At 49.1% G+C, this 144179-nt stretch overlaps 5 protein-coding genes across 5 annotated transcripts in view; 1 reads left to right on the plus strand and 4 right to left on the minus strand.

The window, feature by feature from the left end:
- Positions 1-1516: 1516 nt before the first annotated feature.
- Positions 1517-34809, minus strand: TRIM54 (tripartite motif containing 54). Its single transcript, XM_089659678.1, has 9 exons — positions 34383-34809; positions 24679-24851; positions 23907-24081; positions 21081-21176; positions 13025-13258; positions 10131-10153; positions 9462-9586; positions 6197-6283; positions 1517-5930 (listed from the first exon to the last, which is right to left on the minus strand). The coding sequence occupies exons 1-9, from the start codon at positions 34548-34550 to the stop codon at positions 5872-5874; spliced, it is 1140 nt and encodes a 379-aa protein (XP_089515804.1). The 5' UTR covers positions 34551-34809; the 3' UTR covers positions 1517-5871.
- A 7426-nt stretch (positions 34810-42235) lies between these two features.
- DNAJC5G (DnaJ heat shock protein family (Hsp40) member C5 gamma) lies at positions 42236-72157 on the minus strand. Its single transcript, XM_089659680.1, has 6 exons — positions 71025-72157; positions 52080-52198; positions 51700-51913; positions 48857-49007; positions 48698-48775; positions 42236-43899 (listed from the first exon to the last, which is right to left on the minus strand). Exons 2-5 carry the CDS (start codon positions 52190-52192, stop codon positions 48702-48704), a joined length of 552 nt encoding a protein of 183 aa, XP_089515806.1. The 5' UTR covers positions 52193-52198; positions 71025-72157; the 3' UTR covers positions 42236-43899; positions 48698-48701.
- Positions 72158-74234: 2077 nt separating this feature from the next.
- GPN1 (GPN-loop GTPase 1) lies at positions 74235-92737 on the plus strand. Its single transcript, XM_089659679.1, is given in 15 exon segments — positions 74235-74391; positions 74648-74741; positions 76379-76418; positions 79100-79166; positions 79396-79433; positions 80482-80560; positions 80793-80887; positions 81865-81898; positions 81900-81911; positions 84291-84437; positions 84553-84635; positions 89442-89481; positions 89574-89664; positions 89822-89920; positions 92416-92737. Coding segments are annotated over 15 exon segments (1095 nt in total). The 5' UTR covers positions 74235-74301; the 3' UTR covers positions 92502-92737.
- Positions 92738-99577: 6840 nt separating this feature from the next.
- On the minus strand, positions 99578-117499 carry ATRAID (all-trans retinoic acid induced differentiation factor). Its single transcript, XM_089659681.1, has 7 exons — positions 117373-117499; positions 115126-115250; positions 114969-115040; positions 114818-114889; positions 110645-110766; positions 109057-109157; positions 99578-101707 (listed from the first exon to the last, which is right to left on the minus strand). The coding sequence occupies exons 1-7, from the start codon at positions 117448-117450 to the stop codon at positions 101603-101605; spliced, it is 675 nt and encodes a 224-aa protein (XP_089515807.1). The 5' UTR covers positions 117451-117499; the 3' UTR covers positions 99578-101602.
- Positions 117500-132744: 15245 nt separating this feature from the next.
- Positions 132745-144179, minus strand: part of LOC149438554 (sterile alpha motif domain-containing protein 12-like) — a 14041-nt gene continuing 2606 nt past the window's right edge. Inside the window, exons 2-5 of the mRNA XM_089659683.1 lie at positions 137305-137403; positions 136811-136961; positions 134837-134977; positions 132745-134204 (exon numbers count right to left, since the gene is read on the minus strand). Of these exons, the coding sequence (XP_089515809.1) occupies positions 134200-134204; positions 134837-134977; positions 136811-136961; positions 137305-137322 (315 nt within the window). The 5' untranslated portion in view covers positions 137323-137403 and the 3' untranslated portion in view covers positions 132745-134199. The remainder of the gene's footprint in view (positions 134205-134836; positions 134978-136810; positions 136962-137304; positions 137404-144179) is intronic.

Below are 144179 nucleotides of genomic sequence, written 5' to 3' on the forward strand. Positions count from 1 at the left end.
AGTCCGCAAACGTGCAAACTACAACGAAAAACCCGTAAGTGTTTCACAAAAAAGTGCAAGTGCAAAAACACCACACAAAAAGTGCACTTAGGGGTGTGCTTTGTCCTACCCCCGAAGGGGTTAGACCACTACCCTGATCCCCCGGGGCACGAAGCTCCTGACAGGGACAAGGTTCCCATTTGGTCCTCCTGGCCAAAAGGCCTGGTGGACCACCGTTCCTTATGCCCAGCCGAAGCCGGACATCCAGTACTTGGTCAGGGGGCTCTCCCGAAATGAAAACCCCCTAGGGACAGGGGAGGAAGGAACCAAAAGGCCACACATCCTCCCCCTAGACTTCAGGGAAGGCCCGAGGACCCACACCCTCCATCATGTGAAGAAAACACACACATAAGTAAAAGGTGACAAACGTGGGAGTGAAAAATAAATAAATAATTAAATAAATCTATAAAAATAAAAAGGTGGTCGTGCCCAAATTGTGCACTGACCAGGCCCTGAGGCCTGAAATCAGGAGAGGTTATGGAGATGAGGACAGGTTATGAAAATATGGAGAAGGGGAGATGACGTTTTGGAGATGGGAAGGGGTTATTGAAAGATGGAGAGGGGTTAGGGAGATAAAAAGGGGAGAGGAGATAAGGAAGGGATATAGAGATGAGGCACTGGAGGAGATAAGGCGGGAAAGAGGAGGGGTTTATGGGAATGAGGAGGAGCTATGGAGATAAGTAGAAGGGCAGTTGGGGAGGGCTTATTGAGATAAGGAGGGGGTGGAGAGTGGTTATGGAGATAGAGGTTATGAAGATGAGGAGGGGACAAGGAGGGGTTATGGAGATAAAGAAGGGTTGGCGAGGAAGAAGGGAGGAGATAAGGAGGGGTTACAGAGATGAGAAGGAGGGGTTATAGAGATGGGGAGGGGGAGGAGATGTCTATGTAAACCATCAAAAATAAAATAGGCAGGGCTGACACCACATGCTTTGGGAAGTTAGGAGCTCACTATATTTCTGACATCAACAATTATTTCTCTGTACTTAAAAGGATACACACGGGAAAATGTGCATGTATTACAAAGATATACAGTACAATTTTTTTTCAATTGCATAGACATACACTTTAAAGGGCGAACATTAGAGGGGGAAAACCCTGCAAAAAATTAAAAAAAATCACTGTCCAGCTTCCCTCTGCTTCCATACGGTGTGGACCGACAACACGCTTTGCCAATATCTTCATCCAAATTTTTTTGCAATCTTCAGTCCCTGCCGGCATCTGATGAAGGGGGAGCGTTGAACTCCTGAAACGCGTTGGGCTTCTCTTCTGACCTCTTATCAAATCAAACTTTCACTAGACTTTGGATTTGCGCCTTCAGACTGCTCCAAGGACCCAACCCTTTGAAGTTGGGGTCTAAGCTTGACTTTATCTCCTTTTGGGCCCCTCCCCCCCGCCAATTCATCTACTATCAGAAATGGCGGGTTGTTGGTTGTGAACAATCAGCTGCATGGATAAGTCACAGGCACGCAGGAGGACGTACTGCACACATCAGATTTATTTTGTAACATTTTTTTATTACAGATTTCCAACACCATCTACATTATCGGACGTTCCATCTACGCAGAAGGCAGCAGAGACATGATTCCCTGACACCCTGCCTCGGGACACGCTGAGCTATTTATAAAGCAGACAACAAGATCCCATATTATATTATATCCCCGGTTGTCATCAACCTGCTCCCGGTCTTCCTTCCCACTTTTTATAGCCGTTTCTAAAAGTGGGGTAAATAATATGGTGTCAGGGCAGTAAAAAAAAAAAAAACACACACACACAACAAAAAAGAAACCAAAAAAAAATTTTGAAGAAAATGGGTTTCAATAATAATAATGCAAAGCAGGGCCAGATCAGGGGAAATTATTGGGATCTATTTATTAAAAAAAAAGAAAGTCTTTCGTCCAGGCTTTGCGTACGCATGACGCACGGCTATGTGACTTTTCCTATAAATAGACCACAATGTGTACATTAGCTCTAAAAACTAAATAATCTGCAATACCAATATGTGTACCTTTTAAATAAAACAAACATAAATTAGTGGTAAGTACCTTTTTTTTTTTTTGCAATGTTTACAAGCGGTCACATGCCTGCTATTCAGAGCTTCACCCCGGGCGCCAAGGGGTGGCGGTGGAGACTACTTGTGCCAGTCATAAGCGTCTGCTGATGTCACGTATCTCAGCTGCTGTCACTCAAACAGTACAGGGGGAGGGGTGTGTCAGCAGTACTCTGACAATAGGAGTAATGGCAAGGCTGAGCTTGGGAGCAGCAGTCTGACCACGGGGGTACAGGCAGGGCCGGGAGGAGGAGGGGCGTGTCAGCAGAGTCTGACCACAGGGGTACAGGCAGGGCTGGGAGGAGGGGTGTGTCACCATAGTCTGATCACAGGGGTACAGGCAGCGCTGGAAGGAGGAGGGGCATGTCAGCAGAGTCTGATCACAGGGGTACAAGCAGCGCTGGAAGGAGGAGGGGCATGTCAGCAGAGTCTGATCACAGGGGTACAAGCAGGGCTGGGAGGAGGAGGGGCATGTCAGCCGTAGTCTGCCCACAGGGATACAGGCAGGGCTGGGTGGAGGAGGGATGTGTGAGCAGTAGTCTGACCACAGGGGTACAGGCAGGGCTGGGTGGAAGAGGGATGTGTCAGCAGTAGTCTGGCCACAGGGGTACAGGCAGGGCTGGGTGGAAGAGGGATGTTTGAGCAGTAGTCTGACCACAGGGGTACAGGCAGGGCTGGGTGGAAGAGGGATGTGTGAGCAGTAGTCTGACCGCAGGGGTACAGGCAGGGCTGGGAGGAGGAGAGACGTGTCAGCAGTAGTCTGACCACAGGGGTACAGGCAGGGCTGGGAGGAGAGGCATGTCAGCAGTAGTCTGACCACCGGGGTACTGGCAGGGCTGGGTGGAAGAGGGATGTGTCAGCAGTAGTCTGGCCACAGGGGTACAGGCAGGGCTGGGAGGAGGAGGGGCATGTCAGCAGTAGTCTGACTACAGGAGTACAGGCATGGCTGGGCTTAGGAAGGACATGTCAGCAATAGTCTGACTACAAGGGTACAGGCAGGACTGGACAGGGTACGGTGTTTCAGTAGTAGTCTGATCACAAGGGTACAGGTACTGTAGGTCTGGGTGGAGGAGGGACTTGTCAGCAGTAGTCTGACTACAGGGGTACAGGCAGGATCAGGGAGGGGATGGGCGTGTCAGCAGTAGGTTGACCACAGGGGTAAAGGCAGCACTGGACAGAGAAGGGGTGTGTCAGCAGTAGTCTAACTACAGAGGTACAAGCGGGGCTGGGTGGAAGAGTGGCATGTCAGCAGCAGTAGTCTGATCATATGGGTACAAGCAGGACCGTGCAGAGAAGGGCAATGTCTGCATTAGTCTTACAACAGGGGTACTGGGCTGGGAAGGAAATGAGCATGTCAGCAGTAGTCTGATCACAGGGGTACAGGCAGGACTGGGCAGAGGAGGGGCTGCCAGCAGAAGTCTGATCACAGGGGTACAGGCAGGACTGGGCAGAGGAGGGGCTGTCAGCAGAAGTCTGATCACAGGTGTACAGGCAGGACTGGGCAGAGGAGGGGCTGTCAGCAGTAGTCTGATCACAGGTGTACAGGCAGGACTGGGCAGAGGAGGGGCTGTCAGCAGAAGTCTGATCACAGGGGTACAGGCAGGACTGAGCAGAGGAGGGGCTGTCAGCAGTAGTCTGATCCCAGGGGTACAGCCAGGACTGGGCAGAGGAGGGGTGTGCCAGGAATAATGTCACTATATGGATACAGGCAGGGCTCTGAAGTAGAAGGCAGAAATGCAAATCAACCACTAGATGAGCAGGTTTACCAGGTATTTAACAGAATATGAATAAATAAGAAGGGAACTGGCTACATTTAGATACGCCAACATGGAACATCAGACACATACTGTATATGAAATATTCAATTCAGGGGTAACATATGCCATTAGGGTATACAGACATCTGCTAGCATAAATGTCCTCTAGCATAAAATACCTGGCATTTTCCCACACTCAGGGAGCAACAAGCAGATGTACGTGTCACCTGCCACACCCTGGGCACCGGAAGGGTCTTTATGCCTCCAAATATCCCTGTGCATGTACCCTAAATTAGCTTTGGCTTTATATAAATAGTAGAAAGCGGTGAAATAAAAAAAGGGACTAAAAAGTAACATTTAATTTTTTCCCCTTTATACAGTTGTGTCCAAAATTATTCAACCCCCACTGAAATTGAGTGTTTTGGCCAGTTTGACATTGCTTTTGATCATTCAGTCATCTTGCTTACATTTACATTAAAGAGGCACTTGTAGGTCAGACAAATATAACATAACAGTTATAATGAAATAACCACAAATGTCTTTTCTGTGCTCACAGCATTATCAGTTTTATTCAACCCCCAAGTGACATTCAATCTTAGTACTTAGTACAGCATCCTTTTACAGTTATAACAGCTTTTAAACGTGAAGCATAGCTTGACACAAGTGTCTTGCAGCGATCTACGGGTATCTTCGCCCATTCTTCATGGGCAAAGGCCTCCAGTTCAGTCACATTCTTAGGCTTGCGCACTGCAACTGCTTTCTTTAAGTCCCACCAGAGGTTCTCAATCGGATTTAAGTCTGGTGACTGCGATGGCCACTCCAAAATGTTCCAGCCTTTCCTCTGCAACCATGCTCTAGTGGACTTGGAGGTATGCTTGGGATCATTGTCCTGTTGAAAGGTCCAACGTCTCCCAAGCCTCAGGTGTGTGACGGACTGCATCACGTTTCCATCCAATATCTCCTGGTACTGAAGAGAATTCATGGTACCTTGCACACGCTGAAGCTTCCCTGTACCTGCAGAAGCAAAACAGCCCCAAAGCATGATTGACCCTCCACCATGCTTCACAGTAGGCAAGGTGTTCTTTTCATCATAGGCCTTGTTCTTCCTCCTCCAAACATAGCGTTGATCCATGGGCCCAAACAGTTCTAATTTTGTTTCATCAGTCCACAGAACACTATCCCACAACTTTTGTGGTTTGTCCACATGGCTTTTGGCATACTGCAGTCGACTCTTCTTATTCTTTGGAGACAGCAAGGGGGTACGCCTGGGAGTTCTGGCACGGAGGCCTTCATTACGCAGTGTGCGTCTTATTGTCTGGGCTGAAACTTCTGTACCCACATCTGACAAATCTTTTCTCAGTTCCTCAGCAGTCACACGGGGACTTCTCTCCACTCTACGCTTCAGGTAGCGCACAGCAGTCGAAGTCAGCATCTTCTTTCTGCCACGACCAGGTAGCGTTTCAACAGTGCCCTTTGCCTTGAATTTGCGAATGATGCTTCCTAAGGTGTCTCTTGGTATGTTTAACATCTTTGCAATCTTCTTATAGCCATTGCCCTTCCTGTGAAGAGAAATCACCTCTTCTCTTGTCTTCCTGGACCATTCTCTTGCCTTCACCATGTTTGTAACCACACCAGTAAATGTCTAGAAGGAGCTGAGTATCACAGTCATTTTAAAGCTGCCTAATTGGTGCTTATTATGCTTGATTGCTGCTCGGTGACATCCACAGGTGTTTTCAATACCTGATGGAAAGCACCTGTATGAACCTCTGTTCTTCAGAGTGGTAGTCTTTAAGGGGTTGAATAATTGTGGCAATGAAGAAACCACATAAGAACCATTTACTACTGTATTACATAAACAATTGATGTCATTTTAGTTGCATTTGGGTAGTTACAACGTCCTTGTAGGATTTGATTCTGAATACAATTCCAAATGTACACTATAGTCCCTAAACCCCTTTACAGCATTGGGGGTTGAATAATTTTGGACACAACTGTAAATAGACCCCTGGGAGCCCCCACAAGAATCCTCCTAGACTGCCCCAAAGTCGCCATGTTGCGGGGTCGCTGTTCTCTGCCTGGCAGCAGAATCTGGAAGAGAAAGAAAATGCAAGAATTATCCGTATGTGTGAGACATCCTGAGCACATATCCCATTTACATTATCTGATGATAGATAGATAGATAGATAGATAGATAGATAGATAGATAGATACCGGTAGATAGATAGATAGATAGACAGACAGACAGACAGACAGACAGATAGATAGATAGATGATAGATAGATAGATAGATAGATGATAGATAGATAGACAGATAGATAGATAGATGATATACAGTATATGGCTTTAGTTCTCACCATCTGTAGGTTCAGCTCTCTCCTCTTCTGCTGCTGCCTCTGACTCTTCTATGTCAAATGCATCATCCTCATCCTCTCCCTGTGTACCTAATAAAACAACAGTAATATTGGGCTTCATAATGACACCCCGAGATCTTCCCTTCTATACATCCCATGATGTTCTCCATCCCATCCTCAGGGATGTACATTTGACCCCTTCCCAACATCATGGATGATCTCAAGATATTCTGCATCTCATCCTCATGGATGTGCATGGACCCCTTCCCAAGATATTTGCAGCTCCTCCATCATGGATGTACATATGACCCCATCACTAGGTGTTCTTCATCCCACCCTCAAGGATGTCCATATGACCCCACCCCAAGACAGTCCCAACATCATGGATGTACATATGACCCATCCTAAATTGTTCTCCTTCCCAACCTCATGGATGTACATATACCTCCATCCCAAGATATTCTTCATCTTACCCTCACAGATGTACATATGGCCTCATCCCAAGATGTTCTCCATCCCATCCACACAAATGTACATATCACCTCATCCCAAAATATTCTCCATCTCACCCTCACATATGTACATGTGAGCCCAAGTTGTTCATCAATCCACCATCACAGATGTACATATGACAACATCCCATGATGTTCTCCATCTTGCCCTCAAGGATGTACATATAACCCTATCCCAAGATGTTCTCCATCCCACCCTCACAGATTTACATTTGACATCATCTTAAAATATTCTCCATCCCAACCTTAGGGCTGTATATATGACCTCATCCCAAGATGTTCTCCATCCCACTCTCAAAGATGTATACACTATATGACCCTTTCCCAAAATATTCTCCATCTCCCCCTCACAAATGTACATATAACTCCATCCCAAGATATTCTACATCTCACCCTCATAGATGTACCTATGGCCCATCCCAAAATATTCTCCATCTCACACTCACAAATGTAGATATAACCCTATCCCAAGATATTCTCTATCACACCCTCACTGATATACGTATGGCCCTATCCTAAGAGATTCTCCATTCCACCCTCACAGATGTATATTTGACCTCATTCCTGATATTCTCCAGCCCACCCTTAGGGATGTACATATGATCCCATTCCAAGATGCTCTCTATCCCACCCTCAAAGATGTATATATGACCCTTTGCAAAAATATTCTCCAACTCACTCTCACAGATGAACATATAAACTTATACCAAGATATTCTGCATCCCACCCTCACGGATGTACATATGATCCCATCCCAAGATATTCTGCATCCCACCCACACAGATATACATATGACCCCATACCAAGATATTCTCCATCCCACCCTCATATATGTATTTTTTACTTCATCTCAAGATATTCTCCATTCCAACTCTAGGGACATACATAGGATCTTATCCCAAGATGTTCTCCATCCCACCCTAACTGATGTACAGGTGAAACTCGAAAAATTAGAATATCGTGCAAAAGTTCATTTATTTCAGCGATGCAACTTAAAAGCTGAAACTAATATATGAGATAGACTCATTACATGCAAAGCAAGATAGTTCAAGCCATGATTTGTCATCATTGTGATGATTATGGCTTACAGCTCATGAAAACCCCAAATCCACAATCTCAGAAAATGAGAATATTGTGAAAAGGTGGAATATTCTCGGCTCAAAGTGTCCCACTCTAATCAGCTAATTAAGCCATAACACCTGCAAAGGGTTCCTGAGCCTTTAAATGGTCTCTCAGTCTGGTTCAATAGGATTCACAATCATGGGAAAGACTGCTGACCTGACACCATCACTGACACCCTCCATAAGGAGGGAAAGACTCAAAAGGTAATTGCAAAAGAAGTTGGATGTTCCCAAAGTGCTGTATCAAAGCCCATTAATAGTTATGTGGAAGGGAAAAGTGTGGAAGAAAAAGGTGCACAAGCAGCAGGGATGACCGCAGCCTGGAGAGGATTGTCAGGAAAAGGCCATTCAAAAGTGTTGGGGACGTTCACAAGGAGTGGACTGAGGCTGGAGTCAGTGCATCAAGAGCCACCACACACAGACGGATCCTGGACATGGGCTTCAAATGTCGTGTTTCTCTTGTCAAGTCACTCCTGAACAACAAACAACGTCAGAAGCGTCTTACCTGGGCTAAAGAAAAACAGACCTAGTCTGTTGCTCAGTGGTCCAAAGTCCTCTTTTCTGATGAGAGCAACTTTTGCATCTCATTTGGAAACCAAGGACCCAGAGTATGGAGGAAGAATGGAGAGGCCAAAGGACCCCGAGTATGGAGGAAGAATGGAGAGGCCCAAGGACCCCGAGTATGGAGGAAGAATGGAGAGGCCCAAGGACCCCGAGTATGGAGGAGGAATGTAGAGGCCCAAGGACCCCGAGTATGGAGGAAGAATGGAGAGGCCCAAGGACCCCGAGTATGGAGGAAGAATGGAGAGGCACACACTGCAAGATGCTTGAAGTCCAGTGTGAAGTTTCCACAGTCTGTGTTGATTTAAGGAGCCATGCTATCTGCTGGTGTTGGTCCACTGTGCTTCATTAAGTCCAGGGTCAACGCAGCCGTCTACCAGGAGTTTTTGGAGCACTTCATGCTTGAAGCATCCTGGTCTTCCATAACACCTCAGCAGTGCCACAGGCTGATAGCTTCCATGCCACGCCACATTGAGGCAGTAATTGCTGCAAAAGGGGCCCAAACCAAGTACTGAGTACATATGCATGCTTCTACTTTTCAGAGGTCCGATATTGTTCTATGTACAATCCGTGTTTTATTGATTGCATGGAATATTCTCATTTTCTGAGATTGTGGATTTGGGGTTTTCATGAGCTGTAAGCCATAATCATCACAATGATGACAAATCACGGCTTGAACTATCTTGCTTTGCATGTAATGAGTCTATCTCATATATTAGTTTCACCTTTTAAGTTGCTGCACTGAAATAAATTAACTTTTGCATGATGTTCTAATTTTTTGAGTTTCACCTGTACATATGAACCCACCCAACATATTCTCCATTCCACCCTCACAGAAGTACATACTGTATGACTTCATCCCAAGTTATTCTACATCCCCCCAACACAGATACACATATAATCCCATCCAAGATATTCTTGCTTCCACCATCATGTATGTGCAATACATATGCCACCTTACCTTAGTGTCCAACGGGTCTTTTTCTGGGAAGGGGATCGCAGTGTACACAGAAGATTGTTACCCCCCCCCCCCCCAAGAATCATTTCTTTTGTGATACCTGCCCCTATAGATACCTGAACAGAATTCGATGGTCCTCAGCATCTCAGATACATAGTCCACATTGACGCAGAAGTGATCCATGTTCTCATAGCCGGGGTCCGGTCGGTCTATTGTGGATACTTTGGACATGTCTGTGATCCTACAAACAGAATAAGGAGATATATAGAGAGAGCAGAGAAAGAAAGAGAACATCTCATGAACCTAGCAGACAGGTTTAGTCTATGTAGACTTTAGAAGGAGTTGATCAACATTCCAAGCAAGCTCCTAAACCCAAATTGCCCCCTAAGCTTCGACAGGAACCATTCAAGTGCTTTATCAATGCACAGCAAATACGACTGAACATGACCTGTAAAGATGAGGACACACCAGATGCCCCTGGTCCATTGGCTACCTCAAGGAGCACAACCAGAGAGACATCCCGACACAAGAACCTATGTGCCTTAAGTCTTATCATTCCAGGACCAAAAAACAAATGCGTAGCTCCCAAGTGTCCATCATTTGGAAGGACTGGCCATTTTTTGGAACCAAATCCCTCTGTCCCACTTTCCTCAGTATTGTCTCTCTTTTTGTCCTGATGTATAGTTCCTGGGGTCATGTTTTAAATTTGTAGCACCACTACTGACTACTGGAAGGGTGATATTCTACAAGCTTCCGGTCAATGTGTGAGTTTTGCTCATACTTACTTTTTGATCAGCTCTTTTGCTTGCTGTGGGAAAGGAAAAAAAAAAAAGTGAGATACTCAGTCCGACTACGTATATGGTTTCTCCTAAAATGTAACTTGTAACATACAATTCCTACAGTACGCATGATGACAACATATATAAGTAGAAGCAGAGGGTCACTCCATGTCAAGAACAGGGGCGGACTGACAACTCATGGGGCCCCCGGGCAATAGGGGATCATGGGGCCCTCGTGTCCTCACCCACACCCAAAAAAGCCTTTGAAAAAACCAATGAAAAGTACCAGGGGCATCTCATAGGGCCCCCTACTGACCCTGGGCCCTCGGGCAGTGCCTGAGTGCTCGAACGGTCAGTCTGCCCCTGTTCAAGACCATCAATACACACAGAGCTACAGGCATCTGAAATCCATGCAAATCTTGAGTTGGCTTCACCTCCTTCCACCATTCAAACCTCCCTACTTCTCCTTTTATAAGCTTGCTTTATCATTCAAAACCCAATGGGAAGAGTGGGGGCCCCTCCTAACAGAGCTTTGAGCTTCTGCAGGGATGGTGGGAACCCCTTAAAATGGACACAGCAGGTGGTCAGACCCAGAAACTCAACAGAAGGATGGTGAGAACCCCTCATAACAAGTACAACAGGTATGCCAACCAGGGATGGTGGGAACCAATCATAATGGTCACAGCAAGACTTGTGCCTATTAAGAGGGTTTTCAGTATCCCTGTGCTGAGCTCCCAACTCTGTACATCTGCTTTGTTCATTATAAGAGGGTCCTACCATCCCTGCACTGCGTTCAGGAGTCTGCACACCTACTGTGCCCATCATGAGGGGTTCCCACCATCCCTATGCTGAGTTCCCGGGTCTGTACACCTGCTATGCCCATCATGAGGGGTTCCCACCATCCCCGTGCTGAGTTCCCGGGTCTGTACACCTGCTATGCCCATCACGAGGGGTTCCCACCATCCCTATGCTGAGTTCCCGGGTCTGTACCATTTTATGCCCATCATGAGGGGTTCCCACCATCCCTGTGCTGAGTTCCTGGGTCTCTAGGAACTCAGCACAAGGATGGTGGGAACACCTCATAATAAGTACAACAGGTATGCCAACCTGAGAATTCAGGGATGGTGGGAACCCCTCATAATGGGCACAGCTGGACTTGCTGTGCCCATTCTGAAGGGTTCCTACCATCTCTGAGTTCCTGGGTCTGTATACCTGCTGTGTCCATTCTGAGGGGTTCCCACCATCTCTGCACTGAGTTCCAGGTCTGTACACCTGCTGTGCCCATCAAGAGGGGTTCCCACTATCTCTGCATACGTTCCCTGGTCTGTACACCTGCTGTGCCCATTACGAGGCGTTCCCACCATCATAGGTCTGGTAATGGGGTCCCAATCCATGCTTTACAACTTTGAGGCATAGTGTGAATTTCAGTCACAGATGTTCACCAGAGTAGTACCTTTGGAGCAGCATATCCAACCAATAACACCTATGGGTGCTGACCATATCACTTTCAAATCCCAAGGACGAGCACCTCCAACCAATAACACCCATAAGTGCAGACCAGAACCCTCTCAGACTCCAGGGAAGAGCGCACCCCACCAATAAAACCGATGGGTACAGGCCATCACCCTCTTGAATTCCAAGGAAGAGCACATCCCACCAATAAAACCCACTGGGTACAAGGCAGAATCCTCTCAGATCCTGGGAGGAGCACATCCCATCAAAAGCACCCATGGGTGCTGACCACATCCCTCTCAGACCCCAGGGAAGAGCACATCCACTCAACAACACCCACAGGTGCAAAACAGAACCCACTCAGACCCCGGAAAGGAGCAAACCCCACCAATAAAACCTATGGGTATAGGTCAGTACCCTCTCAAATTCCAAGGAAGATCACATCTCACCAATAACACCTGTGGGCGCACACAAGAACCCTCTCAGACCCCGGGAGGAGCACATCCCATCAATAGCACCTATGGGTGCAGACCACATCCCTCTCAGACCCCAGGGAAGAGCACGTCCACTCAACAACACCCACATATTCAAACCAGAACCCTCTCAGACTCCGGACACCCTCTCAAATACCAAGGAAGATCACATCCCACCAATAACATCCGTGGGTGCACACAAGAACCCTCTCAGACCCCAGGGAAGAGCACATCCACTCAACAACACCCACAGGTGCAGACGAGAACCCTCTTAGACCTTGGAAAGGAGCAAACCCCACCAATAAAACCTATGGGTACAGGTCAGCACCATCTCAAATTCCAAGGAAGATCACATCCCACCAATAACACCTGTGGGTGCACACAAGAACCCTCTCAGACCCCGGGAGGAGCATATCCCATCAGTAGCAGCCATGGGTGCACACCACATCCCTTTCAGACCCCAGGGAAGAGCACATCCACTTAACAATACCCACAGGTGCAGACCAGAACCCTCTCAGACCCTGTATTGGAGCACCCCCACCAATAAAAACTATGGGTACAGACTAGCACCGTCTCAACTTCCAAGGAAGATCACATCCCACCAATAACACCCATGGGTGCACACAAGGACCCTCCCAGACCCCAGGGAAGAGCACATCCACTCAAAAACACCCACAGGTGCAGACCACAACCCTCTCAGACTCCGTAATGGAGCACCCCCCCATCAATAAAACCTATGGGTACAGACTAGCACCCTCTCAAATTCCAAGGAAGGCCACATCCCACCAATACTCATGGATGCAGACCAGAACCCTCTCTGACCCTAGGGACAAGCGCATCCCATTAATAACACCCATGGGTGCAGGCCAGAACTTTCTGGTCCCCTGCAAACAGCCCAACCCCGTTCTCAGACATGGTATGACCACACTTCCATGCCCCCATACTCATAGTGGAATTTGAGGTGTAGGTCCGCACCTGCAGAAACGCAGCCATCTGTGGCTCATCCATGGACTGTATGGAAGTCTCCACAAGTTTGGAAGTGACTTCGAGGTGGTCGCCATGTTTGCGGATCAGCCCTCGCACATACTGCAGCTTCTCCTCCTGCTGCCGTGTGATCATTTGTAATAATTCCTTCTTCCTCTCCTCCAGGATGTTATAGAGAGAGTCAAATCTCTGGCTCAGGTGCTGCTTCTGCCTGCGGCTGTTGTCCTGGACAAGAGGGGGGGAGGGGTATGTTACATTATAACGTCCCATTACATTGACTTGAGATCCCCCTTACAACAGAGTCCTCATCAGAGTCCCCCTTTACACTAAGGTCTCCATCAGAGTCCCTCTTTACACCAAGGTCTCCATCAGAGTCCCCCTTTACACTAAGGTCTCCATCAGAGTCCCCCTTTACACTAAGGTCTCCATCAGAGTCCCTCTTTACACCAAGGTCTCCATCAGAGTCCCTCTTTACACCAAGGTCTCCATCAGAGTCCCCCTTTACACTAAGGTCTCCATCAGAGTCCCCCTTTACACTAAGGTCTCCATCAGAGTCCCTCTTTACACCAAGGTCTCCATCAGAGTCCCTCTTTACACCAAGGTCTCCATCAGAGTCCCCCTTTACACCAAGGTCTCCATCAGAGTCCCTCTTTACACCAAGGTCTCCATCAGAGTCCCTCTTTACACCAAGGTCTCCATCAGAGTCCCCCTTTACACTAAGGTCTCCATCAGAGTCCCCCTTTACACTAAGGTCTCCATCAGAGTCCCTCTTTACACCAAGGTCTCCATCAGAGTCCCTCTTTACACCAAGGTCTCCATCAGAGTCCCCCTTTACACCAAGGTCTCCATCAGAGTCCCTCTTTACACCAAGGTCTCCATCAGAGTCCCTCTTTACACCAAGGTCTCCATCAGAGTCCCCCTTTACACTAAGGTCTCCATCAGAGTCCCCCTTTACACTAAGGTCTCCATCAGAGTCCCTCTTTACACCAAGGTCTCCATCAGAGTCCCTCTTTACACCAAGGTCTCCATCAGAGTCCCCCTTTACACCAAGGTCTCCATCAGAGTCCCCCTTTACACTAAGGTCTCCATCAGAGTCCCTCTTTACACCAAGGTCTCCATCAGAGTCCCCCTTTACACCAAGGTCTCCATCAGAGTCCCCCTCTACTTCAGGGTGCCCATTAGAGTCCCCCTTACATAAGACTCTTCCCCTACGTTAGGGTCCTTACATGGGCAGACTGACCATTTGGAAACTCGGGCACTGCCCGAGGGCCCAGAGTTAGTAGTGGGCCCCATCAGATGCCCCTGGTACCTTTCATAGGCTTTTTTGGGTGTGGTTTGAGTGTAGGTGAGGACACAGGGGCCCCATGATCCCTTACTGCCTGGGGGCCCCATGAGTTGTCAGTCCACCCCTGGGTCCTTATCAGAGTTCCACCTACACCAGAGTTCCCTCTTAAATTAGAGTCTCCCCTTCATCAGGGTCCCCATCAAATTCCCCCCCTACATCAACATCCCCCCTTACATCAGAGTAGACGTGCAGAATGGAAAAATTTGCTTCATTTCGGATCGATTTGTTAAGTTATTAGTTCCGTTTAATTGCATTTGTAATGAAATTCGTTTCGTTTATTCATTTTGGACCGGATTTAAATTTTTAACAATGGATTCAAAGTATTTAAATCAAATTCAAATCGATCCAAATTCACGTTGAAGAATAGCTGATTCTATTCTATTCAAAATTTGAATTTTGGAAGACGGTTATATTCTTTCTGTTCTATTCGATTCTTTTCTATTCTATTTTATTCTATTCTTTTATTTTCTATTCTGTTCTGATTTACTCTGTTCTATTATTTTATATACCAGTCTATTCTATTTGATTCTATTCTATTCTTTTCCATTCTATTCCTTTATTTTATATTCTATTCCATTCTATTCTTTTATTTTCTATTCTGTTCTGATTTACTCTATTCTTTTCTATACCATTCTATTCTATTTGATTCTATTATTTTCCATTCTATCCCTTTATTTTATATTCTATTCCATTCTATTCTTTTATTTTCTATTTTGTTCTGATTTACTCTATTCTTTTCTATATCTTTCTATTCTATTTGATTCTATTCTTTCCATTCTATCCCTTTATTTTATATTCTATTCCATTCTATTCTATTTTATTCTATTCCTTTATTTTATATTCTGTTCTGATTTACTCTATTCTGTTCCTTTCTATACCATTCTATTCTACTTGACTCTTTTCTATTCTTTTCCATTATATCCCTTTATGTTCTATGCTATTCCATTCTATTCTATTCTATTCTATTTTATTCTTTTATTTTCTATCCTGTTCTGTTTCAGGCACCTTTCACGCTGACAGTCTGATCGGGGTCCACCTGTCAGTTTTTCAGGAGGACCTGATCAAGTGTCAGTGGACAAGTGTCCACTGACACCCGCTGGTATCCAATTCTGTGAGCCTGTCATCCAGCGGATCAGATGACAGTCAGGTGGAAATGGACAAGCAGTCCGTTTCCATCCGACCACCCCATAGAAGTCAGACCTGTCATCCTCCTTCTAAGCAGGAATCAGCAGGTCTGTGTCTTCTGAAAGGGGCCTTACAAGGGGCGGACTGACCATTTTGAAACTCGGGCAATGCCCGAGGGCCCGGGGTCATTAGGGGGCCCCATGAGATGCCCCTGGTACCTTTTTCATAGGCTTTTTTGAGTTTGGGCAAGGACACAGGGGCCCTATGATCCCCTACTGCCCGGGGGCCCCATGAGTTGTCAGTCCGCCCCTGGACCTTACTCTATTTTTTTCCTTCAAAATACATCAGGGTCCCCATCAGAGTTCCCCCTACACCAGAGTCCCCCTTACATCACAGTGTCTCTTACATCAGGTCCCCCATCAGAGTTCCCCCTACACCAGAGCTCCCCCCTTCCATCATAGTCCCCCTTACATCATGATCCTCATCAGAGACCTTCCTTACATCAGAGTTCCCATGAGAGTTACCCTTTACATCAGAGTCTTCCCTTACATCAAGGTCCCCATCAGAGTGCCCATGAGATGATCAGGAAATGTGGGCATTCGACAAGAGATGGTCAGAGACTGGAGGCATATTATGAGATGGTCAAAGACTCCAGTCATGCTACAAGAGATGGTCTGAGAGTGTAGACATACTACAATAGATGGTCTTAAACTGCAAACATATTACAGGAGATATAATACAAACTTACAGCGCTGCCCTCAGAACTCTTGCAACTAAAGCGTATATTGACTTCTGTTGTCACGAAGTAGAGTATGTATGGACACCAAGCACGTTTGGGCACAAGTTATATACACTATATTGCCAAACCGATTGGCCCCGCCCTCCAAATCATGTGATTCAGGTGTTCCAATCCCCTCCATGGACACAGGTGTATACAATCAAGCCCCTAGGCATGCAGACTGCTTCTACAAACATTGGTGAAAGAATGGGTCGCTCTCAGGAGCTCAGTGACTCCAAGCGTGGTCCCGTGATAGGTTGTCACCGTGTAATAAGTCCATCCGTGACATTTCCTGGCTACTAAATATTCCACGCTCAACTGTTAGTGGGATTATAACAAAGTGGAAGCAACTGGGAACAACAGCAACTCAGCCACCAAGTGGTAGGCCACGTCACATGACAGAGCGTGGTCAGTGCATGCTGAAGCGCACAGTGCGCAGAAGTCGCCAACTGTCTGCAGAGTCAATAGCTAAAGACCTCCAAACTTGGTGTGGCCTTCAGATGAGCCCAACAACAGTGTGTAGAGAGCTTCATGGAATGGGTTTCCATGGCCGAGCAGCTGCATCCAAGCCTTCCATCACCAAGTGCAATGCAAAGTGTCGGATGCCGTGGTATAAAGCATGCCGCCACTGGACTCTAGAGTAGTGTGAGGTGTTCTTTGGAGTGACCAATCACGGTTCTCTGTGTGCCGATCCAATGGATGTGTCTGGGTTTGGTGGTTGCCAGGAGAACGGTACTTTCCTGACTGCATTGTGCCAAGTGTAAAGTTTGGTGGAGAGGGGATTATGGTGGGGGGTTGTTTTTCAGGGGTTGGGCTTGGCCCCCTAGTTCCCGTGAAGGGAACTCTTGAGGCGTCAGCATACCAAGACATTTTGGACAATTTCATGCTCCCAACTTTGTGGGAAGAGTTTGGGGATGGCCTCTTCCTGTTCCAACATGACTGCACACCAGTGCACAAAGCAAGGTCCATAAAGACATGGAGGAGCCAGTTTGGGGTGGAGGAACTTGACTGGCCTGCACAGAGTCCTGACCTCAACCCCATAGAACACCTTTGGGATGAATTAGAGTGGAGACTGTGAGCCAGGCCTCCTCCCCGACATCAGTGCCTGACCTCACAAATGTGCTTCTGGAAGAATGGTCCAACCTTCCCATAGACACCCTCCTAAACCTTGTGGACGGCCTTCCCAGAAGAGTTGAAGCTGTTATAGCTGCAAAGGGCGGGGCCAACTCAATATTGAACCCTACGGACTAAGACTGGGGGGCCATTAAAGGTCATGTGCGTGGAAAGGCCGACCAATACTTTTGGCAATATAGTGTATATATTCTGCATGATTTTTGTATTTCATTGTATGTCTTCATATGGTTAGAGTGGAGCTCGTATTTGTCTATATACTTTGGGTTATGGAAGATGTTTAATGTATAATTGAGAGCAGTTCTGTAAGTTTGTATTATATTCACTGAAGGTATAGAGCCTTTGCAGCATCCACGCATTTAATTTATTTTTTTAAATTTTTTACTATATACAGTATGCATTATTTATTATTTCTCACACACCATTTATTTTATCTATTGACTTTTGTCACACATATTGTGATCCTAACATAGGAGAATTACACCAAAAAATCAATATTACTGGATATGGCCAGGACTCCAGCCATGCTACAATAGATGGTCAGAGACTTGAGACATACAGGTGAAACTCGAAAAATTTGAATATTGTGAAAAGTTCATTTATTTCAGTGCAGCAACTTAAAAGGTGAAACTAATATATGAGACAGACTCATTACATGCAAAGCAAGATAGTTCAAGCCGTGATTTGTCATCATTGTGATGATTATGGCTTACAGCTCATGAAAACCCCAAATCCACAATCTCAGAAAATGAGAATATTACATGCAATCAATAATACAAGGATTGTACATAGAACAATATCGGACCTCTGAAAAGTAGAAGCTGCATATGTACTCAGTACTTGGTTTGGGCCCCTTTTGCAACAATTACTGCCTCAATGCGGCGTGGCATGGAAGCTATCAGCCTGTGGCACTCCTGAGGTGTTATGGAAGACCAGGATGCTTCAATAGCGGCCTTCAGCTCTTCTGCATTGTTCGGTCTCATGTCTCTCATCTTTCTCTTGGCAATGCCCCATAGATTCTCTATGGGGTTCAGGTCAGGCCAGTTTGCTGGTCAATCAAGCACAGTAATCCCATGGTCATTGAACCAGGTTTTGGTGCTTTTGGCAGTGTGGGCCGGTGCCAAGTCCTGCTGAAAAATGAAGTCAGCATCCCCATAAAGCTCATCTGCGGAAGGAAGCATGAAGTGCTCCAAAATCTCCTGGTAGGCGGCTGCGTTGGCCCTGGACTTAATGAAGCACAGCGGACCAACACCAGCAGATGACATGGCTCCCCAAATCAACACAGACTGTGGAAACTTCACACTGGACTTCAAGCATCTTGCAGTGTGTGCTTCTCCATTCTTCCTCCCTACTCTGGGTCCTTGGGCCTCTCCATTCTTCCTCCATACTCGGGGTCCTTGTGCCTCTCCATTCTTCCTCCATACTCTGGGTCCTTGGGCCTCTCCATTCTTCCTCCATACTCGGGGTCCTTGTGCCTCTCCATTCTTCCTCCATACTCTGGGTCCTTGTGCCTCTCCATTCTTCCTCCATACTCGGGGTCCTTGTGCCTCTCCATTCTTTCTCCATACTCGGGGTCCTTGTGCCTCTCCATTCTTTCTCCATACTCGGGGTCCTTGTGCCTCTCCATTCTTCCTCCATACTCGGGGTCCTTGTGCCTCTCCATTCTTCCTCCATACTCGGGGTCCTTGTGCCTCTCCATTCTTCCTCCATACTCGGGGTCCTTGTGCCTCCCCATTCTTCCTCCATACTCGGGGTCCTTGTGCCTCTCCATTCTTCCTCCATACTCGGGGTCCTTGTGCCTCTCCATTCTTCCTCCATACTCTGGGTCCTTGGGCCTCCCCATTCTTCCTCCATACTCGGGGTCCTTGTGCCTCTCCATTCTTCCTCCATACTCTGGGTCCTTGTGCCTCTCCATTCTTCCTCCATACTCGGGGTCCTTGTGCCTCTCCATTCTTCCTCCATACTCGGGCTCCTTGGGCCTCTCCATTCTTCCTCCATACTCGGGGTCCTTGTGCCTCTCCATTCTTCCTCCATACTCAGGGTCCTTGTTTTCCAAATGAGATGCAAAAGTTGCTCTCATCAGAAAAGAGGACTTTGGACCACTGAGCAACAGGCCAGGTCTGTTTTTCTTTAGCCCAGGTACGACGCATCTGACGTTGTTTGTTGTTCAGGAGCGGCTTGACAAGAGGAATACGACATTTGAGGCCCATGCCCAGGATCCGTCTGTGTGTGGTGGCTTTTGATGCACTGACTCCAGCCTCAATCCACTCCTTGTGAAAGTCCCCAACACTTTTGAATGGCCTTTTCCTGACAATCCTCTCCAGGCTGCGGTCATCCGTGCTGCTTGTGCACCTTTTTCTTCCACACTTTTCCCTTCCACATCACTTTCTATTAATGTGCTTTGATACAGCACTTTGGGAACATCCAACTTCTTTTGCAATTCCCTTTTGAGGCTTTCCCTCCTTATGGAGGGTGTCATTGATGGTTTTCTGCACAACTGTCAGGTCAGCAGTCTTTCCCATGATTGTGATTCCTGCTGAACCAGACTGAGAGACCATTTAAAGGCTCAGGAACCCTTTGCAGGTGTTCTGGATTAATTATCTGATTAGAGTGGGACACTTTGAGCCGAGAATATTCCACCTTTTCACAATATTCTCATTTTCTGAGATTGTGGATTTGGAATTTTCATGAGCTGTAAGCCATAATCATCACAATGATGACAAATTACGGCTTGAACTATCTTGCTTTGCATGTAATGAGTCTATCTCATATATTAGTTTCACCTTTTAAGTTGCTGCACTGAAATAAACGAACTTTTGCACGATATTCAAATTTTTCGAGTTTGACGTGTACTTGTAGATGGTCAAAGACTCCATTCATGCTACAAGAGATGGTCAGAGAGTGTAGACATACTACAATAGATGGTCAGAGACTGGAGACATACTAGTAGATGGTCAAAGACTCCAGTCATGCTACAAGAGATGGTCAGAGAGTGTAGACATACTACAATAGATGGTCAGAGACTGGAGACATACTAGTAGATGGTCAAAGACTCCATTCATGCTACAAGAGATGGTCAGAGTCTGGAGACATACTACAATAGATGGTCAGAGACTGGAGACATACTAGTAGATGGTCAAAGACTCCAGTCATTCTACAAGAGATGGCCAGAAAGTGTAGACATACTACGGTAGATGGTCAGAGACTTGAGACATACTAGTAGATGGTCAAAGACTTCAGTCATGCTACAAGAGATGATCAGAGAGTGTAGACATATTACTATAGATGGTCAGAGACTGGAGACATACTAGTAGATGGTCAGAGACTGGAGACATACTAGTAGATGGTCAAAGACTCCAGTCATGCTATCAGAGATGGTCAAAGACTGGAAACATACTAGGAGAAGGTCAGAGACTCCAGCCATGCTCTAAGAGAGGGTCAAAGACTTCAGAAATATTACAGGAGATGGTCAAAGACTCCAGTCATGCTACAAGAGATGGTCAGAGAGTGTAGACATGTTCAGAAAAATGCTATAGTAGTTGGTGACTAAGGGTATGCTACAGGAGACATTCAAAGACCAGGTACACTTTATCTGAGACTTCTAGACATCACTACTATAGGCAAAAGGAAAACACAGACTACTATCAGCAGGTGTCAGTATCACTCACTTCAACACTTTTGCAGATCTCCTCCATCTGTGTGATAATTGCCTGAATCCGATCATTGCCAGCAACCAGCATCGCAATCCCATCACTGAGGTCGCTCTGGGGAGACAAGAATATTGGTCATTTCATTTATAGTTCAGAAGAAAACAGAGCTAGAAGACGTGTTGGTGGAGTGCTGGACACAAATGTGAATTATTCCAGGCTTCCAGGGGAAGTTCCTGGGGGTTCCCGGAGCAATCTGAAGACTATGTAAAAGAACGAGAGTGCCACAGGTATTGGATAAGTCCAGAAAAAGTATATTTTTCACAACAAAAGGAAGCTATACCCAACGCGTTTCACATCCTCCTTCATCAGGGCTTGTATGCTGACCATGATTGATGATTGGAGATAATATGGACAGGTCATTTTAGTAAATGAAGAATAGGTAATGGCGTAGGTAATAAACATTTCAAGACTTCTAGATACTCTTCATATTGCTCTGGGGGACCTCAGGAACACCTGGCAAAGAACGGACACCCAGCTCATCGTGGGCAGCTAAAAATTTGCAGAAACCTAGCTCCGTGTAAATTATAATGGATGTTGGCTGGCTGGACCCCAACCTAAGCTAGGGTACTAAATATTTATAGAAAATAAAATTCAGATGGCACTAACAGGTGAGATGCCCCATTCACACACCGAATATTACTTTAGACCTTTGCCAACAGTCAAGCCAACTTATGTTTTTTAGGACAGTGTTTCTAAACTAGGGTGCCATGGCACCATGGGGTGCTGTTTCAGTTACTTCTGGGGTGCCGCAAGTACAGGACCTAGCCTGCCCTTGATCAGCTTCATGAGTTGCCATGGCTTGGGCGGGCCGACCATCAGCACCATAACAACCATTGACACTCTAGGATCAGGACGCATGGGGGTTGATTTACTAAAACTGTAGAGTGCAACATCTGGTGCAGCTTCTTTGGTGTTATTGTCAAAGCTTAATTGACCAAGCTGAACTTAGAAGCAGATTGGCTACCATGCACAACTTCACCAGAGTTTTCACTCTCCAGTTTTAGTAAATCAACCCCATGGTGTCATTCGTTTCTGTAGTGCTGGTGGCAGATCTGCCCACACAATGGCAACCCATGACTTTGATCCAGGGCAGGTGGCAAGTAGGACCACCCCAGCATTGGGGAGAAGATTGAAATCTGCTTCCTCCAGACCTGCTCTACCTTCTGTCACGCTGCTAGAGTCAAATGGTAGGGTTCAGATGTTAAGAGGGAACCACGTGATTGGTAGGCTCTGTGATGGAGGAACTGTATGATTGGAGGTCCTGTAATGGGTGACTGCATGATTAGGGGGTCAGTGATGGGGGACTATGTGATTAGGGGGCTGTGTGATAGGGGGGACTATGTAATTAGTGGGCTGTTTGATAGGTGGACTCTGACATGTGATGGGGGCTTCTCATGTTAAGGGGGACCTCTGATGTGATGAGAGGACCTCTGACGTGATGGGGGGACCACTGACATGATGGGGGGCCTCTGACATGATGGGAAGCTTCTGATGTGAAGCTAATTTCATCAAGAAAGTTGTGTTCCTTGTCCCCTGTGATGGGCAACTGCATGACTGGGGGGTCGGTGATGGGGGACTATGTGATTAGGGGGCTTGGTGATGGGGGGGACTATCTAATTAAGGGGCTTTTTGATGGGGGGACTCTGACATGTGATGGGGGCTTCTCGTGCTAAGGGGGACATCTGATGTGATGGGGGGACCTCTGACATGATGGGAGGCCTCCAACATGATGGAAAGCTTCTGATGTGAAGCTAATTTCATCAAGAAAGTTGTGTTCCTTGTCACAGGATTAGCGACCCTGTGATGGGCAACTGCATGATTGGGGGGTCAGTGATGGGGGACTATGTGATTAGGGGGCTTGGTGTTGGAGGGGACTATGTAATTAAGGGGCTCTTTGATGGGGGGACTCTGACATGTGATGGGGGGCTTCTCGTGCTAAGGGGGACATCTGGTGTGATGGGGGACCTCTGACGTGATGGGAGGTCTCCAACATGATGGGAAGCTTCTGATGTGAAGCTAATTTCATCAAGAAAGTTGTGTTCCTTGTCCCAGGCTCAGGTTTCCCATTGATATGTAAAATTTTGTTTTTTAGCTGGTGTGCCTTGGGACTCCATGACTGAGAAATGCTGTTTGCTAGGATATTGATTGAAAATATAATTGTATGTTCAACATCTCTTACTGACTCTAACAAGATACAATCAGAGGGAGAATTTGAGAACTGGGCAGGTTTTCTCATCACCATACTGGAGCACCTCGTAAACCTGGGGCCAAGGTACATACATGTCGCAACCTCTCCTATTGACTCTAACAAGATAAAATCAGGGGGAGAATGTGTGAACTAGGCAGGTTTTCTCATCACCATATTGAAGCACCTTGTAAACCTGGGGCCACGGTGCATAAATGTCGCAGAGCCTCAGTGGTTTAAACACACCATGTCAATGACTTCATTTCCAGTATGCAATGAAGGGTTCACATCTCAGGATTTCCAGCCCTGACCAACCTTGGTAGATGTACGTATGTACTTGTGTGACCTCTTCCACCAATCACAGCTATGATATGGGTCTCGAGCAGGGGCGGACTGACCATTTGGAAACTCGGGCACTGCCCGAGGGCCTGGGGTCAATAGGGGGCCCCATGAGATGCCCCTGGTACCTTTTTTATAGGCTTTTTTGTTTGGGCAAGGACACAGGGGCCCTTATGATCCCCTATTGCCCGGGGGCCCCATGAGTTGTCAGTCCGCCCCTGGTCTCGAGATAAAACCTCTCATATATATTCAGGAAGTACCTTCTGTCTTTTGTAGATGCTGGACAAAGGAGCCACTTCACAGTCCTTGTGGGCCCCGAAAACCTTACACATGGAACAGGTAGGAATCTCACAGGTTAAGCAATAAATGTTGATTTTCTCATCCTCGTGTTCCTCACACAACAAATGCTGCTCTGTCGTCTTTGTATTCAGAGGCCTGGACAAAATGGAGACAAATTATGGATTGGAAAAACAAGCGTGCTGAACCATCCTCTTACTCTGTAAAGGTTCTCATTTCTCCAGGTCATGGTATAGCTAGCAGAGCTTGGTCACGTTCAGCTGGACATGTTCTGTAATGTTGAAGATGTTGGTGTTTTCCCCAAGCCATTCAATGGGTTACAGTCATTATAACTGAAGAAGAGAAGCTACGAAATGTCTTCAACATTACAGAACATGTCCAGTATTGAGCTATAATCATTAGAACTGAAGAAGTGGCTTGGGGAAGCTACAAAACATCTTCAGCAAGTCCAGTTTCAGTATTGAGTTAATCGTTAGAACTCAAGAAGTGGCTTGGGGAAGCAATGAAACATCTTCAACAAGTCCAGTTTCAGTATTGCGTTAATTGTTAGAACTCAAGAAGTGGCTTGGGGAAGCAACGAAACATCTTCAACGAGACAGAATAAGTCCTGAATGTGACCACCTACTGCTAACCATCCCTCTACTCCAATATTTTTTATTGCAACTCCAAACTGTATTGTTGTACAAAGAACACCGATCAGCTTTAGGCGTTGTATTGGTCAAGATCAAGATTTACCTGGATGACTCCTGCTTATAGATGTCGATGATATTTTCCACCAGCAGGTTCCGTTGCAGTCCATAGACTCCATGTCTGTCAAGGACCACTTCATGACGGCAGGATGGACAGCGGAAACGTCCCCCTGAGGACACCGTGCTGGAGCCCCGGGACTGCCACAATGGGTTGGAAGCCTGGAGATAAAGAAAATATTACTGTATTGGAAAATTATGTTTAGTACCGGGTGTGGTGGGGGAATGTCTTATTATTATGTGTTGACAGTTCACAGTTTTATGCGTAATATTCTGCAAATTCATGATTTGATATACAAATTGAATACATGTCAATGACAAGGACCTTCACAGTTACCATTGTGCTTATGTTAGCACTCAACCAAACAAGCCATCAAATGGCTGGTGTCATAGCATCATGTCAACAGCAGATTAAACAGAGGCTAACATGGTGGATTCCTTGACTGTACGGGATAGGAAGGTTTAGATCCTGAGTGCCACCAATCTGGTTCCATACTGTACTTACCTTTCTTTGTCCATGCCATGTCCTCAACTCCCTGCTAAATACTGGGAGGATCAGACAGTAGAAATACAAAATTCTCTCCAAATATCTCCGGTCATTGAATGCAGGTCTTCACACCTTCCATTGACTCTTCATCTTCATCTGTATCCTCCCATCGTCCCCTATTTATTCTCACCACCTTCTCTTTTCCACATTAATAAAGAAGTGTGCATGGGCTGTGTCAGAATACACACAGTGGGAGGAGCCGTGACACCCTGGAGTGGAAAAAGCCATGTTAACCCAGATGTCAACCAAGAGGATCAACGATGGAAAGAACTATGACATCGGCAGTAGGGGAACTGCCAATGAAGAGCTGGAAGAGCCATGTCAGCTGCACTGAGAGAAACAATGAGAGCTTGGAGCTGTCATGTCATTCCAGGTGTCAATCAGAAACAGTCACGTTTCCTGGGTTTGGGGAAAATGTTCAACCTGTAGTGGAATGAGCCATGACAGCCTGCAGAGGAAGGACCCATATTATCCTATTATCCTAGATGTCAATCGGGAGGAACAACATTACCTGCAGTTGGAAGAGCCATGGAATCCACAGTGGGAGGACTGTCAATGTGGAGTTGGAAGAGCCATGTTGCATCTAGAGGAGCCATGACTATCTGAAGCTGAAGGTGCCATGTCATTGCAGATGTTACCTGGGAGCAGTCACGTCCTCTAAGTTTGCAAAAGCCATTGAAACCTGCAGTAGAATGAGCCATGGCAGCCTGGACTTGAAGGTGCCTTGTCATTCCAGATGTCACCTTGGAGCAGTCACATCCTGTGGGTTTGGAGGAGCCATATCAACCAACATTGGAAGGAGCCATGACAGCTAAAAGCTGAAGATGCTACATCACTCCGAATGTCACCTGGGAGCAGTCACATTCCCTGGGTTTGGAGGAGACATTTCAACCCTCAGTGGAAGGAGCCATGACAGACTGGAGTGGAAGGACCCATGTTATCTTAGATGTCATCTGGGAGGAATAACATCCCCACAATGTAAAGTTGGAAGAGCCATGTCAGCTTCAATGGGAGGAGCCATTACAGCCTGGAACTGAAGACACCATGTCATTCCAGATGTTATCTGGGAGCAGTACACCTGGGTTTGCTGGAGTCATACAAAACCAGCGTTGTAAGCAGCAATGACAGCCAAATGATATAGAAACCATGTAATTCCAGATGTCACCTGGGAGAAGTCATATCCCCATGGTTTGGAGGAGCCTTTTTTACCTGCCGTGGAAGGAGCCATGACAGCCTAGAGCTCAAGATGCCATGTCATCCTAGATTTCACCTTAGAGAAATCATATCCATTGGGTTTGGAGGAAGCATATCAACTGGTAGTGGAAGGAGCCTTGACAGCCAGGAGTTGAACGTGCCATGTCATCCCAGATGTCACCTAGGAGCAGTCACATTCCCTGGGTTTGGAGGAGCCATAACAACTGGCAAAGGAAGGAGCCATTACAATTAAGATTTGAAGATGCCATGTCATCCCAGATGTCACCTTGAAGCAGTCACATCCCATGGGGTTGAAGAGGTCATTTCAATCTGCAGTAGAAGAAACCATCCATGACAGACTGGAGTAGAAGGAGCCATGTTATCTTAGATGGCAACTTGAAGTAGTAAAACTCCCCTGGGCTTGGGTGTGCCATTTCAACCTGCAATGGAAGGAGCCATGACAGCCATGAAGGAGTCATGTCACCTAGAAGCAGTCACATTTCCTGGGTTTGGAGGAGCCATATCAACTGGCAAATGAAGGTGCCATGTCATCCCAGATGTCACCTTGAAGCAGTCACATCCCATGGGTTTGAAGAGGTCATTTCAATCTGCAGTGGAAGAAACCATCCATGACAGACTGGAGTAGAAGGAACCATGTTATCTTAGATGGCAACTTGAAGTAGTAAAACTCCCCTGGGCTTGGGTGTGCCATTTCAACCTGCAATGGAAGGAGCCATGAGAGCCATGAAGGAGTCATGTCACCTAGAAGCAGTCACATTTCCTGGGTTTGGAGGAGCCATATCAACTGGCAAATGAAGGTGCCATGTCATCCCAGATGTCACCTTGAAGCAGTCACATCCCATGGGTTTGAAGAGGTCATTTCAATCTGCAGTGGAAGAAACCATCCATGACAGACTGGAGTAGAAGGAGCCATGTTATCTTAGATGGCAACTTGAAATATTAAAACTCCCCTGGATTTGGACAAGCCATTTAAACCTGCAGTGGAAGGATCCAAAGGTACCATGTCATTCCAGATGTCCTCAGGAAACAGTCCCATCTGCTGAGTTTGGAGGAGCCATATCAACTGGCAGTGGAAGGCGCCACGACGGCCTACAGCTGAAGGTGCAATATCATCACAAATGTCACCTGGGAGCAATCATTCCTCATGGGTTTGGAGGAGCTATTTCAGTCTGGTGGAACTGGAACGTGGTGGAGCCTAGTGTTAGTAGCCAAGACACTTTGTATTATGTCACCACCAGCAGACAGTGAGAGCAGTTGTTCCACAACAGACACAATATTCTTCAAAAGACACTATGTACTTAGCTGAAAACTACAAACCATAACTACCAACAAAGACTTCCTGTACAAATACTGTGTAGTATCTTCCATAGTCATAGTCCAGTACTTGCATGTCTCTTGACTTGGCCCTGTCCTGGTATTCATGGTACAAATACTGTGTAGTATCTTCCATGGTCTGTCCCTTCCCATGGTCCTCAGATGCCTACTGGCCATAATGTGCCATTATACCACTGCTGTTTTTTTTTTGTGCACTTTTAGGATTTAACTCAAAATCTGTTGGTCTTCCCTATAAAATACGAGGAGTGTAGGCTCCCTAAAGCAGCAAGGAGTTCCCTTACAGCCTCGTGGCTCATAGTCCAGTACTTGCATGTCTCTTGACTTGGGCCTGTCCTGGTACTCATGGTACAAATACTGTGTAGTATCTTCCATGGTCTGTCCCTTCCCATGGTCCTCAGATACCTGCTGGCCACAATGTGCCATTACACCACTGCTGTTTTTTTGTCACCTGGCTATTATGCTCATCCACTGGCTTCAGCATCAGGTGACTAGCATTTTCAGAAACAGACTTCAACACTGGAAGCCTTCACGTTTCTCTCTGAGGATAGCCCTGCCCGGCCACAAGACACCCCTGATCACATGGACAGATCTGTCCCAACCATCACAGACATATAAGAAGCCAACACTGAGCCAAGCAGAAGAAATAATTTATCACGTCTGAAACCCGACCAATATCTAATCCACCGACACACGTCCACAACTCCACACCTTAGGTGGGCTATATGAGCCAAGTCACGACTCCCTGGAACGACACGGTACTTCTCTGAGCACCCCTTCCTTCCAACTTGTACTTCTAGTCTCTGACCATCTCCTATAGTATGCCTCTGCAGTCTCTGACCATCTCCTGTAGTATGTCTCTGCAGTCTCTGACCATCTCCTGTAGTATGTCTCTGCAGTCTCTGATCATCTCCTGTAGTATGTCTCTGCAGTCTCTGGTCATCTCCTATAGTATGCCTCTGCAGTCTCTTACCATCTCCTGTAGTATGTCTCTGCAGTCTCTGATCATCTCCTGTAGTATGTCTCTGATCGTCTCCTGTAGTATGTCTCTGTAGTCTCTGATCATCTCCTGTAGTATATCTCTGCAGTCTCTGATCATCTCCTGTAGTGTGTCTACAGTCTCTGACCATCTCTTTTGTATGTCTCTGCAGTCTCTGATCATCTTCTGTAGTATGTCTTCAGTCTCTGACCATCTCCTATAGTATGTCTCTTCAGTCTCTGACCATCTCCTGTAGTAAGTCTCCAGTCTCTGACCATCTCCTATAGTATGTCTCTGCAGTCTCTGATCATCTCCTGTAGTGTGTCTACATTCTCTGACCATCTCCTGAAGTATGTCTGCAGTCTCTGATCATCTCCTGTAGTATGTCTGCAGTCTCTGATCATCTCTTGTAGTGTGTCTACAGTCTCTGATCATCTCCTGTAGTATGTCTCCGTAGTCTCTGACCATCTCCTGTAGTATGTCTCTGCAGTCTCTGACCATCTCCTGTAGTGTGTCTCTGTAGTCTCTGACCATCTCCTGTAGTATGTCTCCGCAGTCTCTGACCATCTCCTGTAGTATGTCTCCGTAGTCTCTGACCATCTCCTGTAGTATGTCTCCGTAGTCTCTGACCATCTCCTGTAGTATGTCTGCAGTCTCTGACCTTCTCCTGTAGTAGGTTTGTAGTCTCTGACCATCTCCTGTAGTATGTCTCTGCAGTCTCTGACCATCTCCTGTAGTATGTCTCTGCAGTCTCTGACCATCTCCTGTAGTATGTCTCTGCAGTCTCTGACCATCTCCTGTAGTATGTCTCTGCAGTCTCTGACCATCTCCTGTATTATGTCTGCAGTCTCTGACGTTCTCCTGTAGTAGGTTTGTAGTCTTTGACCATCTCCTGTAGTATGTCCGCAGTCTCTGATCATCTCCTGTAGTATGTCTGCAGTCGTTGACCATCTCCTGTAGTATGTCTGCAGTCTCTGAGCATCTCCTGTAGTAGGTTTGTAGTCTCTGACCATCTCCTGTAGTATGTCTCTGCAGTCTCTGATCATCTCCTGTCAGGGGCGGACTGACAACTCATGGGGCCCCCGGGCAATAGGGGATCATGGGGCCCCTGTGTCCTTGCCCAAAGTCAAAAAAGTCTATGAAAATGGTACCAGGGACATCTCATGGGGCCCCCTACTGACCCCGGCCCCTCGGGCAGTGCCCGAGTTTCCAAATGGTCAGTCCGCCCCTGTCTCCTGTAGTATGTCTGCAGTCTCTGATCATCTCCTGTAGTATGTCTCCATAGTCTCTTACCATCTCCTCTACTATGTCCGCAGTCTCTGGTCATCTCCTGTAGTATGTCTGCAGTCTCTGACCATCTCCTGTAGTATGTCTCTGCAGTCTCTGACCAACTCTTGTAGTATGTCTCCACAGTCTCTGACCATCTCCTGTAGTATGTCTGCAGTCTCTGACCATCTCCTGTAGTATGTCTCCACAGTCTCTGACCATCTCCTGTAGTATGTCTGCAGTCTCTGACCTTCTCCTGTATTATGTCTGCAGTCTCTGACCTTCTCCTGTATTATGTCTGTAGTCTCTGACCTTCTCCTGTAGTATGTCTGTAGTCTTTGATCATCTCCTGTATTATGTCTGCATTCTCTGACAATCTCCTGTGGTAGGTTTGCAGTTCCGACCATCTCCGTAGTATGTCTCTGTAGTCCCTGACCATCTCCTGTATCATATCTGCAGTCTCTGACCATCTCCTATAGTATGTCTCCGTAGTCTCTGACCATCTCCTGTAGTATGTCTCCGTATCCCTGACCATCTCCTGTAGTATGTCTCCGTATCCCTGACCATCTCCTGTAGTATGTCTGCAGTCTCTGACCATCTCCTGCAGTATGTCTGCCCTCTCTGATTATCTCCTGTATCATATCTGCAGTCTCTGACCATCTCCTGTAGTCAGGGGCGGACTAACCATTCGAGCACTCGGGCACTGCCCGAGGGCCCGGGGTCAGTAGGGGGCCCCATGAAATGCCCCTGGTACCTTTTATGGGCTTTTTTGGGTGTGCTTTGAGTGTGGGCAAGGACACAGGGGCCCCATGATCCCCTATTGCCCGGGGACCCCATGAGTTGTCAGTCTGCCCCTGCCTGTAGTATGTCTGCAGTCTCTGATCATCTCCTGTAGTATGTCTGCATTCTCTGACCATCTCCTGCAGTATGTCTGCAGTCTCTGGTCATCTCCTGTAGTATGTCTGCAGTCTCTGCCAATCTCCTGTAGTATGTCTGCAGTCTCTGCCCATCTCCTGTAGTATGTCTGCAGTCTCTGCCCATCTCCTGTAGTATGTCTGCAGTCTCTGACCATCTCCTGTAGTATGTCTGCAGTCTCTGCCCATCTCCTGTAGTATGTCTGCAGTCTCTGCCCATCTCCTGTAGTATGTCTGCAGTCTCTGACCATCTCCTGTAGTATGTCTCCATAGTCTCTGACCATCTCCTGTAGTATGTCTGCAGTCTCTGCAAATCTCCTGTAGTATGTCTGCAGTCTCTGATCATCTCCTGTAGTATGTCTGCATTCTCTGACCATCTCCTGCAGTATGTCTGCACTCTCTGATTATCTCCTGTATCATATCTGCAGTCTCTGCCCATCTCCTGTAGTATGTCTGCAGTCTCTGCCCATCTCCTGTAGTATGTCTGCAGTCTCTGACCATCTCCTGTAGTATGTCTCCATAGTCTCTGACCATCTCTTGTAGTATGTCTGCAGTCTCTGCCCATCTCTTGTAGTATGTCTGCAGTCTCTGCCCATCTCCTGTAGTATGTCTGCAGTCTCTGACCATCTCCTGTAGTATGTCTGCAGTCTCTGCCCATCTCCTGTAGTATGTCTGCAGTCTCTGACCATCTCCTGTAGTATGTCTCCATAGTCTCTGACCATCTCCTGTAGTATGTCTGCAGTCTCTGCCCATCTCCTGTAGTATGTCTGCAGTCTCTGCCCATCTCCTGTAGTATGTCAGTAGTCTCTGACCATCTCCTGTAGTATGTCTCCGTAGTCTCTGACCATCTCCTGTAGTATGTCTCCATAGTCTCTGACCATCTCCTGTAGTATGTCTGCAGTCTCTGCCCATCTCCTGTAGTATGTCAGTAGTCTCTGGCGATCTCCTATTGTATTTCTGCATTCTTTGACAATCTCCTGTAGTATCGTATGTCTGCAGTCATTGGCCGTCTCCTGTTGTGCATTTGCTGTCTGTGACACTGAATATTTACTAAATATTATGGGATGCCCTTTGGTGATGTCATTGCCCCATATTAGTGTGGTTGACCAATGCAGTTCTAACCCCGTTCCAAGATGGAAATGGGGGTATCACACACACATGTACATAGGATACACATACATACTGTACATACATACATAATAGACATGATCAGGACAAACCAGGGGTGGACTGACCATTCGAACACTCAAGCACTGCCCGAGGGCCCGGGGTCAGTAGGGGGCCCCATGAAATGCCCCTGGTACCTTTTTCATACGCTTTTTTGAGTTTGGGCAAAGACACAGGGGCCCCATGATCCCCTATTGCCCGGGGGCCCCATGAGTTGTCAGTCCGCCCCTCGGACAAACACAGATCTACACTCAGACAACAAGGTAAAGATCAAAACCCTTTTTCCATGTTCCTATGTACAGGCTTATGTCAGGCATTTTGGGGACATTCCATCCTTATTTCTTTTTGTTTTAATAAATGTAATATGTTTTATTAAAAAATCATTATTATTATTATTATTTCCCCATTTGTTTTTTTTTATTTATATAATTATTATATTTTATATAAATATATATATTTTTTTTTAAGTCATTTTTAGACCCCATGTAATTAATATTTATTTTTTAAATATAAGTATTTCTTATATTTAACTGTATTACGTTATATTTTCTTCTTCTTATTATTATATTAATTAATAATTTTTAATAATAAAATTATATTTAATTGTAACGTATCGTATTTTCTATAAGTTATTGTTTTAATGTTATTTATATTATATATATATAATATTATATAATATATATATTTTTTTTAATATATTTTTATATTATTTTAAAGCGTGATTGCTGTTTGCAATAATATTTAATTTGAAATTGTTTTTTTTTTCATTAGAACGATGCATTTTAATTATATGACATATATCGAATTATAAGTACATTGCGTTCGCCGTCCCCAGTATAAATTTTGGGTATACGATATTGGAGGGAGAGTCGGAGTTATTTTTGGAATTAATTACGGAGTTGTCCAGGAACGGATGTCGATAAGTCGCGGCTCTCCAGTTCCCAGTCCGGCTTGTCCATCCCGGGGCTTAAATTGTTTTGCCGCTCTTAAAATCTACATCACCATCGAAGGCGAAGGTACACGACACAATCTGATTGTACAACCTCTTTTAGATGTGTCATCTGGTTTGGATACAGACAGGGGCGGACTGACCATTTGGAAACTCGGGCACTGCTCCAGGGCCCGGGGTCAGTAGGGGGCCCCATGAGATGCCCCTGGTACCTCATAGGCTTTTTTGAGTTTGAGCAAGGACACAGGGGCCCCATGATCCCCTATTGAGGGCCCGGGGTCAGTAGGGGGCCCCATGAGATGCCCCTGGTACCTTTTTCATAGGCTTTTTTGAGTTTGAGCAAGGACACAGGGGCCCCATGATCCCCTATTGAGGGCCCGGGGTCAGTAGGGGGTCCCATGAGATGCCCCGGTACCTTTTTCATAGGCTTTTTTGAGTTTGGGCAAGGACACAGAGGCCCCATGATCCCCTATTGCCCGGGGGCCCCATGAGTTGTCAGTCCGCCCCTGGATACAGATTGATTGGATGGTCTAGGTAGGTCCTCATTGTTTTAGTAAATCTAATGCAGGCCATAGATGGCTCGTTTATTGGCCAAATTTTCGGTTGAAAAACGAAAAATCGGTCGTTCTGTTGCCACCAATGCTTACGAAAATCAGCCGTTTTTCGTAAATTTTCCAGCATGACCAATAAAAGAAATGAGGAGGAACCGCGAAAATTGGCCGACGACATTGCCCCACTAACAGTACGAATATCGGCCAATTATTCTTTCGGACAAAAATTCTGCCTGTATAAGGACTGTAATGTGTATGGTGACCCCCTAGAGTGCTCTGTCCACATGGTGACAACAAGGGGAGGCCTGACCATTTGGAAACTCGGGCAATGCCCGAGGGCCCAGGGTCAGTAGGGGGCCCCATGAGATGCCCCTGGTACCTTTTTCATAGGCTTTTTTGAGTTTGGGCAAGGACACAGGGGCCCCATGATCCCCTATTGAGGGCCCAGGGTCAGTAGGGGGCCCCATGAGATGCCCCTTGTACCTTTTTCATAGGCTTTTTTGAGTTTGGGCAAGGACACATGGGCCCCATGATCCCCTATTGCCTGGGGGCCCCGTGAGTTGTCAGTCCGTCCCTGGTGACAACATAGCTGTGTGATTTCGCTACATACAAACAGCGTTGTCACCCCGTTACAGGAAGTTATAACAGGTAATAAAACTTTGTTATGAGGGAAGCTGCTGCTTTGGTGTTCCTGGGACCATTTTTTTTAGTTCCGCCCCCCCCAACCGTTGTAGACGCGAGTCAGGGAGCGCGTTGCGTACACCGGCCGGTACCTGGAAGATGTCGTTGGCGCACTTTCGGCACAGGTTGTGCTGGCAGGGCAGGATGACCACGGGTTTGGTGAACATCTCCAGGCAGATGGGACAGATCAGCTGCTTCTCCAGGTTGTCCATGGTCTGGGTGTCCCCCCCTAAAGCCTTGAAGCCCACGGCGAAATTCATTCCCTCCGTAGTACGAGGCGAGATGGACGAAGCGAGATGGACGAAGCGAGATGGACGAGGCGAGATGGACGGGACGCTCTTGTTTCCCCCCCCCCGAGGTGACTTCAGTGGGCTCTGAGCCTCTGCTGGGCACACAACGTCCCTTGCCTAACTATAGAGGGTCTTATCATGGGGGGGGGGGAGGGGAGAGATGGCCTTAACCCCTTTCCTGCCAAGGGGGTGTCATGGCCACCCAGCCGCAGTCCCTGGTGAGACGGCCTGCCGCAGGGACAGTGTTAAAGGCGGACGTCGGAGGGGGCCGGGGGGGAATTCCTGGGGGGGTATTTTTAGCTTTTGGATAAGATGGACCCCGGTGGGATGGGAGGAGGAGGTTGCAGCTGTCACAAACGGCAGCAGGTGACACTGACTCACACAATGACTCGCAGAAATAACAAAGACGCAAATACGCTTCCACGTACGGGCGCAGGGACACAACACATCCGCACGTCACGGGGCCACTTAAAGGGGGACTCCGCAGCATGTCCATGCTTGATAAATACCTACTCCGTAAATATGGCCCGGGGGGGCTCTGGAGATGTTTTCAGGAAGCTATGTACAGCTCTCACCAGCCATGATCTGCCTGCATTGCATAGAGAAGCACAGAGACCCAATGATGACTTATGGGTGTGAAATAAGATGGAAATCACTATAGTAGTTCTGCACACTGGTCACAGGGGGGCGCTTGCTCGGTCTCATGTGTTTTTTCAAGCTGTACTGTGATTGGGTTTGGCTGAGAGGTGGGGTGGTGACCTCACAATCTTCACCACCATAGGGGTCATGTGACTGAACATCAGTCGGGTGGTCTCCCCGTGACATCTAATAAAGAGGTAGTGTGATCATCATTTGGCAAGGCTACCAGGTGGCTTCCCTATGGTGTCTGATGGAGTAGTGTGATTGGCCATCAGTTAGGAATAGAGGGGGGCTGCCAGGTGGCTTCCCTATGGCGTCTGATGGAGGAGTAGTGTGATTGGCCATCGGTCAAATAGGGAAGGGACTACCGGATGGCTTCCCTATGGTGTCAAATGACAGGGGTTGGGTGACTGGCCATCAGTTAGCAATGGAGGGGGCTACCAGGTGGCTTCCTTATGGTGTCTGATAGAGGGGTTGGGTGACTGGCCATCAGTTAGGTACGGAGGGGGCTACCAGGTTGCTTCCCTATGGTGTCTGATGGATGGATTGTGTGACTGGCCATCAGTTAGGTACGGAGGGGGCTACCAGGTTGCTTCCCTATGGTGTCTGATAGTGGGGTTGGGTGACTGGCCATCAGTTTGGTACAGAGGCGGCTACCCTATGGTGTCTGATAGTGGGGTTGGGTGACTGGCCATCAGTTTGGTAGGGAGGGGGCTACCAGATTGCTTCCCTATGGTATCTGATAGAGGGGTTGGGTGACTGGCCATCAGTTAGGAATAGTGGGGGGCTACCAGTTGGCTTCCTTATGGTGTCCAATGACAGGGGTTGGGTGACTGACCATCAGTTAGCAATGCAGGGGGCTACCAGGTTGCTTCTTTATGGTGTCTGATAGTGGGGTTGGGTGACTGGCCATCAGTTAGGTAGGGAGGGGGCTACAGGGTGGCTTCCCTATGGTGTCTGAAAGATGGGTTGGATGACTGGACTATCACTTAGGAATGGAGGGGGCTAGTGGGTGGCTTCCCGATGGTGTCTGATAGAGAGGTTGGGTGACTGGCCATCAGTTAGAAATGGAGGGGGCTAGCGGGTGGCTTCCCTATGGCGTCTGATAGATGGGTTGGGTGACTGGCCATCAGTTAGGTACGGAGGGGGCTACCAGGTGGCTTCCCTATGGTGTCTGATAGAGGGGTTGGGTGACTGGCCATCAGTTAGGTACGGAGGGGGCTACCAGGTGGCTTCCCTATGGTGTCTGATAGAGGGGTTGGGTGACTGGCCATCAGTTAGGTACAGAGGGGGATACCAGGTGGCTTCTCTATGGTGTCTGATAGAGGGGTTGGGTGACTGGCCATCAGTTAGGAATAAAGGGGAGCTACCAGGTGGCTTCCTTATGGTGTCCAATGACAGGAATTGCGTGACTGGCCATCAATTAGGAATAGAGGGGGGCTAACAGGTGGCTTCCCTATGGTGTCGGATAGATGGGTTGGGTGACTGGCCATCAGTTAGGTACAGAGGCGGCTACCAGGTTGCTCCCCTATGGTGTCTGACAGTGGGGTTGGGTGGCCGGCCATCAGTTAGGAACAGAGGGGGGCTACCAGGTTGCTTCCTTATGGTGTCCAATGACAGGGGTTGGGTGACTGGCCATCAGTTAGGTAGGGAGGGGGCTACCAGGTGGCTTCCCTATGGTGTCCAAAGACAGGGGTTGGGTGACTGGCCATCAGTTAGGAATAGAGGGGGGCAACCAGGTTGCTCCTCTATTTTGTCTGACAGTGGGGTTGGGTGACTGGCCATCAGTTAGGTACGGAGGGGGCTATCAGATGGCTTCCCTATGGTGTCTGATAGAGGGGTTGGGTGACTGGCCATCAATTATGTACAGAGGGGGGCCACCAGGTGGCTTGAAGTCAGATAGATCTCACCTCTTTTTCTTGGTGGAGGACGCCTAGCGTAATCTAGCCCTTTGCTCCCCAGCCTGTCCCTGCATATTAAGGGCCCATTCCCCATTTTTTCCCTTTTCATAAGGTCAGTGACCGGGAATGTCAGGAGTAGCAGGAAGTTTTGGTCCAAATTCATTACAATCCCAGAGTTCACCTTTAAAACGTTGATGGGTTACTGAAGGAATTATCTCCTGAGGAAAAATCTCCCCAAAAAGAGAAACCAATAATAAAGGTCTGACAGACCCTGGTGCTAGAGGCTTTGGCTGGAGTGGAGAGTGTTCTGTAGTCCTAGGGTGACAACGCTGCTCATATATATATATATGGTACAGAGAGTGAGCGTTGTCACACTAGCACTGGACTACAGAACCCCTCTTCCAGGCTGACAACACTGTTCCTCCATAGATACAGTAAAGTAAGTGAGCGCCGTCATCCAGTCACTTGACTACAGAACCCCTCCCCCTATGTTATATCTGTTCAATAAGTGCAAATAAAATACCTGTTGATTCTGCCAGAAATCCTGAGAGCTGGAAACTACCTGTGTTATGCAGACAATCGGGGATGTTATGGAGACAAATGGCTGTTGTGTAGTCCTCTCCTAGGTTCTCCTCTACAGATCACAGTACAGCGAGTGTTGTCACCTCAGAACTGCACTACAGAACCCCTCCCTCTTATACTATAGAGAAAAGGAGGACCCTAGCCTTGTCCTAGGATGACGATGCTGCTCCTTCATAGATACAGTATGGTGAGTAAGCACTGCCATCCTAGCACTGGACTACAGAACACTTGCCCCTATGTTATGCAGAAGGGGAGGATCCTAGCCAGTCCTTGGGTGACAGCAATGATTCTCTGTAGAAACAGAACACAGAGTTGTCACCCTAGTACTGGGCTACAGAACCCCTCCCTCCTATGTTATGGAGAAGAGGCGCCACCTAGTCCTGCCCTATGGTGACAACACATTGGACTACAGAACCCATTCCACCTATGTAAAGCAAACAAGATGATCCTTCAACCTGTACTAGGGTGACAACACTGCCACACCATAGATATAGTATAATGAGTAAGAGTTGTCACCCTAGTACTGGACTACAGAACCCCTCCCTCCTATGTTATGGAGAAGAGGAGCCCCCTAGTCCTACCCTATAGTGACAACACATTGGACTACATAACCCATCCCCACCTATGTAAAGCAGAAGAGATGATCCTTCGTCCTGTACTAGGGTGACAACTCTGCCACACCATAGATATAGTATAATCAGTAAGAGTTGTCACCCGAGTACTGGACTACAGAACCCATCCCCCTATGTAAAGCAGAAGAGAAGATCCTTTGTCCTGTACTAGGGTGACAACACTGCCCCACCATATAGTATAACGAGTAAGAGTTGTCACCCTAGTACTGGACTACAGAACCCCTCCCTCCTATGTTATGGAAAAAATGAGGACCCTACAGTACAATAAGCGTGAGTTGTCACCTTAGCACTGCACTACAGAACACCTCCTTACGTTTCAGAGAAGAAAACAACCATAGTCCTGTCCTAGGAGAAACACCCCTGCTCCTACATAAATAAGAGAAGGGTAAACAATGTCATCCTAGCATTGTACTACAGAACCCCTTCCTCCCATGTTGTAAAGAAGGAGGATGACCCTAGTCCTGTCCTAGGGTGACAGCACTGCACCTTCATAGACACAGAACGGAGAGTATTATCACCCTAGCACTGGACTACAGAACTCCGCCTCTCTAGGTCATGGAGCAGAGAAGGACTGAAGTCCTGTTCTAGGGTGACACAGGTGCTTCTCCATACAGTACATTGAGCGCTGTCACCATAGTGCTGGACTACAGAACCTCTTCCTCCCATGTTATGGAGGAGGACCCTAGTCCTGTCCCGGGGTGACATTACTGCTCGTTCATAGACACAGTACGGTGAGTGAGCGTTGTTACCCTAGCGCTGGGCTACAGAACCCCTCCCTCCTATGTTAAAAAGAAGAGGAGATGCCTAGTCCTGCTCTAGGGTGACAACACATAGGACTACAGAACCCATCCCCCCTATGTAAAGCAGAAGAGATGATCCTTTATCCTGTACTAGGGTGACAACACTGCCTCACCATAGATATAGTATACCGAGTGAGAGTTGTCACCCTAGTACTGGACTACAAAATCCCTCCTTCCTATGTTATGGAGAAGGGTGACAACCCTGGTCCTGTCCTAGGGTGACCACACTGTTCTTCCATAGACACAGTGCAGTGCATGTTGTCACCCTAGGACAGGAAGTGTGTTGTGAATGCCGTCCTCATAACAGCCCACATAGTGGTCAGACCACTAGCACCACCCTTAACCCCATGGCCCTGGAGTGACACTGATGCTTCTCCATACACCATAGTGCTGCACTACAAAACCCTCCCTCCTTTGTTATGAAGCAGTGGAGAACCCTATATGCTGTAATAGGGTGACAACATTGCTTCTTCATAGGCACAGTACATTGCCTGAGCGCGGTCACTCTAGCACTGGGCTACAGAACCCCCTCCTATGTTATGGAGGACCCTAGCCCTGTCCTAGGATGACCGCTCTGCTCCTCCACAGAAACAGTACAGTCAGTGAGGGTTGTCACCCTAGCACTGGACTACAGAACCCTCCTTGTGTTATGGAGAACACTAGTCATGTCCTAGGGTGACAACACTGCTCCTTCACAGACACAGTGCAGTGGGTGTTGTCACCCTAGGACAGGAAGCGTGTTGTGAATGCTGCTGCTCTTCCATAGACACAATACAGTGAGTGCTGTCAGCCTAGGACTGTACTACAGACCTCATCCCCCTATGTTAAGGAGAAGAGGCGGTCCTTTGTCCTGTAATCGGGTGACAACATTGCTTCTTTGTAGATACAGTATGATGAGTGAGGGTTGTCACCCTAGTACAAGACTACAGAACCCCTCCCCATGCTAGGATTACAGCACTTACTGTACTGTATCTATGGAGCAGCAGTGTTGTCACCCTAGGACAGGACTAGGGTCCTCCTCCCCTTTCCATAACACACGACTACAGAACCCCTCCCCCTGCTAGGATTACAGCACTTACTGTACTGTATCTATGGAACAGCAGTGTTGTCATGTTAGGACAGGACTAGGGTCCTCCTCCCCTTTCCATAACATGGAGGGAGGGGTTATGCAGTCCAGGACTAGGGTGACAACACTCACTCATCATACTGTATCTATGAAGAAGCAGTGTTGTCACCCTGGTACAGGACGAAGGACCTCCTCTTCCCCTTAAGATAGGGGGGGTTCTGTAGTCCAAATCTAGGATTACAGCAATTACTGTACTGTATCTATGGAGAAGCAGTGTTGTCACCCTAGGACAGGACTAGGGTCCTCCTCCTTCTCCATAACATAGGACTACAGAACCCCTCCCCCTGCTAGGATTACAGCACGTACTGTATCTATGGAGCAGCAGTGTTGTCATCTTAGGACAGGACTAGGGTCCTCCACCTCCATAACATAGGACTACAGAACCTCTCCCCCCGCTAGGATTACAGCACGTACTGTATCTATGGAACAGCAGTGTTTTCATCTTAGGACAGGACTAGGGTCCTCCTCCTTCTCCATAACATAGGACTACAGAACCTATCCCCCCTATGTAAAGCAGAAGAGGTGGTTCTTAGTCCTGTACTAGGGGGACAACACTGCCCCTCCATAGATACAGTATGATGAGTGAGAGTTGTTACCCTAGTCCTGGACTGCATAACCCCTCCCTCCATGTTATGGAAAGGGGAGGAGGACCCTAGTCCTGACCTAGGATGACAACACTGCTGCTCCATAGATACAGCACAGTAAGTGCTGTAATCCTAGCAAGGGGAGGGGTTCTATAGTCCAGGACTAGGGTGACAACACCCACTGCACTGTGTCTATAAAGGAGCAGTGTGGTCAGTGAGTGAGATTTGTTAACCTAGCATTGGACTACAAAAACCCTCCTTCCTGTTATGGAGAAGGAGGACCCTAGTCCTGCCCTAAGGTGACAACACTGCTGTTCCATAGATACAGTAAGTGCTGTAATCCTAGCATGGGGAGGGGTTCTGTAGTCCTATGTTATGGAGGTGGAGGACCCTAGACCTGTCCTAAGATGACAACACTGCTGCTCCATAGATACAGTACAGTAAGTGCTGTAATCCTAGCATGGGGAGGGGTTCTGTAGTCCTATTATGGAGAAGGTGGAGGACCCTAGTCCTGTCCTAAGATGACAACACTGCTGTTCCATAGATACAGTACGTGCTGTAATTCTAGCAGGGGGAGGTGTTCTGTAGTCCTATGTTATGGAGAAGGTGGAGGACCCTAGTCCTGTCCTAAGATGACAACACCGCTGCTCCATAGATACAGTACGTGCTGTAATCCTAGCAGGGGGAGGGGTTCTGTAGTCCTATGTTATGGAGAAGGAGGAGGACCCTAGTCCTGTCCTAAGATGAAAACACTGCTGTTCCATAGATACAGTACGTGCTGTAACCCTAGCGGGGGGAGAGGTTCTGTAGTCCTATGTTATGGAGGTGGAGGACCCTAGTCCTGTCCTAAGATGACAACACTGCTGCTCCATAGATACAGTACATGCTGTAATCCTAGCAGGGGGAGGGGTTCTGTAGTCCTATGTTATGGAGAAGGAGGAGGACCCTAGTCCTGTCCTAAGATGAAAACACTGCTGCTCCATAGATACAGTACGTGCTGTAATCCTAGCGGGGGGAGAGGTTCTGTAGTCCTATGTTATGGAGGTGGAGGACCCTAGTCCTGTCCTAAGATGACAACACCGCTGCTCATAGATACAGTATGTGCTGTAATCCTAGCAGGGGGAGGGGTTCTGTAGTCCTATGTTATGGAGAAGGAGGAGGACCCTAGTCCTGTCCTAAGATGACAACACCGCTGCTCATAGATACAGTATGTGCTGTAATTCTAGCAGGGGAGGGGTTCTGTAGTCCTATGTCCATAGACACAGGCAGTAGGTGTTGTCACCCTAGGACAGGAAGTGTGTTACGAATGCTGACCTCACAGTTGTCAGACCACCAGCACCACCCTTACCGGAAACCTCCATTCGCTCTGACATGAAGACAAGGAGCCAAGCTTTGTGTGGGTGATTTTATTAAAGCTCCAGGACACTCAGAGGTAGTGATCTCCTTCCACCCAGAGCTCTCAGACACATTTGTATGGTGGTCCCCATACCAGTCCACAGCGCCCCCTCCTACGTTGGCACTCCACGTGCTGGTGAGAGAACCGGTACATTTGGCAAAACCGATACAAACTGCAGTATTCAGGTGTCCAGAAAAAAAAAAAAAAAAAGCGTAAAAAAAGCTAAAACGAGGTACTGCCTTGTGCACACAGGATGCAGAAAATACATTGGAGGGGGAGGGTATGACTTTACGTGAGGACAATAATCCACAGTTCCACCCAACAGACTCGCCGGACGCGTGTACGCCGCACGGTTTGACCGCGACTCGAAGTGTCTGGGGTACGAGGATATACGGATCGCAGAAAGTACGGGACCGACGAAGTACGGGACCGACTGTAATTTATAACCGAAGCTTCACCCAACAGTAGAAACAATTGAAATGATACTATACAGTGAAGATTCTCCAACAAGAACCGTGAGGCCACATAAAAAAAAAAAAAAAGCTCAGGATTTCTTTTCCAATTTACAGACGGGGCCGGGCGAAGGGGTGGGCAAAAATGGCGGCCGCCTTGGGCGCTTCAGCAGGAAGTGGAAGGGGTAAATCGTGTTAAATGGGCAGGACCTGCAACCTTTGCTGGTGGGCTGAGGTGCATTTTGGGTTCCAATGGACCTTCTCCCGTCACTGCATGCTTCATGAATGAACGTTTTTGGTTGGCCTTTAGGAACGGCCTCTGATCGACCTCCAATAAAAAAAAAAAACCAATTCGAAGCTTGCCCATTAATTGATTACAACAAAGAGTCAGTGCCAGGTAGTGTTAATGGAGCCGCGTCAGTGGGAAGGGAATTCGACGAACGCCATCCAGACATTTCCAAAAGTGCAATCATCTGCCCGGAGCACCAGGCCGGCCAATGGACAGCAGTCATTGGCATTGAGCTTTGAAGGATCAAATACAAAACATTGAGGAGGAGGATCCCAGTGTGGCCGGGAATCACTTCAGTCTGATGGGGGATGAGGGAGAAAAAAAAAAAAAAAAAAATCGAGTCTTTGGAGCAGGAACTTCTACACAGTGAGATTGTCTGGCCGTAGTCTCTGGGTTTAGTCTCTTAGTTTGGTACATTAGCCCTTTTGTTACCCAACAGACAGAAAGAGCAAGCCAGCCCGGGGCCAACCGGTTTATAACTATTTCATCCAAGCTTTACAGGACGGAAAGGGTTTCTAGAGGCAACTTGCTGGCTATTGTGAGGGTTCGTTCCAGGATCCCGTTCACGTTCTCTGCTCTTCAGGGGCAAGGACAGTCAAAGATAGTCTTTATTTGGGGATGTATAAAGTGTGGTGTCCTCTGCTTCTTGTTGCCACCTAGAAGCAGCTCCTCAACCCTCATTCTGAGGACAGAGAGACTTGGCAGACCAATACGAGGTGGATTTCATTGCCCTTCTGCCGTGAAGTCCAAAAAAGAAGATGGAGAAGGATTTTCAGATCAGTGGAAGGGGCTGTGAGCTCTTCAGAACAATTTTTTTCTCCTTCTCCTCAAGAGCTCTAAATCCAAGTCTTCAAAAATGACGAGAAAGGGATCCCGTCCAATACAGCTGCTGTCCAGGTAGTCACGGGGTCCAGGGACCTTGGAGTAGACAGAGACTGAGGTGAAGGAACGCATTTGACAACAGGAAGAAGGGTAATAGCAGTGAGTAGGACAGACAGACAACGGGAGGAAGGCTTATCAATGTCAGGAGGAGATGAGAGCAGGACAGACAAGGGGGGGAAGGCTTATCAATGTCAGGAGGAGATGGGAGCAGGACAGACAACGGGAGGAAGGTTTATCAATGTCAGGAGGAGATGAGGACAGACAACGGGAAGAAGGTTTATCAATGTCAGGAGGAGATGAGAGCAGGACAGACAAGGGGGGGAAGGCTTATCAATGTCAGGAGGAGATGGGAGCAGGACAGACAACGGGAGGAAGGTTTATCAATGTCAGGAGGAGATGAGGACAGACAACAGGAAGAAGGTTTATCAATGTCAGGAGCAGATGAGAGCAGGACAGACAAGGGGGGGAAGGCTTATCAATGTCAGGAGGAGATGAGAGCAGGACAGACAAGGGGAGGAAGGCTTATCAATGTCAGGAGGAGATGAGAGCAGGACAGACAATGGGAGGAAGCTTTATCAATGTCAGGAGGAGATGAGAGCAGGACAGACATACAATAGGAAAGAAGGAATTTATTCATGTGAAGAGGAGGTGGGAACAAGACAGACAAACAATAAAAAGGACTGCAAGGGGAAGATGATAGCAGGACAGACAGACAACTGTAAGACAGTTTATCTGAATGAACTTAAGAGCAGGACAAACGAGACGACAGACGGACACGGGGATGGAGAGATGAGAGATGGACATCAGGATGGAGAGATGATAGACAAACACGGGGATGGAGAGATGAGAGACGGACACCAGGATGGAGAGATGGACACCAGGATGGAGAGATGGACACCAGGATGGAGAGATGGACACCAGGATGGAGAGATGGACACCAGGATGGAGAGATGGACACCAGGATGGAGATGGACACCAGGATGGAGAGATGGACACCAGGATGGAGAGATGGACACCAGGATGGAGAGATGGACACCAGGATGGAGAGATGGACACCAGGATGGAGAGATGGACACCAGGATGGAGAGATGGACACCAGGATGGAGAGATGGACACCAGGATGGAGAGATGGACACCAGGATGGAGAGATGGACACCAGGATGGAGAGATGGACACCAGGATGGAGAGATGGACACCAGGATGGAGAGATGGACACCAGGATGGAGAGATGGACACCAGGATGGAGAGATGGACACCAGGATGGAGAGATGGACACCAGGATGGAGAGATGGACACCAGGATGGAGAGATGAGAGATGGACACCAGGATGGAGAGATGAGAGATGGACACCAGGATGGAGAGATGAGAGATGGACAACAGGATGGAGAGATGAGAGATGGACAACAGGATGGAGAGATGGACACCAGGATGGAGAGATGAGAGATGGACACCAGGATGGAGAGATGAGAGATGGACACCAGGATGGAGAGATGAGAGATGGACACCAGGATGGAGAGATGAGAGATGGACAACAGGATGGAGAGATGAGAGATGGACAACAGGATGGAGAGATGAGAGATGGACACCAGGATGGAGAGATGAGAGATGGACAACAGGATGGAGAGATGAGAGATGGACAACAGGATGGAGAGATGGACACCAGGATGGAGAGATGGACACCAGGATGGAGAGATGGACACCAGGATGGAGAGATGGACACCAGGATGGAGAGATGGACACCAGGATGGAGAGATGGACACCAGGATGGAGAGATGGACACCAGGATGGAGAGATGAGAGATGGACACCAGGATGGAGAGATGAGAGATGGACAACAGGATGGAGAGATGAGAGATGGACAACAGGATGGAGAGATGAGAGATGGACAACAGGATGGAGAGATGAGAGATGGACAACAGGATGGAGAGATGAGAGATGGACAACAGGATGGAGAGATGAGAGATGGACAACAGGATGGAGAGATGAGAGATGGACAACAGGATGGAGAGATGAGAGATGGACAACAGGATGGAGAGATGAGAGATGGACAACAGGATGGAGAGATGAGAGATGGACAACAGGATGGAGAGATGGACACCAGGATAGAGAGATGAGAGATGGACACCAGGATGGAGAGATGAGAGATGGACACCAGGATGGAGAGATGAGAGATGGACACCAGGATGGAGAGATGAGAGATGGACAACAGGATGGAGAGATGAGAGATGGACACCAGGATGGAGAGATGAGAGATGGACACCAGGATGGAGAGATGAGAGATGGACACCAGGATGGAGAGATGAGAGATGGACACCAGGATGGAGAGATGAGAGATGGACACCAGGATGGAGAGATGAGAGATGGACACCAGGATGGAGAGATGAGAGATGGACAACAGGATGGAGAGATGAGAGATGGACACCAGGATGGAGAGATGAGAGATGGACACCAGGATGGAGAGATGAGAGATGGACACCAGGATGGAGAGATGAGAGATGGACAACAGGATGGAGAGATGAGAGATGGACACCAGGATGGAGAGATGGACACCAGGATGGAGAGATGAGAGATGGACACCAGGATGGAGAGATGAGAGATGGACAACAGGATGGAGAGATGAGAGATGGACAACAGGATGGAGAGATGAGAGATGGACAACAGGATGGAGAGATGGACAACAGGATGGAGAGATGAGAGATGGACAACAGGATGGAGAGATGAGAGATGGACACCAGGATGGAGAGATGAGAGATGGACAACAGGATGGAGAGATGAGAGATGGACAACAGGATGGAGAGATGAGAGATGGACAACAGGATGGAGAGATGGACAACAGGATGGAGAGATGAGAGATGGACAACAGGATGGAGAGATGAGAGATGGACACCAGGATGGAGAGATGAGAGATGGACACCAGGATGGAGAGATGAGAGATGGACACCAGGATGGAGAGATGAGAGATGGACACCAGGATGGAGAGATGAGAGATGGACACCAGGATGGAGAGATGAGAGATGGACACCAGGATGGAGAGATGAGAGATGGACAACAGGATGGAGAGATGAGAGATGGACACCAGGATGGAGAGATGAGAGATGGACACCAGGATGGAGAGATGAGAGATGGACACCAGGATGGAGAGATGAGAGATGGACAACAGGATGGAGAGATGAGAGATGGACACCAGGATGGAGAGATGAGAGATGGACAACAGGATGGAGAGATGAGAGATGGACATCAGGATGGAGAGATGGACACCAGGATGGAGAGATGAGAGATGGACACCAGGATGGAGAGATGAGAGATGGACAACAGGATGGAGAGATGAGAGATGGACAACAGGATGGAGAGATGAGAGATGGACAACAGGATGGAGAGATGGACAACAGGATGGAGAGATGAGAGATGGACAACAGGATGGAGAGATGAGAGATGGACACCAGGATGGAGAGATGAGAGATGGACACCAGGATGGAGAGATGAGAGATGGACACCAGGATGGAGAGATGAGAGATGGACAACAGGATGGAGAGATGAGAGATGGACAACAGGATGGAGAGATGAGAGATGGACACCAGGATGGAGAGATGAGAGATGGACACCAGGATGGAGAGATGAGAGATGGACACCAGGATGGAGAGATGAGAGATGGACACCAGGATGGAGAGATGAGAGATGGACAACAGGATGGAGAGATGAGAGATGGACAACAGGATGGAGAGATGAGAGATGGACAACAGGATGGAGAGATGAGAGATGGACAACAGGATGGAGAGATGAGAGATGGACAACAGGATGGAGAGATGAGAGATGGACAACAGGATGGAGAGATGAGAGATGGACAACAGGATGGAGAGATGGACAACAGGATGGAGAAATGAGAGATGGACACTGGGAAGGAGAGATGAGAGATGGACACTGGGAAGGAGAGATGAGAGATGGACACTGGGAAGGAGAGATGAGAGATGGACACTGGGAAGGAGAGATGGCCAATGACAAAGAGAAATGAGAGATGGACAGATGAACAACTAGAAGTAGGTTTATATATGTAAAGGGGAGATGAGAGATGAAAAGGATGGGTGGAGAGATGAGAGATGGAAACCAGGAAGAGGTTTTATGGGTGCACACAGGACAGACTGTGTGGACCTACTGGACACAGGAAAACCTACTAAATTTACTGTGACGTGAGTCACTTTGGGTGGGGGGCCCATGGAACACAGCTCACTTTGGAGAGGTGGAGAGACCCCTGACTCAGCTCCACATATCCCTATTATGTGTAAGTCACCCTGTGCCTGTTAGGGGTACAGAGTGATCTGTCCTAATATTGGGTTGGGGGGTTGTTGATTATTTGGAGTTATGTGGTTGCATCCCATTGTTCAATTGTGTGTCTGGCTTGGCAGCAAACTATTATGGGATGTATGTGTTTATGTGTATTAGCTTAGTGGGGGGTGTCTCGGGCAGCCCTCCCCCCTAATGGGACTGTCTGCTGGAGTGAAGTTTGAATACCTGTGTGTCTCTTGTTACTAAATGTAGATTGCCCCGCCCTGTGTCATTATGCAGTGAGGGGGGACTGTCCCCTGAGTGTCTATATCTTGTATCTGTGTTCAAATAAAATAGTCTGCTTTCTGGCTTACTTCAAATCTGTGGTGTCTGTGGTCAGTGTTCGGACAGGGAAGCAGTATTCTAACGGAAGTACTCAGCGCAGGCTGGGGTCGGTTCCGTTACATTTACAATGAACTATAACATACATACTGGCAGTAGGGTGACCTGAAAATGACACAATACTTCTAGCACCATGTAATGGACTGTAATAAGGTATAACATCCATGACTCACAGTATTAGCAGTTCTGCCTCCTTTGCTCGGGATGGACAGCAGCTCCAGGAGATGGCTGTACGTTGATGACCTCCTCTCCTGCAGAGAAAGTGAAGACATTAAACACCAAACAACCAAGACCTCATCCTCCAATACTGGCCACACCAACACCGGACTCACCGCCCTCCGCTCTGATCTGAGCCTCCAGGTCTTCTGGATTCACACACTTATAAGACTCGTCTTCCTCCGGAGGTTTACAGCGGCCACAGCAAAACCCACAACAGCAGCAACAGCAGCAGCAGGTTACCAAAGTGCAGCAAATCACCAGAGTCTGTAAAAGAAAGATCAACACAGTGTGCCCAAACCAGAGTCTGTAAAAGAAAGATCAACACAGTGTGTCCAAACCAGAGTCTGTAAAAGAAAGATCAACACAGTGTGTCCAAACCAGAGTCTGTAAAAGAAAGATCAACACAGTGTGTCCAAACCAGAGTCTGTAAAAGAAAGATCAACACAGTGTGTCCAAACCAGAGTCTGTAAAAGAAAGATCAACACAGTGTGTCCAAACCAGAGTCTGTAAAAGAAAGGTCAACACAGTGGGGTTTATTTACTAAAGCTGGAGAGACCAAAATCAGACTCGCTTCTGCATAGAAACCAATCAGCTTCCAGGTTTCATTGCCAAAGCTTCATTGAACAAGCTGAGGTTAGAAGCTGATTGGTTTCTATGCAGAAGGGAGTCTGATTTTGGACTCTCCAGCTTTAGTAAATAAACCCCAGTGTGTCCAAACCAGAGTCTGTAAAAGAAAGGTCAACACAGCGTGTCCAAACCAGAGTCTGTAAAAGAAAGGTCAACACAGTGTGTCCAAACCAGAGTCTGTAAAAGAAAGATCAACACAGTGTGTCCAAACCAGAGTCTGTAAAAGAAAGATCAACACAGTGTGTCCAAACCAGCAGATAGACCTCCAGAACATTCTATATATATTTCACGCAGGTGTTAAATCTGACCTCCAGCCTTTTCTTCAGTCTTGCAGTTGTACAGGCGCCCCTCTTGTAATGTCTTACACTGATCTCACTGCACACTGTGAGCTTCTCACAATGTGCATTACAACCTGCAGCAAGTCAGAGAGAGCCAGCCTCATTTCCTGACTGCAAGACATCCAATTGCCTGTCCCTGGCTTGCCCCTTTCACTCATTGGATTTTCCATTTTTTTTTCTTCAATTATGGAGGCTTAGCATGACATGTGAGCATAACCTAAGGTGGTCTGCATGCAAACTGCATGTCACACATCAAGGAATTTTGATATTTACTTAACTCCTCCCAGGTGCCAGTCGACTGATTACATCAGAGATGTTGAGAGGAGCACTGGTGCAGGGCACTGTGAAGTTTTTAGGAAGCCATGTACAGCACCCTGCCGGTCCCTCCCACCAGCCATGATCTGCCTGCATTGCTTAGAAAAGCACAAAGACCCAGCGATGATGTCACAAATCTAAAGCAAAGTATGTTATGAAACAAAGTTTTACTTTAAATTTCATTAGCATATTGACGAGTGGGGGGGTGGCAGGCACCATGGAAAGGCAAAATGCAATCCGGCTTTGTGTGATGCAACTGGGGAGGGCTTCTCTTACCTCCTGTCTGTGTATCCTAAATGGGGAGTACTTCCCTTATTTCCTGTCTCTGTGTGTCCCAACTTTGGAGGACTCCCTTACTTTCTATGTGTCCCAATTGAGGGGGTCTTCCCTTATTTCCCCTCTGTGTGTCCCACCTGGCAAGAACTGTCTTTGCTTCTCGTCTCTGTGTCCCAACTGATGACAACTTCCTTTACTTCCTGTCTGTGACCCCTAACTGATGAGGACTTCCCTTACTTTCTCTGTGTTCCAACTGGGAAGGACTTCCCCTACTTCCTGTCTGTGTCCCAACTGATGAGGACTTCCCTTACTTCCTGTCTCCGTGTGTATCAACTGGGAGGGACTTCCCTTACTTCCTGTCTGTGTGTCCTAACTGATGAGGACTTTCCTTACTTTCTGTCTCTGTGTGTCCCAACTGATGAGGACTTCCCTTACTTCCTGTCTCTGTGTGTCCCAACTGATGAGGACTTCCCTTACTTCCTGTCTCTGTGTGTCTTAACTGATGAGGACTTCCCTTACTTCCTGTCTCCGTGTGTATCAACTGGGAAGGACTTCCCTTACTTCCTGTTTGTGTGTCCCAACTGATGAGGACTTCCCTTACTCCCTGTCTGTGTGTGTGCCAATTGGGAAGGACTTCCTTTACTTCCTGTCTGTGTGTGCCCCAACGGATGAGGACTTCTCTTACTTCCGGTCTCTGTGTATCCCAACTGGGAAGGACTTCCCTTACCTTCTGTCTCTACGTGCCCCAAGTGAAGTACAAATACATTTACGTTTTTGGTTGTAACATGATAAAATGTGGAAAATTTCAAGGGGTAGAAATACTTTTTCAAGACACTGTAATCTGCAATATTACCAGGAACAAGTCCCCAATCTCCTGATCTGTAACCAACATGGCCAGGAATAAATCCCCAATCCCCTGATCAGTAACCAACATGGCCAGGAACAAGTCCCCAATCCCCTGATCTGTAACCAACATGGCCAGGAACAAGTCCTTAATCCCCTGATCTGTAACCAACATGGCCAGGAACAAGTCCCCAATCCCCTGATCTGTAATTAACATGGCCAGGAACAAGTCCCCAATCCCCTGATCTGTAACCAACATGGCCAGGAACAAGTCCCCAATCTCCTGAACTGTAACCAACATGGCCAGGAACAAACCCCTAATTTCCTGATCTCTAAAATGGCAAGGACCCCAATCTTCTGATCATTAGGCAACATGACCAGGTACAAGTCCGCAACCACTTGATCCATAACCAAGGTGAACAGGAACATTTCCTCAATTCCCTAATTTCTAACCAACATGACCTGGTCAAGTCCCCAGTTCCAGGAACTTTAACCAAGATGACCAGGAACCCAAACCCCTGATCTCAAACAAACAACTCCCAGGTTCTAGGCCTCACCTTGAACCAGCACTTGGACATGAGGAAGTAGTACTTGACGCTCTCCTCCCCAAACTGCTCAGCCACATAGAGGCCCATGGAGCCATACTCATCGTAAATCTTCCTCTTGTTCTCATCGCTCAGAATTGTGTTGGCGTTGTTGATTTCTTTGAACTTCTCAGATGCCTCTGGGTTATCGGGGTTTTTGTCTGGGTGGTAGCGAAGGGCTAGCTTCCTACAAAGATAGCAAACAGATTTTATTACTGGCGACGATCAATGTGTGACTTAGATCACCCAATCTGATCTCATTTTTCAATGTTCTGACAGCTCTGATGAAAGGTGAGATTGGATTGGCTGCTGCATGTAAATAGCTCCTCTGGGAGGAGGTATCTCAGTATTACCGATACGCTTTCTTTATCTCATCCTGCGAGGCGCCTTTCTCCAGCCCTAACACTTGGTACAACGAGGATCCGGTCCGCGACATCCTCCTCTGAGGTTTGGTGGGATCTGCCATGGTGCCCTGGAAGGAACAAAAGTCAGAACGTCAGACAGGCACATCCAAACATGACTTACCTCCCGAATACTAGCAGGCATAGCTAAATGACGGACTGCAGACTGTGTGTGTGCTGGGTGGGGGGGGGGCTAAGGACAGTACTGTGTGTGTGTTTGACAGTACTGTGGGGGGGCAGCGCTGTGGGTGGTGTGTGAAGAGGGGGGCAGAGGACAGTACTGGGTAAGGGGGGGGGGGGCAGAGGGCAGGACTGTGGGTGGTGTGTGAAGAGGGGGGCAGAGGACAGTACTGGGTAAGGGGGGGGGGCAGAGGGCAGGACTGTGGGTGGTGTGTAAAGAGGGGGGCAGAGGACAGTACTGTGTGTGTGTTTGACAGTACTGTGGGGGGGCAACGCTGTGGGTGGTGTGTGAAGAGGGGGGCAGAGGACAGTACTGGGTAAGGGGGGGGGGGCAGAGGGCAGCACTGTGGGTGGTGTGTGAAGAAGGGGGCAGAGGACAGTACTGGGCAAGGGGGGAGGGGGCAGAGGGCAGTACTGTGGGTGGTGTGTGAAGAGGGGGGCAGAGGACAGTACTGGGTAAGGGGGGGGGGGGCAGAGGGCAGGACTGTGGGTGGTGTGTAAAGAGGGGGGCAGAGGACAGTACTGGGTAAGGGGGGGGGGGGGCAGAGGGCAGGACTGTGGGTGGTGTGTAAAGAGGGGGGCAGAGGACAGTACTGTGTGTGTGTTTGACAGTACTGTGGGGTGGCAGCACTGTGGGTGGTGTGTGAAGAAGGGGGCAGAGGACAGTACTGGGTAAGGGGGGAGGGGGCAGAGGGCAGTACTGTGGGTGGTGTGTGAAGAGGGGGGCAGAGGACAGTACTGGGTAAGGGGGGGGGGGGCAGAGGGCAGGACTGTGGGTGGTGTGTAAAGAGGGGGGCAGAGGACAGTACTGTGTGTGTGTTTGACAGTACTGTGGGGGGGGGGGGGCAGCGCTGTGGGTGGTGTGTGAAGAGGGGGCAGAGGACAGTACTGGGTAAGGGGGGGGGGGCAGAGGGCAGCACTGTGGGTGGTGTGTAAAGAGGGGGGCAGAGGACAGTACTGTGTGTGTGTGGGGGGGGGGGGGGGGGGGGGGAGTGGCACTGTGGGTGGTGTGTGAAGAGGGGGGCAGAGGACAGCACTGCGAAGGGGCGGAGGGCAGCACTTTGGGTGGTGTGTGGAGAGGGGGGCAGAGGACAGTACTGTTGGGGTGGGGGGGGGGGCAGAGGCAATATGGGTGGTGTTAGAGGGCAGCACTGTGGGTAGTGTGTGAAGAGGGGGGCGGAGGACATTACTGTTTTACGGTTGGGGGGGGGGGTGAAGAGGGTAGCAAAGGACATTACTGTGGGGGGGGGGGGGGGGGGCGGGCAGAGGCACTGTGGGTGGTGTGTGAAGAGGGGGGCGGAGGACATTACTGTTTTACTGTTGGGGGGGGATGAAGAGGGTAGCAAACGACATTACTGTGGGGGGGGGGCAGAGGCACTCTGGGTGGTGTGTGAAGAGGGGGGCAGCAGACAGCGCTGTGGGGGAAGGGGGGCTGGCATAGGGCAGCACTGTGGGTGGTGTGAGAAGAGGGGAGCAGAGGACAGTACTGTGGGGGGTGGGTAGAAGGCAGCACTGTGGGAGGTATGTGAAGAGGGGGGCAGGGAACATTACTGTGGTGGGGGGATATGAAGTTATTTGGTTTTCTATGAAGGTTTCTCCCGGGATAACACAGCAGGACAGGACACAGACACCAGTGCAATCTGAGAGTGAGGGATCCGGGAGGTTTTTCCTAGTACATAATGCTGCGCTCCCCCGGCTCACTGCTCCCCTGGCTCACTGCTCCCCTGCCTCAATGCTGCCCTGGCTCACTGCTCCCTTGGCTCACTGCTCCCCTGCCTCAATGCTGCCCCGGCTCACTGCTCCCTTGGCTCAATGCTCCCCCGGCTCACTGCTCCCCTGCCTCAATGCTGCCCTGGCTCACTGCTCCCCTGGCTCACTGCTCCCCCGGCTCACTGCTCCCCCGGCTCACTGCTCCCCCGGCTCACTGCTCCCCTGCCTCAATGCTCCCCTGGCTCACTGCTCCCCTGCCTCAATGCTGCCCTGGCTCACTGCTCCCCTGCCTCAATGCTGCCCTGGCTCACTGCTCCCCTGCCTCAATGCTGCCCTGGCTCACTGCTCCCCTGCCTCACTGCTCCCCCGGCTCAATGTGCAGTGACGAGCTTTCTTTCAGGACAAAGTCGATGTAACGTGTTGTCAGCTGGAGATTCCTATCCTTGCACGTTGCCTCGCACGCTCCCAGGTCGTGGCTGGAGGGTTCCAGCAATGTTTGCATATCATTTTCCTGCGGTGACACGCATACTGCTGAAACTACTGCTCTCCTCACCACGTGACAACCAGAGGTGTCTGCAGATGGATTTTAGGTGGAGTATAGACATGTCTAGCCACCAGCTGATAACAGCGCCCTTGATGATATCAGTGCAGCCCCATGGAAGTGGGTACAGCGGACAGGAAGGGTGACAACATTGCCCTAGAGCATGGCTTGAAAAATTAGCTTTGAATCTAGGAGCCAGCTAAAAAAGTTAGTAGCCAGTTTTTTTTGTCTTTTTTTTAACTAACAAAGCTTTATTTTCAATGGAAAAAAAAAACCCTCTCTCTTCCGTAGCCCTGATGTGTATGTTTACAGATGCATGACAAAGGTTTACACACGCAGCATACACGGAGGTGCGGGTATGTGAAGAAGAAGAAAACATTTTCTAGCTCTGCTGAGGGTAAGTAGCAGAGATAAATATTTTTGTTGTTTTTAGATGTTAAAAAACTTGCCTACAGGGCACTTTCACCCCCTTCGTGCCCAGGGCCAATTTTCAGCGCGGTCGCACTTTGAATGACAGTTTCGCGGTCATGCTACGCAGTACAAAAATGACATTTTTATCATTCTTTTGAGACAGATAGAGCTTTATTTTGCTGGTATTTAATTACCACTGGAACTAAACAAAAAAAGACCGAAAATTGTGAAAACATAAATGTCTGTCGGAAAATTTTGCAAATAAGTAATTTTTTCTTCCTCACTGAAGTGAACTGATGAACTGCACTAATGGGCTCCGATAGGCCGCACTGATGAACTGCACTAATTGGCTCCGATAGGCCGCACTGATGAACTGCACTAATGGGCTCCGATAGGCTGCACTGATGAACTGCACTAATGGGCTCCGATAGGCTGCACTGATGAACTGCACTAATGGGCTCCGATAGGCTGCACTGATGAACTGCACTAATGGGCTCCGATAGGCTGCACTGAGGAACTGCACTAATTGGCTCTGATAGGCCGCACTGATGAACTGCACTAATTGGCTCCGATAGGCTGCACTGAGGAACTGCACTAATGGGCTCTGATAGGCTGCACTGATGAACTTAACAAACGGGCTCTGATAGGCTGCACTGATGAACTGCACTAATGGGCTCCGATAGGCTGCACTGATGAACTTAACAAACGGGCTCTGATAGGCTGCACTGATGAACTTAACAAACGGGCTCCGATAGGCTGCACTGATGAACTGCACTAATGGGCTCTGATAGGCTGCACTGATGAACCGCACTAATGGGCTCCGATAGGCTGCACTGATGAACTGCACTAATGGGCTCTGATAGGCCGCACTGATGAACTGCACTAATGGGCTCCGATAGGCTGCACTGATGAACTTAACAAACGGGCTCTGATAGGCTGCACTGATGAACTGCACTAATGGGCTCCGATAGGCTGCACTGATGAACTGCACTAATGGGCTCCGATAGGCTGCACTGATGAACTGCACTAATGGGCTCCGATAGGCTGCACTGATGAACTGCACTAATGGGCTCCGATAGGCTGCACTGAGGAACTGCACTAATTGGCTCTGATAGGCCGCACTGATGAACTGCACTAATTGGCTCCGATAGGCTGCACTGAGGAACTGCACTAATGGGCTCTGATAGGCTGCACTGATGAACTGCACTAATGGGCTCTGATAGGCTGCACTGATGAACTTAACAAACGGGCTCTGATAGGCTGCACTGATGAACTGCACTAATGGGCTCCGATAGGCTGCACTGATGAACTTAACAAACGGGCTCTGATAGGCTGCACTGATGAACTTAACAAACGGGCTCTGATAGGCTGCACTGATGAACTTAACAAACGGGCTCCGATAGGCTGCACTGATGAACTGCACTAATGGGCTCTGATAGGCTGCACTGATGAACCGCACTAATGGGCTCCGATAGGCTGCACTGATGAACTGCACTAATGGGCTCTGATAGGCCGCACTGATGAACTGCACTAATGGGCTCCGATAGGCTGCACTGATGAACTGCACTAATGGGCTCCGATAGGCTGCACTGATGAACTGCACTAATGGGCTCCGATAGGCTGCACTGATGAACTTAACAAACGGGCTCTGATAGGCTGCACTGATGAACTTAACAAACGGGCTCTGATAGGCTGCACTGATGAACTTAACAAACGGGCTCCGATAGGCTGCACTGATGAACTGCACTAATGGGCTCTGATAGGCTGCACTGATGAACTGCACTAATTGGCTCTGATAGGCCGCACTGATGAACTGCACTAATTGGCTCCGATAGGCTGCACTGAGGAACTGCACTAATGGGCTCTGATAGGCTGCACTGATGAACTTAACAAACGGGCTCTGATAGGCTGCACTGATGAACTGCACTAATGGGCTCCGATAGGCTGCACTGAGGAACTGCACTAATGGTCTCCGATAGGCTGCAATCAGGAACTGCACTAATGGTCTCCGATAGGCTGCACTGATGAACTGCACTGAAGATCAGTGCCCTGATTATCAGTGAAAATATGTCTGTCAGAAATGCTGGTTACCGGCAAGTCTGTTTACAATGTGATTAGCTGTGATTGGACACAGCTGATCACATGGTAAAGGGCCACTGTGATTGGCCCCTTACCTCGATCACAGAGTGCACCCGATGCATGCCCCTGGAGTATGCAGGGGGGGCCAGGGTTCTGGGAAGAAGTCAATAGATGCCCTCCCAGACCTATCCGACTGCACTGTAGCCATCATTCAGCTATAGAGTTGTCAGCAACTGGTTACGCCTGGGCTGGCAAAGGCCCAGGGATCAGGACACAATTTCTAGCCTCCATGGCGACTTGGTGCCTGGGATTTGTGGGGCCCTGCCTTAAAGTGAATAGTGATGCTACAGCGTTGTCATCCTGTTGAAGGAAGTAGAAGAACAGTCTTGCTGGCAGGATCAACATTTACTCTCGGTACATTGCTGATGAACTGAGCCAAAACGTATGGAGAACCATTGCATACGTTTGCAGCCTGTATTGTATATCTTTTTGCAGTGTGCGCATAGTTAACCTCTAAATAAAAAAAAAGCATATAGAAAATGTTGAGGCCTCAACAGCCACACATCAAATGGGACCCTAGGGTTCCTCCAGAGGTTGCTAGGGGTTCCTTGATTAGTGAATAATTTCTGACACTCAGATAAGTAACCAATGACAACAATGAACTTTTTAGGTGTCTGTAAGGGGGACATTTTTCCCACTGACCACCATTGTGAGAGACATTCTTCCTACTGACCACCATTCTGAGGGACATTCTTCTTGCTGACCACCAATGTAAGGAACATTCTTTCCACTGACCACCACTGTGAGGGACATTCTTCTCACTGACCACCAATGAAAGGACATTCTTCTCACTGACCACCAATGTAAAGGACATTCTTCTCACTGACCACCAATGTAAGGAACATTCTTCTCACTGACCACCAATGGAAGGAACATTCTTCTCACTGACCACCAATGTAATGGACAGTCTTCCCACTGACCACCAATGTAATGTACAGTCTTCCCACTGACCACCAATGGAAGGACAGTCTTCCCACTGACCACCAATGGAAGGACAGTCTTCCCACTGACCACCAATGGAAGGACAGTCTTCCCACTGACCACCAATGGAAGGACAGTCTTCCCACTGACCACCAATGGAAGGACAGTCTTCTCACTGACCACCAATGTAATGGACAGTCTTCTCACTGACCACCAATGTAATGGACAGTCTTCCCACTGACCACCAATGGAAGGACAGTCTTCCCACTGACCACCAATGGAAGGACAGTCTTCCCACTGACCACCAATGGAAGGACAGTCTTCCCACTGACCACCAATGGAAGGACAGTCTTCCCACTGACCACCAATGGAAGGACAGTCTTCTCACTGACCACCAATGTAATGGACAGTCTTCCCACTGACCACCAATGTAATGTACAGTCTTCCCACTGACCACCAATGGAAGGACAGTCTTCCCACTGACCACCAATGGAAGGACATTCTTCCCACTGACCACCAATGGAAGGACAGTCTTCCCACTGACCACCAATGTAAGGACATTCTTCCCACTGATCACCAATATAAGGGACATTCTTCCCACTGACCACCAATATAAGGGACATTCTTCCCACTGACCACCAATGTAAGGACATTCTTCCCACTGACTACCAATGTAAGGACATTCTTCCCACTGACCACCAATGTAAGGGGCATTCTTCCCACTGACCACCAATGTAAGGACATTCTTCCCACTGACTACCAATGTAAGGGGCATTCTTCCCACTGACCACCAATGTGAGGGATATCTTCTCACTGTCCACCAATGTAAGGGTCATGTATTCAGGTGCAGGGGCTAGTGATGAGCTCCAATGCCTCATTACTGAAAATAATCAGTAGGTATAAAACGATTGAACATTTTGGAGGGCTGAAAGTTTATTACTTGCAGCTGGATGGACTCTATAGGTCAATGTGAAATTAGAGCTCAGCTAAACTACAAGAGCGCATTTACCAGCGAATACCTTTGGATGAGAGTGAAGTGATAAACACCCTTCTGCCCCGTGCTGCGTGCTCAGGATTCAATCGCTCTGAGCAAGTAAACATAACAAAGTCCATTTTTACGTATGGAGAAAAAGTACCATTCGGCACCATATACTATTATTAGGAGAGCCATTTCCTTGTTGGGCTTTGCTATATGTCTCTGGAAGGAAGCTGAACTCGGGGCAAAGGGCTTCTAGGGAATTTACAATGTAAGTTATCTATTACTCATAGATAACGAGGTATCATTACAATAAGGAGGAAGAGGACTTCACCCAGCTCAGAGATCAGCACAGGCACTAGCTGGTAGTAATCACAACCATCCCTGAACAGAAGGTGGAGGCCTTCAAAAAAAAACAAAAAAAAAAAAAAACATCTGTCTTCCACATATAATTCCATTTTAACATGTCTACCCTGACAATCTGACTCCTTCAGCCATATTAACCAAAGAAATAAGACCTATGCAGATTTCCCAACACCAAGGATGGGATCATGTAACCATAAACAGGATGGTTCTACAACCTTCCTACCTCCCAACCGGTTCTTGGATCAGTCAACATCCACACATCCCACGGTGGTTGGATGAAGGTGTTGGTGCTCCCTGTGTGGATATAAATGGAGGGAGTATCTTCCAGATACTCATTAGACCTTACGAAGTGGCTTGGGGAAGTTACGGAACATCATCACCATCACAGAACAAGTCCAGCTGACACACTAGATACACGAGAACCTTCAAAGACACTACTTGCTCCAGGAATATACGGCAACTAATGTCTGTGGCCCTGTTAGATGGTTTTCTGGAGGAGAAGCTTCAGAGATCGTGTGGATCTCCAAATAATTCTTCTGGTTTTTCATTCATGGCAACCATTGAGGGAAAAAAATCTTGAGGAACCCCAGTCTAAAATGGGGTCACCTATCTCATCAGGGTCCTCACTCAACCCATCCCACCCCCTCACTTTAATGTCACAGCCCTCAGAGTTCCCAGACCCCAGTTTTTTTTCACATCAGAGTCCTTTGTCCACCCTCTCTTCCACATTAAAACCTCTCTCCAGATTAAGTTCCCCTCTCCACTTTCACATAATAGTTCTCAGTCCCCCCCCTTCACATTAGAGTCCTCCACTCCCAGCCACTTTTTCATCAGAGTCCTGAATCCCCCCCATCAGAGTCCTCAATCCCCAACCTTTGGGGAAAAAAATCTTGAGGAACCCAGTCTAAAATGGGGTCACCTATCTCATCAGGGTCCTCACTCAACCCATCCCACCCCCTCACTTTAATGTCACAGCCCTCAGAGTTCCCAGACCCCAGTTTTTTTTTACATCAGAGTCCTTTGTCCACCCTCTCTTCCACATTAAAACCTCTCTCCAGATTAAGTTCCCCTCTCCACTTTCACATAATAGTTCTCAGTCCCCCCCCTTCACATTAGAGTCCTCCACTTCCAGCCACTTTTTCATCAGAGTCCTGAATCCCCCCCCATCAGAGTCCTCAATCCCCAACCTTTGAGGAAAAAAATCTTGAGGAACCCCACTCTAAAATGGGGTCACTTATCTCATCAGGGTCCACACTCAACCCACCCTCTCACTTTAATGTCACAGCCCTCAGAGTTCCCAGTCTCCAGTTTTTTTCCTTGTCCACCCTCGCTTTCAGATTAAGTTCCCCTCTCCACTTTCACATCAGAGTCCTCAGTCTCCCCCTTCTTTTCACATCAGAGTCCTGAATTCCTCCCCCCTTATTTTCAAATCACAGTCCTCAATCCCACCCCCTTCTTTTTCACTTCAGAGTCCTCAACTCCCCCCACCCTTCACAACAGAGTCCTCAGTCTCCCCCATGCTCTCCTTTCACATCAGAGTCCTCAACCTCGGTCCCCTCCCAAACACACACACGTCCCTACTTCATTCAGTCGTCAGTCCTCCACTTTCACATCAGAGTCCTCAGACCACTCCTTTCATATCAGTCTTCAGTCCACCCATCCTCCCCTCTGTCACATGAGAGCCATCCGTTCCTTCCCTTCACATCAGAGTCCAAAGTACACACGCACACTTCCTTTTTTTTACAAAATAATCCTACCTCTGAATCTTCACTACAGCATGGCAGTTGGTGGGAGGTGGAGCAGGATAAACAGAACCTCCGTTGCCTCCTGAATGCTGGTTCTGTCAGGAATGTTGCCCATCCTGGATTAGCATCATTCACTTCCATGGTGATGGCCAGCCAACCAACCTGCACCCTGGACATGCCCGACGCTTATCTGCTGCCCACAAATTGAGGCCATTTCATTGGTGTGTCAACAGTAGGTAAAAGTGGGGCAAACAAACCAAAGAGGACACCTCACTGGCCCGGTTGGGAATGAAGTGTCCTCATTGGTTTGTGGGCAGCAGGTAAGGATAGGAGTAGAGTTCAAAGTCACAGACACAAAGGACGAAATTCTGGAGCCTACCAAAGGTACACCTCATTGGGCGAGTGTGGGGGAGGGGGAATTTCTCTGGTGGGTATGAGACTAATCATAAAGAACCTTAAATCAGCCCCCACTTCACATTTGGGACAAAGGCAGCAACAGAAAACAAAGAAAACTACTTCTAGTGAAAGGTTTAGAACCTCCCGCCTGGATTCGTTGACTGAGGGGAGATTTGCCCTCACTTCCTGTACAGGTGAAGCAAAACAGGAAGAGAAGTAAATCTTCTCTTAGGGGATAAAGCCATGAAACATATTTACTGAGCCCAACATCAAACCTATAGTTCTGACTGAAGATTTCCAAAAAGTAAACCTAGCATCTGAAAGAAGGGGAATAATTCTGACCTGGCCCACTGTTGGTGACTCCCAAGATCAAGCCGGCCAAGAATTTTCTGCATTAGACACTTCTGGGTGTGTCAGATGGCTGTGTCACCCACTGTGTCTTCACTCCAGCCATTATGTCACCGAGGAAAACTAGTGATGTCATAGGGAGTCACAGAGGCCTGTGCGAGGAACAGAGGCAACAAACAAACCTGGAAGAAATGGATACAGAGGATTGTTGGCTGGATTGTCTCTAACGGGGAGTGAAGATGGGAGTCACCGGCAGTGACCAGACAATGGTCAAGAAAAAGCGTCTCACCATATCCTAAAACACCCATGCCGAATCTGGTCTGCCAGGCTTTCTCATGTAACCTTTGCACCCAGTGTTGCAGCCAAAAGATGGCAGAACTCGCACCCCTGAACTCTGCAAGCAGCGCGCCTGAACTCCGCGCTCTCTACGCAGCGCGCGCCTGAACTCCGCGCTCTCTACGCAGCGCGCGCCTGAACTCCGCGCTCTCTACGCAGCGCGCGCCTGAACTCCGCGCTCTCTACGCAGCGCGCGCCTGAACTCCGCGCTCTCTACGCAGCGCGCGCCTGAACTCCGCCCTCTCTACGCAGCGCGCGCCTGAACTCCGCCCTCTCTACGCAGCGCGCGCCTGAACTCCGCCCTCTCTACGCAGCGCGCGCCTGAACTCCGCCCTCTCTCTGCAGGGCACGCCTGAACTCTGCAATCTCTCTGCAGGGCACGCCTGAACTCTGCAATCTCTCTGCAGGGCACGCCTGAACTCTGCAATCTCTCTGCAGGGCACGCCTGAACTCCGCCCTCTCTCTGCAGGGCACGCCTGAACTCTGCAATCTCTCTGCAGGGCACGCCTGAACTCTGCCCTCTCTCTGCAGGGCACGCCTGAACTCTGCAATCTCTCTGCAGGGCACGCCTGAACTCTGCACTCTCTCTGCACGTAGCGCACCCCTAAACCCCACACTCTATATGTAGCACACTCCTGAACTCTGCACGTAGCGCACCCCTAAACCCCGCACTCTATATGTAGCGCACCACTGAACTCTACACTCTGTACGTAGCACACTCCTGAACTTTGCACTCTGTACGTAGCACACTCCTGAACTCTGCACTCTGTACGTAGCACACTCCTGAACTCTGCACTCTGTACATAGCGCACCCCTAAACCCCACATTCTATATGTAGCACACTCCTGAACTCTGCACGTAGTGCACCCCTAAACCCCGCACTCTATATGTAGCACACTCCTGAACTCTGCACGTAGTGCACCCCTAAACCCCGCACTCTATATGTAGCACACTCCTGAACTCTGCACTCTTTACGTAGGACACCCCTAAACCCTGCACTCTGTACGTAGCACACTCCTGATCTCTGTATGTAGCATAATCCTGAACACTCCTGATGTGGCTGAAGATCCTTGTTGAGGACATTTCCTGTTATAGGGTGACAACATTCTGTCCCTGTCTACCAATTCCCCTCCTAGGTTGACACCCTGTCACATGGGACAAATGAAACTTTCAAAGAAGCATCACCATCAGGAAGCTGAGAAATGCCGTGCAGCCATCTCATATAGACAGGTCAACAAAACGTGGATGCACGAATCCCAACACATAAAGAATACCCACCAGCAGCCTGACATGAAGAGGTCACCACTCGGATAATGAACACTGATGAGTTAGTTCTAGCTGTCAGGTGTTGTCACCTCATTGGGGGGGACGCTTGTTATTGATTGAGGTGATGAATCCTCAGCTGGTCACTCTGGGGGAGCTGGGCTGTTACCTGCCATCTGTCCTGAGATGAAAGCCGTCTGGCAGATAAAGGCGGCTGTAATCTGCCACACAGGAGGAAGCGCCCTCTGAACTCGGCCTACACTAATCTGATTATCTGATAAATAACACCACACAAAGTACACAGCACTGTGCACCCTGAATGACCCCCACACTTTCCTTCCCAAAGACAGACCTGCCCATATGTGGGCACAATGAATGACCCCCACACCATCCTTCCTGGAGGCAGACCTACCCATCCGTGGGCACCATGAATGCTCCCCGCACAGTCCTTCATGCAGACCTACACGTACATGGGAACCATGAATGATCACCACACTATCCTTTCTAGAGACAGACCTTGTCCATGGGCACTCTCAATAACCCCCCACACTGTCCTTATCAGAGACAGACCTACCTGTCCTTGGGCACCATGAATGACCCCCACATTGTCCTTCTCAGAGACAGATCTACCAGTCTGTGGACACCATGAATGACCACCTTACCGTCCTACTCGGAGACAGACCTACCCGTCCGTGGACACCATGAATCACCCCCACAACATCCTTCCTGGTGACAGAACTACCCATCCGTGAACACTATGAATGAGCACCACATTGTCCTTCTCGGAGTCTGTGGATACCATGAATGACCACCTAACCGTCCTTCTCAGAGACAGACCTACCCATCCGTGGACACCATGAATCACCCCCACAACATCCTTCCTGGTGACAGAACTACCCATCCGTGAACACCATGAATGAGTACCACACTGTCCTTCCCGGAGACAGACCTACCCATTAAAGGGCACCATAAACTATGCCCACTCCATCCTTTGTGGAGACAGACCTACCAGTCCATGGACACCATGAATGACCCCCTCACTGTTCTTCCTGGAGGTAGTCTTACCTGTCCATGGACACCATGAATGATCCCCACACAGTCCTTACCAGGGACAGACCTACCTGTCCTTGGGCACCATGAATGACCCCCACACTGTCCTTCTCGGAGACAGATCTACCAGTCTGTGGACACCATGAATAACCACCTTACCGTCCTTCTCGGAGACAGACCTACCCATCCATGGACACCATGAATCACCCCCACAACATCCTTCCTGAGTCCGTGGACACCGTGAATGACCCCCACAACATCCTTCCTGGTGACAGAACTACCCATCCATGAACACCATGAATGAGCACCACACTGTCCTTCCCGGACACAGACCTACCCGTTAAAGGGCACCATAAACGATACCCACTCCATCCTTTCTGGAGACAGACCTACCAGTCCATGGGCACCATGACTTACCCCCTCACTGTTCTTCCTGGAGGTAGTCTTACCTGTCCATGGACAACATGAATGATCCCCACACAGTCCTTCCCAGGGACAGACCTACCCATCCGTGGACACCATGAATGACCCCCACAACATCTTTCCTGAAGGTAGACCTACCTGTTCATGGGCACCATGAACGACCCCCACACCTTTCTTTCCAGAGACAGACCTACCAGTCCATGGGCACTATGAATGACCCCCTCACTGTCCTTCCTGGAGGTAGACCTACCTGTCCATGGGCACCATGAATGATCCCCACACTGTCCTTCCTGGAGACAGACCTACCCATCTATGGACACCATGAATGACCCCCACACCATCCTTCTCGGTACAGACCTACCTGTCCGTGGAGACCATGAATGATCCCCACACTGTCCTTACCCGAGACAGACCTACCGATCCATGGGTACCATAAATGACCCCCCCACCACATCCTTCCTGTTACAAACCTATCTGTTCATGGGCACCATAAATGACCACCACACTGTCCTTCCCTGGGACAGACCTACCAGTCTCAAATATTCTGAGCTCTGTCCATTGTTATGAAGGCACACGGTCCGTGAACTACTAATAGGGTGCTGGACTGATCTGCTCCTGAATTCTGTTTTCAGTTGCTCATGTCCAATTTTCTCCTAGTGTTGCCCCACCAAACCAAACAGCAATAGGAAATATCAATTAAAGAGAACCTGTTATGAGGTGTTCAATATGTATCTCAATCACTTTGGCTAAAAAAACAGATCTGGGTAATGGGAGGCCTACACCTTAACCACACCCCAGCCACCAATCTCCTACAACTCAACCACCTACCTCCTGCACCCCAACCCCCTACTTTCTCCACCTCAACCACCTACTTCCTACACCCCAACCCCCTACTTCCTCCACGTCAACCACGTACCTCCTGCACCCCAACTCCCTCCACCTCAACCTCCTACTTCGTCCACCTCAACCACCTACCTCCTCCACCCCAACCTCCTTCTTCCTCCACCTCAACCAGCTACTTCCTACATCCCAACCCCCTACTTCCTCCACCTCAATCACCTACCTCCTACACCCCAACCTCTTACACCCCAGCACCCTACTTTCTCCACCCTAACCCCCTACTTCCTATACCCCAGCCTCCTTCTTCCTCCACCTCAACCACCTTCCTCCTATACCACAACCACCTACCTCCTACACCTCAACCCCCTACCTCCTCCACCTCAACCCCCTACCTCCTACACCCAAACCTCCTTCCTCTACCACAACCCCCTACCTCCTACACCCAAACCTCCTTCCTCTACCTCATCCCCCTGCCTCCTACACCCAAACCTCCTTCCTCTATCTCAACCAGCTACCTCCTACATCCCAACCCCCTACTTCCTCCACCTCAATCACCTACCTCCTACACCCCAACCTCTTACACCGCAGCACCCTACTTTCTCCACCCTAACCCCCTACTTCCTATACCCCAGCCTCCTTCCTCCACCTCAACCACCTTCCTCCTATACCACAACCACCTACCTCCTACACCTCAACCCCCTACCTCCTCCACCTCAACCCCCTACCTCCTACACCCAAACCTCCTTCCTCTACCTCATACCCCTACCTCCTACACCCAAACCACCTTCCTCTACCTCATCCCCCTGCCTCCTACACCCAAACCTCCTTCCTCTATCTCAACCAGCTACCTCCTACATCCCAACCTCCTACTTCCTCCACCTCAATCACCTACCTCCTACACCCCTACTTCCTCCACCTCAATCACCTACCTCCTACACCCTAACCCCCTATGTCCTCCACCTCAACTCCCTATTTCCTCCACCCCAACCCCCTACCTCTTACACCCCAACCCCCTACCTCTTACACCTCAACCACTTACCTCCTACACCCCACCCCTCAACTCCTACAGCCCAACCCCCTACTTCCTTCACCTACCTCCTCCACCACAATCCCCTACTTTCTCCACCTCAACCACCTACCTCATACACTCCAACCCCCTACATCCTTCACCCCAACCTTCTTCTTCCTCCACCTCCACCACCTACCTCCTACACCCCAACCCCCTTCTTCCTCCACCACCTACCTCCTACACCCCAGCCCCCTTCCTCCACCACCTACCTCCTAAAACCCAGCCCCCTTCCTCCACCACCTACCTCCTACACTTCAGCCCCCTTCCTCCACCACCTACCTCCTACACACCAACCCCCTTCTTCCTCCATCACCTACCACCCTACAACCCAACCCCCTACTTCCTACACCTCAACCACCCACTCATCTACACAATCCACTTCCTCCATTTCAGCCACCTACAATTGTGCTCAAACATTTGCATCCCCTGGCAGAAATGGTGAAATGTTGGGATTGATATTGAAAATAGGATTGATCATACCAAAAAACTGTCTTTTATTTAAGAATAGTGATGATATGAAGACATTTATTTTCACACAGTTGTCTGGCTCCTTTTTAAATTATAATAATAGAAGAAATCACCCAAATGGCCCTGAGCAAAAGTTTCCCTCCCCGGGGATGTCTGGCCTTGGTACAGACACACAAGGTGACACGCAATGTTAAAATGGCAATTAAAGGTGATATTTCCACATCTGTGGCTTTTTAAATTGTCAGTTTGTTAGCTCTCATGTGGATGCACTGAGCAGGCTAGATACTGAGCCATGGGGAGCAGGAAAGAACTGTCAAAAGACCTGCGTAACAAGGTAATGGAACTTTATAAAGATATAAAACGATATATAAAAATATATCCAAAGCCTTGAATATTCCAGTCAGTGCTGCTCAATCACCTATTAAAAATGGAAAGTTCGGGGATCTCTTGATACCAAGCCAAGGTTAGGTAGACCAAGAAAGATCGCAGCCACAACTGCCAGAATTGTTTGGGATACAAAGAAAAAAAAAACACAGGTAACCTCGGGAGAAATACAGGCTGCTTTGGAAAAAGACGGTGTGGATGTTTAATGAAGCACAATACAATGATACTTGAACAAAAATGAGCTGCATGGTTGCGTTGCCAGAAGGAATCCTTTACTGCACCAATGCCACAAAAAAGCCCGGTTACAATATGCAACACCTTGACACGCCTCACAGCTACTGCCACACTGTATTCTGGAACGGCAAGACCAAAATAGAGCTACAACCATATGCGCTATGTTTGGAAAGGGGTCAACAGCTACAAGAATACCATCCCCACTGTGAAGCATGGCGGTGGCTCACTGATGTTTTTGGGCCGTAAGAGCACTAAAGGCACGGAGAATCTTGTGAAAATTGATGGCAAGATGAATGCAGCATGTTATCAGAGAATACTAGCAGACAACATGCATTCTTCTGCAGGAAAGCTGCACTTCGGACGCTCTTGGACTTTCAAGCACAACAATGATGCTAAGCACAAGGCCAAGTTGACCCACCAGTGGTTACGGCAGAAAAAGGAGAAGGTTCTGGAGTGGCCATCACAGTCTCCTGACCTTAATATCATCGAGCCACTCTGGGGACATCTCAGATGTTCATACAAGACGACCGGAGACTTTACATGACCGTGTGTGTTGGCACTATGGAAACCACCTCCTCCTCCTCCACCATGTACATTAAGTGGTCTGCATAGATGAAGGATCTCACCTTCTCCATACAAAACAGATGGATACCGCCCAATCCATGAGATCTGATTGGATGAGGTGAACTTCCATACAAGATTACCTGAACATGAAAACAGCATGGTAGGTGACTTCGGGGGATGGGGGGTGATATGGAACCAGCACTCACCTCACTTGTCCCTTCTATAGGGGTATAACCTCTTCACACCTACCTCCCATCCACCTACCTCTTCCTTCCTCCCAACGATCTTTTTCATCCACCTCCTCACCTACCTTTTTCTTCCTCCCATCCTCTCACCTACCTCCTCCACCGTCCCACCCAACTCTTCCTCCAATCTCTTTCTTCCTCCCATCCATCTCCTCCATCCGCCCACCCACCTTCTCCACCTACCTCCACCAACCTCTTTCTTCCTCCCATCCTCTCACCTACTCCCTCCATCCTCCTATCCACTTCTTCCACCGTCCCACCCACCTCTTCCACCGATCTCTTTCTTCCTCCCATCCACCTCCTCTATCCGCTCACCCACCTCCTCCACCTACCTCCCTTCCTCTCATCCACCGATCTTTTTCTTCCTCCCATCCACCTCCTCCATCTGCCCACCCACCTCCTCCACCTACCTCTTTCTTCCTCCCACCCACCTCCTCCATTCACCCACCCACCTTCTCTACCTACCTCTCTTCCTGTCATCCTCTCACCTACCTCCTCCACCGTCCCATCCACCTCTTCCACCGATCTTTTTCTTCCTCCCATCCACCTCCTCCATCCGCCCACCCACCTTCTCCACCTACCTCCTCTGTCCTCTCACCCACCTCCTCCACCTACCTCCTCTGTCCTCTCACCCACCTCCTCCGATTCCGATCATCCACAGGGCGCTGCTTCAGGTTCTGTCTCACATAGAGCCACCTACCTCTTCCGTCCTCCACCCACCTCCTCCACCTAACTCCTCCCAATCACCCACCTCCTCCACCTACCTCCTCTGTCATCCCATACACCTACCTCCTTCGTCCTCCCAGCCACCCAACTCCTCCACCTACCTCCTCCGTCCTCTCACCCACCTCCTCCGTTTCCGATCATCCACAGGGCGCTGCTTCAGGTTCTCTCTCACACAGAGCCACCTACCTCTTCCGTCCTCCACCCACCTAACTCCTCCCATTCACCCACCTCCTCCACCTACCTCCTTCATCCTTCCATCCACCCACCTCCTTCTTTCACCCACCTCCTTCATCGTCCCATCCACCCACCTCCTCCACCTACCTCCTCCATCCTCCCACCTCCTCCATCCTCCCACCCAACTCCTCCACCTACCCCCTCCATCCTCCCAACCAAATTATCCGTCTTCTCACCCATCTCCTCCACCTACCCCCTCCATCCTCTCACCTACCTCCTCTGTCCTCTAATCTACCTCCTCCGTCATCCACCTACCTCCTCTGTCCTCTACATCACTGTCACAACTGACCACATAAAGAAGGCAGGGAGGCGAGTACAAAAAGGTGGGTATAGCAGAGATATTTGGGGTGTATGGGTAGATGGGGGGAGTGGGTTCTGCAGTCAAGTAGGTAGGTGGGTGGGTATAGTACTGCAGTCAGGCAAGTTAAGTAGGTGGAGGGGTGCTAGAGTAAAGTAGGTTGGTGGGGGAGGGGACTTTGTAGTCAGGTAGGTAGGTGGGGATTCTGTAGGTAGGTTGGTGGGGGAGGGGACTCTGCAGTCAGGTAGGTGGGTGGGGTTTCTGTGGGTGGGTCTCTGCAGTCAGGTAGGTAGGTGGGTGTTCTGTGGGTAGGTTGGTGGGGGAGGAGACTCTGCAGTCAGGTAGGTGGGTGGGGATTCTGTGGGTAGGTTGGTGGGGGAGGGGACTCTGCAGTCAGGTAGGTAGGTGGGTGTTCTGTGGGTAGGTTGGTGGGGGAGGGGACTCTGCAGTCAGGTAGGTGGGTGGGGATTCTGTGGGTAGGTTGGTGGGGGAGGGGACTCTGCAGTCAGGTAGGTAGGTGGGGATTCTGTGGGTAGGTTGGGGGGGGGAGAGCACTCAGCAGTTAGGTAGGTGGGGATTCTATGGGTAGGTTGGTGGGGGAGGGGACTCTGCAGTCAGGTAGTTAGGTGGGTGGGGATTCTGTGGGTAGGTTGGTGGGGAGGGGACTCTGCAGTCAGGTAGGTCGGTGGGTGGGTGTTCTGTGGGTAGGTTGGTGAAGGAGGGGACTCTGCAGTCAGGTAGGTGGGTGGGGATTCTGTGGGTAGGTTGGTGGGGGAGGGGACTCTGCAGTCAGGTAGGTAGGTGGGTGTTCTGTGGGTAGGTTGGTGGGGGAGGGGACTCTTCAGTCAGGTAGGTGGGTGGGGATTCTGTGGGTAGGTTGGTAGGGGAGGGGACTCTTCAGTCAGGTAGGTGGGTGGGGATTCTGTTGGTATGGGAGAGGACTCTGCAGTCAGGTAGGTAGGTGGGTGTCCGGGGAATATCCATAGTGCAGAAAGCGGGGTCCGGTAGATATCAGTATGCCTGTACTCACACAGCCGGTAGGTGACCCTCCTTCGCCCTGTACCGCTCTGTGTCGGTGGATCCCGGAAGTGCAGCAGTTCACAGTCCCGCCCACTACATTCACCCCCTACTAGGCCGGAATCGGGATTCCTACCACGTGATAGTGCACAACTTTCCAGGACGTCCATGTTCAGTGTGGGCAACTTGCCCTGAAATGCGTACATCGCCCACTGGAGGGCGCCGGTACACAGTCCTCTCATAATGGCCGAGAAGATCTTCATCGCCCCCCACACGACACTACCCAGGGCTGCTGGGAGTTGTAGTCCAATTGGGGACGGTGACGGGACATGCTGGGAGTTGTAGTTCCTCTAGGCAACAGGGAATGGACATGCTGGGAGTTGTAGTCCCTCTAGGGGGTGGTGACAGGACATGGTGGGAGTTATAGTCCCTCTAGGGGACGGTGACAGGACATGGTGGGAGTTGTAGTCCAATTGGGGACGGTGACGGGACATGCTGGGAGTTGTAGTCCCTCTAGGGGACGGTGACAGGACATGGTGGGAGTTGTAGTCCAATTGGGGACGGTGACAGGACATGGTGGGAGTTGTAGTCCCTCTAGGGGACGGTGACAGGACATGCTAGAAGTAATAGTCCCTCTAGGGGGTGGTGACAAGACATGGTGGGAGTTGTAGTTCCTCTAGGGGGTGGTGACAGGACATGCTGGGAGTTGTAGTTCCTCTAGGGGGTGGTGACAAGACATGGTGGGAGTTGTAGTTCCTCTAGGGGGTGGTGACAGGACATGCTGGGAGTTGTAGTTCCTCTAGGGGGTGGTAACAGGACATGCTGGGAGTTGTATTCCTTCTAAAGGGCGGTGACGGGACATGCTGGGAGTTGTAGTTCCTCCAGGGGCCGAGGATGGGACATGGTAGGAGTTGTAGTTCCTTTAGGGGTTGGTGATGGGACATGCTGGAAGTTGTAGTCCCTCTAGGGGGCGGTGACGGGATATGATGGAAGTTGTAGTTCTTCCATGCTGGGAGTTGTACTCCCTCTAGGGAGCAGGAAGGGGCATGCTGGGAGTTGTAGTCCCTCTGGGGGCGGTGATGGGACATGCTGGGAGTTGTAGTTTCTCTAGGGGGCAGGAAGTGACATACTGGGAGTTGTAGTCCCTCTGGGGGCGATGACAGGATATGCTGGGAGTTGTAGTCCCTCTAGGGGCGGGAAAGGGTATGCTAAGGGTTGTAGTCCCTCTAGGGGGCGGTGATGGGACACGCTGGGAGTTATAGTCCCTCTAGGGGGTGGTGACGGGACATGCTGGAAGTTGTAGTCCCTCTAGGGGGTGGTGATAGGACATGATGGGAGTTGTCCCTCTAGGGGGCGGGAAGGGACATACTGGGAGTTGTAGTCTCTCTAGGAGGCAGTGACGAAACATACTGGGAGTTGTAGTCCCTCTAGGGGGCGGGAAGGGACATTCTGGGGGTTGTAGTTTCCTCTAGGGGGCGTGAAAAGACATGCTGGGGGTTGTAGTCCCTCTAGGGGGTGAGGAAGGGACATGATATGAGTTGTAGTCCCTCTAGAGGGCAGTGATGGGAGACACTGGGAGTTGTAGTTCCCTGTAGGGATCGGCGAAGGGACATGCTGGGGGCTGAAGTCCCTCTAGGGGGCGGGGAAGGGACATGATGGGAGGTGTAGTTCCTCTAGGGGCCGGTGACAGGACATGGTGGGAGTTGTAGTCTTTCTAGAGGGCAATGAAGGGACATGCTGGGAGTTATAGTCCCTATAGGGGGACGGTGATGGGACATGCTGGAAGTTGTAGTCCCTCTAGGGGACAGGGAAGGGAAACGGTGGGAGTTGTAGTCCCTCTAGGGGGGGCATTGCCAGGACATGCCGGGAGTTGTAGTCCCTCTAGATGCAGTGACGGGACGTGCTGGAAGTTGTAGTCCCTCTAGGGGGCAGTGACAGGACATGATGGGAGTTGCAGTTCCTCTAGGGGGTGGTGATGGGACATGCTGGGAGTTGTAGTCCCTCTAGGGGGTGGTGATGGGATATGCTGGGAGTTGTTGTCCCTCTAGGGAGCAGTGATGGGCATGCTGGAAGTTGTAGTCCCTTGAGGGGCTGGTGCAGGAACATGCTGGGAGTTGTAGTCCCTCTAGGGGGCGGTGAAGAGACATGCTGTGAGTTTTAGTCCGTCTATGGGCCGGTGACGGGAGATGCTGGGAATTGTAGTCCCTCTAAGGGGTGGTGTCAGGACATGCTAGGGGTTGTAGTCCCTCTAGGGGGCAGGGAATGTTGGGGGTTATAGTCCCTCTAGGGGTGGTGACAGTACACACTGGGACTTGTAGTCCCTCTAGGGAGCGGTGACAGGGCATGCTGGGAATTGTAGTCCCTCTAGTGAGAAGTGATGGGGCATGCTGGAAGTTGTAGTCCCTCTAGGGGGCAGGTGCAGGAACATGCTGGGAGATGTAGTCCCTCTAGGGGGCAGTGATGGGACATGCTGACAGTTATAGCTCCTCTAGGAGGGGGGGGCGATGAAGGGACATGCTGGGAGTTGTAGTTCCTCTAGGGGTGGTGACGGGACATGCTGGGAGTTGTAATCCCTGCAGGGGGCGGGGAAGGGACATGCTGGGAGTTGTAGTTCCTCCAGGGGTGGTGACGGGACATGCTGGGAGTTGTAGTACCTCTGGGGACGGGAAGGGACATGCTGGGAGTTGTAAGCCCTGTAGGGGACGGGGAAGGGACATGCTGGGAGTTGTAGTTCCTCTAGGGGTGGTGACCGGACATGCTGGGAGTTGTAGTACCTCTGGGGATTGGGGGGGCATGCTGGGAGTTGTAGTCCCTCTAGGGGGCGGTGATGGGGCATGCTGTGCTCTGTAGTCCCTCTACTGGGCGGGGAATGGACATGCTGGGAGTTGTAGTCCCTCTAGGAGGCAGTGATGTGGCATGCTGGGAGTTGTAGTCCCTCTACTGCGCAGGGAAGGGACACGCTGGGAGTTGGTAGTCCCTATAGGAGGCAGGGAAGGAAGATACTGCTGGTAGTAGTCCCTCTAGGGGGCGGTAAAAGGACATGCTGGGAGTTGTAGTCCCACTGGGACCCCTGTGCCCCTCTATTGTACCTCCTGCTTGGATACTGATCTTACGGACAGCGCAGAGCCCCGCCCAATCACACCCCCCTCCGCTCCCTATGGCCTTTCTTGTGCAGCGGGGCGGGGTCTACTCTAGGGATCCTCCCCTCTCTCCGCCCCCGGCTGTCAGCGGTGTTTGCTGTAAATAAAGCTGTGTGTTGACGGAAGTGCCGGGTGAAGTGGAGGAGTAAGATGGCGGAGGGTGGAGGAGAGGATGGCGGGTCCCCGCTATGTATGATCGTGCTGGGCATGGCGGGCTCCGGGAAGACCACCTTCACTCAGGTAGATGTGAGGGGGGAGGGGAGGAGTCCTGTGTGTGTCCCCGCCCCCGCTCCTCTGTAGACCGGTTCTCTTCATACAGATTCACCGGTGGGGGAGGGAAGGAGGACCTGTGCGAGCTCTCCCCGCCCCCTCATGTGACGGCTCTGGACCAATCAGGGAGGGGGCACGTGATCACCGTACCCAGACGTACCGGCTGTTGTAGAATGAAGCACTGTGATTGGCTGGGATGTGACTTTGTTCTCCTCTTCTCCTACAGAGACTCACCTCATATCTCCACGGGAAGAACTGTGCCCCCTACACCATCAACCTGGACCCCGCCGTCCACAACATCCCCTTCCCTGCCAACATAGGTACGTACTACAGTCCCCTCCCCCCCTACGCCATCAACCTGGACCCCGCTGTCCACAACATCCCCTTCCCTGCCAACATAGGTACGTACTACAATCCCCTCCCCCCCTACGCCATCAACCTGGACCCCGCCGTCCACAACATCCCCTTTCCTGCCAACATAGGTACGTACTACAATCCCCTCCCCCCCTACGCCATCAACCTGGACCCCGCCGTCCACAACATCCCCTTCCCTGCCAACATAGGTACGTACTACAATCCCCTCCCCCCTACGCCATCAACCTGGACCCCGCCGTCCACAACATCCCCTTCCCTGCCAACATAGGTACGTACTACAATCCCCTCCCCCCTACGCCATCAACCTGGGCCCCGCCGTCCACAACATCCCCCTCCCTGCCAACATAGGTACGTACTACAATCCCCTCCCCCCTACGCCATCAACCTGGACCCCGCCGTCCACAACATCCCCTTCCCTGCCAACATAGGTACGTACTACAATCCCCTCCCCCCCCTACGCCATCAACCTGGACCCCGCCGTCCACAACATCCCCTTCCCTGCCAACATAGGTACGTACTACAATCCCCTCCCCCCTACGCCATCAACCTGGACCCCGCCGTCCACAACATCCCCTTCCCTGCCAACATAGGTACGTACTACAATCCCCTCCCCCCCTACGCCATCAACCTGGGCCCCGCCGTCCACAACATCCCCTTCCCTGCCAACATAGGTACGTACTACAATCCCCTCCCCCCCTACGCCATCAACCTGGGCCCCGCCGTCCACAACATCCCCTTCCCTGCCAATATAGGTACGTACTACAATCCCCTCCCCCCTACGCCATCAACCTGGGCCCCGCCGTCCACAACATCCCCCTCCCCGCCAACATAGGTATGTACTACAATCCCCTCCCCCCTACGCCATCAACCTGGACCCCGCCGTCCACAACATCCCCCTCCCCGCCAACATAGGTACGTACTACAATCCCCTCCCCCCTACGCCATCAACCTGGACCCCGCCGTCCACAACATCCCCTTCCCTGCCAACATAGGTACGTACTACAATCCCCTCCCCCCCTACGCCATCAACCTGGGCCCCGCCGTCCACAACATCCCCTTCCCTGCCAACACAGGTACGTACTACAATCCCCTCCCCCTTGCACCATCAACCTGGACCCCGCCGTCCACAACATCCCCTTCCCCGCCAACACAGGTACGTACTACAATCTCCTCCCCCCTACACCATCAACCTGGACCCCGTCGTCCACAACATCCCCTTCCCCGCCAACACAGGTACGTACTACAATCCCCTCCCCCTTGCACCATCAACCTGGACCCCGCCGTCCACAACATCCCCTTCCCCGCCAACACAGGTACGTACTACAATCTCCTCCCCCCTACACCATCAACCTGGACCCCGTCGTCCACAACATCCCCTTCCCCGCCAACACAGGTACGTACTACAATCCCCTCCCCCTACACCATCAACCTGGACCCCCCCCCCCGTTCACCAGATCCCCTCCCCCACCTCCACAGTACTGTATGCCCCTCCCCCACCAACATGGCTCCCTATAGGTGGTAGTAGACGGGTAGGCGTGGGCTCCCAGCAGGCAGTAATGATGGTCTCTGTGTCTCTCTGCAGATATCCGGGACACTGTGAACTACAAGGAGGTGATGAAGCAGTATCCTCACCACAGAGGGGGGGGGTATGACAGGGGACACCTGGGAAGGGGGGTTCACGGGGACACGGGCACAAAGGGGGGCTGTCAGTGGGACAGATGGGGGAAGCAGGTGTCCATGGGGGCACAGGGGGGGGTGTTCATGGTGACAAGGGCACAGAGAGGGGCTGTCAATGGGGACAGATATGGGGGAGGGGGGCTGTACTGGGGGACACGAGGGGTCTTTCTATGGGGACACGGGCACAGAGAGGGGCTGTCAATGGGTACATGGTGGGGGGGAATGTCTATGGGGACACGGGCACAGAGAGGGGCTGTCAATGGGGACATGGTGGGGGGGGGGGGTATGTCTATGGGGACACGGGCACAGAGAGAGGCTGTCAATGGGGACATGGTGGGGGGGGGGGGGTATGTCTATGGGGACACGGGCACAGAGAGGGGCTGTCAATGGGTACATGGTGGGGGGGTATGTCTATGGGGACACGGGCACAGAGAGGGGCTGTCAATGGGTACATGGTGGGGGGGAATGTCTATGGGGACACGGGCACAGAGAGGGGCTGTCAATGGGGACATGGTGGGGGGGGGGGGTATGTCTATGGGGACACGGGCACAGAGAGAGGCTGTCAATGGGGACATGGTGGGGGGGGGGGGTATGTCTATGGGGACACGGGCACAGAGAGAGGCTGTCAATGGGGACATGGTGGGGGGTATGTCTATGGGGACACGGGCACAGAGAGGGGCTGTCAATGGGTACATGGCGGGGGGGGGGGGGTATGTCTATGGGGACACGGGCACAGAGAGGGGCTGTCAATGGGTACATGGCGGGGGGGGGGGTATGTCTATGGGGACACGGGCACAGAGAGGGGCTGTCAATGGGGACATGGCGGGGGGGGGGGGTATGTCTATGGGGACACGGGCACAGAGAGGGGCTGTCAATGGGGACATGGTGGAGGGGGGGTATGTCTATGGGGACACGGGCACAGAGAGGGGCTGTCAATGGGTACATGGTGGGGGGGTATGTCTATGGGGACACGGGCACAGAGAGGGGCTGTCAATGGGTACATGGTGGGGGGGTATGTCTATGGGGACACGGGCACAGAGAGGGGCTGTCAATGGGTACATGGTGGGGGGGAATGTCTATGGGGACACGGGCACAGAGAGGGGCTGTCAATGGGTACATGGTGGGGGGGAATGTCTATGGGGACACGGGCACAGAGAGGGGCTGTCAATGGGGACATGGTGGGGGGGGGGGGGTATGTCTATGGGGACACGGGCACAGAGAGAGGCTGTCAATGGGGACATGGTGGGGGGGGGGGGGGTATGTCTATGGGGACACGGGCACAGAGAGAGGCTGTCAATGGGGACATGGTGGGGGGTATGTCTATGGGGACACGGGCACAGAGAGGGGCTGTCAATGGGTACATGGCGGGGGGGGGGGGGGTATGTCTATGGGGACACGGGCACAGAGAGGGGCTGTCAATGGGTACATGGCGGGGGGGGGGTATGTCTATGGGGACACGGGCACAGAGAGGGGCTGTCAATGGGGACATGGCGGGGGGGGGGGGTATGTCTATGGGGACACGGGCACAGAGAGGGGCTGTCAATGGGGACATGGTGGAGGGGGGGTATGTCTATGGGGACACGGGCACAGAGAGGGGCTGTCAATGGGTACATGGTGGGGGGGTATGTCTATGGGGACACGGGCACAGAGAGGGGCTGTCAATGGGTACATGGTGGGGGGGTATGTCTATGGGGACACGGGCACAGAGAGGGGCTGTCAATGGGTACATGGTTGGGGGGGGTATGTCTATGGGGACACGGGCACAGAGAGGGGCTGTCAATGGGGACATGGGGGGGTATGTCTATGGGGACACGGGCACAGAGAGGGGCTGTCAATGGGGACATGGTGGGGGGGGGGGGTATGTCTATGGGGACACGGGCACAGAGAGAGGCTGTCAATGGGGATATGGTGGGGGGTATGTCTATGGGGACACGGGCACAGAGAGGGGCTGTCAATGGGTACATGGCGGGGGGGGGGGGGGTATGTCTATGGGGACACGGGCACAGAGAGGGGCTGTCAATGGGTACATGGCGGGGGGGGGGTATGTCTATGGGGACACGGGCACAGAGAGGGGCTGTCAATGGGGACATGGCGGGGGGGGGGGTATGTCTATGGGGACACGGGCACAGAGAGGGGCTGTCAATGGGGACATGGTGGAGGGGGGGTATGTCTATGGGGACACGGGCACAGAGAGGGGCTGTCAATGGGTACATGGTGGGGGGGTATGTCTATGGGGACACGGGCACAGAGAGGGGCTGTCAATGGGTACATGGTGGGGGGGTATGTCTATGGGGACACGGGCACAGAGAGGGGCTGTCAATGGGTACATGGTTGGGGGGGGTATGTCTATGGGGACACGGGCACAGAGAGGGGCTGTCAATGGGGACATGGGGGGGTATGTCTATGGGGACACGGGCACAGAGAGGGGCTGTCAATGGGTACATGGTGGGGGGGTATGTCTATGGGGACACGGGCACAGAGAGGGGCTGTCAATGGGGACAGAGATGGGTACATGGGGGGAGGGGGGCTGTACAGAGGGATGGGGGGTATCTATGGGAACACGGCACAGGGGGGGCATGTCTGGTGTGTGTGTTCGGTCAGTGTTGGTTTCCTGAGCTCTCCCCAGATATGGACTGGGACCGAACGGTGGGATTGTCACGGCCCTCAACCTCTTTGCGACGCGTTTCGATCAGGTGAGTGTACCCCCCCATCCCCCACCTTGGTTCTTCCATTCTCTGCACCCCTGTCCCTTTTATAAGATGTCTAGTTTCCTTTCCTCAGGACCCCCATAGTAGTCACCTGTGTAGGCCGGGGGGACAGTTTCAAGGGTTTTTTTTGTTTTTTTTTTTTGTTCCTTGGGGTGACGTTCCTTTGATGTGATTGGTTTCCTGGAGTCACATGGTAATGGTGATCTTGTTCCAGGTGGTGAAGTTCATCGAGAAGAGGCAGAAGAACTGTCGGTGAGTGATCCACCAAAACCGGAGGGCCTTCTTACACTCAACACAATTGCTTGCTGCTGTCTGCTTTTCTTCATGGCCTGCTCAGGGGCTGGCAATGGAGGAGGGAGGGTGGTCTGCTTGGGGGCTGACTACGGAGGAGGGAGGGCAGGTGGCGGCCTGCTCAGGGGCTGGCAATGGGGGAGGGCGGGTGGCCTGCTCGGGCTGGCAATGGGGGAGGGCGGGCGGCCTGCTCGGGGGCTGGCAACGGAGGAGGGAGGGCGGGCAGCCTGCCTGCTTGGGGGCTGGAAACGGGGGAGGGAGGGCGGCCTGTTCGGGGGCTGGAAACGGGGGAGGGAGGGCGGCCTGTTCGGGGGCTGGCAACGGAGGAGGGAGGGAGGGCGGCCTGTTCGGGGGTTGGCAACAGAGGAGGGAGTGCGGCCTATTCGGGAGCTGGCAACGGAGGAGGGAGGGTGGGCGGCCTGCCTGCTCGGGGGCTGGCAACGGAGGTGGGCGGGCGGCCTACTTGGGGGCTGGCAACGGAGGAGGGTGGGAGGGCGGCCTCTTCGGGGGCTGGCAACAGAGGAGGGCTGGCGGCCTGCTCGGGGGCTGGCAAGGGAGGGGGGCAGGCGGCCTGCTCGGGGGCTGGCAATGGAGGAGGGAGGGCAGGTGGCCTGCCTGCTCGGGGGGGGGGGGGGGGCTGGGGAGGGAGGGAGGGAGAGCAGCCTGCTCGGGGGCTGGCAACGGAGGCGGGCGGCGTGCTCAGGTGGCTGAGGTAGGTGCGCTGCTCGGGGGTGGGCACTGGATGTTGTAGAGAACCCAGGATGTCATGTGACCACCTAAAAAGGATTTTAAAGATTTCTGGAAAAAGTGGGAGGGGAAGTAGGGGAGGCTGGTTAGCCTGGTTTTGGGCATTTCCTATTGGCTTCTGTCTGCTGGCAGGCAGAATAGAATTTAGAATGTGATGATTTGCTCCTCCCATGTGCCCGCCCTAGCGGAGCTGCTGCCATTTTCTGATGTCCTTGTCACACTGGTAGACCGTCCTCTGACTATACTTCTCTCCATCCTGTAGGTACGTTGTGATCGACACCCCGGGGCAGATCGAAGTCTTCACATGGTCGGCCTCCGGAGCCATTATTACAGAAGCCTTGGTGAGTTCCAGGGGGAGCCCCTCCCATTGTGGTTAGGTCATCACTGGGTCCCTGTGCTACTCTATGCAACGTGGTAAGGGAAGGATGGACATCAGATTGAAAGGGGCCCCAGCCAGGACCACTGTCTGCAGTGAAATCTCTGGGCTTCCTCCTGATCTGGGTCGGGTCTTTGCTTTGTGCTCCGCTATCGGTGAATATTGTGCTCTGTGCTGATGGCTGCGCTCTCCTCCAGGCCTCCTCCTTCCCCTCTGTGGTGGTCTATGTGATGGATACCTCACGCAGCGTCAACCCCGTCACCTTCATGTCCAACATGCTGTACGCCTGCAGGTGAGTGTAAAGATGGGGGGGCGCAGGTGACACGGGATGGCAGCATGGAGGGAAGGGGGGGCACACTGTGGTAACAGTGCTGAGCTGTGGTGCGGAAGTTGGGGGGTGATGATGGAGGGAAGGGGGGGGGGTGATGTGATGGTGGAGGGAAGGGTGGGGGGTGCGTGCTAAAATTGCAGAGGGAAGGGGTAGTGAGAGAAGGGTGGAGGGAGGAGTGGGGGGTGTGTGTTATAATTGCGGAGGGAAGGGTGGGCGGTGATAGAGGGAAGGGTGTGGGGTGCGTGCTATAATTATGGAGGGGTGGGGGGGTTGATGGCGGAGGGAAGGGGGGGGTGATGGCGGAGGGAAGGGGGGGGTGATGGTGGAGGGAAGGGGGAGGGTGCGTGCTGTGATGGTGGAGGGAAGGGTGGGGGGTGCGTGCTATAATTGCAGAGGGAAGGGGGGGGTGATGGCAGTGCAGAGAGAAGGGGGGGGGGGGGGGTGATGGCAGTGCAGAGAGAAGGGGGGGGTGATGGCAGTGCAGAGAGAAGGGGGGGTGATGGCAGTGCAGAGGGAAGGGGGGGGTGATGGCAGTGCAGAGGGATTGGGGGGGTGATGGCAGTGCAGAGAGAAGGGGGGGGGATGATGGCAGTGCAGAGAGAAAGGGAGGGGGGGTGATGGCAGCGCAGAGAGAAGGGGGAGGGGGGGTGATGGCAGCGCAGAGAGAAGGGGGAGGGGGGGTGATGGCAGCGCAGAGAGAAGGGGGAGGGGGGGGGTGATGGCAGCGCAGAGAGAAGGGGGAGGGGGGGTGATGGCAGCGCAGAGGGAAAGGGGGAGGGAATGGGGGGTGACGTGATGGCAGGGCGGAGGGAAGGGGGGTTGGCGGTGTGGAGGAAAGGGGGGGGGGGGTGATGATGGTGTGGAGGAGGGGGGGGGAGGAGGGGGTTGGGCTGCGAATGATGTCACAGAAATATGTGCTGTGTCTTCTTCTCTTCCAGCATCATGTATAAGACCAAGCTGCCCTTCATTGTTTGTCATGAACAAGGTGGGTATTACATGTTGGACCCCATAGGACTCGTGGTAACCCGCAGTCTGTACTCCTGTTGTCACCTCGTAGAGGGGAAGAGGTTCAGGCAGAGTGATTGAGGGTCCTCAGGATGGGCTCCTATGTGTTGTATCTGGTGGTGGGGATGGCATTACGGCCGTACAATGGAGGGTCCTCGGGATGGTCTCCTATGTGTTGTTATCTGGTGGTGGGATGGCATTACGGCCATACAATGGAGGGTCCTTAGGATGGTCTCCTATGTGCTGTATCTGGTGGTGGGGATGGCATTTACGGCCGTACAATGGAGGGTCCTCGGGATGGTCTCCTATGTGCTGTATCTGGTGGTGGGGATGGCATTACGGCCGTGCAATGGAGGGTCCCCAGGATGGGCTCCTATGTGCTGTAATTTTCAAAATAAGTGAGCGCTTGAAAACAGCTAATATAAAATCCCAAAGTAAAAGAAGAAAACAGCAGCTGAACACCAAAGAGGTACCATATGAACCTTCTCAATAAAATGCATACAAGGGAGAGGTGCAGCGCTAGCTATATGAATATACTTATATATCTGATAAACATACATATAAATCAATAAAAAGTGCTATTAAAGTGCAGAATGGTGACTAAATGATGAATTCAGTCCATAACGTGCTCAGAATTCAGAGAGTCCTTTAAGAGCTCCAATCCCTGGATTCGTGGATGAGGTGAATAAAAGGTAAAATTGCGCACTCACCAAATGCGCAATTCAAATGCGCATTCAAAGCTGATATTCCGAGGTCACCATATGGATCTGGTCAGATCTGGTCACAGAAAGCCCTCCGCCACCTGGTAGTGTACTCCACACTTAGAGGAAAAGGCCGCTCTGCAGATGTAAAGGACTCCCAACAGAGCCCAAAGAACAAAGGAGGCCAAATAGTGTGATACCAGATAGGTAAGGGGTATTTATTCCCAAAAACACACAGTAATATACAGGCAGAGGCAGGAAGGATACTGACCCATACAGTGGATATGTAATGGATGGCCGCCGGGGCCCTCGTGGCGCCGGTCGGCGTGACGTCACACTGCTTGTAGGGAGCGGCTACAAGCAGTGTGACGTCACGCCGACCGGCGCCACGAGGGCCCCGGCGGCCATCCATTACATATCCACTGTATGGGTCAGTATCCTTCCTGCCTCTGCCTGTATATTACTGTGTGTTTTGGGAATAAATACCCCTTACCTATCTGGTATCACACTATTTGGCCTCCTTTGTTCTTTGGGCTCTGTTGGGAGTCCTTTACATCTGCAGAGCGGCCTTTCCTCTAAGTGTGGAGTACACTACCAGGTGGCGGAGGGCTTTCTGTGACCAGATCTGACCAGATCCATATGGTGACCTCGGAATATCAGCTTTGAATGCGCATTTGAATTGCGCATTTGGTGAGTGCGCAATTTTACCTTTTATTCACCTCATCCACGAATCCAGGGATTGGAGCTCTTAAAGGACTCTCTTGAATTCTGAGCACGTTATGGACTGAATTCATCATTTAGTCACCATTCTGCACTTTAATAGCACTTTTTATTGATTTATATGTATGTTTATCAGATATATAAGTATATTCATATAGCTAGCGCTGCACCTCTCCCTTGTATGCATCCTATGTGCTGTGTCTGGTGGTGGGGATGGCATTACGGCCGTACAATGGAGGGTCCTCGGGATGGTCTCCTATGTGTTGTATCTGGTGGTGGGGATGGCATTACGGCCGTACAATGGAGGGTCCTCAGGATGGGCTCCTATGTGCTGTATCTGGTGGTGGGGATGGCATTACGGCCGTACAATGGAGGGTCCTCAGGATGGGCTCCTATGTGCTGTGTCTGGTGGTGGGGATGGCATTACGGCCGTGCAATGGAGGGTCCTCAGGATGGGCTCCTATGTGCTGTATCTGGTGGTGGGGATGGCATTACGGCCGTACAATGGAGGGTCCTCAGGATGGGCTCCTATGTGCTGTGTCTGGTGGTGGGGATGGCATTACGGCCGTGCAATGGAGGGTCCTCAGGATGGGCTCCTATGTGCTGTATCTGGTGGTGGGGATGGCATTACGGCCGTACAATGGAGGGTCCTCAGGATGGTCTCCTATGTGATGTATCTGGTGATGGGGTTCAGGCAGTGTGATGGAGGGTCCCGAGATTGGAGTGCTGTCTATTCTTGTTTCTGTTGGTGGGATTGGGATTACGGCCGTACAATGGAGGGTCTCCAGGATGGTCTTCTGTGTACTTCTCATCTGTGGTGGTGGGGATGGGATTTGTGACGTGCGATAGATGGTCCCCATGATGGGGTCCTATGTATTTCTCTGATGGTGGGGATGGGATCCAGGCAGTAATAATCTACTTTTTTTTTTTTTTTTTAGACAGACATAATCGATCACAGCTTTGCAGTAGAGTGGATGCAGGACTTCGAGACGTTCCAGGACGCTCTGAATCAGGAGACATCGTATGTCAGTAACTTGACGCGATCCATGAGCCTAGTCCTGGATGAGTTCTATAACGCACTGCGGGTAACGTGCTTGTTGTATGGGCATTGTGTGTGCGCCATGTTTGTTTTTGTGTGAGCGGCCAGGCACAATCCTAACACAGTCCTGACACTCCATCTACATTCTTGGCTCTCCTCAGGTGGTTGGCGTGTCGGCAATGACTGGAGCCGGGATGGACGAATTTTTTGTCAAGCTTACAGAAGCAGCGGAAGAATATGAGAAGTGAGTGATACGAGGTGGTCCGTATACGGCAGCCAAACTCGGCAAGGACCCCTTTGGGTATGGGGTACATAATGGGCCTCTTCCTCATTGTCAGGCCCACCACTTGGAGACGCTTTTAACGAGTTTTTGTAAACTACTTTTATAACGAATTTTAAGTAGATCTAGCCAAAAGATTTTTTTTTTTCTTTTTCTTCTTTCCTGTTCTGAGGGACAAAGGAAGTCTTTAAACTTTTGGATTACACAGCCGCCTAGGGGAGGATACAGAAACTGGAAAATAAAATTGTTTGTAGGCCACTCAAAGGTAACCCTTCTTGCTCCCAGCATGGCCTGATCCACCAAATTTAGTAGATCTCCATTTGGCCTTCTGAAGTCTTCCGGCTCAAGGTGTCCTTGCCGCAGTTTTGCAGCAGAACAGATTTCCAGGGGTTTTACTCCCAACTTGTTCACTGTTCCCAAATCCAAAAGGGGGCATCTGCCCCCATCTTGCTCTAAGGCAGTCTTTCTCTACCTTTTTTTACCCTCGGGGAACCCTTAGAATAATTTTCAGGTCTCCAGGGACTCCTATTAACACTAATCCATTGGTGGTCCTTGGGAAAATGCCCCTTACAGTGGTGGTGGTCAGTAGGAAGTTTTCTCCCCTTACAGTGGTGCTCAGAATGTCATCCTTGCATCCATGCCATGTGATCTTGGACCTAGAACTATTCATGTACCATCAGATGGGTGGTGAGGTAGCCACAGCTCAAGGAACCTCCAGCCACCACTTGAAGGAACCTTGGTTGAGAATGTCTGCTCTTAAGGTATTCCACATGGAATCCACCACATCCGTCACGGCCTCCGTTTAAGCAAGGACACTTTCCAGCTTTGAGGATGCTTACTTTCATGTCCCCATCTTTCCAGTACATCAGTTTTTTTAAACCTTTGCTTTGGGTCCCCTTCATGACCAGTTTGTGTTCCTACCCTTCAGTCTCTCATCTGAACCTTTGGGTATTCACAAAGCTGCTGGCACCTGTATCGGCCCTGCTATGTTCTTGTGGCATCCCCATTGTTTTGATATTTAGATGACCTCGTGTTGAGAACAGTCAGCATGGGTTCTGTTGGACAATGTGACTGTATCGATGTTTCAGGTGGATCTGGTACCTGGTAGCTCATGATCTGGAGAATCTGGGTCTAGTCCTGGACACGGCTTAGGCCAGAGTAGTCCTTTGACAGGAGAAACTTTGGACTAGCATGGGAATGCTTAATTCCAGGAATTGACCAACTAAGAATCCTGTGTCTGATGGTGGCCTCTTTCAAAGAGGCTCCATTTGCCCAGTTCCACTCCAGCCCTCAAGAACTCAACTTTCTGTCATGGTGGGACAAGTCCATCTGTCGTTTTTGGAGAGGCTGATTTGTCTGTTGCTGAGGACCAGGGTTTCTCTGGCTTGGTGGCTCAGGCATCCATTTCTGGAATTGAAGTCGTTCCTTTCCATGAGGGCTATCTGTTGGTGCATTGGACTTGGTTGTCAGAGGAGTTCAGTCAAATCTCTCATATCCTGATCAACATCCAGGAATGTCGGCAGCCTCTGCTGCATTGAACCATCCTAATGGATCCTAATCTGATCCAATTTCAGTTGGGAAATGTTTTGGCGGTGCATACCTTGATCATTGGGAAGGAATTAGAAGTCTCGATGAGGCAGCTCCTGTCCAGAGCAGAACTTTACGTGTCGGCCTTGGCAGATGTGTACGTTGCAGATGTAGACAGTTGTCAGATTTCACCACCTGGCAGCGCCTGGTCGGGGTGGTGACCACTTCACCCAGAGGTATCTCTATCAAAGGGGAGGGACACTGGCTGTGGACTTCTTTTATTATTATTATTATACAGGATATATATGGCGCCAACAGTTTGCTCAGCGCTTTACAATATAAAGGGAGACAATACAGTTCAATACAAGAGGGATAGGAGGGCCCTGCTCCTTGGAACTTACCATCTAGGAGGGAGGGGCTGGCGGTACAAAAGGTAGTAACTGTGGGGGATGGACTGGTAGGAGAAGAAGATTCCATTATTAGCTGAGGGCAGGATAGACTTCCCTGAAGAGAGAGGTTTTCAGAGATCGCCTAAAAGTGAGCAGAGTAGGCGATAGTCCTATATATCTGGGTAGAGAGTACCAGAGGATGGGGGAAGCTCTGGAGAAGTCCTGGAGACAAGCATGGGAGGAGGAGACAAGGGAGCTAGAGAGCAGGAGGTTGTGGAAGGAGCGGAGAGTACGGTTTGGGTGATATTTGGAGACAAGATCGGTGATGTAATTTGGGGCAGAGTTATAAATGGCTTTATTAATTAACTGTTAATGGTTTGAATTTTATCCGTCGGGCAATGGGAAGCCAGTGGAGCGATTGGCAGAGAGGGGTGGAGGCCACTGAATGGAGACCAGTGGAGGGATTGGCAGAGAGGGGTAGGGGACACTGAATGGAGGCCAGTGGAGGGATTGGCAGAGAGGGGTGGAGGCCACTGAATGGAGGCCAGTGGAGGGATTGGCAGAGAGGGGTGGAGGCCACTGAATGGAGACCAGTGGAGGGATTGGCAGAGAGGGGTAGGGGACACTGAATGGAGGCCAGTGGAGGGATTGGCAGAGAGGGGTGGAGGCCACTGAATGGAGGCCAGTGGAGGGATTGGCAGAGAGGGGTGGAGGCCACTGAATGGAGACCAGTGGAGGGATTGGCAGAGAGGGGTAGGGGACACTGAATGGAGGCCAGTGGAGGGATTGGCAGAGAGGGGTGGAGGCCACTGAATGGAGGCCAGTGGAGGGATTGGCAGAGAGGGGTGGAGGCCACTGAATGGAGACCAGTGGAGGGATTGGCAGAGAGGGGTAGGGGACACTGAATGGAGGCCAGTGGAGGGATTGGCAGAGAGGGGTGGGGGCCACTGAATGGAGGCCAGTGGAGGGATTGGCAGAGAGGGGTGGAGGCCACTGAATGGAGACCAGTGGAGGGATTGGCAGAGAGGGGTAGGGGACACTGAATGGAGGCCAGTGGAGGGATTGGCAGAGAGGGGTGGAGGCCACTGAATGGAGGCCAGTGGAGGGATTGGCAGAGAGGGGTGGAGGCCACTGAATGGAGACCAGTGGAGGGATTGGCAGAGAGGGGTGGAGGCCAGTGAAGGGATTGGCAGAGAGGAGTGGAGGACACTGAATGGAGGCCAGTGGAGGGATTGGCAGAGAGGGGTGGCAGATACAGAACGGTTAGTAAGGTGGATGAGTCTGGCAGCAGCATTCATGATGGACTGGAGTGGGGATAGCCTGCGATGAGGTCAGCCAATGAGGAGGGAGTTACAATAGTCAAGGCGAGATATAACCAGGGAGTGGATAAGTTGCTTAGTGGTTTCCGAGGTTAGGAACGGTCGTATCCAGGGGCGGACTGACCATTTGAAAACTCGGGCACTGCCCGAGGGCCTGGGGTCAGTAGGGGGCCCCATGAGATGCCCCTGGTACCTTTTTCATAGGCTTTTTTGAGTTTGGGCAAGGACACAGGGGCCCCATGATGCCCTATTGCCCGGGGGCCCCATGAGTTGTCAGTCCGCCCCTGGTCGTATCTTGCAGATGTTGCTGAGGTGAAGTCTACAAGATTTGGACAGTGATTGGATTTGGGGCTGAAAGCCTCCAGCTTCAATAACAAACTCGACAGGTCAGTCTTTAGCTTCTTCCTCATCTGTTTTGTAGGACTGATATAGTAGGGCATTCCAAAGATCCTCCTTGATCCCGACTGGCCCAAGCAAATGTGGAACTCCCGCTTTTGTAAAAATCTTAATGGGTGTTGCCAGTTCACCTGCATTTTCTGTCACCAGGAACTATTTACTATCTTGCTTCATGGTCTTTGGCACTGATGGCATGGCTGATGAAGCCCAGGTTCCAAGAGATGGGGACAACTCCTGAATCTGTGATTCCTATGATGCTGAAATTTGGAGAAGGCTGCTTCCTGCGAGGTCTATTGTTGGACATGGAAAGTTCGCTTTCACTTGGTGCAAGTCTCTGGAGAGTCCACTTGGTGGGATGAATCTTCTCCTTCCTGCAGCTGGCCTTGATAAGCACTTGGCTCTTGGCATGGTCAGAGGGCAGGTTTCCATACTGTTTCAACAACCATTGGCCTCTCACTCCCCGATTAAGACCTGTTGTGGATATTTCAACAACCTATTCGCACTCGGTCCAGCCCGTGAAGGAGTACACAAACGCGTTCATAGAATGGTCTGAGCGTGGGACAGGTTTCCTTGGGAACAGACAGAAAACAAAGGAAAGCTTAAGGGCAGCTTATGTAGCCGGCATATGGTGCTTTTTCCGAGGTTCCCGATCAGGGTGCAGTTCCTTGTGGAGTCTCGGTCTACTCTTGGCTGGCTTGCCAATTGTAGATATTTCTGGCTGACACCATGAAAATCAAACAAAGTGTGCAACTGCATGAGAACAGAAGAGACGGGACTCCGGGTTCTGTCCTCTTATTTTGTACCAGAGATAAGTGGTGGGGTGAGATGTTATTAGAAACCAGCAAGTCGGAGAAGGCCATAAACCTGCAGCTATCTAGGTGGCCTAGACAGATGACCATGCCACCTAATGGTCTCGAGGATCAGGTTCCTAAGACGCACTGCACTAGATCATAGTGTTTTTTGGGCTTTTTGACATCGGGTATCTGTTCCCCAGGTTTACAAAGCCCAGTGTCCAATCCTTTTTGTAGGTGGCAGTATAACCCAACAGTCTCTGAATTCCTGCCTCCCTCAATGAGCTACAAGAAACGTTCCACCTTCCACCATTCTGCTGTAACGTTTTCCCATCTGTTCGTTCACAGAGAGTACCGGCCGGAGTACGAACGTCTGCGCAGAGTTGCGGTATGTTTATCTTTTTATGTGGCCCTGCAGATGGGGAGGGCCCTGTGGGGTTAAAAATTTGTGACATTCTGATCTGTGTTTTCCATTATCAGGAGGAGGAGAAGAGGAAGGAACAGCAGGAGCAGCTGAACAGGCTCCATAGAGATATGGGCTCCGTGCCTCTGGACCCTGGGCACTCCACAGGTAATAAGCGGTGGTTGGAGGACGCTTTTATGTAGGGTGATTTGGTGGTGCTATCTTGACAGGTCCCCTTTGTAACGAGCTGGTTGTAATTGCATGGGGGGGGGGGGGTAGGGTGAAGGTTGTCTTGTAGAAATATCTCATCCTACGTCCTTTGTAGAGGAGGACATGGCAGGTCCATCAGATCTTATCCTGACACGTGGAAATATGGAAGAGGAAGAGCCAGAGGACAGCGACACAGACGACATTGACCACACCGGTGAGACCTTCTCCCTGAATGGGGATCTGTGTGTGTGATACAGCATTGGGGGGGCGAACATTCTGAGCTCAGTAAGGATATGAGATCTCCTCTGATAATATAGGATGGATCAGGATCTACTCCTCTCCAGTTCTCCCACTTTGCAAATAGAGGCACCTCCTTCAGTCCCACCCCCTTTTTGGAAATGTAGGCACCTCCTCCCTCTTTGGGGAAACTAGGTGCCTCCTTCCCCCTTTTTGATAGTTTAGACACCTCTTTCAGACCCACCACCCCTTTGGGAATTTTAGGTACATCCTCCCTCTTCGGAAATTTAGGTACCTCCTTCAACCCCTCCTCACCTTTTGGGAATTTAGGCTCCTCCTCTCTTCAGGAATCTAGGTGCCAACTTTCTCCTTTTTTGGGAATTTAGGTACCTCCTTCAAGCCCATTCCAGCTCCCCCTTGGGAATTTAGGCTCCTCCTTCCCCTTCTGGGAATTTAGGTGCCCCACCACCCCTTTGGGAATTTGGGCACACCCTCTCTCTTTGGAAATTTAGGCATCTCCTTCAAACCAGTTGCCCCCCCCCCCCCCCCCCCCCGGCTGCCTGGGAATTTAGGCACCTCCTTCCTCTTTGAGAATATAGGTGCCTCCTTCCCCCTTTTGGAAATTAGGTACTTCCTTAAACCTCATCCCGCCCCTTATAGAAATTTAGAGGTAGCACCTCTCTATGGCAATCTAGGTGCCTCCTTTCCCCTTTTGAATTTAAGTACCCTCTTCCAAGCCCCCCCCAATCCTTTGGGAATTTGGACACCTCCTCCCTCTTTGGAAATATAGGCATCTCCTTCAAGCCATTTACACAACACCCCCCCCCCCGTTCCTGCTTCCTGGAAAGTTAGGCACCTCTTTCCTCTTTGAGAATATAGGTGTCTCCTTTTCGTTTTTGGGAATTGGGTACCTCCTTAAACCTCAGCCCTCCGCTTTTGGGAATATAGGCACCACTTCTCTTTGGCAATCTAGGTGCCCCTTTTTGAATTTAAGCACCCTCTTTCAAGCCCCCCCCAACCATTTGGGAAATTTGGGTAACTCTTTCCTTCTTTTGAAAATTGGGTACCTCCTTCAAACCCAGCCCCCCACTTTTGGGAATTGAGGCACCTCCTCTTTTTGGCAATCTAGGTGCTTCCTTTCCTCTTTTTGCATTTAAGCTCCCTCTTTCAAGCCCCCCCACAACCCTTTGGGTATTTGGTCTCCTCCTCCCTCTTTGAGAGGTTTAGCCAACTCCTTCCCCTTTTTGGAGATTAGGTACCTCCTTGAACCCCAGGCACCTCCTTGAACCCCCGCACCTCCTTGAACCCGTCACACCTTTTAGGGGAAGTGCCTAAATTCCCAGGAGGAGGAGGAGCCTAAATGTCCAAAGGGTTAGGGGGGGGGGGTTAAAAGACGGTGCCTAAATTTAAAAAAGGGGAATAGAGGCACGTAGATTTGGGAATTTAGGCACCTCCCCTATCTTTTGAGTATCTACATGCCTCCATTCCCCTTTTTTAATTTAGGCACTGTCTTTCAAGCCCCCCCCCCCCCCAACCCTTTGGACATTTAGGCTCCTCCCTCTTTGGGAATTTAGGCACTTACCCTAAAAGGTGTGACGGGTTTAAGGAGGTGCTTACATTCCCAAAAGGTGGGGCGGGGGTTGAAGGAGGTACCTAATCTTCAAAAAGGGGAAGGAGGTGCCTAAATTCCCAATCTTTTGACAATCTACATGCTTCTTGTTCCCTTTTTTTTTTTAATTTAGGCAGTCTTTCAAGCCCCCCCAACCCTTTGGAAATTTAGGCTCCTCCCTCTTTGAGAATCTAGGTGCCTCCTCCCCCCTTTGGAAATTAGGTACCTCCTTAATCCCCAGCCACTCTCATTTTGGAAATTCAGGCACCTCCTTGAACCCCCCTCCCACCTATTGGGAATTTAGGCACCTCCTCTCTCTTTGGGAATCTAGGTGCCTCCTTTCTCCCTTGGGAATTTAGGCAGCACCTTACTGTTTGGGAATCTAGGTGCCTCCTTCAGTCCCTGCCCCACCTTTGGGAATTAAGGAGCCTCATCGCTCTTTTGGAATCTAGATGTCTCCTTTATACCCACCAACCCCCCCCCCCCCCCCCCCCCCCCGCCCCACCTTTTGGAAATTTTAGATGCCTCACTCCATATGACCTTTTTAGTGAGTTTAAAAATCCAGGTGGGTAAGGACTTCAATGACAAATATTACATCTGCACTGTGGGTGCCTCACTGACAATTTATGTACTTGAGCTATGAGACCGCTGCAGTGAGGGGTGTCATACAGGGAAGGGTGTCATGAGAGATCCAAGTCCCTGCCTTCCTTTGCCTCTATTATCACTGTGATGCAATGGGGCCATGCCAGACGGGTGAAGGCGATGTCTCTCTGCCTTTGTTTTGGAAAGCTGAGCACCATGGAGTCTACCTGGATCTGCACCGTATGTATATATAATCTTCCATATTATCTCCCCCCCCGCAGTGGCCGAGACCCGACTGGAGGAACCGGCTTTCCAGAACTTCCTGCAGCAGACAAAGAGCAAGTATCGGGAGAAGATAGAGAAGTGATGGCGGCTCGGTGTGGTCAGTGAGGAGCCCCAATGAGAGACCATATCGCCCCCTCTGGATCCAGGCTATGAAGAGTGAAAAAGCATCAGCCTCTGTGACTTGCGCTATTTTTGCGTTGCTGCTGCCGATGTGCGATTGGTCAGCTTGAGCTCTGCCCTGGATGATGCTTTTACTTGCTGTGTGATAATTACCAGAACTGTTTATTTCTATACAATATATTATTCCTGGTTTTGTAATCGTCTCAGTATTGTTTTATGTGTTGGCTACAGAACATGGAAGGAGTGACCCCTCCCCCCATATGGTATTTTATGAAAGGACATGAGTGACACCTGCTGACAATAGTAGGCACTACACTAGATTGTGTAACAAGGGACAGAGGTGACCTCTGCTGCCAGTGGCAGGTACTACGAGGTGACGTGGAAGGGACAGGAGTGACCACCTGCTGCCAGTGGCAAATACTACATGGTACTGGGCAATGAGAGGCAGGAGTGACCCCCCCCCCTCCCCCCCCTGCTGCCAGTGGCAGGTACTACATGGTACTGGGCAACGAGGGGCAGAAGTGACCACCTGCTGCCAGTGGCAGGTACTACATGGCCCAGGGCAACGAGGGGTAGAAGTGACCACCTGCTGCCAGTGGCAGGTACTACATGGCCCAGGGCAACGAGGGGCAGGAGTGACCACCTGCTGCCAGTGGCAGATACTACATGGCCCAGTGCAACGAGGGGCAGGAGTGACCACCTGCTGCCAGTGGCAGGTACTACATGGCCCAGGGCAACGAGGGGCAGGAGTTACCACCTGCTGCCAGTGGCAGGTACTACATGGCCCAGGGCAACGAGGGGCAGGAGTGACCACCTGCTGCCAGTGGCAGGTACTACATGGTACTGGGCAATGAGAGGCAGGAGTGACCCCCTGCTGCCAGTGGCAGGTACTACATGGCCCAGTGCAACGAGGGGCAGGAGTGACCACCTGCTGCCAGTGGCAGGTACTACATGGCCCAGTGCAACGAGGGGCAGGAGTGACCCCCTGCTGCCAGTGGCAGGTACTACATGGCCCAGTGCAATGAGGGGCAGGAGTGACCCCCTGCCGCCAGTGGCAGGTATTACATGGCACTGGGCAACGAGAGGCGGCAGTGACCCCTGCTGCCAATGGCAGGTATTACATGGCCCTGGGCAATGAGGAGCAGGAGTGACTCCTGCTGTCAACAGTAGGTACTACACCACACCATGTAACGAGACAGGAGTTACACTTGATGGCAAGGGCAGGTACTACATTGCACCCTGCACTGAGGAACAGTAATAACTCCTGCTGGTAGCAGTAGCTAGCACATTGCATCTATAAGGAGACGGGTGACTCCAGCGTGCCAGCAGTGGTTACAGCACTTATCCAACATATAGCTAGAGTTATCTCTGCACCATCCACGGTCAGGATGGCACTGGGCAATGAGGGGCATGAGTGACCCCTGAGTGGACATAATTTGATATTGGAAAACAAGGGCTAGGCAAGAGTCAGTTACTGGTACTTGAACCCTGCCCCACACCCAGTGTGCAGTCCCTCTGAGGGTTCTGGCCAGCATGATTGTATATGGCAACCTGTGCAAACATTTTCTGAAGTGCTGTCAAGGTATGATAGAAGACTTTTACAAACCCTTTGTAACATCTTAAAAATTTGAAAGAAAAAAAAAAAGTGATTGTTGAGAAGCGGGCGGAGTGCCCCTACAGGTTCCGTGCTGTGCAGAGTGGGTGTTGGGTAGGATAAGTGACTGGGACTACACATTGTGCTCTGATACAGTAATGCTAGAAAGGGGAAGACACCAATTCCATTCCAAATTGTGATAGGGTGTCACCACAGGGATCTGCTATGAGGTCCATGATGTTCTGAACTCAACAGTATGTCCACAGTGAAAGCCTGCGGGGCGCTATTCAACCCAAGAATGCTGGGACATCTAGTGCAGAGGCTGGCTCTGGAGGAAAGGGGACTATTGCAATCTTGAGGTTGGCACTTATGAAAATTGGTTATTTAATTTGCAGATGCCACTAACAGTCACCTGGAGCCAGGGGCGGACTGACCATTTGGAAGAGTCAGTAGGGGGCCCCATGAGATGCCCATGGTACCTTTGTCATAGGCTTTTTTGATTTTAGGCAAGGACACAGGGGCCCCATGATTTACTATTGCCCGGGGGCCCCATGAGTTGTCAGTCCGCCCCTGCCTGGAGCATGCCATTTGTTACATGATATTCTTGTATAAAGATACAGCTAGCCTGTAACTAGGATGACTTTTCAGTATTTCATGACATAGCTCATTTTATACCCAGTGATGTCATCACAGGCTCTCTGTGCTTCTCTATGCAATGGCTGGTAGGGTGCTGTACATAGCGTCCTGAAACATCTCAGTACTTCTCTCAAGAACCCCTCAGTGCTAATGCAAATAGTGGCTGGTTCTTGGGGGAATTTATACAAATGTCATTGCCTTGATGGGTGGATGGCGACCTGCCATCCTAGGCAGGCTCTATTTGCATGAAAGCCCAACTAGGTAACGCCCACATGTGATGCTGAGCTCTTGCATGGCACATAGGAAGGGGTTTCCCTAAATCTATAACTAGGTTGGGAAAGTGACAGGGTCTCTTTAACCGCTTCCATGCCACCCTATAACAGAAATACTGCACAGGTGCGCAAAATCGTGTATACAGGTAGGTCCATATATATTTGGTCACAGGCACAATTTTTATAATTTTGGCTGTGTCACCAGAATACATTAAAATCAAACAATCCAAATGCATTTGAAGTGCAGATTTTCAGCTTTAATTCAAGGGGTTGAACATAAATATCAAGTACACATTTTAGGAACTGCAGCCATCTTTATACACAGTACCTCCATTTTCAGGGGCTCAAATGTGATTGGACAATTGAATATAATCAGAAATAAAATGTTCATTTGTAATATTTTGTTGAAAAGCCTTTACTGACAATGACTGCCTGTAAGGGACCGCCTGGCGGTACCACTAACACTCCACTGAATAGGCGTCCCCAGCGCACGGAATCTAAGTCCCAGGGTGCTTGTTCACCAGGGCCCCTGATGGTGGGGATGGACTTGGAGCCCCCCGAGACCAGGTCGTGGCTACTGGGTGCGTCTGTCAGTGGTAGAGGTATGCGCCAAGGGCTCCCACGGGGAAGAGTCTGATGTGAGGAGGTCAGAAGACCCCACTGCAAGGGATGGATGGATGAGCAAGGTCAGACGGGCCGGGTCGGTAACAGAGAGGACGGCAAGGTACAAGGCAGCGGGCATAGAATGGTCGGGTCACACGCCAGGTCAGCAACAGCAGGTCAAATCCAATCACAGGCATTCAGGAGAGAGGTCAGGCAAAGCAAGGGTCAGAATAGGAGAAAGCAGCAAGGTCAGGTACAATCCGGGTCAAAACTTACAAGGTACAGGTTCGCAGGATGCAGGGAAGACCAGAAGGCACTGAATGACAGCTCAGGGCCATTTAAATATCCCGCCCTGCGCTGCCATTGGTGCCCAGCGGACCTAGTGCCCATGTCCCTGCACAGGGCGGTGCACTGCGCCTGCGCCGGGACCATCGCGGCGGGGATCGAGGAGATCCCTGACACTGCCTGAAGTCTGGAACCCATGGACATGACCAAAGACTGGGTATCCCCCTTTCTGATGCTTTGCCTGAAATCTGGAACCCATGGACATGACCAAAGACTGGCTTTCCTCCTTTCTGATGCTTTGCCTGAAGTCTGGAACCCATGGACATGACGAAAGACTGGCTTTTCTCCTTTCTGATGCTTTGCCTGAAGTCTGGAACCCATGGACATGACCAAAGACTGGGTATCCCCCTTTCTGATGCTTTGCCTGAAGTCTGGAACCCATGGACATGACCAAAGACTGGGTATCCCCCTTTCTGATGCTTTGCCTGAAGTCTGGAACCCATGGACATGACCAAAGACTGGGTATCCCCCTTTCTGATGCTTTGCCTGAAATCTGGAACCCATGGACATGACCAAAGACTGGCTTTCCTCCTTTCTGATGCTTTGCCTGAAGTCTGGAACCCATGGACATGACCAAAGACTGGGTATCCCCCTTTCTGATGCTTTGCCTGAAGTCTGGAACCCATGGACATGACCAAAGACTGGGTATCCCCCTTTCTGATGCTTTGCCTGAAATCTGGAACCCATGGACATGACCAAAGACTGGCTTTCCTCCTTTCTGATGCTTTGCCTGAAGTCTGGAACCCATGGACATGACCAAAGACTGGGTTTCCTCCTTTCTGATGCTTTGCCTGAAGTCTGGAACCCATGGACATGACCAAAGACTGGGTTTCCTCCTTTCTAAAGCTTTGCCTGAAGCCTGGAACCCATGGACATCACCAAAGACTGGGTTTCCTCCTTTCTAAAGCTTTGCCTGAAGCCTGGAACCCATGGACATCACCAAAGACTGGGTTTCCTCCTTTCTGATGCTTTGCCTGAAGTCTGGAACCCATGGACATGACCAAAGACTGGCTTTCCTCCTTTCTGATGCTTTGCCTGAAGTCTGGAACCCATGGACATGACCAAAGACTGGGTATCCCCCTTTCTGATGCTTTGCCTGAAATCTGGAACCCATGGACATGACCAAAGACTGGGTTTCCTCCTTTCTGATGCTTTGCCTGAAGTCTGGAACCCATGGACATGACCAAAGACTGGGTTTCCTCCTTTCTAAAGCTTTGCATGAAGCCTGGAACCCATGGACATCACCAAAGACTGGGTTTCCTCCTTTCTGATGCTTTGCCTGAAGTCTGGAACCCATGGACATGACCAAAGACTGGGTTTCTTCCTTTCAGATGCTTTGCCAGGCTCTAACTGCAGCTGTCTTCAGTTGTTCTTTGTTTGCGGGTCTTTCTGCCTTTTAGTTTTGCCTTCAGCAAGTGAAATGCATGCTCAATGGGGTTAAGATCAGGTGATTGACATGGCCATTGCAGACTATTGCACTTCTTTTCCTTCGAAAGCTTCTGGGTTGCTTTTGCAGTGTGTTTTGGATCATTGTCCATCTGTACTGTGAAGCGCCGTCCAATCACCTTTGCTGCATTTGTCTGAATCTGGGCTGACAGTATATCTGTAAACACGGCAGAATTCATCCGGCTGCTTCTGTCTTCTGTCACATCATCAATAACCACCAATGACCCAGTGCCACTGGAAGCCATGCATGCCCATGCCATCACACCGCCTCCACCATGTTTTACAGATGACGTTGTGTGCTTTGGATCATGAGCTGTTCCAAGCCTTCTCCACACTTTTTTCTTCCCGTCATTCTGGTACAGATTCATCTTAGTTTCATCCGTCCAAAGAATGCTTTTCCAGAACTGGTCTGGATTTTTAGATGTTTTTTGGCAAAGTCTAACCTGGCTTTTCTATTCTTCAGGCTTATGAATGGTTTGCACCTAGTGGTGAACCCTCTGTATTTGCTCTCATGAAGTCTTCTCTTGATTGTAGACTTTTGACAATGATATGTCCACCTCCGGAAGAGTGTCCTTCACTTGTCTGGATGTTGGGAATGGGTTTTTCTTTACCATAGAGAGGATCCTGCGATCATCCACCACTGTTGTCTTCCGTGGACCTCCATGCCTTTTTATGTTGCTGAGCTCACCAGTGCGTTCTTCTTTCCTCAGAATGTACCAAACTGCTGATTTGGCCGCTCCTAATGTTGCTGCTATCTCTCTGATGGATTTGTTTTATTTTTGAAGCCTTCCAATGGCCTGTTTCACTTGCATGGACAGATCCTTTGAACACATGATGTAGGTTCACAGCAATAGATTCCACATGCAAATACCGCACTTAGAATCAACTGCAGACCTTTTATCTGCTTAATTGCTGAAGAAATAACGAAGGAGTAGCCCACACCTGGCCATGAAACAGCTTTTGATTCAACTGTCCAATTACTATTTGTCCCTTGAAAAAGGGGGGGTGGCTACTCTTAAGAGCTCTAATTCCTAAACCCTTCCTCCAGTTTGGATGTACATACCCTCAAATTACACCCGAGAGTGCGCACTTTCAGCCCATATCCATTATAGAACTAGAGCTGAATATGTTTTGCTAAATAGCTGAAAAAATTAAAATTCTTCCTGTGTCCAAATATATATGGACCCAACTGTATATAAATGATTTTGCAATTCCAGGTAGGGGGCGTGCGCGCACCATTCGCGGCCTCGGCTGTCAATCACCGGGTCTCAGCCGGTGATTCCCGACAGGGGAGAGACCTGTTTGTAAACAATACAGATCTCTTCCGTCAGCTCCTGCACACTGCTTTGTCTGCATAGCAGCATGTCTTCCTAGTAAAAACAGCACACAGTTAACCCTTTGATTGCCCCACGTTTACCCCTTCCTGCCCAGTGCCATTAGTACAGTGTCGATGCTCTGTATTAGCACTGATCACTGTATTGGATTGGTGCCACTGGGGATGTCAGTGGCAGTTCCCACCCAGTATCAGAATGCCCACCGCAGTCCCGCTGATCACTGCCATTACTAGTATAAAAAAAAAAAAAAATCCATATATACATATAATAAATATATATATATATATATATATATATATAGACATTGTAACTTTCACATAAACCAATTAATTTACATTATCTTTTTTAGCGAAGACACAGAGCAGAATACATTTTGGCCTAAATTTATGACGATATTTGATTTTTACAATTTTTTTACTGGACATGTTTAATAGCAAAAAGTAAAAAAATATTTTTTTTCAAAATTGGTCTTTTTTTGTTTATAGCACAAAAAATTAAAAAAAAAACATAAGCAATCAAATAACAAAGAAAGCTCGATTTGTGGGGAAAAAAAGAAAAATTTCATTTGGGTGCAGCGTTGCATGACTGCGCAATTGTCAAATTAACGCAGCGCCGTATCGCAAAAAATAGCCTGGTCAGGAAGGGGGGTAAATGGTTAAGGTGGAGCCTGTAATGTCAGCTGTACAGACTGGCTCCTGATTGGATGGAGCACAGAGAGGTGGTGGCTCCTCCCCGGAGGAACCAAGACCACCATCATCATCATCTGGGAATATCAGATACAATGTATTATAATAATCAGATAAAAATACACAATTTATTCACCAAATTTATTCCAAGTATCTTTTCATTTCCTGTTCAACCCATAAAAAATAAAACATTGAATTTACATTTTATACAAAATCTTATTCAAATATTTGTAAGTGAACATTAAATCTGAGCTCTGGGAATTCAGCCACTTGCTATAAGTTAATTAGAACGAGGTGCATGCAAACCCCTTGCCACCCGCTCAGCCTCCTTTAAAAGGTTTGATATGCCCAGGGCAGGCGGAAAGAATTGGCCGATCACATGACCACCGTATTTGGCTATCACAGTGGTTACGATTGGGAGCCAGTCCTGCTGATTTAGTAGGGACTGAGAGCTGTCTTTGACAGCTCAGTCTGTGCTGGGAACGTGCGGTGAGCCCAACATCGCCCCCTCATGGACACATATGTGCAGTGCGTGGGTGTTAAGCCCCATCCTTTTGAGTGTGTTACACAAGCGATGACGGGTTTATTTCCATCTGGCAATTTTCCGGAGCTCTGGGAGAACAGCTACGGTTACTCTCCTGGAGCTCAGACTGGAGAGACGCTGTTTGGTCATACAGCAGTCGCAGTGGCCATCCCTCTCCTCCGCCGTTCATTCACAGAAGCCTTTGCATTTTGTGAATGAATTCACAAAATTTTGTGAGTGAATGTGATAGGGAGGGGGCGGGAACAATGGATGCATCCAACTCTACAGGTGCAGTACCTAAGACCAGAAGTTGGAGGGTGGGAGCTCCGGAAGTACAGCGATAGCTATATGCTCCCTGCACACAATAAAAACAACAATTGTCAATTATAGAGATAAGTCCAGGAGGTAGCATGCACCCTGCTGGACTTAACCCACAGTAATTCAGAGCACTGAACAAAGTGGCTGAATTCCTTGAGTTCAGTTTTAAAAGAGAAACATGGCCCTCCTTGGGGTAAGTTGCTCTGCCTTGACAAATTAAAGTGGAACTCTGACCAAAAAAAGACACATACAACACAGGCTGATGGTAACTATGATAGCAGTTTCATTTTTTGGAGTCCCGCCGTGTATCATTGCCATAATCTGTGATCCTGCCAGTAGGCCTAGGATTTTGGTGCCAGGACAACAAAGGCCCCTGATAATAAAACCAAAGAGAAGAGCACAGAACTGGACTGACAGTACCAGCCAGGCACTGTTCACCTTCCTGTAATGTACATGGTTGTGTCCCTGGCACAGAGCTGGACTGACAGTACAAACCAGGCACTGACCACTTTCCTGTAATGTACATGGTTGTGTCCCTGGCACAGAGCTGGACTGACAGTACCAGCCAGGCACTGACCACCTCCCTGTAAAGTACATGGTTGTGTCCCCGGCACAGAGCTGGACTGACAGTACCAGCCAGGCACTGACCACCTCCCTGTAAAGTACATGGTTGTGTCCCCGGCGCAGAGCTGGACTGACAGTACCAGCCAGGCACTGTCCACCTTCCTGTAATGTACATGGTTGTGTCCCCGGCACAGAGCTGGACTGACAGTACCAGTCAGGCACGGACCACCTTCCTGTAATGTACATGGTTGTGTCCCTGGCACAGAGCTGGACTGACAGTACCAGCCAGGCACTGACCACCATCCTGTAATGTACATGGTAGTGTCCCCGACACAGAACTGGACTGACAGTACCAGCCAGGCAGTGTTCTCCTCTGTAATGTACATGGTAGTGTCCCCGGCACAGAGCTGGACTGACAGTACCAGCCAGGCATGAACTTTAAAATGAAGAGAAAAGTAAAGTGCAGCAGAATGGATAAGAAAGAAAAGACACGCCAACCCCCATACAATGATATACAACTGTCCATACAGAAAGTCCCATCCTGCAGTGAGGACCTCCGTGTTCCCTGAACGGTCCTGACATGGGATCTCTGTGCTTGTCCTTAGAGTGCTGGGGACGGATCGACACAAATCATCATCTGCCGCTGTCTGTGAACCGTTCTATAGATTTCCAGATAGGTCGTTGTGATCAGGGGGTGGGGAGTCTGATGTTGTGGATGTAAACATGTCCCCCGGTCATCCGCCTACAGACTCTTCACCTTCTTCCTCTGCGTGCACCACAGCAGGACGGACAGAGTGACGGTGACGGAGGACAGGATCCCGAAGAACATGAGTGTTGGGAAGGAGCCCTGCAGGGGAGAACATGTTATATTCCAGAAAATTCTTCCCGACTTACAACTGCTGCCTGCCTAGATACCAAAGAATGCTGTATATACAGGAATACCCCCCATGGAAACCACAGAGAGTATAGGAACCATAGAGAATATATAGGGGACCTCCCACCTGAAAACCATAGAGAATATACAGGGGACCTCCCACCTGAGAACCATAGAGAATATACAGGGGACCTCCCACCTGAGAACCATAGAGATTATACAGGGGACCTCCCACCTGAGAATCATAGAGAATATACAGGGGACCTCCCCCATGTAGGAACCATAGAGAATATACAAGGAACCCTCCTAGGGGGACCATAGAGAATATACAGGGTTCTCCCATCTGAGAACCATAGAGAATATACTGGGTCCCTCCCACCTGGGAACCATAGAGATTATACAGGGGACCTCCCCCATGTAGGAACCATAGAGAATATACAAGGAACCCTCCTAGGGGGACCATAGAGAATATACAGGGTTCTCCCATCTAAGAACCATAGAGAATATACTGGGTCCCTCCCACCTGGGAACCATAGAGAATATACTGGGTCCCTCCCGCCTGGGAACCATAGAGAATATACAAGGAACCCTCCTAGGGGGACCATAGAGAATATACAGGGTTCTCCCATCTAAGAACCATAGAGAATATACTGGGTCCCTCCCACCTGGGAACCATAGAGAATATACTGGGTCCCTCCCGCCTGGGAACCATAGAGAATATACTGGGTCCCTCCCACCTGGGAACCATAGAGAATATACTGGGTCCCTCCCGCTTGAGAACCATAGAGAATATACTGGGTCCCTCCCTCCTGAGAACCATAGAGAATATACAGGAGACCTCCTGCCTGGGCACAATAGAGAATATACAGACGACCTCCTGCCTGGGAACCATAGAGAATATACAGGCGACCTCCTGCCTGGGAATCATAGAGAATATAAAGGGAACCTCCCGCCTGGGAACCATAGAGAATATACAGGGGACCTCCCGCCTGGGAACCATAGAGAATATACAGAGGACCTCCCGCCTGGGAACCATAGAGAATATACAGGCGACCTCCCGCCTGGGAACCATAGAGAATATACAGGGGACCTCCCACCTGAGAACCATAGAGAATATACAGGGGACCTCCCACCTGGGAACCATAGAGAATATACAGGGGACCTCCCACCTGGGAACCATAGAGAATATACAGGGGACCTCCCACCTGGGAACCATAGAGAATATACAGGGGATCTCCCACCTGGGAACCATAGAGAATATACAGGGGACCTCCCACCTGGGAACCATAGAGAATATACAGGGGACCTCCCACCTGGGAACCATAGAGAATATACAGGGGACCTCCCACCTGAGAACCATAGAGAATATATAGGGGACCTCTCACCTGGGAACCATAGAGAAAATACAGGGGACCTCCCACCTGGGAACCATAGAGAATATATAGGGGATCTCCCACCTGGGAACCATAGAGAGTATACAGGGGACCTCCAACCTGGGAACCATAGAGAATATATAGGGGACCTCCCACCTGGGAACCATAGAGAATATACAGGGGACCTCTCACCTGGGAACCATAGAGAATATATAGGGGACCTCCCACCTGGGAACCATAGAGAGTATATAGGAGGCCTCCCACCTGAGAACCATAGAGATTATACAGGGAACCTCCCCCGTGTAGGAACCATAGAGAATATACAAGGAACCCTCCTAGGGGGACCATAGAGAATATACAGGGTTCTCCCATCTGAGAACCATAGAGAATATACTGGGTCCCTCCCGCCTGAGAACCATAGAGAATATACAGGTGACCTCCTGCCTGGGAACCATAGAGAATATACAGGGGACCTTCTGCCTAGGAACCATAGAGAATATACAGGGAACCTCCCCCGTGTAGGAACCATAGAGAATATACAAGGAACCCTCCTAGGGGGACCATAGAGAATATACAGGGTTCTCCCATCTGGAAACCATAGAAAAAATACAGGGGACCTCCCGTCTGGAAACCACAGAGAAAATACAGGGGATCTCCTGCCTGGGAACCATAGAGAATATACAGGGGACCTCCCCCATGTAGGAACCATAGAGAATTTACAGAGACCCCCCCCCTCCAAACCCCCTCCCATGTAGGAACCATGGAGAATATACAGAGACCCCCCCCCAAACCCCCCTGTGTAGGAACCATAGAGAATATACAGGGGAACTCCCACCTGGGCACCACAGAGAATATACAAGAACCCCTCCTATGGGAATTATAGAGAATATACAGGAACCCCCGTAAAGGAACCATAGAGAATATACAGGGACCAACCTATAACAGTTGTGTTACACTGCCACTAACAGGAGGATTGGACACCAGAAAAGAGAAAAATCATGAGCCAGCCCCCAGTATAACTCCTCCTCTACCCAGCATGCCTCAGTTTTGTGATAAAACAGTACTAAGGGCATTATCAAAACCACAGAAGGGTGGGACTGGTGTCCCCCAATGGGCTCCAAGAAATTATTTTACAGTGAGTACAAAAACCCTGTTTCCTTATTCGTTCATTGAGAGAAACAGGAATTCTTTCACCTTCAAGATGTTCAAAAGTAGTCCAACTAAAAGAGGAGCAAAAGCAAAAAACCCATTAACAGGTCTCACAAGGAGAATTGAGTGCCCCCTGCAGCCCAGTAGCTGCTTGGAGGACGAACGCTCAAATCTGAATGCATGAGGCTTCCTTACTAGATAAGTGAATCAGCCAACTGAACCACAGGATGGAGCTGATCAGGACTGAGAGGGCTTCCACCAGAGGGGAAAATGAAACCTAGCCAGTGAGAAGGTGTTCAACAGGAACCCAACACTGGTAGAACCAAAAGAAATTCTCACCAGGTGAGAAGGACAGGCAAATTGGTATGGTTACCACAATAAACCAGATGGGGAAGCCTCCCGAAAGAATAGGTCCAAAAAAAAAAAAAAACCCACAGTATAAAAACAAGCTAGACAGACTTTACCAGGCCCAAGAACGAACATCCCTAATCCCTAGGGAAAGGGTATAAACTCAGTGACTAAAGGAATTTAACTAGCCATACAACCAATTTCACTGGCGCGGTACACCAAGGGTGTATTGGTAATAGGGCACAAGAGAATGAAGAGACCACTGAGACTAGCATACAGACCAAGGGTTTGATCTCACAGATAAACATAACAGAAGGAAGAGGGTGCAAGGATAACACCACCACCACAAGGGTAGGCATGAATAAGAATTAGGTCTCAGCCCCACATTGGTGAGATGGGGACCATTAATAGATACTAATAACTTAAACTTTCCCTTGTGGCCCCCTGAGGTAACACTGGGGCACAAGAACGCTTCAGATCCAAAACCTCCACCACAGCCCTGGTTCTAAGATGCTCCTGAGGTCCAATGAAGCATCAACAGCCATGGAGCATATACCCAATTATGGGTAGGACAAGGGAAGGTAAGTGGAGGACCTCCCTCAGGAGGCTGCTGATCAGTCAAGGGAACGGGGACCAATCCCCTGGTGAAGAGGTCTCACAAAGTCCTCTAGACATAAACATTCTTCAGCAGAGAATTCCTGCAACAAGGAACTAGGGTATTCCACCAGTTGACAATCCAGGGAGGCACTAGGGACCATCAGCAGTGATCTCAGATCATTATGAAGAATCTGAGGCACACCCAACCTAGGTGCACATACCTCTCCTCCCAGTGCAGACACTGCTGGTGGAGGACAGCCAGGTTCCAAGGCAATGTTTGAGCAATGTTCCTATGCTCAGCATCATCCAATGTAGGGGTCAGCAAACTCTTACTTTTGCAAGAGGGACTCCCACTTCTTCCTGGAGAGGAAGGCACTGGAACACCTTAATGGCTTTCCACCAGAGTCAAGGCAGAGTCCCCTGACATGGAGGGAACCAATTGTTAAGGGGATGGGAGGTACTCCAGCAAGTGGAATACCCCAAGCATAACTGGACTACCCCAGTCACCTGAGGAAGCTGAAGAGGTACAGCAGGGACTACCTGATCTACAGAGACAGGACAGCAGGCCTGCTCAGACCTCAAACCCATGACCCCATGGAGGAGGACTGAAGGAAGCCAAGCAAGAGTTGGAGGTTATTCTGAGTGGGGATTTCCACCAAGCCCTACACTGCCTCAAAGAAGGGATGAACTCCTTGACTGATAACAATGCTGCAAAAGGTACACAAGCTCTGGACCCTTTAGATATGGCTTAAGCTGGACCACCTCACTCACTGGTGACAAAAACCCAGAGAGGCCGGATCTTACAAGAGTCAAGTTCCTTTGGAAAAGGTGTTGACTACAAGAATCCATAAAGCGAACTCTCATTACAGCAGGTCACCTGAGCATCCCACAATGGGAATGGCCAGAAGACACTACGCCAATGGTGCCACCATTGATTTCGAAATTCGACCAACCAAGCCTTCAATTTCACCTCATGTTGCTAAAGAAAATAATTTTTTTTGGCTGGGAATCTTCTTTTCGAGGTCACAGCTCATACTAATTTCTTTTTCGATTATATTTCTTGCACGATGCTCCCATCACTGATTAGAAATTCGTTCATTTTTCCAAAATATCCAACATGCCCGATCACCTAAATTCGGTGGCCACATGAAAATCGGCCAATGCTGTGGTCCACTAATGGTGCAAAATCTGAACAAAAATTCTTAGTTACGATTTTTGAAAGAAATTTCTTTCGCCATTCGACCCGTGTATGGCCTGCATAGGACTAGCACAAGGGGACCCTACTTGAGAAGAATGCAAATGGACTTGGTTAGGTGCAGGGTTCTAAACAGAACGACAGGAGGAGTAAGGAGGAACTGATAGGGGACAGAAACAAAGATTAGCCTGTGGGCTAAAAGGGGGGCTGAGCTACCAGAACTTCAGTGCCCAAGATAAAAACTCATGTAAAAATGGAGGAGCACCTTTATTCTAAAGGATTAGTTGGACCGTTCAGTCAGGCTCCAAGGGCACCTACTGTAGAAGTAGATGAAGGATAAGGGTGGGCTTCAACCAGCCTCTCTCTAGCTCTCCTATGTTGCGGCTGAAGTACGCTCTGGCCTCTCCTGACATCACTGACCACAGTGTCCACGTGGGGCTGAAGAAACATCATCTATCAATAGCCAACCGAATCAGATGCTCTTTGAATAGATCAATACGTTCTCCTTGGACATCAAACCCAAGCAGGATATAAGCTTGGATGCCAATAACAATCCATCACAACTCTGAAGCATAAAGCTCCAAACATTTTGCTTCACCAGCTCTTTGAAATGGGGGTCCACCCCAGTTGAGGAGGGAACCTTTCGGAAGGGAATTAATCCAACGTCACAACGTGACAGATTAAGGTCACTGGCAACACATGGCGGAGAGCAGAACCAACTGGTTCACACTAGGATCTGAGGAGATATTCTGTGAAATTAAAAGGTAGGCAAGACTTCCACTTGACTACTGGTGTTCCTGTTGACGTGGGTCACTCAGGACTTTTCACCCCGAGTGCAAGAATCCATAAAGCTAACTCTCATTACAAGAGGTCACCTGAGCATCCTACAATGGGAATGGTCAGAAGGCACTAGGCTGAACACTCCGATAAACCCCTAATGTGCCTGATCAACATCGAGGAGCCAAGTCCTTGTCCAAGTAGAGAAAAAAAAGTTAGAGCTAGTCCCAGATGGCTTTGTATGTCAAAGTCCTGCTGGAGATGAGGGACCCTAAAGGGTACCATGTACCACGAGGGGCAGTTCATGTCTCAGGGACTGGGGGTGCCTTATGGATCCGTTGAAAGTTAGATACTCCCTCCACCCAATTATTGGTGTTCCTGTTAAGGTGGATCACTGGTTGATTCACTGTTGGAACCACTTACCATTTATCCCATTTTCCCTTTCAAAAGGGAACATTTCCAACACACTCTCAGATGGGACCCATGACCCTTCAAGTGTGCTTCCAGTCCACACAGAGGAATACATCAAAATATATAAGGGGAAGGTTTTATACTGCAAATACAGGACAGACTGCACTGCATCAATTTAGTCCAATACGACCCTCCTGTAAACCTGGGGTGATGGCAGGAGGTTGTGGGGATTCTCCCTGGAAATAGACTGTTGGATTTCTGAGTCAAAGACTGTCTCAGGGACCAGTGATCTGGCCTGATCTAAGGCCTCTGGAGTGCCAGAGATCGGCTCTGCTGGAGTGTGTTGACACCCTCTGCGATCAATGTGCATTAAGAGATGGGCACACATGGTCAAAAAGTCGAGAACCCTGAGAAATGGGTCGGGGACTGAACCCCTTCCGAGGGAGCTGAGGAAGACTCAGATGAAGACAACACAACACTGGGTGTCTCGGATTCCAGATTACAGGTGCCGGTTTCTAAAGGGGATCCCAAGTAGCTGCCCTCAAAACCGCAAGGGTCATCTGTGTTAGCGGGATTGTCCCCTGTGCGGGCATGTTGTGGCTGTGCGGTGGTGATGCAAATAGGTTCAATGTAAGGCAAGGCCTCAGGTACTCACAAACCCAAGAAGCTGGTGCTGTTGATGGTAGGGTGGCTGGAGATCACCAGACCACCATAGGTGGAAACAGACCAGCTTGTGTGGTAAAACCGGCTGTGGTGAGAAAATTCAAAAGGCTCCCAACAATGTGGCTAGAGAGGTAGTTCAGGTTGCCTCCGCCTGACTGACCTTATGAGTCTTTAGAGATGGGATCAACACATAGGGCTGTGTCACAGCTCTGGAAAGCACTTTGTGGCTACCTAACACAATATACAAAGATCTGGAAAGAGCCATGATGTGGAATCCAGTGCCCAGAGGTCACATTCCAGGCTAGTATCGCAAATCCAGTCCAACAAGGTCAGGGTACGGTCTCCAAAGGCAAGCTGAGGTAAGACCAATCCAAGCAGCCATGTAGTATAGAATCTTGCTTGAAGTTGATGGAGGAGGAATCTACAAAATGTAAAAAAAATAGAAGGCCAGCACAAAAATTTGTCAGACTTTTCCCAGCAGGCCTGAAGAAAAAATAAAGTCTATCTTTCCAGGACACTAGGAAAAACTGAGGCATGCTGGGTGAAGGAGAGCGTTATCCTGGTGGGTTGACTACAATTGTGTCCAATCCCCTCCTGTGTTGGAATTACTGTGTCCACAACACGCACCAGACCCCTTATACATCCAATATGGCAGCTGCAGCCCGTTCACAGGCCCCGCCCATTCACTGTACTGACTCACAGGTCCCGCCCATTCACCCTTCTGACTCACAGTCCATTCATAGACCCCTCCCATCTCACAGCCTGTTCTCAGGCCCCGCCCATTCTAGCATTGCCCCACTCTGACTTACCTCTCTCAAACATTTGTAGCCACTGAATCCAGCAGTACAGACGCACTGCGTGTACCCCGGACCATCTGGAGCGCACGCAGAGTTCTCTGGACACAGCACCGCTGCGAGGAGACAAGTGACTGGTCACATATATGCTGTTGGAAACATGAGACCAGCCCTGCCCCCTGCTGTCATACATATGTATAAATACATAGTCACAATGTGGGTTCAGCTCCACCCCCTCCCTTCATGTGTGTCTAAAATATACTGGCCCCGCCCACTCCTGTTATGTCTATAAGACCAGCCCCACCCCCTCCTGTTATATATGTTTGTAATAGGAGACCAGCCCCACCCTGCCCCCTCCTGTTATATATGTCTATTATATAAGAGCAGCCCCGCCCCCTCCTGTTATATATGTCTATTATATAAGATCAGCCCCGCCCCCTCCTTTTATATATGTCTATTATATAAGACCAGCCCCGCCCCCTCCTATTATATATGTCTATAAGACCAGCCCCACCCCCTCCTGTTATATATGTTTGTAATAAAAGAATAGCCCCACCCCGCCCCCTCCTGTTATATATGTCTATTATAGAAGACCAGCCCCACCCCCTCCTGTTATATATGTCTATTATATAAGACCAGCCCCCCCCCTCCTGTTATATATGTCTATTATATAAGACCAGCCCCCCCCCCCCTCCTGTTATATATGTCTATTATACAAGACCAGCCCCACCCCCTTCTGTTATATATGTCTATTATATAAGACCAGCCCTGCCCCCTCCTGTTATATATGTGTATTATATAAGACCAGCCCCCCCCCCCCCCGCCTGTTATATATGTCTATAAGACCACCCCCACCTCCTCCTGTTATATATGTCTATTATATAAGACCAGCCCCACCCCCTCCTGTTATATATGTGTATTATATAAGACCAGTCCCCCCCCCCATCCTGTTATATATGTTTGTAATAGGAGACTAGCCCGCCTCCTCCTGTTACATATGTCTATTATATAGACCAGCTCCACCCCCTCCTGCTGTGTTTGTAATAGACCAGCCCCACCTCCTCCTGTTATATATGTCTATTATACAAGACCAGCCCCAGCCCCTCTTGCTATGTTTGTAATAGGAGACCAGCTCTGCCTCCTCCTGTTATGTCTATTATATAAGACCAGCCCCACCCCTCCTGTTATATATGTCTATTATATAGACCAGCCCCGCCTCCTCCTGTTATATATGTCTATTATACAAGACCAGCCCCACCCCCTCCTGTTATATATGTCTATTATATAAGACCAGCCCCACCCCCTCCTGTTATATATGTCTATTATACAAGACCAGCCCCACCCCTTCTTGCTATATGTTTGTAATAGGAGGCCAGCTCCGCCTCCTCCTGTTATATATGTCTATTATATTAAACCAGCCCCACCCCCTCCTGTTATATATGTTTGTAATAGGGGGCCAGCCCCACTCCCTCCTGTTATATATGTATATATTATAAGACCAGCCCCGCCCCCTCCTGTTATATATGTTTGTAATATGACACCAACCCCGCCCCTTCTGTTAGAAATGTTTGTAATAAGAGATCAGCCCCGTGCTGGGACTCACCCATGTCTCCAGTGACATTACAGGCACTCTGCTGATCCTGGCAGATCCGGGCATCCAATTGGGTTTTCACACTACCCCAGGCCTCATTACCCCCGGGGCAACTGATGTTCACTGGAAGAGCTCTGGTGGGGAGAAAACACTTCACTACATGGCACTCCAAATAAGAGCTGAGCTACAAACACAGCGCAGAGGATAGAGGGAGCCGAGCTACAAACACAGCGCAGAGGAGGGAGGGAGCCAAGCTACAAACACAGCACAGAGGAGGGAGGGAGCCAAGCTACAAACACAGCACAGAGGAGGGAGGGAGCCAAGCTACAAACACAGCGCAGAGGAGGGAGGGAGCCGAGCTACAAACACAGCACAGAGGAGGGAGGGAGCCAAGCTACAAACACAGCACAGAGGAGGGAGGGAGCCAAGCTACAAACACAGCGCAGAGGAGGGAGGGAGCCGAGCTACAAACACAGCACAGAGGAGGGAGGGAGCCAAGCTACAAACACAGCGCAGAGGAGGGAGGGAGCCGAGCTACAAACACAGCACAGAGGAGGGAGGGAGCCGAGCTACAAACACAGCACAGAGGAGGGAGGGAGCCGAGCTACAAACACAGCACAGAGGAGGGAGGGAGCCGAGCTACAAACACAGCACAGAGGAGGGAGGGAGCCCAGCTACAAACACACCACAGAGGAGGGAGGGAGCCGAGCTACAAACACAGCACAGAGGAGGGAGCCAAACTACAAACACACCACAGAGGAGGGAGGGAGCCGAGCTACAGACACAGCACAGAGGAGGGAGGGAGCCGAGCCACACAGCACAGAGGAGGCAGGGAGCCGAGCTACAAACACAGCGCAGAGGAGGGAGGGAGCTACACAGCCCAGAGGAGGGAGGGAGCCGAGCTACAAACACAGCGCAGAGGAGGGAGGGAGCTACACAGCCCAGAGGAGGGAGGGAGCCGAGCTACAAACACAGCACAGAGGAGGGAGGGAGCCGAGCCCCACAGCACAGAGGAGGGAGTTTTATTTTTGAATTATCTTTATCAATATCATTATTGGCATTTATATTTAATATTTATTAAAAATGTATTCATTTTTATTTTTATATTTATATTTTTCCATTATTATCATTTTTATTTTATTTTTATTTTATTTTTATTATTATTATTATTATTTTTATTCACATTTATTTTTATATTTATTCTCATTATCTTTTATTCATTTATTTAGATTTATTATTATTTTAATTTTATATTTATTTTTACATTTATCTTTATTTATAAAAATACTTACACATAATTATTTATATTATTTTAATTTCTCTCCTTGTAATAAATAAAATAAGTTTTTTCTTGTATTAATATTATCTTATATAATTTTTAAAAAAGTTTTTTTATATTTCTAATGGTGGCACTACAAGTACCACAACTATTAATATGTCGAAGTAAAGGTTTGTGTTTATAATTGTTGTATTTGATGGTGCCCAGCCCGATCACAGTACTAGTGACATTAAGTCAGAGTAAAAGGTTGTTAACTAATCTTGCCAATATAACATAAGCAATGTGTTCCATGTATGCACACAACGCATGAATATAAGTAATTATTTGGCCCCATAGAAATGGCCGCCTCCGTGCGGACTTCGAGAAAATGGCGCTGGAATGGCCTATATAAGGGCAGAAGCGTCATGGCGTCTTATGACATCCCCCTGAGGAAGCCACGTGACCCTGTGGCGTAACGCGTAGGGGAGGGGCTCTGACGTCACGACGCCACTATCAGCGGAACGGCGAGTACTGTCTTTGTGCGAGGGCACACATTTTAAAAAAACGCTCTGTGGAAATGTGAGTTTGCATTTGTCTGGAGATGAATTAAAATCTTTTTATAAAGGATATAAGCACTATGTGGGAACTTTTCTTTTACATGGCCTAAATCGGAGGAGTAAAGGGGAGGAAGAGGAGATAGGAGATAGACCCCAAACAACAGGAGGGGAGATATCTATATCCATCCAGCCCTCATAACTCAGAAGGAACTAGGAGGCCATCTAGTGGAAGGAAAGCAACACCACAGTCTACCTCAACAGCAATAGACTTTCTATATATCTGCACAGATTGGGACGTTTTCCATCTAAGCTAAGGATTAGCAGTATACAGTTCTAATCACCACTTTAGGTTGCACAAGTGGAGTGATTATAATATATTAATTGTACAGTTTTATTATTATTTATTTTTCCATATCTAATTGGTCATTGCACTTTATCACATATATATTTTTATATTATTGTTTTGGGCAATATTTGCATTTTTGCACATATACATTATCATGCAAGGAGGTTTTTCTTTGCTCATTTGATTTGTGGCATATCATATTATATTTTTTCACATTATCAAATACATAACTTTTAGATATTTATAATTAAGTTAACTGGGAGTGTGTTAATTTCATTTATATTATATCACTATGAGATAATATTCACTCATTTATTTAGATTTATTTATTTAATTTATCTTACACATAAGTATATATCATACATCACTAAACACCCCTTTTCAGGAGCGCGACACATTCAATATTTTATTTGTTTATTTTCACACAGCATTGTGAGTATGTGTTTCATGTGTTGACGCACCGTCACATTTAAAGGAGTTAATTTATTATAAGAACCTTGTGCCACCATAGTAGCTCACAAGTATACACTCTTATAACAGAGGAGGGAGGGAGCCGAGGCTACAAACACAGCACAGGGGAGGGAGGGAGCCGAGGCTACAAACACAGCACAGGGGAGGGAGGGAGCCGAGCTACAAACACAGCGCAGAGGATAGAGGGAGCCGAGCTACACAGCCCAGAGGAGGGAGGGAGCCGAGCTACAAACACAGCGCAGAGGAGGGAGGGAGCCGAGCTACAAAAACACCACAGAGGAGGGAGGGAGGCGAGCCACACAGCACAGAGGAGGCAGGGAGCCGAGCTACAAACACAGCGCAGAGGAGGGAGGGAGCTACACAGCCCAGAGGAGGGAGGGAGCCGATCTACACAGCACAGAGGAGGGAGCCGAGCTACACAGCACAGAGGAGGGAGCCGAGCGACACAGCACAGGGGAGGGAGGGAGCCGAGCGACACAGCACAGGGGAGGGAGGGAGCCGAGCGACACAGCACAGGGGAGGGAGGGAGCCGAGCGACACAGCACAGGGGAGGGAGGGAGCCGAGCGACACAGCACAGGGGAGGGAGGGAGCCGAGCGACACAGCACAGGGGAGGGAGGGAGCCGAGCTACACAGCACAGGGGAGGGAGGGAGCCGAGCTACACAGCACAGGGGAGGGAGGGAGCCGAGCTACACAGCACAGGGGAGGGAGGGAGCCGAGCTACACAGCACAGGGGAGGGAGGGAGCCGAGCGACACAGCACAGGGGAGGGAGGGAGCCGAGCGACACAGCACAGGGGAGGGAGGGAGCCGAGCGACACAGCACAGGGGAGGGAGGGAGCCGAGCGACACAGCACAGGGGAGGGAGGGAGCCGAGCGACACAGCACAGGGGAGGGAGGGAGCCGAGCGACACAGCACAGGGGAGGGAGGGAGCCGAGCGACACAGCACAGGGGAGGGAGGGAGCCGAGCGACACAGCACAGGGGAGGGAGGGAGCCGAGCGACACAGCACAGGGGAGGGAGGGAGCCGAGCGACACAGCACAGGGGAGGGAGGGAGCCGAGCGACACAGCACAGGGGAGGGAGGGAGCCGAGCGACACAGCACAGGGGAGGGAGGGAGCCGAGCGACACAGCACAGGGGAGGGAGGGAGCCGAGCGACACAGCACAGGGGAGGGAGGGAGCCGAGCGACACAGCACAGGGGAGGGAGCCGAGCTACACAGCACAGAGGAGGGAGCCGAGCTACACAGCACAGAGGAGGGAGCCGAGCTACACAGCACAGGGGAGGGAGCCGAGCTACACAGCACAGGGGAGGGAGCCGAGCTACACAGCACAGGGGAGGGAGCCGAGCTACACAGCACAGGGGAGGGAGCCGAGCTACACAGCACAGGGGAGGGAGCCGAGCTACAAACACAGCACAGAGGAGGGAGCCGAGCTACAAACACAGCACAGAGCAGAGAGGGAGCTGAGCTACAAACACAGCACAGAGGAGAGAGGGAGCCGAGCTATAAAAATACTGCAGAGGACAGAGCTGAGCTCTATACACAGACACTCACAGGTAGCGAAGGCCTGTCAGTCCCTGGAAGAAGTCCTGAGGCAGCTCCTGCAGAGGATTCTGGGAGAGGTCCCTGTGAAGAGCACACAGTATAAGTAGAGGGTTCACAGAGCTCTTTCATCACAATAAAAGCCCCGCCCGCCATGACTCACATGACAGCGATGGCGGCAGTAAGGTGGAGCCCGGGATCCAGGTTGGAGATGGAGCAGTTCCAGAGATCCAGCCTGCAGGAAGAAGAGAAGATGGCGGGTTACATCCTGCACTGTTATACTCACTGTAACTGATCCCCCCCCCCCATAGGGTGCATACCCAATGATATCGCCCCCTGGAGGCTTCACGCAGCAGCGGCCCACAACTTCTGCCTCCGATGTCTGTGTGCACAGGCGGGCAACTTCTGAACCGTTCCGTAGGTTCCCCGGACACTGCCTGCAGATCTGGGGAGAAAGAGAGGAGGTCCAGAGGTCAAAATATGGAGGATATACGTCACACCCCTCCCCTGCCAGAGTGAGGAAGCTGAGCTACAAAAACACCACAGAGGGGGGCCAGAAAGAAAGTCAGTGTATGGTGCCTATAAATCACATCCCTCCCCCACCTGAATCAGGGGCTGAACTACAAACACATTATTATCAGGGCTGGTTTGCCTGGGTATGGAAGAGGATGGAGATGGGTGGAGAGGATGGAGAATGGTGATGGGATAAAGATTGGTGGAAAGGATGCAGAAAGGTGGAGGGATGGAAACCAGAGGAAAGGATAGAGATTGGTGGCGGGGAAGGAGAACGGTGGAGGGGACACAGATTGGTGTGGAGAATGGTAAAGGGGCGGAGAACAAAGGAAGGGATAGAGATTGGTGGCGGGGACAGAGAGCGGTGGAGGGGACAGAGATTGGTGTAGAGAATGGTAATGGGGCATAGAAAGAGATAGAGATTGGTGGAAGGGAAGAAGATCGATGGCGGGTCAGAGAATAGTGGAAGGGATGGAGATTGGTGTAAAGAATGGAGAACGGTGGAAGGGGCGGAGATTGGTGTAAAGAATGGAGAATGGTGGAAGGGGCGGAGATTGGTGTAAAGAATGGAGAACGGTGGAAGGGACGGAGATGGGTGGAAGGGACGGAGATGGGTGGAAGGGACGGAGATGGGCGGAAGGGACGGAGATGGGCGGAAGGGACGGAGATGGGCGGAAGGGACGGAGATGGGCGGAAAGGACGGAGATGGGCGGAAGGGACGGAGATGGGCGGAAGGGACGGAGATCGGGTGGAAGGGACGGAGATCGGGTGGAAGGGACGGAGAACAGTGGGACGGAGATCGGTGGAAGGGACGGAGAACGGTGGAAGGGACGGAGAACGGTGGAAGGGACCGAGATGGGTGGAAGGGACCGAGATCGGGTGGAAGGGAACGGGAGCGGGTGGAAGGGACCGAGATCGGGTGGAAGGGACCGAGATCGGGTGGAAGGGACCGAGATCGGGTGGAAGGGACCGAGATCGGGTGGAAGGGACGGAGAACGGTGGAAGGGACGGAGAACGGTGGAAGGGACGGTGAATGGTGGAAGGGATGGAGAACGGTGGAAGGGACGGAGAGATCGGTGGGACGGAGATGGGAGGAAGGGACGGAGATGGGTGGGAAGGAGATCGGTGGAAAGGACGGAGATCGGTGGAAGGGACGGAGAAATTGGTGGGACGGAGATGGGTGGAAGGGACGGAGATCGGTGGAAGGGACAGAGAACGATGGAGGGAATGGAGAACGGTGGAAGGGACAGAGAATGATGGAGGGAATGGAGAACAGTGGAGGTGTTGGGTAATATTTCTGGATTGAGGAATCCACTGTACTCTGGGCTGTGATGAGGTTGGAGAGTTTGATGGGGGTGGGTTGGAGGGGGATGGTGTTTAGGAATCTGGTTTATCTACTAAAGGTGGAGTCCTGCATATATTACAGGCAAAGTTAATATCAGAGCTCCTCCCCCAGGTGTGTAATGGGAGGAGTCAGTGTCAGGGCCCACCCCTGTGTGGATATGGGATGACGATTTGCTCTGTGTACATTCTTCATCCTCATTGTAAAGTCATCCATCATTATTCCTGGCGCGGGGGGAGGGGTTGTACGATATGAACACTCCGCCCTCAGTGTGATGTTCAGGATGTATATAATACCAACCTTGAGCATAGCGTTGTACAATGTGAAGACTGTGCAGGCAACATGGGGGTGGGGAGGAGGCTGTGATCCTGGGAGCTGACACTCTAATAGAGATGAGGTGGGGGGTTGCTGACAGATGTGTACATGGTGTACTATGTGCTCCCCTCCCCCCTCTGTATATATATATGTGATCTGTTTCCTCCTCTGTGTGATATATGAGGGAGATCACTTTCCATCCCATAATAATATTGGTGCTGGTCTACAGGGGCTCGAGGTACACATCAGTCAGCTCTATTGGGGGGAGGAGTCATTGAAAGATGTAGCTTCCCCTCCCCCAACCAGGTGTGGAGGGTGATCTCCCCGGACCGGAAGTGTGGCTCCTATATACAGAGAGTGAGGAGCCCCTCCACACACACAAAGATGGCCGACTGACCTCCACCTCCTCCTGAGCCCGGACCACCAGAACACAGCTCATCGCCAACACCGCGCACAGCGCAGCCATCGTCATCATCACCGCTGGTCATGTGATCCCAGGAGGTCAGCTGACCGGAAAAATAAAAAAAAAAACATGGCCGCCATCTTCCCGGAGACCAATCTGGAGATATCCCCTCCCCCCAGGGAAATATTCACACTGCAATTCCAAGGGATAGAGAAATTCTCCATCCCTGTCAGGAGGAGGACTTCCTGTCGTGGTGATAACAGAGGAAGAGGAAGCGATCTGTGAGCCATGTGGTGTCACCACAACAGGAAGTGAGATGAGAGTGACACCAGAGTTTTCTGGTACCAATGACGAGGCACTATTCCTCCCTCTAATACCAATGATGGGGCACTATTCCTCCCACTGATACCAATGATGGGACACTATTCCTCCCACTGATACCAATGATGGGGCACTATTCCTCCCACTGATACCAATGATGGGGCACTATTCCTCCCACTGATACCAATGATGGGGAACTATTCCTCCCACTGATACCAATGATGGGGCACTATTCCTCCTACCGATACCAATGATGGGGCACTATTCCTCCCACCGATACCAATGATAGGCATTATTCCTCCCACCGATACCAATGATGGGGCACTATTCCTCCCACCGATACCAATGATGGGGCACTATTCCTCCCACTGATATCAATGATGGGGCACTATTCCTCCCACTGATACCAATGATGGGGCACTATTCCTCCCACTGATACCAATGATGGGGCACTATTCCTCCCACTGATACCAATGATGGGACACTATTCCTCCCACTGATACCAATGATGGGGCACTATTCCTCCCACTGATACCAATGATGGGGCACTATTCCTCCCACTGATACCAATGATGGGGCACTATTCCTCCCACTGATACCAATGATGGGACACTATTCCTCCCACTGATACCAATGATGGGGCACTATTCCTCCCACTGATACCAATGATGGGGCACTATTCCTCCTACTGATACCAATGATGGGGCACTATTCCTCCCACCGATACCAATGATAGGCATTATTCCTCCCACCGATACCAATGATGGGGCACTATTCCTCCTACTGATACCAATGATGGGGCACTATTCCTCCCACCAATACCAATGATGGGGCACTATTCCTCCCACCGATACCAATGATGGGGCACTATTCCTCCCACTGATACCAATGATGGGACACTATTCCTCCCACCGATACCAATGATGGGGCACTATTCCTCCCACTGATACCAATGATGGGACACTATTCCTCCCACTGATACCAATGATGGGACACTATTCCTCCCACTGATACCAATGATGGGACACTATTCCTCCCACTGATACCAATGATGGGGCACTATTCCTCCCACTGATACCAATGATGGGACACTATTCCTCCCACTGATATCAATGATAGGCATTATTCCTCCCACTGATACCAATGATGGGGCACTATTCCTCCCACTGACACCAATGATGGGGCACTATTCCTCCCACCGATACCAATGATAGGCATTATTCCTCCCACCAATACCAATGATGGGGCACTATTCCTCCTACTGATACCAATGATGGGGCACTATTCCTCCCACCGATACCAATGATAGGCATTATTCCTCCCACTGATACCAATGATGGGGCACTATTCCTCCCACTGACACCAATGATGGGGCACTATTCCTCCCACCGATACCAATGATAGGCATTATTCCTCCCACCGATACCAATGATGGGGCACTATTCCTCCTACTGATACCAATGATGGGGCACTATTCCTCCCACCGATACCAATGATAGGCATTATTCCTCCCACCAATACCAATGATGGGGCACTATTCCTCCTACTGATACCAATGACGGGGCACTATTCCTCCCACCGATACCAATGACGGGGCACTATTCCTCCCACCGATACCAATGACGGGGCACTATTCCTCCCACCGATACCAATGATGGGGCACTATTCCTCCCACTGATACCAATGATGGGGCACTATTCCTCCCACTGATACCAATGATGGGGCACTATTCCTCCCACTGATACCAATGATGGGGCACTATTCCTCCACTGATACCAATGATGGGGCACTATTCCTCCACTGATACCAATGATGGGGCACTATCCCTCCCTCTGATACCAATGATGGGGCACTATTCCTCCCACTGATACCAATGATGGGGCACTATTCCTCCCACTGACACCAATAATGGGGCACTATTCCTCCCAATGATACCAATGATGGGGCACTATTCCTCTCACTGACACCAATGATGGGGCACTATTCCTCCCACTGACACCAATAATGGGGCACTATTCCTCCCACTGATACCAATGATGGGGCACTATTCCTCCCACTGACACCAATGATGGGGCACTATTCCTCCCACCGATACCAATGATGGGGCACTATTCCTACCACCGATACCAATGATGGGGTACAATTCCTCCCACCGATACCAATGATGGGGCACTATTCCTCCCACCGACACCAATGATGGGGCACTATTCCTCCCACCGATACCAATGATGGGGCACTATTCCTCCCACTGATACCAATGATGGGGCACTATTCCTCCCACTGATACCAATGATGGGGCACTATTCCTCCCACTGATACCAATGATGGGACACTATTCCTCCACTGATACCAACGATGGGGCACTATTCCTCCCACTGACTCCAATGATGGGGCACTATTCCTCCCACTGACACCAATGATGGGCACTATTCCTCCCACTGATACCAATGATGGGACACTATTCCTCTCACCGATACCAATGATGGGGCACTATTCCTCCCACTGATACCAATGATGGGGCACTATTCCTCCCACTGATACCAATGATGGGGCACTATTCCTCCCACTGATACCAATGATGGGACACTATTCCTCCACTGATACCAACGATGGGGCACTATTCCTCCCACTGACTCCAATGATGGGGCACTATTCCTCCCACTGACACCAATGATGGGCACTATTCCTCCCACTGACACCAATGATGGGGCACTATTCCTCCCACTGATGCCAATGATGGGACACTATTCCACTGACACCAATGATGGGGTACTATTCCTCTCACTGACACCAATGATGGAGCACTATTCCTCCCACTGATACCAATGATGGGGCACTATTCCTCCCACTGACACCAATAATGGGGCACTATTCCTCCCACTGATACCAATGATGGGGCACTATTCCTCCCACCGATACCAATGATGGGGTACAATTCCTCCCACCGATACCAATGATGGGACACTATTCCTCCCACTGACACCAATGATGGGGCACTATTCCTTCCACTGATACCAATGATGGGGCACTATTCCTTCCACTGACACCAATGATGGGGCACTATTCCTCCCACTGACACCAATGATGGGGCACTATTCCTCCCACTGATACCAATGATGGGGCACTATTCCCCCCACTGATACCAATGATGGGGCACTATTCCTTCCACTGATACCAATGATGGGGCACTATTCCTCCCACTGATACCAATGATGGGACACTATTCCTCCCACTGATACCAATGATAGGGCACTATTCCTCCCACCGATACCAATGATGGGGCACTATTCCTCCCACTGATACCAATGATAGGGCACTATTCCTCCCACCGATACCAATGATGGGACACTATTCCTCCCACTGATACCAATGATGGGGCATTTTTTACTCCCACTGGCCACAGTCCAGCCCCCCTAATGTCTTAAGCACAGTAAACTGGCCCTTTGTTTTGAAAGTTTGGATGTCCCTGCTCTATAGTGTGTACTTATCTCAGTTCAGAGCACCGAGTGTCATTTCTGTGTGCTGCCTCCTTCCTCTTCTATCAGCATGAGTCACTTCTGACACGTTTTCCTGACACCAAGAGAAGAATGGTGACAGTGGAGGGATCTCCAGCAGATTGACAGCCTCAGCTCTGTTCCTATGTTGAAGGGGGAGTGTCCCTGCCCTCCAATCAGCTCTCAGAGCTCTCCTCACTGAGCTCTGCAGTGTGTCATTTCAGCTCTCCGCCCTCTCTTTTCTGATCTCTCAGACAAGCTTTATAAATTCAGCACTGTGAATGGATGTAGGGTACAGACGGCTGCAGATAAAACAGGTACAACGTATGTAGGAGGATTTGTGTCATCTCACCTGGGTGTCCCCGTAGTAGTCACCACCCGCTACGGAGATCGCCGCTGTCTTCTGGCGATTCTGGTGCTGCACGACTCCCATCCACTTCACGTGTAAAATCGCCAGCAAGTCGTACATTTCTCCTAATTGCGACTTCCTTTTGTGGTCGTGGAGCATTGCGCATTTTGACAGCAAAACGCACGTCTGCAAAGCGCGATTGGGGTGTCATCAATCGCACTTAGCAGACACACGTTTTGCTGTCATTTCTGCAGCGCTTTTTTGCAGTGCGTTTTTTGGACATGCGTTTTTAATTCGTTTTGCGTGTTTTTTTCCCAACTTGTTGCTGGGCAGATTAAAAGGCAAAACGCCTTAGCCTGAATTCACATCTGCACTTGATTGGCAACCCACGTGTTGGAAACACACGGCGAACACGCATGTATTGCCATTTAGGCACCACTTAAATCCACACCTTTCCAGAGCCCACACAGAGAACCTGTGCTAAGGCGTTTTGCCTTTTAATCTGCCCAGCAACAAGTTGGAAAAAACCCCCACGCAAAACGCATCAAAAACGCATGTCTCAAAAAACGCACCTCAAAAAAGCGCTGCAGAAATGGATCAAATGTAAACTGCTGAAGTGTGAACCTGGCCTAAATGTTTACGCAAGAGTGATGCGCATTCCCGCTTGTTTTTGATGCATTTTTTAAGCCTTTTCACTTTTAATCTACCTAGCAACAAGTTGTGGAAAAAAACGCAAAATGCATCAAAAACGCATGTCCCAAAAAACCGCAAAACGCACTGCAAAAAACGCTGCAGAAATGGATCAGTCGCAAACTGCATAGGTATGAACCTGGCCTAAATGTTTACACAAGATTGATGCGCATTGCTGCGTGTTCTTGATGTGTTTTGCCTTTTAATCTGCCCAGCAACAAGTTGGGGAAAAAAAAACGCAAAATGCATCAAAAACACATGTCCCAAAAACCCGCAAAATGCACTGCAAAAATCGCAGAAACAGATCAAACGCAAACTGCATAGGTGTGAACCTGGCCTAAATGTTTACACAAGAGTGGCGCACATTGCCACGTGTTTTTGATGCATTTTTGATGCGTTTTGCCTTTTAATCTGCCCAGCAACAAGTTGGGAAAAAAACGCAAAATGCATCAAAAACGCATGTCCAAAACCCGCAAAATGCACTGCAAAAATCGCAGAAACAGATCAAACGCAAACTGCATAGGTGTGAACCTGGCCTAAATGTTTACACAAGAGTGGCGCACATTGCCACGTGTTTTTGATGCATTTTTGATGCGTTTTGACATTTAATCTGCCCAGCAACAACTTGGGAAAAAAAAACCCCGCAAAACGAATAAAAAACACATGTCCCAAAAATCGCTGCAGAAATGGATCAAGCGCAAAATGCATAGGTGTGAACCTGGCCTAAATGTTTACAAAAGAGTGTTACTCATTGCCACGTGTTTTTGATGCGTTTTTTAAGCCTTTTGCTGTTTAATCCGCCCAGCAACAAGTTGGGAAATAAAACCGCAAAACGCATAAAAAACAAATGTCCGAAAACTGCAAACCGCACCACAAAAAGAGCTGCAGAAACGGAACAAACGCAAACTACATAGGTGTGAACCTGGCCTAAATGTTTACACAAGAGTGATGCCGCGTGTTTTTGATGCGTTTTACATTTTTTTTTAACTTGTTGCTGGGCAGATTAAAAAGCAAAATGCAAAACGCATCAAAAACACGCAGCAATGCGCATCACTCTTGCGCAAACATTTAGGCCAGGTTCACACCTATGCAGTTTGCATTTGTTCCGTTTCTGCAGCGCTTTTTGCGGTACAGTTTGCAGTTTTTGGACATGCGTTTTTCATGCGGTTTGCCTTTTAATCTGCCGAGCAACAAGTTGGGGAAAAAACCCGCAAAACGCATAAAAATGCGTCAAAAACGCATATTCAAAAACTGCAAACTGCACCACATAAAAGCGCTGCGGAAATGGAACAAACGCAAACTGCATAGGTGTGAACCTGGCCTAAGTGTTTACACAAGAGTGACGCACATTGCCGCTTGCTTTTGATGCATTTTTTATGCGTTTTGCCTTTTAATCTGCCCAGCAACAAGTTTGGGGAAAAAACGCAAAATGCATAAAAAAATGCATGTCCAAAAAACGCAAAACGCACCCCAAAAATCGCTGTAGAAATGGATCAAATGCAAACTGCATAGGTGTGAACCTGGCCTAAATGTTTACGCAAGAGTGATGCGCATTGCCGCATGTTTTTGATGCGTTTTACGTTTTTTTTTCAACTTGTTGCTGGGCAGATTAAAAGGCAAAATGCAAAACGCATCAAAACATGCGGCAATGCGCATCACTCTTGCGTAAACATTTAGGCCAGGTTCACACCTATGCAGTTTGCATTTGTTCCGTTTCTGCAGCGCTTTTTGCGGTACGGTTTGCAGTTTTTGGACATGCGTTTTTTATGCGTTTTGCCTTTTAATATGCCCAGCAACAAGTTGGGGAAAAAACCCGCAAAACGCATAAAAATGCGTCAAAAATGCATATTCAAAAACTGCAAACTGCTCCACATAAAAGCACTGTGGAAACGGAACAAACGCAAACTGCATAGGTGTGAACCTGGCCTAAGTGTTTACACAAGAGTGACGCGCATTTGCCGCATGTTTTTTTTGCGTTTTGCCTTTTAATCTGTCCAGGAACAAGTTAGGAAAAAAACACAAAATGCATCAAAAACACATGTCCCAAAAAATGCAAAACGCACTGCAAAAACGGATCAAACGCAAACTGCATAGGTGTGAACCTGGCCTAAATGTTTACACAAGAGTGACGCACATTTGCCGCGTGTTTTTGATGCATTTTTGATGCGTTTTGCACTTTCCCTTTTATTCTGCCCAGCAATAAGTTGGAACAAAAACGCATGTCCAAAACCCGCCACAAAAATCGCAGAAACGGATCAAGCGCAAACTGCATAGGTGTGAAGCTGGCCTAAATGTTTACACAAGAGTGGCGCACATTGCCGCTTGCTTTTGATGCATTTTTTATGCATTTTGCCTTTTAATCTGCCCAGCAACAAGTTTGGGGAAAAAATGCAAAATGCATAAAAAAACGCATGTCCAAAAAATGCAAAACGCACCCCAAAAATCGCTGTAGAAACGGATCAAACGCAAACTGCATAGGTGTGAACCTGGCCTAAATGTTTACACAAGAGTGACGCGCATTGCCGCGTGTTTTTGATGCGTTTTGCGGGGTTTTTTTCCCATATATTACACACAGGTGGTCTCTATTTACTAATTAGGTGACTTCTGAAGGCGATTGGTTCCACTAGATTTTAGTTAGGGATATCAGAATAAAGGGGCTGAATACAAATGCACGCCACACTTTTCACAGATTTATTTGTAAAAAAAGTTGAAAAACCATTTCTCGTTTTCCTTCCACTTCACAATGATGTGCTGCTTTGTGTTGTTTTTGTTTTTGTTATTTTTGTGTTGTTGTGTTGGTTTTGGTCGTAACATGACAACGTGCAGAAAATTTCAACGAGGAGGAAGACTTTTCCAAGGCGTTGTATATACTATAGATGTGTGTGTGTATATACATATATATATATATATATATATATATATATATATAGGGTCTTGCCCCTGACGTATTATTGGATGTCCCCCGGAGCTCCAGACTGGACCTTTCTGATCTGTACTGAGCATTCACCGCACATGCGCTACACCACTCTGACCTGCACACCAAAGGATCGGACTATTGTATATTGGACTGGAAGCAGACTTTGCACCCTACACCTACCTACCACCCATTGTCTTCTGGGTAGTTATATACTACACATTGGACTGGCACCAGACTGGTCTCCTGGGGATATATACGCTGACCATTGGACCGGCACCAGACTGGTCTCCTGGGGATATATACGCTGACCATTGGACCGGCACCAGACTGGTCTCCTGGGGAGATATAAACTGACCATTGGACTGGCACCAGACTGGTTTCCTGGGGAGATATACATTGACCATTGGACCGGCACCAGACTGGTCTCCTGGGGAGATATACACTGACCATTGGACCGGCACCAGACTGGTCTCCTGGGAAGATATACATTGACCATTGGACTGGCACCAGACTGGTCTCCTGGGGAGATATACGCTGACCATTGGACTGGCACCAGACTGGTCTCCTGGGGAGATATACACTGACCATTGGACTGGCACCAGAGTCTGGCCTCCTGGGAAGATATACATTGACCATTGGACTGGCACCAGACTGGTCTCCTGGGGAGATATACACTGACTATTGGACTGGCACCAGAGTCTGGCCTCCTGGGAGAATATACATTGACCATTGGACTGGCACCAGACTGGTCTCCTGGGGATATATACGCTGACCATTGGACTGGCACCAGACTGGTCTCCTGGGGAGATATACACTGACCATTGGACTGGCACCAGACTAGTCTCCTGGGGAGATATACGCTGACCATTGGACTGGCACCAGACTGGTCTCCTGGGGAGATATACACTGACCATTGGACTGGCACCAGACTAGTCTCCTGGGGAGATATACGCTGACCATTGGACTGGCACCAGACTGGTCTCCTGGGGATATATACGCTGACCGTTGGACTGGCACCAGACTGGTCTCCTGGGGAGATATACACTGACCATTGGACTGGCACCAGACTGGTCTCCTGGGGATATATACGCTGACCATTGGACTGGCACCAGACTGGTCTCCTGGGGAGATATACACTGACCATTGGACTGGCACCAGACTAGTCTCCTGGGGAGATATACGCTGACCATTGGACTGGCACCAGACTGGTCTCCTGGGGATATATACGCTGACCGTTGGACTGGCACCAGACTGGTCTCCTGGGGAGATATACACTGACCATTGGACTGGCACCAGACTCTGCACTCTTCTGCGCAGTCATATATATTGGACTGGTACCAGACTCTACACCTACCCACCACCTACACTCCTTTACAGTGAGGAAAATAGTTATTTGATCCCCCGCAGATTTGGTAAATTTGCCCACTTACAGAGAAATGAAGGGTCTATAACAGTGGTTCTTAACCTTGTTGGAGGTACTGACCCCCACCAGTTTCATATGCGCATTCACCGAACCCTTCTTAATTGGAAAAATAAAATATGATTTTTAAAATTCAAAACATAGGTATATATTTAGGTATATATTTATACATAGGTGCACAAAATGAACAAAACCATTAAGAACAAAGAACAAAACCATTAAAACATGATTTTCACACAAAAACATAATAATGAATATTTACTGCACGAATCATATGAGTCGGGTGTGGGTCTTCACCTCCGCCGAACCCGCGAGACTGACTCACCGAACCCCTGGGGTTCGATCGAACCCAGGTTAAGAACCACTGGTCTATAATTTTTTATCATAGGTGTATAGAAATGACGGAGACAGAATATCAACCAAAAATCCAGAAAAAAACATGATACAAATGATATCAATGGAGTTGCAGTTCAGTGAGTAAAATTGTTGGTTGGTAGGGGATCAAACACTGATGATTCTGGCTCCCACAGACTGGCTCTGAGCTCATGTGGTACACAGATCAGGCCGGCCATACGCGGGTCGAATTCCGAAAGACTTTTCTTTCGAAAATCTTTTCTAACAATTTTCGTTCAAATTTCGCACCATTGGTGGGTCACAGAAAGGGCCGGTTTTCGTGTGACCATTGAATTCGAGTGATTGGGCATGTTGGAAATCTTTTGAAAAACGAACAAATTTCTAATCAGTGATGGGAGAATCGTGCAAGAAATATAAAGCTGAGACCTGGAAAGTAAAGAAAATTCTTGGCCACGAAAATTCTTTTCTTTAGCAACATGAGAAGAAATTGAAGGCTTTGTTGGTTGAATTTCGAAATCAACGGTGGCACCATCGCATTACAAAATGCACAAAATTTCTGATTTTCTAAAGAAAATTTGTTCAGAATTTGACTCATGTATGGCCTGCATTAGTCCTGTCCATGTAAGAAGAGGCTCCAACGACGACTCCTTATGTGTATAAAAGACACCTGGCCACAGAATCTTTCTTCCATCTCACCACCATGGGCAAGACTAAAGAGCTGTCAGTGGACATCACGGACAGGATTGTAGACCTGCACAAGGCTGGAATGGGCTACAAGACCATCAGCAAGAAGCTTGGTGAGGAGGAGACAACTGTTGGAGCGATTATCCACAAATGGAAGAAATACAAAATAAACATCAATCTCCCTCAATCTGGAGCTCTATGCAAGATTTCGCCTCATGGGGTAAAGATGATCATGAGAAAAGTGAGGCATCAGCTCAGAACTACACGGGAGGAGCTTATGAATGATCTCAAAGCAGTTGGGACCACAGTCACCAAGCAAGCCATTGGTGACACAATACGCCACCGTGGATTGAAGTCCTGCAGCACCTGCAGGGTCACCCTCCTCAAGAAGGCACATGTACAGGCCCGTCTGAAGTTTGCCAATGAACATCGAAACGATTCAGAGAAAGATTGGGAGAAAGTGCTGTGCTCAGATGAGGCCAAAATTGAGCTCTTTGGCATTAACTCGACTCGCCGTATTTGGAGGAAAAAATATGCTGACTATGACCCTAAGAACACCATCCCTACAGTGAAGCATGGAGGTGGAAACATTATGCTTGTCAGGGCAGGAGCCGAGGAACGGACAGGCAGGCCTAACAATGAAACGCACTGGCTGACGACAACCACCACCCACAGACCGAAGTCCCTCAGGGCGCGGAGTCTAAGTCCCAGGCTGCCCTTCACCAGGGCCCCTGATGGTGGGGATGGACTTGACGCAGCCAGGAACCAGGTCGCGGCCCCCGAGACACCTCAGCTGCGGTAATGGCCGCCGCCAATGGCGTGTAGCTGGTGGAAGAGACAAAAGAGTAGTCAGACAGGCCGGGGTCAACAACAACAGGACAAAACAGTACAGGACAGCAGACGAGAATCACAGGTCACGAGCCGGGTTCAGCAACAGAGGGTCAAATCAAAGGAGAATACAAAGAATAGTCAAGTCACAAGCCGAATCAGAATACCAGGAGAGTCACGAGAGTCAGAACAGAGTAATAGTAACACAAAGACACAAGACACAAGTGCAAAGAGCATGTGCGGGCCACAGGCTTATATGTCATCAGCCACGCCCCTCTGGGGGGTGGACCTCAGAGACCTGAAAGCATAAAAAGGATTCCCACCATGCACAGCAGAATCCAAGATGGACGCCAGCACATGGAGTAACATAACCTCAGGGAAAAGGTAGGACCTTGACAATGCTTTGGGGCTGTTTCTCTGCTAAAGGAACAGGCTGAATCGAGGGGCCAATGGACAGGGCCATGGATTGTGAAATCTTGGATTAGAACCTTCCCTCAGCCAGAACACAGAAGATGGGTCGTGGATGGGTCTTCCAGCATGACAATGACTCAAAACATACCACTAAGGCAACAAAGGAGTAGCTCAAGAAGAAGCACATGAAGGTCACGGAGTGACCTAGCCAGTTTCCAGACCTTCATCCCATAGAAAATTTCTGGAGGAAGCTGAAACTTCGAGTTGCCAAGTGACAGCCAAGAAAACATAAGGATTTAGAGATCTGTAAAGAAGAGTGGACCAAAATCCCTCCTGAGATGTCTGCAAACCTGGCAACCAACTACAAGAAACATCTGACCTCTGTGCTTCCCAACAAGGGTTCTTCACCAACTACAAGGAACGTCTTACCTCTGTGCTTCCCAACAAGGGTTCCTCCACCAACTACAAGAAACGTCTTACCTCTGTGCTTCCCAACAAGGGTTCCTCCACCAACTACAAGAAATGTCTTACCTCTGTGCTTCCCAACAAGGGTTCTCCACCAACTACAAGAAACATCTTACCTCTGTGCTTCCCAACAAGGGTTCTCCACCAACTACAAGGAACATCTTACCTCTGTGCTTCCCAACAAGGGTTCTCCACCAACTACAAGAAACGTCTTACCTCTGTGCTTCCCAACAAGGGTTCTCCACCAACTACAAGAAACGTCTTACCTACGTGCTTCCCAACAAGGGTTCTCCACCAACTACAAGAAACGTCTTACCTCTGTGCTTCCCAACAAGGGTTCTCCACCAACTACAAGAAACGTCTTACCTACGTGCTTCCCAACAAGGGTTCTTCACCAACTACAAGGAACGTCTTACCTACGTGCTTCCCAACAAGGATTCTCCACCAACTACAAGAAACGTCTTACCTCTGTGCTTCCCAACAAGGGTTCCTCCACCGACTAACAGGAACGTCTTACCTCTGTGCTTCCCAACAAGGGTTCCTCCACCAACTACTAAGTCATGTTTTGCTCGTGGTTCAAATACTTATTTTACTCACTGAACTGCAACTCCATTTATAACATTTGTATCGCGTGTTGTTTCTGAATTTTTGGTTGATATTCTGTCTCTATCATTTAACATACACCCATGATACAAATCATAGACCCTTCATTTCTCTGTAAGTGGGCAAACTTACACAATCTGCAGGGAATCCAATCATTATTTTCCCCACTGTATGTACTGCAAATTGGACTGGTACCAGACTCCACATGTTTCTGGGCAGTTATATATTGTTTATTGGACTGGTACCAGACTCCACATGTTTCTGGGCAGTTATATATTGTTTATTGGACTGGTACCAGACTCTACATGTTTCTGGGCAGATATACAGTTAGGTCCATATATATTTGGACACAGGCACAATTTTAGTTTTTTTTTAGGTACTTAACCAAAATATATTCAAGCTATAGTTCTATACTGGATATGGGCTGAAAGTGCGCACTCTCGGGTGTAATTTGAGGGTATGTACATCCAAATTGGAGGAAGGGTTTAGGAATTACAGCTCTTTAGATTAGTCACCCCCCCTTTTGAAGGGACCAAAAGTATTGGACAATTGAATCAAAAGCTGTTTCATGGCCAGGTGTGGGCTACTCCTTCGTTATTTCTTCATCAATTAAGCAGGTAAAAGGTCTGTAGTTGATTCTAAGTGTGGTATTTGCATTTGGAATCTGTTGCTGTGAACCTAGGTCATGCGTTCTAAGGAGCTGTCCATGCAAGTGAAACAGACCATTGTAAGGCTTCAAAGGTGAAACAAATCCATCAGAGAGAGATAGCAGCACCATTAGGAGTGGTCTAATCAACAGTTTGGTACATTCTGAGTAAAGAAGAACGCACTGGTGAGCTCAGCAACATAAAAAGGCATGGAAGTCCATGGAACACAACAGTGGTGGATGATCGCAGGATCCTCTCTATGGTAAAGAAAAACCCATTCACAACATCCAGACAAGTGAAGGACACTCTCCAGGAGGTGGGCATATGATTGTCATTGACAATCAAGAGAAGACTTCACAAGAGCAAATACAGAGGGTCCACCACAAGGTGCAAACCATTCATAAGCCTGAAGAATAGAAAAGCCAGATTAGACTTTGCCAAAAAACATCTAAAAAAGCCAGATCAGTTCTGGAAAAGCATTCTTTGGACGGATGAAACTAAGATTAAACTGTACCAGAATGACGGGAAGAAACAAGTGTGGAGAAGGCTTGGAACAGCTCATGATCCAAAGCACACAACGTCATCTGTAAAACATGGTGGAAGCAGTGTGATGGCATGGGCATGCATGGCTTCCAGTGGCACTGGGTCATTGGTGGTTATTGATGATGTGACAGAAGTAGCCGGATGAATTCTGCAGTGTTTAGAGATATACTGTCAGCCCAGATTCAGCCAAATGCAGCAAAGCTGATTGGACGGCGCTTCACAGTACAGATGGACAATGATCCAAAACACACTTCAAAAGCAACCCAGGAGCTTGTGAAGGAAAAGAAGTGGAATATACTGCAATGGCTGAGTCAATCACCTGATCTCAACCCCGTTGAGCATGCATTTCACTTGCTGAAGGCAAAACTAAAGGCAGAAAGACCCACAAAGAACAACTGAAGACGGCTGCAGTTAGAGCCTGGCCAAGCATCAGAAAGGAGGAAACCCAGTCTTTGGTCTTGTCCATGGGTTCCAGACTTCAGGCAAAGCATCAGAAAGGAGGAAACCCAGTCTTTGGTCTTGTCCATGGGTTCCAGACTTCAGGCAAAGCATCAGAAAGGAGGAAACCCAGTCTTTGTGTCAAGGTCCTACCTTTTCCCAGAGGTTATGTTACTCCATGTGCTAGCATCCATCTTGGATTTCTGCTGAGCATGATGGGAATCTTTTATGCCTTCAGGTCTCTGAGGTCCATCCCCCAGAGGGGTGTGGCTGAGTACATATAAGCCTGGGATCTGCACATGCTCTTTGCACTTGTGTCTTGTGTCTTTGTCTTGCTACAGCTCTGTGTATACGCTCGTGACTCTTCTGGTATTCTGACTCGGCTTGTGACTAAGACCATTCTCTGCGTTTCCCTTTGATCTGACCTTCTGTTGCTGAACCCGGCCCGTGACCTGTGATTCTCTGTCTACTGTTCTGTACTGTTTTGTCCCGTTGTTATTGACCCGGCTTGTCTGACTACGCTATTGTCATTCTCACCAACTACACGCCATTGGCGGCGGCCATTACCGCAGCTGGGGTGTCTCGGGGGCCGCGACCTGGTCCCTGGTTGCGTCAAGTCCATCCCCACCATCAGGGGCCCTGGTGAAGGGCAGCCTGGGACTTAGACTCCGCGCCCTGAGGGACTTCAGTCTGTTGGTGGTGGTTGTCGTCAGCCAGTGCGTTACCCTGCCACTAGGCCTACCTGTCCGTTCCACGGCCCTGCCCTGACATTTTGGTCTTGTCCATGGGTTCCAGACTTCAGGCAAAGCATCAAAAAGGAGGAAACACAGTTTTGGTAATGGCCATGGGTTCCAGACTTCAGGCAAAGCACCAGAAAGGAGGAAACCCAGTCTTTGGTCATGTCCATCGGTTCCAGACTTCAGGCAAAGCACCAGAAAGGAGGAAACCCAGTCTTTGGTCATGTCCATGGGTTCCAGACTTCAGGCAAAGCACCAGAAAGGAGGAAACCCAGTCTTTGGTAATGTCCATGGGTTCCAGACTTCAGGCAAAGCATCGGAAAGGAGGAAACCCAGTCTTTGGTCATGTCCATGGGTTCCAGACTTCAGGCAAAGCACCAGAAAGGAGGAAACCCAGTCTTTGGTCATGTCCATGGGTTCCAGACTTCAGGCAGTCATCGCCAGTAAAGGATTCTCAACAAAATATTACAAATGAACATTTTATTTATGATTACATTCAATTGTCCAATCACATTTGGTCCCTTGAAAAGGGGGGATGGCTACCCACATATATATGGACCTAACTGTATATTGTATATTGGACTGGTACCAGACTCTACATGTTTCTGGGCAGTTATATATTTATATTGGACTGGTACCGGACTCTACATGTTTCTGGGCAGATATATATTGTATATTGGATTGGTACCAGACTCTACATGTTTCTGGGCAGATATATATTGTATATTGGATTGGTACCGGACTCTGCATGTTTCTGGGCAGTTATATATTGTATATTGGACTGGTACCGGACTCTACATGTTTCTGGGCAGTTATATATTGTATATTGGACTGGTACCGGACTCTACATGTTTCTGGGCAGATATATATTGTATATTGGATTGATACCGGACTCTACATGTTTCTGGGCAGTTATATATTGTATATTGGACTGGTACCGGACTCTACATGTTTCTGGGCAGATATATATTGTATATTGGATTGGTACCGGACTCTACATGTTTCTGGGCAGATATATATTGTATATTGGATTGGTACCGGACTCTACATGTTTCTGGGCAGATATATATTGTATATTGGATTGGTACCGGACTCTACATGTTTCTGGGCAGATATATATTGTTTATTGGACTGGTACCAGACTCTACATGAGACTGGGCAATTATATACTGTATATTGGACTGGTGCCTGACTCTACACGTTTCTGGGCAGATATATATTGTATATTGGACTGGTACCAGACTCTACATGTCTCTTACAATATATGTATATTGGACTGGTATCAGACTCTACACCTACCTACTAACTGTAGTCTTCTGGGCAATTATATATTGTAAATTGGACTGGTACCAGACTCTACATGTTTCTAGGCATATATATATATTGTATATTGGACTGGTAAGAAACTCTACATGTTTCTGGGCAGGTATATATTGTATATTGGACTGGTACCAGACTCTACACCTACCTACCAACTGTAGTCTTCTGGGCAGTTATATACTGCAAATTGGACTGGCACCAGACTGGACTCTCCTGGGGAGATATACACTGCAGACCGGACTGGCACCAGACTACCTACCACCTACACCCCTCTAGGGAGTAATATACTGTATATTGGACTGGCACCAGACTACCTACCACCTACACCCCTCTAGGGAGTAATATACTGTATATCGGACTGGCACCAGACTACCTACCACCTACACCCCTCCAGGGAGTAATATACTGTATATCGGACTGGCACCAGACTACCTACCACCTACACTCCTCTAGGGAGTAATATACTGTATATTGGACTGGCACCAGACTCTGATGGGGGTTTTGTCTTCAGTAGGATCTCCTCATACAATAACACTTTGTAAGGTAAACACTTCAATTGTTTCATCTTCTTGCACTGTGATTGGTCCGATCCTCCCAGCTTCATACTGTAGGAACAGAAAAGTATCCCTGTTATTCTGCAGAGGATGTGAGATCCTGAAGAACGATCGTGGTTTATTATTCAATGGGTGTATATTGGAGATGGAGGTCTGTTAGTAAAATTGCACGTTGTATGGGAAATATTTAGAATCTGTATGTTACCCCGCCGCACACTCGGCATACATCCATCACTTCATCAGAGCCAGCATTCCAGCCCAGTCCCACTTCATCCTACCGATACATTGTGTACTGGATACATTACATGACACCAGCAGAGATCGGGGACAGGCTGCTTTACCTCATATCACCCATATTCTGAGCTTCACACATCCTGATCCCTGGACACACTCACCCTCAGCTCTGGACACCCTGAGTCACACTCATCCCCAGTCACACTCCTCCCCAGTCACACTCCTCCCCAGTCACACTCCTCCCCAGTCACACTCACCCTCAGTCATATTCACCCTCAGTCATATTCATCCCCAGTCATATTCATCCCCAGTCATATGCATCCTCAGTCATATTCATCCCCAGTCATATGCATCCTCAGTCATATTTATCCCCAGTCATATTCATCCCCAGTCATATTCATCCTCAGTCATATTCATCCTCAGTCATACTCATCCTCAGTCATCCTCACCTTCAGTGATGTGCAGTAGTTGCTGGATCTCCTGTTGCAGCCTCAGCTCCAGGACCTCCACCATTATCATCCTGCGCAGACTCTCCTGATGAATCCCCATCCGCTGCAGCAGGTCATCGGAGAGCCTGAGCAGAGCGCGGCCTGGAGGGAGAAGACAGCCAGGGTCATCCTATGGTAGCATGTCCCTATCCATCACCCGGTCAGGGGACTTCCCATCACAGAGCCCCCACCACATGACCTGTAATGGTCCTGACTTGACACACCGGGTCATTGGAGAAATAGACACTCGTGGCTCCAACTCGATACATAATCGTGTAGACATGGATTCACTCGTCAGCTATGAGAATGTGGAAGATGCTGACCTAAGTGACTTCAACCATGGCCTAGCTGTTGGCATCCAGGATAGTTGCAGCATCCTAGAGACTTCTCACCTCTCTGGATATTCCAGCATTGAAGGAACATTCATCTTTCTATTTAATTACAGAGGAACCCTTCAAATAATTTACTGGTTTCGGGGAACCACTTCTGATACCATTTCATTTGTGATCAGTGGGAAGAATGTTCCTTACATTGGTGGTCAGTGGGAAGAATGTCCCTTACATTGGTGGTCGGTGGAAGAATGTCCCTTACATTGGTGGTCAGTGAGAAGAATGTCCCTTACATTGGTGATCAGTGAGAAGAATGTCCCTTACATTGGTGATCAGTGGGAAGAATGTCCCTTACATTGGTGGTCAGTGGGAAGAATGTCCCTTACATTGGTGGTCGGTGGAAGAATGTCCCTTACATTGGTGATCAGTGGGAAGAATGTCCCTTACATTGGTGACCGGTGGGAAGAATGCCCCTTGCATTGGTGACCGGTGGGAAGAATGTCCCTTACATTGGTGATCAGTGTGAAGAATGTCCCTTACATTGGTGATCGGTGGGAAGAATGTCCCTTACATTGGTGATCGGTGGGAAGAATGTCCCTTACATTGGTGATCAGTGGGAAGAATGTCCCTTACATTGGTGACCGGTGGGAAGAATGCCCCTTGCATTGGTGACCGGTGGGAAGAATGTCCCTTACATTGGTGACCGGTGGGAAGAATGTCCCTTACATTGGTGATCGGTGGGAAGAATGTCCTTACATTGGTGATCGGTGGGAAGAATGTCCCTTACATTGGTGGTTAGTGGGAAGAATGTCCCTTACATTGGTGACCGGTGGGAAGAATGTCCCTAACATTGGTGACTGGTGGGAAGAATGTCCCTTACATTGGTGACTGGTGGGAAGAATTTCCCTTACATTGGTGGCCAGTGGGAAGAATGTCCCTTACATTGGTGGTCAGTGGGAAGAATGTCCCTTATATTGGAGGTCAGTGGAAAGAATGTCCCTTACATTGGTGGTCAGTAGGAAGAATGGCCCTTACATTGGTGGTCAGTGGGAAGAATGTCCCTTACATTGGCGGTCAGTGGGAAGAAAATCCCTTACATTGGCGATCAGTGGAAAGAATGTCCCTTACATTGGTGATCAGTGGGAAGAATGTCCCTTACATTGGTGATCAGTGGGAAGAATGGCCCTTACATTGGTGATCAGTGGGAAGAATGTCCCTTACATTGGTGATCAGTGGGAAGAATGCTCCTTACATTGGTGGTCAGTGGGAAGAATGGCCCTTACATTGGTGATCAGTGGGAAGAATGTCCCTTACATTGGTGGTCAGTGGGAAGAATGTCCCTTACATTGGTGGTCAGTGGGAAGAATGTCCTTTACATTGGTGGTCAGTGTGAAGAATGGCCCTTATATTGGTGGTCAGTGGGAAGAATGCTCCTCATGTTGCTGATCAGTGGGAAGAATTCTCCTTACATTTCATATACCAAATGTTTTCATTCTGAATTGAATATGAGCCAGTGTCATGGAAGGGACATTGGACCCCAAGTCATGTGACGCCCCTCTTCCCTCCTTCCTTCTTAAGTAAGGGTGCAGTAGGAAGGACAGGTTACCTGATATATCATGAGAGTAAGCTGCCTGGACAAGCCCAGCACTGTTCTGTAGGGGTCCATACTGGAGCCAGGAGCACACATCCTGCACCGTCCAATCACTAACTGGCTTCTCCCAGATGACCTCGTCGTCCGATCCTTCTGACCCTGAATCCTAAAGAAGAATCAGATACTGTATTATTGTTATACTTCCGTCGCCCTCCTCTACATCTTATGTGGCCGGCACAGACAGTCCTGGTTATAGGTGGGTTCTTGAGTCCTAATCACCTGTTGGCTAAATGTGCCATAGGAGCTCCAGCAATGAGGTCTCCCTACCATAGCTCTTGGTCATTGATCCTGCCCACTTTGGAGTGTTTCAGCCTTCCTTTATGCCGGGGATTCCATCAAGCTGCGCACCTAAAACGCCATGCAACCCAGCACAGAGGTCTTAACACCATGTTGTCGTGGCAGACCAGCATGGCGCCATTGTAGCCTGGATGAGGAATAAGACATATTACCTTGAAGCCCTCCGCCATGGATCCTTGCCGTATATCCCTCCACCTTCTGGATTGATGGGTCTATCACAAGCTTCCTCTGATCGTCCTCATTTTCCTCTCCTGTATGGAGACAATGGAGTGTAAATGTGTCTGCCATATATAGAGATTCCTGCACTCTGGTTCCCAGGGTCTAATGAACTCTTTCATTCACTGTATGGATATTTTGTAGCAACCCTGTTTCCTGTCAATTGAATATGTATGATGTCCTACTAAGAATCTCTGGAAGATTCCCTCGTCCTACACATAAAGTAGGTGTGTTGCTGAAACGTGCATTGTCGCAACGCACAAGTGTGAATAGGTTCTAAGTGTTTCCATGGATACATTGTAGTAGATTTGTTTTCTGTCATATAATTCTCTACAAAGAATCCCTTTGAGATTCCCCCATTCTGGTGCCCTACATTGGAGATTCCTGCACTCCAGTTCCTGAAGTCTGCTTACGTTACATTCTTTGGTACCATACAATGTATCAGGCTGGATTCCTGTCAGTTAATGATTGACAGTATTTGATTCTACATTAAGAATCCTTCTGAGATTCCCCCATTCATGTATACTACATTGGAGATTTATTCATTCCATGATACCATACAATGTATCAGGCTGGATTCCTGTCAGTCAATAATTGACAGTATTTGATTCTACATTAAGAATCTCTCTGAGGTTCCACCATTCTGTCACCCTACATTGGAGATTCCTGCACTTCAGTGCCTGAAGTCTGATTACGTTTCATTCTTTGGTACCATACAATGTATCAGGCTGGATTCCTGTCAGTCAATAATTGAAAGTATTTGATTCTACATTAAGAATCCTTCTGAGATTCCACCATTCATGTACGCTACATTGGAGATTCTTTCATTCTTCGATACCATACAATGTATCAGGATAAATTCCTGTCAGTTAATGATTGACAGTATTTAATTCTACATTAAGAATCTCTCCAAGATTCCACCATTCTGGTGCCCTACATTGGAGATTCCTGCACTCAAGTTCCTGAAGTCTGATTAAATGTTTACTACTTCGATACCATACAATGTATCAGGCTGGATTCCTGTCGGTCAATGATTGATAGTATTTTGATTCTACATTAAGAATCTGAGATTCCGCCATTCATGCATGCTACATTGGAGATTCATTCATTCATTCTTCAATACCATACGATGTATCAGGCTGGATTCCTGTCAGTCAATGATTGACAGTATTTGATTCTACATTAAGAATCTCTCTGAAATTCAACCATTCTGTCACCCTACATTGGAGATTCCTGCACTCCAGTTCCTGTAGTCTGATTAAATGTTTAATTTTTTGATACTACACAATGTATAAGGCTGGATTCCTGTCAGTCAATGATTGACAGTATTTGATTCTACATTAAGAATCTCTCTGAGATTCCACCATTCTGTCACCCTACATTGGAAATTCCTGCACTCCAGTTCCTGAAGTCTGATTAAACGTTTTATTCTTTGATACTATACAATGTATAAGGCTGGATTCCTGTCAGTCAGCGATTGACAGTATTTGATTCTGCATTAGGAATCCCTCTGAGATTCCACCATTCTGGCACCCTACATTGGAGAATACCATACTCCAGTTCTCGCAGGCTGATTAAACGTTTTATTCATCGATCAGATACAATGTATCAGGCTGGTTTCCTATCAATTGATGAATGATATTATATAATTCTACATTAAGAATCCCTCTGATTTTCCCTGATTCTGGCACCGTATCCACCATTCTGGCAATAGATCCACCATGATCAGATGTTGGTGCAGTGTTGTCTGGTTGGAGATCAGATGTGGATACAGTCATGTGCGATTGGATATCAAATGTAGGTACAGTGTTGTCTGGTTGGAGATCAGATGTTGGTGCAGTGTTGTGTGCTAGAAGATCAGATGAAGGTGCAGTGTTGTGTGGTTGGAGATCAGATATTGGTGCAGTGTTGTTTGGTTGGAGATCAGATGTTGGTGCAGTGTTGTTTGGTTGGAGATCAGATGTTGGTGCAGTGCTGTGTGGTTGGAGATCAGATGTTGGTGCAGTGTTGTTTGGTTGGAGATCAGATGTTGGTGCAGTGCTGTGTGGATGGAGATCAGATGTTGGTGCAGTGTTGTATGGGACGGAGATCAGATGTTGGTGCAGTGTTGTTTGGTTGGAGATCAGATGTTGGTGCAGTGCTGTGTGGTTGGAGATCAGATGTTGGTGCAGTGCTGTGTGGATGGAGATCAGATGTTGGTGCAGTATTGTCTGCTTGGAGATCAGATGTGGATACAGTGATGTGCGGTTGGAGATCAAATATTGGTACAGTGTTGCATGTTTAGGATCATTTTTCTACTGTGTATTACATATAATCTGAGTTGGGCAGATAGTGTAAAGAATGCTGGGAGTGGTGGAGTTGCACATGTCCCAGCCTGTGTCATCTTTATTCATTGCTTTTCAGGAAATACTTCATCCTGTACAAAACACTAACACTGTTTTATTCACTGTGAGTGTCCCCAAGAGATCCACCATGACTATCTGTAAGGCCCACACCCTGACTGTCCCAAAGTGCTAATCCCTGATTGTCCCCAAGGCCACCCTGCCTGTTCCCAAAGTCTCTACTTTGATTGTTCACAAGGGATATTACCGTACTGCCCTCAAGAGCTATTTTCTGCCTGCCCCTAAGGGCTATACCCTGTTTGTCTCCAAGGGCTATTCCCTGCCTGTCCCCAAAGGCTCTACCTTGACTGTGCCTAGGGGCTGTTCCCTTCCCATCCTAAAGGGTTCTAGCTTGACTCTCCCCAAGGGTTATAACTTCACTGTCCCAATATCTATTCCCTTAATCTCCCCAAGGGGTTTTCCCTGCTTGTTCCCAAGGGATATTCCCTGACTGTTCCCAGGGGCTGTTCCCTATCTGATCTTGTAACAGCTATACCCTGCCTGTCCCCAAGAGTTATTCCTTGACTGTCCCTAAAAGCTATTCACAGACTGTCCCCAATGGCTATAACTTGACAGTTGCAAATGACTATTTCCTGACTGTCCCAAATGGCTATGCATTGACTGCCCCCAAGGGCTTTTACCTGACTGGCCCCAATGGCCATACCTGGATTGTCCCAATGACTATTCCTTGACTTTCCCCAAGGGTTTTTCCCTGCCTGTTCCGAAGGGCTATGCCCTGAGAGTCCCCTGGGGCTGTTCACTATCCACACAGCACTGCACCAACATCTGATCTCCATCCACACAACACTGCACCAACATCTGATCTCCATCCACACAACACTGCACCAACATCTGATCCACAACCACACAGCACTGCACCAAAATCTGATCTCCAACTACACAACACTGCACCAACATCTGATCTCCATCCACACAACACTGACCAAATCTGATCTCCAACCACACAACACTGCACCATCATTTGATCTCCATCCACACAACACCACAGCAACATCTGATCTCCAACCAGAGAGCACTGAACCAACATCTTATTCCCAACTACACAACACTGCACCAACATCTGATTACCAACCAGACAACACTGCACCAACATCTGATTACTAACCAGACAACACTGCACCAACATCTGATTACCAACCAGACAACACTGCACCAACATCTGACCTCCAACCACACAACACAGCACCAACATCTGACCTCCAACCACACAACACTGCACCAACATCTGATCTCCAACCACACATCACTGTATCAACATATGATCTCCAAAGACACAACACTGCACCAACATCTGATCTCCATTCACACAACACTGCACCAACATCTGATCTCCATTCACACAACACTGCACCAACATCTGATCTCCAATCACACATCACTTTATCAATCTTTGCTCTCTAACCACACAACACTGCACCAACATCTGATCTCCAACCACACAGCACTGCACCAACATCTGATTGCCATCCATACAACACTGCACCAACATTTGATCTCCAATCACACAACATCACAGCACCATCTGATCTCCAACCAGATAACACTGCACCAACATCTGATCTCCAACCACACAACACTGCACCAACATCTGATCTCCAACCAGAAAACATTGCACCAACATCTGATCTCCAACCAGACAACACTGCACCAACATCTGATCTCCAACCAGACAACACTGCACCAACATCTGATCTCCAACCACACAACACTGCACCAACATCTGATCTCCAACCACACATAACTGCATCAAAATCTGATCTCCAACCACACAACACTGCACCAGCATCTGATCTCCAACAAGACAACACTGCACCAACATCTGATCTTCACCACACAACACTGCACCAACATGTGATCTCCAGCCAGACAACACTGCAGCAATATCTGATCTCCAACCACACATCACTGTATCAACATCTGATCTCGGAACTCACAACACTGCACCAACATCTGATCTCCAACCACACATCACTGTATCAACATCTGATCTCGGAACACACAACACTGCAACAACATCTGATCTCCAATCACAAATCACTGTATCAACATCTGATCTCCAACCACACAACACTGCATCAACATCTGATCTCCAACCACACAACACTGCACCAGCATCTGATCTCCAACAAGACAACACTGCACCAACATCTGATCTTCACCACACAACACTGCACCAACATGTGATCTCCAGCCAGACAAAACTGCAGCAATATCTGATCTCCAATCACAAATCACTGTATCAACATCTGATCTCCAACCACACAACACTGCATCAACATCTGATCTCCACCCACACTACACTGCACCAACATCTGATCTCTAACCACATGACACTACACCAACATCTGATCTCCAAACGCACAACACTGCACCAATATCTGATCTCCACCACACAACACTGCACCAACATCTGATCTCCAACCACAAATCACTGCATCAACATCTGATCTCCAACCAAACACTGCACCTACATCTGATCTCCAACTACACAACACTGCACCAACATCTGATCTCTAACCACACGACACTGCACCAACATCTGATCTCCAACAAGACAACACTATATCAACATCTGATCTCCAAACGCACAACACTGAACCAACATCTGATCTCCACCACACAACACTGCACCAACATCTGATCTCCAATCACACATCACTGTATCAACATCTGATCTCCAACCAGACAACACTGCACCAACATCTGATCTCCAACCAGACAACACTGCACCAGCATCTGATCTCCAACCAGACAACACTGCACCAGCATCTGATCTCCAACCAGACAACATTGTACCAGCATCTGATCTCCAACCAGACAACACTGCACCAACATCTGATCTTCAACCACACAACACTGCACCAACATCTAATCTCCAACCACACAACACTGCACCAACATCTGATCTCCAACCAGACAACACTGCGCCAACATCTGATCTTCACCATGCAACACTGCACCAACTACTGATCTCCAATCACACATCACTATATCAACATCTGATCTCCAACCACTGGACCAGTATACCTGGATGTTGAATTGCTCCAGGGGTAATAAGGAATAATATGCATGGCTCCACCGAACATCCTAATATGACCAATAAACCCCTTATATACTGTATGTGTCACTGAAGACATGTTCTTTGTATTTCCCATGTTAAATAGTGACATATGGGCTATAGGCACCAACAATAGTGATGAAAACTCAATGGGCATGTCAGTCCATGAAACTGGTGCCAACACCGACATTGTGTCCTCCTCAAGTGTTCATACCTCTGGGGGGGGGGGGGATGCATGAGTCTGATGAGAATGACCTACAGATAATACAGAGAATATATGGAGGAATATAGACTCAATGGGGTCAATGTATTTGCATGTGATTGGGTATTCAAAGTGAACATGGCTTTAGCACTCATTTAGTAAATCATCCCCAGTGCCAGTGTGTGGACATTATATTCCAGCATATGTGACGTCTCCACCCTTCCAGCAGTATTAATGGGATTGGACTTTGGCCCTTGTTGTCTTTTCTCAGACGGTTCATATTTCCTTCCCAGAACCTCGAAGCACCTCTGAGGTCTCCATAGTGTAATGAGCTGTGTTACACAGTGACATATTGTAGGTGAAACATTTACAACGATGCACACTGGACACACCCATTATAATGACCTTTATTACATTATTAACAATAAAAGCTCTCCCTCAGAATATGTCAGAGTTTTTGTTTGGCATTATCTTAAGCTTTAAACTTTGTGTGCCGATCAAAACATTCCCTAACTAATATACATTGTATGATACAGTATGAGGGATGGAGATACTTTGTATGATATCATGGATGGAGATACTTTGTATGATATGAGGGATGGAGATACTTTGTATGATATGAGAGATGGAGATACTTTGTATATGAAGGATGGAGATACTTTGTATGATACAGTATGAGGGATGGAGATACTTTGTATGATATCATGGATTGAGATACTTTGTATGATATGAGGGATGGAGATACTTTGTATGATATCATGGATGGAGATACTTTGTATGATATGAGGGATGGAGATACTTTGTATGATATGAGGGACGGAGATACTATGTATGATATGAGGGACGGAGATACTATGTATGATATGAGGGATGGAGATACTTTGTATGATATCATGGATGGAGATACTTTGTATGATATCATGGATGGAGATAATCTGTATGATATGAGGGATGAAGATACTTTGTATGATATGAAGGCTGGAGATACTTTGTATGATATCATGGATGGAGATTCTTTGTATGATATTAGGGATGGAGATACTTTGTATGATATCATGGATGGAGATACTTTGTATGATATGAGGGATGGAGATACTTTGTATGATATGAGGGATGGAGATACTTTGTATGATATCATGGATGGAGATA

This window comes from Staurois parvus, unplaced genomic scaffold (genome assembly GCF_062004578.1).
Source record: "Staurois parvus isolate SC_StPar_1 unplaced genomic scaffold, SC_StPar_1.0 ptg001181l, whole genome shotgun sequence".
NCBI lineage: Eukaryota > Metazoa > Chordata > Amphibia > Anura > Ranidae > Staurois > Staurois parvus.

Excerpts from the sequence above, each read along its gene's own strand:
- DNAJC5G (XM_089659680.1), bottom strand. The coding sequence starts at position 52,192 with ATGGCAGATCCCACCAAACCTCAGAGGAGGATGTCGCGGACCGGATCC. Across the intron at positions 49,008-51,699 it reads TGTCCAAGTGCTGGTTCAAG|ACTCTGGTGATTTGCTGCAC; the intron begins GTGAGGCCTAGA and ends TTTCTTTTACAG. Across the intron at positions 48,776-48,856 it reads TCAGATCAGAGCGGAGGGCG|GAGAGGAGGTCATCAACGTA; the intron begins GTGAGTCCGGTG and ends CTTTCTCTGCAG.
- ATRAID (XM_089659681.1), bottom strand. The coding sequence starts at position 117,450 with ATGATGACGATGGCTGCGCTGTGCGCGGTGTTGGCGATGAGCTGTGTT. Across the intron at positions 115,041-115,125 it reads CCAGGGGGCGATATCATTGG|GCTGGATCTCTGGAACTGCT; the intron begins GTATGCACCCTA and ends TTCTTCCTGCAG. Across the intron at positions 114,890-114,968 it reads ACTGCCGCCATCGCTGTCAT|GGACCTCTCCCAGAATCCTC; the intron begins GTGAGTCATGGC and ends TGCTCTTCACAG.
- TRIM54 (XM_089659678.1), bottom strand. The coding sequence starts at position 34,550 with ATGAATTTCGCCGTGGGCTTCAAGGCTTTAGGGGGGGACACCCAGACC. Across the intron at positions 13,259-21,080 it reads AGATCTGCAAAAGTGTTGAA|GACAACAGCCGCAGGCAGAA; the intron begins GTGAGTGATACT and ends CCTCTTGTCCAG. Across the intron at positions 10,154-13,024 it reads AGATGGCTGCGTTTCTGCAG|CAAGCAAAAGAGCTGATCAA; the intron begins GTGCGGACCTAC and ends CCTTTCCCACAG.